General features: G+C 55.0%; 9 protein-coding genes and 1 long non-coding RNA gene across 16 annotated transcripts in view; 4 read left to right on the forward strand and 6 right to left on the reverse strand.

Moving 5' to 3' along the window:
- The window catches only part of LOC113242673 (fibrillin-3), a 3,832-nt gene extending 219 nt beyond the window's left edge, over positions 1-3,613 (forward strand). Inside the window, exons 1-4 of the mRNA XM_057311471.1 lie at positions 1-523; positions 815-1,049; positions 1,624-1,774; positions 2,583-3,613. The exon at positions 1-523 is cut by the window's left edge and continues 219 nt beyond it. Of these exons, the coding sequence (XP_057167454.1) occupies positions 493-523; positions 815-1,049; positions 1,624-1,774; positions 2,583-2,921 (756 nt within the window). The 5' untranslated portion in view covers positions 1-492 and the 3' untranslated portion in view covers positions 2,922-3,613. The remainder of the gene's footprint in view (positions 524-814; positions 1,050-1,623; positions 1,775-2,582) is intronic.
- A 1,641-nt stretch (positions 3,614-5,254) lies between these two features.
- Positions 5,255-8,928, reverse strand: CCL25 (C-C motif chemokine ligand 25). The gene is made up of 6 exons (XM_057311472.1): positions 8,880-8,928; positions 8,589-8,687; positions 6,647-6,764; positions 6,426-6,550; positions 5,993-6,112; positions 5,255-5,700 (listed from the first exon to the last, which is right to left on the reverse strand). The coding sequence occupies exons 2-6, from the start codon at positions 8,656-8,658 to the stop codon at positions 5,693-5,695; spliced, it is 441 nt and encodes a 146-aa protein (XP_057167455.1). The 5' UTR covers positions 8,659-8,687; positions 8,880-8,928; the 3' UTR covers positions 5,255-5,692.
- A 9,400-nt stretch (positions 8,929-18,328) lies between these two features.
- LOC113242910 (uncharacterized) lies at positions 18,329-36,738 on the reverse strand. 4 transcript variants are annotated; one of them, XR_003312032.4, is made up of 7 exons: positions 36,563-36,738; positions 35,919-36,052; positions 34,832-34,907; positions 33,915-34,042; positions 27,787-27,930; positions 22,760-22,876; positions 18,329-22,094 (listed from the first exon to the last, which is right to left on the reverse strand). It is a non-coding gene; the product is annotated as an uncharacterized LOC113242910 (long non-coding RNA). The 4 variants fall into 4 exon arrangements; XR_008959050.1 differs by having other exon boundaries at positions 33,915-34,062; XR_007191795.2 differs by having other exon boundaries at positions 33,915-34,076.
- A 156-nt stretch (positions 36,739-36,894) lies between these two features.
- ELAVL1 (ELAV like RNA binding protein 1) lies at positions 36,895-82,335 on the forward strand. The gene is made up of 6 exons (XM_026481260.4): positions 36,895-37,033; positions 48,960-49,147; positions 59,438-59,541; positions 65,092-65,245; positions 70,112-70,337; positions 73,103-82,335. Exons 2-6 carry the CDS (start codon positions 48,976-48,978, stop codon positions 73,425-73,427), a joined length of 981 nt encoding a protein of 326 aa, XP_026337045.1. The 5' UTR covers positions 36,895-37,033; positions 48,960-48,975; the 3' UTR covers positions 73,428-82,335.
- Positions 82,336-97,899: 15,564 nt separating this feature from the next.
- TIMM44 (translocase of inner mitochondrial membrane 44) lies at positions 97,900-111,876 on the forward strand. The gene is made up of 13 exons (XM_026481261.4): positions 97,900-98,006; positions 100,262-100,363; positions 102,675-102,845; positions 103,835-103,915; positions 104,652-104,801; positions 105,550-105,689; positions 106,003-106,088; positions 106,837-106,929; positions 107,018-107,142; positions 108,488-108,538; positions 110,224-110,313; positions 110,909-111,019; positions 111,314-111,876. Exons 1-13 carry the CDS (start codon positions 97,962-97,964, stop codon positions 111,431-111,433), a joined length of 1,365 nt encoding a protein of 454 aa, XP_026337046.1. The 5' UTR covers positions 97,900-97,961; the 3' UTR covers positions 111,434-111,876.
- Positions 111,877-112,537: 661 nt separating this feature from the next.
- CTXN1 (cortexin 1) lies at positions 112,538-114,034 on the forward strand. Its single transcript, XM_026481262.4, has 2 exons — positions 112,538-112,655; positions 113,032-114,034. The coding sequence occupies exon 2, from the start codon at positions 113,052-113,054 to the stop codon at positions 113,298-113,300; it is 249 nt and encodes an 82-aa protein (XP_026337047.1). The 5' UTR covers positions 112,538-112,655; positions 113,032-113,051; the 3' UTR covers positions 113,301-114,034.
- Positions 114,035-115,349: 1,315 nt separating this feature from the next.
- Positions 115,350-118,045, reverse strand: SNAPC2 (small nuclear RNA activating complex polypeptide 2). Of its 2 annotated transcripts, XM_026481267.4 has the most exons (5): positions 117,605-118,043; positions 116,873-116,992; positions 116,645-116,713; positions 116,084-116,375; positions 115,350-115,992 (listed from the first exon to the last, which is right to left on the reverse strand). In XM_026481267.4, exons 1-5 carry the CDS (start codon positions 117,785-117,787, stop codon positions 115,667-115,669), a joined length of 990 nt encoding a protein of 329 aa, XP_026337052.1. In that variant the 5' UTR covers positions 117,788-118,043; the 3' UTR covers positions 115,350-115,666. The 2 variants fall into 2 exon arrangements, with proteins under 2 accessions (XP_026337052.1, XP_057167456.1); XM_057311473.1 differs by lacking the exons at positions 116,645-116,713; positions 116,873-116,992 and having other exon boundaries at positions 117,605-118,045.
- Positions 118,046-119,324: 1,279 nt separating this feature from the next.
- TGFBR3L (transforming growth factor beta receptor 3 like) lies at positions 119,325-122,393 on the reverse strand. Its single transcript, XM_026481268.4, is given in 7 exon segments — positions 119,325-119,348; positions 119,350-119,393; positions 119,603-119,761; positions 119,853-119,979; positions 120,591-120,899; positions 120,989-121,125; positions 122,066-122,393. Coding segments are annotated over 7 exon segments (1,080 nt in total). The 5' UTR covers positions 122,346-122,393.
- Positions 122,394-122,481: 88 nt separating this feature from the next.
- On the reverse strand, positions 122,482-132,197 carry MAP2K7 (mitogen-activated protein kinase kinase 7). Of its 2 annotated transcripts, XM_026481265.4 has the most exons (12): positions 131,993-132,195; positions 130,211-130,258; positions 127,069-127,210; positions 126,818-126,884; positions 126,591-126,704; positions 126,385-126,504; positions 126,135-126,242; positions 125,868-126,047; positions 125,684-125,764; positions 125,425-125,567; positions 124,848-124,893; positions 122,482-124,753 (listed from the first exon to the last, which is right to left on the reverse strand). In XM_026481265.4, exons 1-12 carry the CDS (start codon positions 132,114-132,116, stop codon positions 124,619-124,621), a joined length of 1,308 nt encoding a protein of 435 aa, XP_026337050.1. In that variant the 5' UTR covers positions 132,117-132,195; the 3' UTR covers positions 122,482-124,618. The 2 variants fall into 2 exon arrangements, with proteins under 2 accessions (XP_026337050.1, XP_026337051.1); XM_026481266.4 differs by lacking the exon at positions 130,211-130,258 and having other exon boundaries at positions 131,993-132,197.
- A 1,279-nt stretch (positions 132,198-133,476) lies between these two features.
- The window catches only part of LRRC8E (leucine rich repeat containing 8 VRAC subunit E), a 7,358-nt gene continuing 4,942 nt past the window's right edge, over positions 133,477-135,892 (reverse strand). For both annotated transcript variants that reach the window (XM_026481263.4, XM_044377974.3), the window contains one exon: positions 133,477-135,892. This exon is cut by the window's right edge and continues 841 nt beyond it. In XM_026481263.4, coding sequence (XP_026337048.2) covers positions 134,490-135,892 — 1,403 coding nt within the window. In that variant the 3' untranslated portion in view covers positions 133,477-134,489.

Here is a 135,892-nt window from a genome sequence, read left to right on the forward strand (position 1 = left end):
CTCCTGCCACCTCTCTGACACTGCCTTCTCTCTGGTCCCTCCTCCTGCCCCCGATGGTGGGTCCTCAGCCCCGTTCTCCAGCTTTGCCCCGCCTTGGAGCAGTTGTCCCCTGGGGACTGCACAGACCTTTGCCTCCACTGGGTTCCTCCTGGTCGGCCTGCCTTCCCTTCTGCGCACTCATGCCCTCACTCCTGCAGCCGTGGCCTGCCCGGCACTACCTCGCATCGGGCCCTGGGATAGAGAAATGGGCCAAGTAGCGGACTCCATCCCTGTTCTCTGGTTGTCCCCTCTAGTGGGGGGGACCAGGATTACTTAGGCCAGTGGTTCTCAACTGGGAATGGTCCTGGGAATGTCCCCAAGGGGGGACATTGTGAAGTGTCTTGGAGACCTTCTGCTCAGCATGACTGGGAGGTGGGGGTGCTCCTGGCAACTCGTTTGTGGAGGCCACGGCAGCCGCTCGTATGGTACACGGGACAGCCCCCACCGTAAAGAATGATCCGGTCCCCGATATCAGTCGTGCCAAGTAAGAAACCTCGTTCTAGATTGTCCCACAATTTAGGAGTTCTGGGAAGTTTTGAGAAATGCCTTGAAGGAGAATTACAGGGCTGGGGGAGTTGAGGATTGTAGGGGCGGGCAGACCTAGTCCCAGGGCTGATGGAGAGCTGGATGGAGGGGGACGCTGACCCAGGGCTCTGAAGGAGGAGCCGGAGTTAACAGCGTGGGGACCAGGAGTGTGGCGGGCAGGGGCTCTGGGGGTGCCAAGGCTGCCCCCCCGGCCGCCACGTTCTCGCTCTCTTGCTCTCCCCACTCACAGACGAAAACGAGTGTGCGCAGTCTCCTGCAGCCTGCGGCAGTGCCTCCTGCCGCAACACGCTGGGCGGCTTCCGCTGCGTCTGCCCCTCTGGCTTTGACTTTGACCAGGCCCTGGGGGGCTGCCAGGATGTAGACGAATGCGCCGTCTGGGGCGGCCCCTGTAGCTACAGCTGCGCCAACACCCCTGGTGGCTTCCTGTGCGGCTGCCCCCGAGGCTACTTCCGGGCTGGGCAAGGGTGAGGGGCTTGAGCCGGGCGGGCGCAGATCCCCCAACCCTGCGAGAGCACACACACACACATGCGTCCGTGCACACATGCATTTACACACGTGTGCACAGAGACCTGGTCACAGAGCCTCCCAGCACACGTATGGGTCCACACGCGAGTTCACACCCCATTTTGGTGTCATTGCCTGCCTGGTGCTGCCGTATATTTGCACGTGCGGAGTGGTAGGTGCACACTTCTCTGTAATACCCTCGAGCATACGTATGACTCACAGCTACGCCGACATGCCTGGGCACCCTTATGCATTCGTACATCTCAGTGTGCACACGTGTGCACGTAATACACACCGCTGCCGTGGGGTGCCTGTAGGCCCACATCTCTGCCCAGGTAAGCTAAGGGATGCATGCACACACGCACACCCCCTTTGTGTAGGCACACGCAAAGGCACACCCTCCCATTTACACACCAGCACCCGTCCCCCATGGGCAGTGTGGCTCTGAATGGAGAGTGGGGGCTGGAGGGGGTAGGGGGGGGGATCCCACCAGCTTGCCCCTGAAGACCCACCACCCCCTTTGTCCTGGCCCAGGCACTGTGTCTCTGGCCTGGGCTTCAGCCCTGGACCCCAGGAGACCCCAGACGAGGAGGAGCTGCTCTCATCTGAAACCTGCTATGAATGCAAGATCAATGGCCTCCCCGCTCGTGACCGGCCACGGCGCAGTGCCTATGGGAGCCACCAGGTGAGGAGAGGGAAGGCAGAAGCGAGACAGGAATGTTGGGTCTGAGGGGCGGTCCGTATTAGATTGAACTAAATATGAATGTATTACTTTGCCCTATTTTCCCCTCTTGTTTTTCTCCCTTTCCTATTGTTACCATTGTTTTCTGTAAGCTTCGGAAGGGTAGGGCCCTGTGTCTGTAAGAGTGAGTGCAGTGGTTGTTGGGGCTCCTGGGATGGGTGCCCACGGATCGCATCGGGTAGAGGAGGGCTGCCCCCCACCCCGCACCGCCCACCCCAGGCTTTGCCTGCAATACCCAAGACTGCCAGCAGGTGTCAGTAAGAGCACATGTCTGAGCAACACTGGGGGCGGCGCAGGGTGGGGGGTGGGGGGCGCTGAAGTCTCCAGACGGAAAGGGCAGGAAAAAAGGAATAGCTTTCGCATTCATCCAACCACAAAGCACCCTTCAACATGTAAATGAGGCGGAACAAACACAGCAGTGCCCAGAGCCAAGGAGAAGAAAACACAGATCACCTCTAGTAGTACTAGGCTACGTCACCGGGCCCGCGTTAGCCTGCCATTGAGGCCGCTGGCTTATTCAGGGCCCTGTCCGGCTGCCAGGACCAGGAGCGCACTCAGAGCAGTTCACATAAAGGGAGGTTTGTCATCTGCACACAGGGTGCTCTCAAAGGGCCCAGATGCAGGAAGCGTAGCAACCCCACCCCCACCCCAGGAACGGGAAAGCTATCGGCAGCTCCTCTCTGTGGCCCCTGCGCACTGCATTCCGATTTTCCCCACCTCTGACCGGCATCTGCCTGGTCTTTGTGCACAGGTGAGCCTGGCCAGCCTTGACTCTGAGGCCCCGCTGACCTTGGGCCTGAACCTCTCACGCCTGGGCGGGGCTGAGCACATCCTGGAGCTGCGGCCAGCCCTGGAGAGCCTGGGGGGACGGGTCCGCTATGTCATTGCCCGTGGCAACGGGCCAGGCTTCTTCCGCGTGCATCACCTCCGGGGCCTCAGCTCCCTGCAGCTGGGGCGTCGGAGGCCGCGGCCTGGAACCTACCAGCTGGAGTTGGTGAGCGTGGCCGGGCCCTGGGGCACCTGGCCCGAGCGGAAGCTGACGCCAGGGGGCGGGGCCTTGCGGCTGAAGGTGCAGTTGCGGCTGCTGTAGTTGGAAGGAGCCCGCATCTCCTGCCTGACCCCAGGCCCCTCCCGCAGCCCCCACTCTGGACTCCCTCCATGGGCACCGCCCCATCCTTGCCTCTTCCGGCGGGAGTTGGGGGAAACTGATGTCACGCAGCTCACCACACGCCGCAGAGAGACCCCGGTGACCTGGTGAAGCCTTGGCCTCGGTCGCCCCAGGGCCCCCCATTCATCCTCTTCTCCAGAAGGGCAGATTCTGGAGTTGGGGGGCTACCGATCCCACGAGCAATGGGATCACTGACCAGGTGGAACTCCAAAACTCAGGACGAGTAAAATGCGATTCTGCGACCTCAGGCGAACCCAGCCTCTGCCCAGGGGGACCCCAACATTCTGTCTTAGACCCTGGAGACAGCTGGAAGCCGTGGCATGCAACGTCCTCCTCCAACAACCAGGGTCAAAGAGGGGCCTGTGATTCCCTGTAGCTGGTCAATCTCAGGCTTACACTGCTGCACTGCACTGTGGCTCATCCCTGGGGGGCGGTGGGACATGGGAACGGACTGCTGGAGTGGGCCTGGGGCTTGACCCTCCAAGCCAAAGAGCCTCTGGGGCCCCAGCCAGAGTTGGTGACACGCAGCCATGCTCAGGCCCCCAGTGGGGTGGGCTAGGGTTCCAGGCTGCTTTTATATCAGAAGCAGAGACAACAATAAAGTTATTTTGGGTTAAGTCCGCCTCCTTGGCATGTTCTGGAAGTCAGGAGATGCTGCCCTCAGCAGGGCCAGGTCAGGCTCACAGGTCAAGGAGCAGGAGACCCCGGAGGGTGGGAGCTTTGGAGGGATGGACTTCAGCCTGGGGCCCAGAGGAGAAAGCGTGCAGGTGAGACACAGGTGAAGGCCACCTTCCACCTGGGGGTGGGGAACACGGTCCCAGGGTGCAGGCAAGTTTCTGTGAACTTCAGACCTGTGAGTGGCACAAGGCCACCACTGGAAGCCCTTGTGGGTTCACTAGTCCTGATGACAACGGCTCACGCTTCCTGACGACGTACGATGTGCTGGGCACCATTCCAAGTATTTTCCCATCGTCGACCCATTTAGCTGTCCTGGCAACTGCCTGGAAATAGAGGCTGTTGGGCTCCTCCCATTTTACAGACGGGAAAATAGCCTTATAGACGTGAAGCAACTTGGCCAAGCTGACTCCAGGTGGCAGGTAGCTTGAGCCAGGGTTAAAAATGGGGCGTCTGGGCCAGCCTCGCTGCCGTCACCGACCGGGCCATCCTGCCTGGTTCCACGGTGACGGCCCAGCTCGATGCCAGGAGGCCGTCGACGCGCGGTCAGTGTGTGTGTATGCTGGGCTGTCACAGACAGTAGTACGTTTATGATTTTTTTTAAGTTTATTTTGTTTAGTAATCGCTGGAGTTCACGACCCCGAGGTCCAAAGTCACGCTCTACTGACTGAGCCAGCCAGGCGCACCCTGAGAGAAGTGCGTTTAGTCCCCGCTAACTTGTACGAGAAAAGCAATGATACCATGCATTTCATAGGGGGTGGACCCAAGGCTTAGAGAGTTCGTAGAATCTGCCCGAGTGGCCTCCATAGCCTAGTGGGGCCTGGGTGTGACCCACTGGCCCCCAAACCACCTCTCGTCCTCTAGAGAGAGAGCATTTGGTTTTCTTTTCTTTTTTTTTTTTTTAAGTTTTTTTTTTTTTTAAGATTTATTTATTTATTCGATAGAGATAGAGACAGCCAGCGAGAGAGGGAACACAAGCAGGGGGAGTGGGAGAGGAAGAAGCAGGCTCATAGCAGAGGAGCCTGATGTGGGGCTCGATCCCATAACGCCAGGATCACGCCCTGAGCCGAAGGCAGACGCCTAACCGCTGTGCCACCCAGGCGCCCCAGAGAGCATTTGGTTTTCATCTGGAATGTTCTCTGTCATGGTGGAAACAGGCTGCCAGAGGACAGGACAGTTGGATGGCTTGAGTCTGGCTGAGTGACCTGAGAGTGGCCCTGCCTCTCCCTGCAGGATGGTCACTGGTGCCTGGTCCCAGGGCTCTATTCTTGTCCTGGTTCTGGGCCCCTCGACCTAACAGGAGCTTCTCTGGACCCCCGTCCGAGCTTACAGAGGGCTCCTCCGCATTAGCCCAGGGATCTGAGCAGAACAAGAACAGCGAGCCCCGTTTTAGAGGCGAGGAAAGAGGCACCAAGAGAGCGAGCGGTTTGCTCCAGGTCACCAGCTAGACTTGCACCCGGGCCTACAGCCAGCACACCCCCCGGGAGCCGGCAGCTGTGAGGACTGCCAGCACCGATCTGGGGGTGGGACAGTCACGAGGGATTTAACACAAGCGGGGGCAGCAACTCACACCCCATAATGAAATGGGACAGACAGGAATGGCATCCCATCAAAGGTTTATTTAAAAACTATAGAAAACACGGCCTGGGAGAAGTGTTCCGGGATGGACTGGTGCTCTGCAAGGACCCAGACGGACACAGGCAGGCGTGGCCCAGGGCGGGTGGCAAGAGGTTGCAGGTGAGCGATGTACTCCAATGATCTGCTACAGGGCCCACTGCTTAGCACTGACTCTGGTTCCTGGAGCAGGCTAGGGGGCTCGAAGTAAGGTCAGCTCTCTCCTTCTAGCTGCCTGAGGAACAGGGTGTGGCAGGGGTGATGGGAGGGAGCCCACGGCAGGCTCAGGCACGGCTACTGAGATTTGGCCCGAATGACAGGCAGGCCAGGAGCTGCAGAGGACCGTTGTGGTGGAGAAAGGCCCAGCCCATCTTGTGCTGGGCAAATCCGGGAGATGTGCGGGCTCACGGTCCTGCAGGGGGATGGGAGAGGCCGGCAGGTGACGGGGACTGGAGTGGAGCAGGGGGCCCTGCAGCTCTTGGTCCACACACCTGACATTTCATTGCGCTACTTGCCGAAGCCCCCCCTAGGCTGGGTTGGGGTAGTAAACAGCCCCCCTGAGTGCCAGCCTGCAGGGCTGACCACAGAGCCAGCCCCCTTGGTCCTGGAAGGGAGTCCCCTCAGCCAGTCTGTGCTGATCAGGAGCTCTCATCCCTCAGCAGTAGTGATGGGTGGAGGGATGGTCACATGATCAGAGTCCTTACCTGGATTAGCTTTTGTCAGGAGGGAAGTTTTCCTCTTGTTTCTTCTGGGGGGCCTCCTAAACTTGGGTGGTGGTAGCTTGGAGATTCCAGTGCTCGACTTCCTACATCTAGGGAGGGCACCTGTACAAGAGAAAAAAAAATAGATAAGAGCTCCACCAAGACCCTCTGAGCACCTGGATCCAGCCAAGCCTGAAGCCGTTGGCTAGTCATTTGAGCCAATGAGTTTCCCATTTGCTTGAATTTGCCATCTCTTGCAATGGAAGAAGTCTTGGCTGAAAGAGTTGTTCATTCACTCAGTCTCCACTCACCAGCAATCGGCCCTCTTTGGGGTGGCGGCAGCTGTCAGCATGCTGGACTTTGGGGGTGGAGAAGCCCAGAGGCCCACAGCAGGGAGGAGGCGGCCCCCTAGATGCTGGGCATGGGTCTCACCCACCGTGCAAGTGTCTCCAGTGGTGCTTTGAGAGGGTGTTGTTCCCAGCATCCAGAGAGACCATCACCTTCTGCACCCAGCTGTCCCGCGGGTTCGCACACAGCATCTTGTCTTTCGTAAAGAAGAATCTGGGGGGGGGGGGGAGCGGGTCCCCGGGTTAGGCTGTGAGCATGGAGCAAAGCTGCGTATGAGACACCCCCCCAGCCTCCCACAATCCCACTCACATCACAGCAGGCAGGTTGCAGCTCCCGCTCACTTCCTGGCGCCGGTAACCCGCGACATGCCGGAGGAAGCTGGGCCCAACACAGGGGTGGTAGTCTAGGCAGCAGTCCTCGGAGACACCTGCAAGCACGGCCCGGGGGGCTCACGTCCTGTGTGCACGTGCGCTCTGCGAGGACTGCCCCAGACTCAGGTACCCCAAAACAGACCACAACACTGCCAGCCCAGGTGATAAGGAGGCCAACTCGGCTCACCTTTGGCCCCTGATATGGGGACAGCTGGCAGGAGTTGGAGGGGTTCCACAGTCCTGGGCTGGGAAGGACCCAGGAGCAAAGAACGAGGGACCAAAGCCACTTCTACTCCTGCTCTGGGGCGGAGGGCAAGGGGCGCAGCTGGAGCGCCCTGAGGAGGGGTCGCGGGCCACCAGGCCCAGCCCAGGCCCTTCTAAAATGAATGGTCTGCCCGGCTGCTCCTGATTTCCCAGCTCCTGCTCCAGGTTGGCCCTTCCCCACCTAGGGTTATCACAGGTGCCTCTGCCTCTCTGTCCCCATCAGAGTGACCGCTTGGTCAGTGGGCTAGAAACCAGGAGGTCTCTTTGCTTACTGGTTGGTTGAAAAAAGCATTTTGAGTTCCTACTAGGTGCCGGATGTGTAGACAAACACAGAGGGGAATTGGACATGGGGATCTCCCAGCCTGGGTGGGGAGACCCAGAGGTGGTTCTGTGCTGCGAGGGGGAAGAACAGGGGCCTGGAGGGGGGTGGGCTCAGAAGAGGAGGAGCTGGTGCTGGCAAGGCCTAGGAGGATGACAGGTGGAACTGATGAGACAGTGAGAGGCCTTCAAGGCCCTGTGGGATCCATCCCTCTGCTGACCCCTGCCTCCAGGCTCCACACCTGAGTTCTGGCCAAGCGCAGTAGGAAGGATGGGGGAGGAGGAGGACTTGAGTGCTCCCCCCATCTCCAAACCTTGGCCCCAGAGGGCAAGGGGCAGGGGTGATGGATAGACACTGGGTTGCAGTACCAGGCAGGCTGGGGGCCACTCTGCCCCCAGGATCAAAGGGCCCCAGGCTGGGCCTGGCTCCTGGATTGGGCCTCTGATAGCAGAACAATGGGAACCAAGCCCAGCCCCAACCCGGGCAAAGGTAAGGTCTGCTGGAAGCAGGGCTAGGGCCTCTCAGACGTACTGAGGGGCAGACAGGGCAGGAAGGGTGGGGCATGGGGCTTTAACCAAGCCAGGGACCCTGCTCAGCCCACTGCTGGGGCTCAGCCATCTCCCCCGGGGCCCTGTCCTATATCCTAGGGACGCAGGACACAGTGGCCGGGCTCGTGGTGGACACTGTATGCACCAAATAGAGGGAAAAGTGGGAAGGGACTCCCCGTTAGTATCAGTAATGGTTATCATTGTTGTTACCCGAGCACTGGACCAAGAGTTTTGCAAATATCAGCCCATTGGTTTCTCGTGCCCTATCTCCACAGCAGGAATTCAGAGCCCCACTCTGCAGATGAGGAAACTGAGGCTCATGAAGACTGAGGAGTAACTCTCAGCCAGACCACACAGGTAGCCTGCGGGGTCGGGGGACGACTTACTCCTGTGTGGTCACTCCACTGCAGGGGTGTCCCTGGCTATGCCACCACTGGGAACTACCCTCTGCTCCCCACAGTCCCTGGTCTGGCTGGAGTCCTGACAGGGAGGCCGTGGGTCATGGACCATGGAGGAGACATCACAGGGGCTCTGGAAGGAGGAGCTGGGGGGCCTGTACCCCCAGGGAGCTGCTCAAATGCCAGAAGTTTCTACATCCCTGGGGTGGGAGTGGTCCGTCAGAATTCAGTGGTGGAAATGGAACCGGGGAGGCTTCTGGAGGAGGGGAGGGGCAAACGAGGGAGGGCAGGAAGGATGGGTAGGGAGAGGAGGGCTCCGGGGGGCAGGGTAGGTACGGCCCAAGACATTACCTTGAGCGTGGATAGCAGACCAGGCACCCACCACGCTGGCCACCAGGCAGAGAAGGAGCCACGGGTTCATAGCGCAGGCTGGTCTTCCTCCGCAGGGGTCTTGAGGAAGAATGGGGGAGGTGGGGGTGGTGAGGACCCAAAATGGACAGCAGCGGGCACTCAGAACACCCCCATCTCAAGTCCGACCCCTAGGGCCCTCTGCACAGGATAGGGACCAGTGGTGCCGGTGGGGCCTGTGGCTGGTCTCAACCAAGATTGGGGGACGGGGGATGCAGTGGTGGGGGGACTCACCAGTGCCTGTGGGGTCCCAGGAGATGGTGCCTGCTAGGGTGTCTCCACGCCGTCCTGCCCAGCAGGCCAATAGGCCTCACAGCCTTTATAGATGGAGCCCCACCCTTTGGCCACCTGCTCTCCTCCCCCCTCCCCCCTCCTTTCCCACTCCGCCCCCGCCTTGGGTTTCTCCCGGTTTCTCTTTCTAGCTCCTCTCTCCCATGTCAAGGTGCACCAAGAGGGAGTTCGTTTTAGGCACCTGGGGACAGAGGACCGACTTCAAACAGCTGGCAGGAAACACTGACCCTCTCAATCAATGACATGGATTTGAGACAGACAAGGGCTGGCAACCTGGTGACTGGAGGCAGAACCACACATATGGACAGACCCAGCCTGCCCAGGCCACCTGGAGGCTGGCTGCCTGGGGACCCTCCCTGACTTCCTCCCCCATCCAGTCCTCTCAGTCAGCACCCCTGCTTTCTCCCCCAAAGGATGCTTTCTCCTCCCCACGTTCCCTCTCCTGTGGCACAGCAGGGTCCATACCAGCCTCCCGCAGATGGGCCTCAGGCTGCTTAGAGCCTTTGCCTCACTCCCTGCTCCCAAGCCCCCTGTTCCCATGGGGCCCTGACTTCACCCCACTTTTCTCTCCTTCCCCACAATGGGGTGCCTTATAGCTCTGCAGAAATGCCCTAGTTTTGAGAACAGGGAAATCCATAGAAGCAGAAAATAAAAGTTGTTGCCATCGGCTGGGAGGGGAGAACGGGGGTTCGTAAACACATGAACCTTACATTTTATCTTTTTTAAAGATTTATTTATTTATTTATTTATTTATTTATTTATTTATTTGAGAGAGCGCGCGCACATACAGCGGGGAGAGGGGCAGAGGGAGAGGGAGAGAATCCTCAAGCAGACTCCCCCCTGAACACAGAGTCCCAAGTGGGGCTGATTCCAAGACCCTGAGATCATGAACTGAGCCCAAGTCAAGAGTCAGACACTTAACTGACTGAGCCAGCCAGGCGCCCCTAAAGTTTTATTTTTAAGTAATCTCTACACCCAACGTGGAGCTTGAATCCACAGCCCTGATATCAAGTGTGGCAGGTTCAACCAACTGAGCCAGCCAGGCGCCCCTGGAACCTTAGACTTGCAAAGGGTGCAGTGTAAGGTGTGCGAATTTTCTCGAATATTATCTGGGGGAAATGTTATTAACAACCACCAGAACAAAGAAATGCTCTAGTTTTGGAAGACATGCCGGAGCCCCAGGTTACCACGGCGGCACGAAGCAAAGCAACACCTGTCTAGAACGCATTTTTTCCTTCCCCCGGGTCGGCGTGGCTCCCCGGGTCAGAGGCGCCACGGGCGCCAGTGCGCGGTTGTGGCAGGAAGGCGGCTCTGCAGAGACCTCACAGCTGATTGCTTTGAACTTTTAACTTTTTATCACCCGTATCCTTAGCTACAGACCACCCCAGGTATTTATCACACCCGTACCCCTTTCTCATCTCCCCGCCCCACTAGCAACCCCTGCCCGAGACCTTTCGCAGCTCCCCTGGGCGGAATCCTGTGGCTTTGGGGGCGGGGCTTTGGCGCGGGGCGGGGCCTAGGCAGGGGCGGAGCTTACGAGCCCGGCCTCAACCCGGCTCCCGAGGCAGCGGCTGTGGCCGTCCCTCCGCGCCGGCGCGCGACTCCAGTTTCTCAACCTCTTGCTCTGGGCGGGAGGGGAGTGGGGGGGGGGGCGGGACGCGTTTCCGCGTGACTGGGGGCGTGGGGACGCGGCGTGGCGGGCCCGCCAGCCTCTCCGCTCCGGTCCACTGCCCCGGCCTGTCCCGCCGCCGGCAGCCGCCAAGACTTGGCGTGACCCAGACTTGGCCGAGGTCCCCCGCGAGCCAGCCCTCCTCCCCTCGCTGCCCCCCACGGTTTGTCCCACCCGCAGCCTTAACGGGGTGGAGGGTGTCAGAGGAACCTGGGCGCAGGGCAGACAGGGATTTGCGCCATCTTGGGCCCCGCGCAGGTGTCAGGGAGGCGGCGGGATGCTCAGACCCTGAATGAAAACCCCGGAGTTCTGAGGACCGTGGCTGCTGGGTGTGGGGGCCGGATCCTCACGGCCAGGGCTGAACTGGGAAAGGGGAGGCCTCTTCTGTTCCTACAGCTGCTGGAGGCGACCCTCTTCTGCACGTGTGAAACGAGCGCAGCTGGTGGGGGTGGGGGTGGGAAGCTTCCTCTAGCCTCCTGGTCACCAGCCCTGACGATGGGGTCCGTTGGGGGTGCTTTCCAGCCTGAAGCTGAGCCAAGCTGAGGGACTGACCACATCCCAGGGCCTGCAGGTTGGAAGGGCCGGCCAAGGCCTTCCTTCCATGAGCTCAGCTCAGCTTTTGGGAGTCCCCCTTGGGAGGGAATGGCTAATGAGTGCACACAGATGGTCCAAGGTCGAATGGGATGGGGGAGGATGGGCTCTGTGATGGGGAACCGCTCCCTTTGGAGTGAGTTCCTCTGGGGGCCGGCTCACTCTCATTTCTCTGCTGGAGAACCGGCCCAGGTGTTAAATGTTGGACAACTTTACAGAGGAGGAGACAGAGGGTCAGGGAGGCTCAGAGTCATCAGAAAGGGACAGGGGCACTGGGGAAGGGCCACGAGCTGAAGTGGGGGTCCTCCTGAAATTGCTGCTGCATATTAGATCCTCCCTTCCCTGTGCTGTCTACAGCTCTCCTGAACCTCTGGTGCCTACAGGTCCCTGCTCAGGTGGCCTCGGAAAGCAGCAGCTAGGGGCCCTCCCCCCACACCTCGTTGTTGTGCATACCGACCCCGGGTGCTGGGTCTGGACTCCCGTGGTGCCCAGCTGCCTCCCGCTCTGGCCCAGATGCACTGTGGTTACCAGGCAACTAGAGGAAGGGAGGAAAAGGGGTTTTTCCAGGATGCCTTGCAAGCCTCTGGCCTGACTTGCAGGGATTTCATTTTTAGACTGTCCCTGTGTGACCCCTTTCCCTGTGTTCCTGATGTGGTTGACCCTGCTGCCTCCTGGAAACCGGCCTAGAGGGGCTTTCCTCCCCAAGCTGACCAGTGGTCTCTGCGTTCCCTGGGGTAGCCGCAGTGACTGTCTGGGTGGGCGCCAGGCCCTGGTTGTATGCAGCCTTGGTCTCAGTCCTGGTGCTTCCCCTGCTCTCACTGGACGTGTGGGGGACAGGCCAGCTGGACTGCCCCAGCTAGGAAGGGGGCCTATTGCTGGACCCACCAGGCTGGGCTGAGGCAGCGGTGGTGTGGGGAGGAAGGGCAGTGGGCCCTGAGGAGAAGGGCCCAGAGGGCCCTCTAGGAGACCCTCTGTGAAGCTGCTGGGCTCCATTCACCCACAGGTTTTCCGGGCACCTCTTCCATACCAGCCATTTGCTAGGCCCCAGGGTGATGGCAGTGAGTAAGCAGATGTGTCCCAGCCATGAAAGATGACAGTGATGTCACCGATCCTCACCAAACATCTGTTGGGGGCCATTTGTTATCCTGTTCATTCACCAAACACTTAGCAAGTGCCTACTGTATGCCAGGCACTGGGCTGGGTGCCAGGGGAAAGCAGTGAAGTAGACAGATGGTCCCAGGGTGGAGCAGACAAGACAAGTAGCAAATATGAAGTAAGATACTTCGAGATTAGGATCACACTACAAATCCTGGTGTGACAGGAAGACACTGGGGATGGGCTGGGCTCCTCCAAAGAGAGTGGCCCGAGATGATAACAACCCCGCAGGATTAATATTCATCCCCATTTTACAGGGAAAACGCAATCAACTAAAGCTCAGAGAGGTTAAGTTGTCGCCCCAGTAAGTGGGGCCGGATTTCAAGCTCAGCTCTGACCCCCTCATTCCACATGTACTGATTGGGGGCTGTATTAAGCATGTCTTGGGGTGCCTGGCTAGCTCAGTCGGTTAAGCGTCTGCCTTCAGCTCGGGTCATGATCCCAGTGTTCTGGGATCGAGTCCCGCATTGGGCTCCCTGCTCACCTGGAAGCCTGCTTCTCCTTCTCCCACTGCCTCTTCCCGCCCCGCTCGCGCTAATATATAAAGTCTTTTTTTTTAAAGCATGCCTTTAAAAATTTTTTTAATACTGTATTTTATTTAACCCTATCTATAAAAATATTATCATCTCCACATGTAATCAAATAAGAATGATTAATGAGATACTCCCCCCCTTCTTTTGGCATAGTAAATCTTGACTGTACATTTGCAGCACGTTTCGAGTGCCAAACAGCCGCATGTGGTGGTGGCTAGTGGCTACCTCCGTGGACAGGGCAGGTCTAGCCACAGATAATCGTCAGTTCACAATTTTATTCGGATTCTTTTTTATTTTTGTTTCTTAGTAAGACTTTTTTTTAAAGAGCAGTTTAATTTTCCCAGTGATACTGAGGGGAAGGTACAGAGGTTTCCCACATACCCTTTGCCCCACACTTGGAGAGTCTCCTTCGTTATCAACATCCTGCCCCGGAGCCCCAGACGGTGCATGTGTTACCATTAGCGAGTTTGCCCTGGCACATCGCTATCATCCAAAGTCCATAGTTTACATCAGGGTCCACTCCCGGTGTTGTACGTTCCATGCGTTTATACAAATGTATAATGACACGCATCCCTCTTTATGGTATCAGGGTATTTCACTGCCCTGAAAATCCTCTGTGCTCCAAGCATGTCTTTTTTTATGATGATGTTTTGATAGCCGGGACCTCCCTGATCATGGAAGGACTGCGCGTCCCAGGGTTAGCAGATTCCTAGAGATCGTAAATGCCTTGTGACTGAACCTTCCCTGTGCAAACCAGCCAATCCAGAGCCCACACCTGAGCCCCCTCCTTTCTGGCTCTCGCACTCAGGGCCACTGTGCCCTGCCCTGATCACCCCAGAGCAGGTGCCAGACACCTAAGGCACAGTCCCCATACCCCAGAGCCTGCTGAAATCACACAAACCAGCCAGTCCTGAGCCTGCGGGTGCTGCCTCACCCCATTTCCTCCCACGGAAACCAGAGTACAGGCGCTCACCCACATTCTTCCTCACCCCTCTGCCCCCTGACCAACTCTGGTGCTGCCCCAAGTGGCCCTCTGTGCCATGGCGTGCCCCCTCCTCTCGAGATCTGTGAGGAGCAAACTTTCATTTTTTTAAGAATTTTATTTTGAGAGAGAACATGTGCGTGTGAGCAGTGGAGGAGCAAAGAAGAGGGAGAGAGAAAATCTCAAGCAGACTCCACGTTGAGCGTGGAGTCCGACGTGGGGCTGGATCCCTTGACCCTGAGATCATGACCTGAGCCGAAATCAAGAGTCAGACACTTAACTGACTGAACCACCCAGGCGCCCCAGCAATCTATCTTTTTAATGGCCATCGTCTCTTCATCTGTTGGCTTCACCGTATCTGAAAAAGAATAAAACCTGCATTTTGAAGCAGGTGCCAAGTGATAGGCAGAGAGCTGGAGACAGAGGGCAGATAATGGACGTACCACTCCCCACGTGAGGCTCACAGCCGGTGGGGTGACCATGGTCCACCTTCCAGAGGAACGTCCACATGCGGGCTGTGGGGATGCAGAGGGCACCCCACCAGGTCTCCAGAGAGAACAGCTACTGAACGGAGAACTGCAGGGCAAGCAGGTGTTAGTCAGAGGTCAGACAGAGCAGGACGCCAGAGGGACCTGCCAAGAACTGGGGCGGGAGATGGGGTGGGTAGAGGAAGATGAGGTGGGAGGACACAGTCTATTCAGGGCCTCACATACTGAGCCAGAAGGGTCAACCTTCGTCGAAAGGTCACTGGGGAGCTGCTGAGGGATTTAGCTGGGGGAGGGCTGTGGTCAGCCCTGTTTCTGAGTTCTGCCAAGGTCCCGCAGAAGATGCAGCGTGGGGACATCGGCCCAGGCGAGAAGACTCAAGAGTAACAGCTTGTCTTCCCACGAGGGCTGTGAGGAAGGCCCCTTCTAGTCCCCTCCATGCTCTACACCAGCATGAAGTAATTCAGGAAATGTTTACCGAGTTCGACTATGTGCCGGGTTTGGTAGTTACAACACAGTGACAAGACAGATTTAGTCCCTACTGTCACGGAGATATTTTAGTTTTATTTTTCTAACAATGGACTTACAATAGCATCTGAGGAATGCTGACATGACATAAAACAGGGACCCAGAAAAGAGGAAAAAAAAAAAAAAACAACCAAATAACTAAAATCAGAAATGAAATGGGGGAGGCGCACCTGGCTGGCTCAGTCAGTAGAGCATGCAACTCTTGATCTCAGCGTCATGAGTTCAAGTCCCACGCTGGGCACAGAGATCACTTAAAAATAAATAAATAAATAAATAAATAAATAAATAAATAAATATTCTTTTTTTTTTTTAAATGGGGGGCATAACTACTGCCCTTACAGAAATTTTTAAAAAAGGTTTAGAAGAGAATATTATGAACAATTATACACCAACCAATTAGATAATCTAAATGAAACTAGCAAATTGCTAGAAACTTGGGAAGAAACAGAGAATCTGGAAAGGGCTATTACAGGTAAGGAGACTGCATCGGCAATCCAAACCTGCCCAACAAGGAAAATCCACGACCAGATGGCTTCTTGGTGAATTCTACCAAACATCAAAAGAAGAATTAACACCAATCCTTCTCAAACTCTTCCCAAAAAATAGAACAGGAGGGAACGCATCCTAGCTTATTTCACTCTATAAGGTTAGCATTATCCTGATACCAAAGCCAGGCAAAGAGAACCACAGACCAATGTCCTTGATGAATATAGATGCAAACATCCTCCACACATACCCCTGAAACTAATAATACACTATATGTTAACTAAATTGAGTTTAAATTTATTTAAAAAAATCCTCAACACAAGAGTAGCAAACCAAATCCAGAAGCACATTAAAAGGATCATGAACCATGAACAAGTAGATTTATCCTGGGAATGCAAGGACAGTTTGACATCTGAAAATCAATTTAATACAGCACATTAATACAATGAAGGAAAAACTACACAATCATCTCAACTGATGCAGGAAAAAGCATTTGACAAAATCCAACATCTTTTCATGATAAAAGCACTCAACCAACTAGGAATGGCAGGATACTTCCTCAACCTCAAATGATAAAGGGCATTTACGAAAGACCTGCAGTGAACATTATACTCAGCGGTGGGACTGAAAGCTGTCCCCCTAAGATCAGAAACAAGAAAAAGATGCCCACTTTCATCACTTCCATTCAACATTGTGCTCAACCCTGGAGTTGGAGCAATTCGGCAAGAAAAGGAAATTAAAAAGGCAATCAAACTGGGAAGGAATAAACTATATTCACAAATGACATGATCATATATAGAGAGAAAATCCTGAAGCACACACACACACACACACACACACACACACACACACACACAGAATAAAGCCAGCAGAGTTGTAGAATACAAGCTCAACACATGAAAAATCAGTTGCGTTTCTATACAATAGCAATGAGCAACTGACAAGGAAATTGAAAAAACAACTCCATTTACAATAGCATCAAAAAGAATAAAATACATAAGAATAAGTTTAACTGAGGAAGTACAAGACTTAATTGCAAAATGTTCTTAAAGAAATTAAAGGAAACCTAAGCAAATGGAAAGACATCTCTGTGCTTATGGAAGCCTCGAGACACAGTTAAGATGGCAGTACTCCCCAGTGTAGTCTACGGATTGTGTGCAATCCCTATCAGATTACCAATGGCCATTTTTGCAGAAATGGAAGAACAGACTCTAAAATTCATATGGAATTGCAGGGGACACTGAACAGCCAATCAAACAGGAGCCAGATGTCCAACAGACACATGAAAAGATGCTCATCATCACTCATCACCAGGGAAATGCAGGTCAAAACCACAATGAGATACCACCTCACACCTGTCAGGATGGCTAGAATCAAAAACACAAGAAGCGACAGGTGTTGGTGAGGACATTGAGAAAAAGGAACCCTCGTGCTTTGTTGGTGGGAATGCAAACTGGTGCAGCCACTGTAGAAAACAGTATGGAGGTTCCTCAAAAAATTAAAAATAGAATTACCATATGATCCAGTAATTCTACTACTGGGTATTTACCCAAAGAATATGAAAACACTAATTTGAAAAGATATATGCATGCTTATGTTAACTGCAGCATTACTTATAATAGCCAAATTATGGAAAGAGTCCAGGTGTCCATCAATAGATGAATGGATAAAGACAACGTGGTACGTAGGCATGGAATATTATTTGGCCATTAAAGAAAATGAAATCTTGCCATTTGCAACAACATGGATAGAGCTGGAGAGTATAATGCTAAGTGAAATAAGTCAGCTAGAGAAAGACAAATACCATATGATTTCATTCATATGTGGCATTTAAGCACCAAAATAAATGAACAAAGGAAAAAAGAGACAAACCAAGAAACAGACTGTTAACTACACAGAACAAAGAGATGGTTACCAGAGGGGAGGGGGGTGGGGGATGGGTGGAATAGATGAAGGGGATTAAGACTACATGTACCACGGTGAGCACTGAGTAATGGATCGAAGTGCCGAATCACTATATTGCACACCTGAAACTAGTAAAACACTGTATGTTAACTGGAATTTTTTAAAAAGCAGTGTTTAAATTCCAAATACCTGAGAATTTTCCAGTGTTCCTTCTGTCACTTGTTTCTAGCTTCATTCCTTTGCGGTCAGAGAGAATAGTTTGTATGATTTCCTTATAAACTTCACTGCAACTTGTTTTGTGGCCTATGGTCTATCCTGGAGGATGGATTACACGCATTTGAGAAGACTGTGTGTTCTGCTCTTGTTTGCTAGAGTATTCCCAATATATCGAGTAGGTCTGGTTATAACAATTGTTGAAAATGGAGTGTTGGAGTCACCAGCTACTACTGTAAGAGGGTCTATTTCTTCCTTCGATTCCACCAATGTTTGATTCATATTTTCTAGGGCTCTGTAGTTTGGTACATATATGTTTATGCTTTAAAAAATTTTTTTTAAAGATTGTATAAAATGTTTAAGCAATCTCTATACCCAGCTTGGGGCTCGAACCCACAACCATGAGCTCGAGTCACACACTCCACCTACTGAGCCCACCAGGCGCCCTGGTAGGTATAGCTTTATAATTATTGTATCTTCTTGATAGATTGACCCTTTCATCAGTAGGTAATGTTCTTTGTTTCTTGTAACAATTTTTCACATGAAGTCTATTTTGTGTGATATTATTATAGATATCCCAGCTCAGCTCTTTTAATTACTATTTACATGGAATTTCTTTTCCCCTCGCTTTCATTTCAATCTATCTGTGTCTTTGGATCTGAAGTGAGTCTCTTGTGGAAAGTGTACAGCTGCATCATGTCTCTTATCTCTTTTGTCACTGTCTGCCTTTTCCTTGGAGAGTTTAATCTACTTATCTTTAAAGTAATTACTGATAAGAAAGGACTGACTTCTGCTATTTTACTATTTGTTTTAAAGGTGTGTCTTATACCTATTTCGTTCCTTAATTGGTTCATTACAATTTTCTTTTGTGTTTCACTGATTTTCGATAGTGTACCACTTTGATTCTCTTATTTCGTTTTCTGTATATGTTCTGTTGTTTTCTTACTACTTCCCTAGGCTTACAGTTAGTATTCTCAACTTGTGACTATCCAGTTTGAATTAACATAGCTTGGCTTCAACGGTATACAAAATTCTGCTCATACACAGCTGCATCCCTTCCCCTTTATATTGCTACTGCCACAAATTACATCTTGATACATTGTGTTCCCATTAACATACCTTCATAATTCTTGCTTTATGAACTTGTTTCTTAAATCACATATGGGGGGAAAAGGAGTTGCAAACCAAGAATACAATAATATTGGCTTTTATATTCACTTATGTGGTTACCTTTCCAGTGTTATTTCTTCATGTGGCTTTGAGTTGCTATCGAGTGTTCATTTCCGTCAGAAGGACTCCTTTTAGCATTTTTTTGAAGGGCGGGAATTAATAGCCACAAGGTCTCTTACCCTTTGTTTATCTGAGAGTATCTTAATTTCTCTTTCATTTCTGAAGGATAGTTTTACCAGATACAGAATGCGTGGTTGACAGGTTTTTTTCCTGTCATCACTTTAAATGCCTTTCACTGCTTTCTGGCCTCCGTGATATCCGATGAGAAATCAGCGGTTATTCTCATTGGCAATCCCTTGTATGTAACAAGTCACTTTTCTCTTGCTGCTTTAAAGGTTCTCTTTGTCTTTTTTTTAAATAAAAATTTATTTATTTATTTTAGAGGGGGGAGAGGCAGAGGGAGGGAGAAACTCAAGCAGACTCTGTGCTGAGCAGAGCCTGATCTCATGACCCTGACATCACGGCCGAAACCAAGAGTCAGACGCTTCACTGACTGTGCCTCCCAGGCGCCCCTTTGTCTTTATTTTTCAGAATTCAATTACAGTGTCTTGGTGTGGACCTCTTTGATTTTTTCTGCTTGGAATTTGTTGACCTTCTTGCATGTATAGATTCACGATTGTTACTAAATGTGGTAAGTATTCAGCCACTGTTTCTTTGAATAGTTTTTCTCTTTTTTTCTTCTGCCTCTGGGATGCCCGTTGTATGCTTGCTTATACTCTTGCCGCTGTCCCCAAAGGGCTCTCGGGTCCTGTTCATTTTTCTTCATTCTTTCCTCTTTTGGCTCCTCAACTGGATAATTTCAATTGACCCATTTTCAAGTTCAGTGGTTCTTTTGTTTGCCCACTGAAATCTTCTGTTGAAACTCTCCAGGGAAATTTTCATCTTGTCTTACTTTCCAGCTCCAGAATTTCTATTTGTTTCTTTCATATAATTTCTATTTCTTATTGACAGTCTCTATTTGATGAGACATCATTCTCCTGATTTCCCCTAGTTCTTTGTCTATGGTTCCCCCTAGCTTTTTGAGCATACTTAACCCAGTTGATTTAAAGTCTTCTTCAAGTCTAATGAGTGTGTGTCCTCAGGGATCACCTGTTAGTTTCTTATCTTCTGCAAAGATACCCTTCGCAGGGCCATACTCTTGTTTCTTGGCATGCTTCATTTTTGTTTTTGTTGAAAATTAGGCAATTTGGATATTACAATGTGGTAATTCTGTAAATCAGATCTGTCCCCGTCTGGGTTTGTTGTTGTTGTTTGCTGTGGGTTGCAGTTGTCTGAATGACTTTTCTAGAATATTTTAAAAACTGTATTTCTTGTTGTGTGTGGTCTCTGAAGTGTCAGTTCCTTTAGCTCCTCATCAGCAGTTGTTGGAAATTTCTTAAATGCCTGAAGGAAGGAGACAAAGAGGAGGAGGGGGAGGAGAAAGGAGAAAGAGGAAGAGAGCAGGATGGGAGGAAGGAAAGAGGAGAGGAGACAGAGCAACTTTCCTGATGTTTGCAGACTGACTCTGTGTTGGGGCACTCCTGTAACGACAAGCCAGGTTGTTCACAACTCTGCCTTAGCCTTCACTTCCTGCTCGGGGGGAGCCTAAAGATCAGCCAGAGGTGAACACTTAGGGGCTTCTAAAATCTTTTCTGAGCATGCATCCTGCCCCCAGCATGGGAGGATTTTCAAAGCCATTATTCCCCCAAGTAGCTCCTCTCCCAGTTTCTCCTCTCAGGCTCTCAGCATGTCTATTGTTTGTCCCAACTGTAATCTTTTCCCTCATGTGGCAGCACCTCGTTCACTGGCCTTTCAGCTGTACTCAAGGAATACCCTCTGCAGAGTCCCTTCCTGCTCTGAGAGAGTCACAACGTGGGCAAAACAGAGGCCAGTGCCTTGCATCATTCCTTCAAGGAACCCCTAGACAGGTCAAAACAGGCGCACATAATTCCTCAGGAACAAGGAATTTTGGTTTCCTTTTGTTTGGGGAGAGGAGATAACAAATTGCTCTATTCGAAGGAATGGTGCAAGTGAACGAAGTGAACTGGACGTTCTAACACAACTGAGAGAAGGGATGGTACATACACTACCTGGCATGGACGTCACTCCTGTAGCTGCAGGGAACCCCACCAATGGCTCAGCGGTCACCGCTGTCCCGGGGTGTCCTTGTCAAAAAGATACTCTGCCATGCAGGGGTTCTGGGGTCCCATCTTGTGCAAGCTGGTTACGTGATCGCCCAAGTCTTTGATGGATTTCACCCACTCGTTCAATGTAGTTACATGAATGACTTGGCCATTTTTGTCAATGGCTGCTTTGTATGAGTTCTGGTTGTGACTGATCACATTCTGGTCCAAGTGTAACCTATGCTCCAGCGTATCCAGCCTGCTCTCCCAGTCACCACAGTCTGCTTTCTTGCTATGCTGAGGGAAACTCAGCCACCTTGTGGGTCCTGCAAGTGCCATCAGTTTCTCAGCACGGTCCCTCTCCTTGTGAGCTTGGTGAGGAAAATCAGTGGCAACATTCCTCAAAGCCAATTCATCATGGTCCAAATAGAAAGATGTGGACAGGTAGATGCAGGAGGCACAGAGTTCCAAGTGGATCCAGTGGTTGATGGTTGCCTCCAGATCCTGGAGGTGGTCTGAGCCCACCTGCAAGGGGGACACAGTCGTCATGGCATGTGACTTAGGAGGGTGGTGGCCAGGCAGCACTGGAGTGGCAGTTGGTCCCTTGGAAATGTCCAAGGCACTGTGAGCTGCCGTCAGCATTCTTGGATTGGGACACATGAGTACCACGAACGCTTTTGAGAGCCTGTTCTCCGCCAGACCGTGTTCCAGAATGGGAGGCTAATAGTGAATGATACAAACAAAACCCCCTGGCCTCTCGAAGCTACATTCCAGGGTAGGGCTTCTCAGTCTCGGCACTGCTGACAGTAGGGGCTAGACACTTCTGTGTTGTCGAGGGCCACGCCGTGCACCACAGGACGCTGAGCAGCGTCCCCGGCCTCCACCCACCAGATGCCACTGGCATGGCTCTCTGGTTGTGACACCCCAAACTGTCCCCAGACAAAAATCCCCACTGGGAACCACTGCTCCACTGAGGAACTGGGGGATCCAAGTTTCCATCCTGGCTCACAGACCGTGTCACTGTATATGTGTATGTTTAAACCCCCGACCCTGTTTGACCCTGACCCCTTAGCAGCTGTAGTAACAACGAACGCAACCACCACTGTCGTCTGCTTGCAACATGCCGGGTCCTGTACCGAGGGGTTTTATATCCACTGATGTGAAACCGAGGCTCGGGCCGGTCAGTCCTGTGCCTAAGGAGTCAGGGCTGAGCTGCTAGGCCAGGCCTGCTTGACTGCAGAAGTCCGGCACCTCCTGACCGCTGGGCAATGTGGTGCTTCTGTTAAAAAGGAAGAGATGGGTAAACTGAGGAGTCTGAAAGCCCCATGGGGCCCCAGGCTGTACCCAAGTTGACAGCAGCAGGGCGTTGGGGCTGGGTGGCTGGGTGTCATGGTGCTTGGCCTGAAAGCAGCTACGCGTCTCTCCCCAGCTGACTCTGGAAGCCAGGGCCGTGGTGGGGGCTGGTCACCAGGCGTGTGTTTGGGTGCTGCAGGGCGGGGCTGTATCTGGAGGTGAGCTGCGGCTTCCTCCTGGGCTGCTAGTGCCAGCCGGTGTCAGGCAGCATGGGGGCAGGGCCTGGCCCTCCCGGCAAGGCCAGCTACCTCGTGGGGCTCAAGGGGTGGGACCTGCAGAGGGTTAGGGCGCGCTGGCTCAGGCCCAAAGCCGCTGGGGAGTCCTGTGACTGCCGAGTCTGGATGACAGGACTGATGGGTCACCGCCTGCACATGCGAGCTCCTGTGGGCTTCTAGCTGAGCGAGCCGTCCCTGCTCCTCCAGTATCACCCGGACAAGGAGGCCCGTGCTTCCCTCTACTTCCTTTGTACCCCATTTTCTCCTTTCTGCCCATCCCCAGCGGCAGATCTGGCCCTCAGGGTTTGAAAATGTAGGTTTTATTGTTATTCAGGTATAGTGAGGCTAAAAGAGCAGGAGACAGTTTGTTACTCACAATCCCAGGAGGAGGGGGACCGCACACCACGTGGGTCCACTCGAGGAAGAACCAGGGTCATTCAGGAGGCAGAGGGAGCGAGGCAGAGACGTGGGCAGGAGCCTTTTTTTGTGGTTTCTATGGGATGGAAAGGCAGGGTCAGCAGGCTCAGGACTGGCTAGTTTGAATAATCTCTGCGGGCTCTGGGGGGTAGGGGCAGGCCTAGTTGTCTGGCCCCTGGCCCTGGGGACATCAGGGCAAGGGGACATTGGCTCCTGGAGTATGGCAGCCTGCTAACGGGGCAGTCAGAGGAGGGGCTGTGGCAGAGAGCTGTGTGCTATCTCTAGGGATCAGTTAGCCCTGGGAGGGGCAGTCCCTCCCATGGCAGCAAGGCCCCAAGAGCTCAAAGCATCAGCGTATAGAAAATAAAAACCACAACTGACACATCCCTCACCTCTCTGCTCTCACCACCCATTCTTCCCTCTTGCCTGTTTCTGCGGCCACCCCGTTTGGCAGGGGATGAACACCTAGGGTGCCTCTCCAGTCTCCCCGACCTCCAGAAACCCGGCATCCCTGACCCCTCCTGCCGACTGTCCCCGTCACCTCTGGCTCCTGAACTCCTGCACTGTCCCCGTCACCTCTGGCTCCTGAACTCCTGCACTGGCTCCACGGAGCCTGACAGCGGCCTGAGGCCCCTCGTGGCTCCTGCTTTCCTTGGTTTCTGAGACACACCCGCTCTGGGTCCTTCTCCCCTCCTTTCCAGTCATCTCTGAGACAAGAGCATTTTCTCACGGTTCTGTCCTGGTCCCTTTCTCGGGGGTCAGGCTGAGGCCACACAACCTCCCCCCTTGGTATTTTTGCTGCTGATAAAGGGGCTTGAGGTGTCTTGGGCTACGTGGCCAACTGTGAACTTCTGAATGCAAAATTCACTTTTCCTTTAGTGTTGGCTAAAAAAATAAAAAATGTCTCCTCCTGGGGGCAGGGGTGACAAGAACTGGGCCCAGGACACCTTGAAGAACATGAGAAGCCTTTCCAAGTCTGCAAAGTGGAGCAAAGATTGGAGCTTTTTGGTCTTTTTATGTGTGACTTTCGGGGGCGTGGAGTGTGGAGAAAAGTGGTCCCTCTGTCTGCTTTATCTCGGTGTTCTCAGCTTCAGAACATCTGGTCCACCCAAGGCCTGAACCCCAATCTTCATACACTGAGTCCTCAGCATCTAGTGGGAGAGACACAGGCCTGTGGTACAGCTCAGCTCGTGCCCTAAGAGAGGCAGAGGCCAGCCGGACCGCCCAGTGCCGGCCACACCCCGGCCCGGGCTCCAGAGTGAACTGTCCTGAGTTCCCTGCAGCCGTGTAACAAATTACCTCAAGTACGGTGGCTAAAACAGCATGGATTTTTGATCTTTCGGTTCTGGAGGGCAGAAGTCCTAAAATCACGCTATTGGCTGGGCCAAGATCCTTCTGGAGGCCCTGTGGGCCATCTGTGTGTGTCTTCACCCCCTCCAGCTTCCAGGGTGGCCGGCGCTCCCTGGCGCGGCCTTCCTCGTCCTGCAAAGCCAGCAGTGGAGCGTCTTCCAGTCTCGCTCTGTGCCCCGCTTCTGTTGTCGCTTCCCTTCTCTGGCTCTGACCCTCCTGTCTCCCTGTCCTAGGACCCTTGTGAGGACGTTGGGCCACCGGGATCACCCAGGCTCATCTTTCATCTCCAGAGCCTTGACTTAACTACATCTGCCAAGTCCCTCCCACTATGGAAGCTGACATAGTCTCAGGTTCTGGGGATGAGGACATGGACACTGGGGGGGGGGGCGCATTATTTTGCCTGCCACAGCACCCACAGAATGCTTCTTGGGGGAAGTGATATGTGGACCCAGTTCTGGAAACCAGTGGGTGGGGATGGGTGTGGGGGAGAATTCCAGGCCCATGGAACAGGGCACATCAAACAGCAGGCTCCCTGAATACCTGACCCGGATGTGGTCTGAAGGCCCTTAACACCAGCCCAAGAACCCAGGCAAAGGAATCCCCTTTCCAGGCTTGGTTCTGTCAGGTGGGGGATTCTCACCTGGGCCGATTTTGCCCCCCAGCGGACACCTGGCAGTAACTGGTTGTCACAGCAGGGGCGAAGGGATGGCTAGAGAGGCTACTAAACGTCCTCCCCTCCTCCCCCATGAAGAATCCTCCACCCCAGAGGTCAGTGGGCTCAAGAGTGAGAAGCCCCGCTTCCAGCATAGCTACTAACAGCTGCTTCCTGGCCCTGTCTCTCCAAACCTGCAGGGACTCCCCCACATCCCCCTGGAGGGTGTCTGCTCAGTTTCACCCAGTCCTTTCTTGGGAAAAGCAGCTTTCAGTTCCTCCTGACCCTTGACCTGCCCTGGGTGCACTTGGGTGGGTTGAACACTCCTCACTGGGGAATTAAAAGCCCCAGGAAGATGGCTGGAAGAGCAGCCCTGCTTTCTCCTCACCCCACCCCACCCCACCCCGCCCTGCCCCGCCCCAGGCTGACCATTCTGGACTCTGGGTCCCCACACGGGGAAGATGAGGCAGATGGTATGCTAAGGACACTGGTCAATGGGCGGGGACTAAGCTAGCTCACTCACAAAGCATGGGGCAGCAGGGGACAGGACCCGCGACAGGAGGGGTGAGTTGGGGGCACCCCCCTCCAGCTCCTTGTTGCTGCTGCCCTGTGACAGCCATGTTGGCAACACCCCTAGCGTCGTCTGTGTGGTCACTGGGCTGGGGCAAGAGGGAGTGCCCACCTTGCTCACCAGCCGTGAAATGGACCCCAGGGTCGGTGGCCTGATTCATTGGTGGGGGTGACAGGGGCAGGCCGTGCCAGAATGTGACAAACCTGGGCTGGGGTTTTAGGGCTGCTGGTCCTCCCGGGAAGGGCCTGCTTCTTGCTCCTTCGGCCAGCAAACCCCTGACGCCTACTGGCTGCCAGGCCCTATGCTGGGCACGGGGGGTGATAAGACTCAGCCAGCCCCTCAGGGAGCCACAGCGACTGGGGAGAGCAGGGCTCGTGCTGGCGGCTGCTGAGGGTCTCATTATGGTTCTCATCGCAGCACCAAGCTCATCTGTGGGAAGAGGCTGGCTGCATTGCTGGGCGAAGGGACTGGAGATGTTGGCCAGGGGAAAGGAGGGAGGCAGGAGTCTAGGCAGAGCAAGGCCCCGTGCAGGGGCACAGAGGGAAGGACGAAGGAGAGCGTGTGTCCAGTGGGGCTTCCCTTGGTGTGAGCCCAGCAAACCCCTCGCTGCTGGGGGTAGGAGGGCTGCTCTGGGAAGACGGCCAGACCCCCCAGCTGCTCCTGGATCCCCTCTCCTGCTCCTGTGCCGGCTGTAGCTCATCTGGCCAGACTCTGTGGACGACCAGGGGGCCCCTCGCCAGGCTTGAGCCCCTGATGTATGGCTCTCCATCCTCCCACAGGGGCTCTAGGCCAGCCCCATCCACCAAAGAATCCTGCCTCCTTAACTGCGGAGGCTGGGCAGTGCCCATGGGCGTCAAGGGCCACCTGAGCTCCTCTGCCCACCCCTGCTGAAACCCAGCGGGCTTATCTAGGGGGACGGACCGAACTGTGTGACCCCTCCAAAATTCATGTGTCACAGCCCTAACCCGCAGGGCCTCGGAATGTGACTGTATTTGGAGGGAGGGCCTCTGAAGAGGTGATCAAGTTAAAATGAGGCCATTAGGGTGGGCCCTAATCCAATGACCGGTGTCCTTATAAAAAGGGGAAAATAGGACACAGATGCACACAGAAGGAAGACCGTGTGGGGACACGGGGAGAAGGTGGCCATCTGCAAGCCAAGGAGGGACGCCTCAGAAAGAATCAGCCCTGCCAGCACCTTGATGTTGGGGTCCTTGCCTCCAGAACAAACCATGAAGAAGTAATTTTTTTAAATAATAAAATGATTTTACTTAAAATGTACCTTCATATACATACAATAATATCAAACATTTATTTAGGGGTGCCTGGCTGGCTCAGTCGGTGGAGTATGTGACTCTTGAGATCTCGGGGTTGTGGGTTCGAGCCCCACGGTGGGTGTAGAGATTACTTAAAAATAAAATCTTTAAACAAACAAATAAGATACATTTATCTGATGCTCTCAATGTGAGAAAATAGATTTCTGTTGTTCCTAAACCACCCAGACTAGGCTGCTTTGTTACGGCAGCCAGAACAAACCAATCATCCAGGATAGACCTGAGTAAGACAGTAGCATACCGGGTGCTTAGGGATGTGGGGAGGGAACGAAGATCAAGACAGACCCTTTCTCCATGGCCTTGGTTTCTCCCCTTTCCCATGTAGACCTAGTGCTTTAACTGCATACTGAGGATGTCCCCTTCCTTCCAAACTCAACCATCTTAAGCCACTGGGCCCTGGCTGAATGGGGCAGTAAAAATAACACCCTAGGGGCGCCTGGGTGGCACAGCGGTTGGACGTCTGCCTTTGGCTCGGGGCGTGATCCCGGTGCTGTGGGATCGAGCCCCACATCAGGCTCCTCCCCTATGGGCCTGCTTCTTCCTCTCCCACTCCCCCTGCTTGTGTTCCCTCTCTCGCTGGCTGTCTCTATCCTGTCGAATAAATAAATAAATAAATAAATAAATAAATAAATAAATAAATAAATAAAAAAGAAATAACACCCTAGAGATGCCACTGTGAACCCATGACCCTTACCCTGCTGGGCTCTCCTTTTCCAGACTGGTCTATGTAAACCTTCTCCTCGGGCCCCTCCTCTTCCCTAGACACCCCCCCACCTCTTATCTGCATCCTACTTAGTCTTTCCTCCTGTCCATCCCCTTGGGGCTGAGGCTGGGGCCTGCCTCAGTGCTGGCCTGCACCCTCCCTTCCCCACTCTCCCCCGCATTCTCCCAGCCTCAGGTGGAGGGCTGTATGACACATAGGTGCCATTCTGTGCCCCACGCTGTTCTCTCACATGATGAGCTGTTTGCTCCCGTGGTCCCAACCCCTAGCCCTTCTCTGCCATCCTCTGGGAGTGTGTGACCTTGGGCCTACTTGATCCTTCTGTAAAATGGGCCTAACAGGCCCCAGCCCAGAGGCTTACCATGAGGACTGAACTGCAACCCCACATGAGGCGCCTGCGTGGCTCAGTCAGTTATGCATCCAACTCTTGATCTCAGCTCAGATCGTGATCTCAGGGTTGTGAGTTCAAGTCCTGCGTTGGACTCCATGCCGAGAGGGGAGCCCACTTAAAAAAATAATAATAAAAATTAAAAACTTTAAAAAAAGGAACTGCATACACACAGTGGTCAGCCTGGAGGCCGGGAGCCACTCTTATTCCATATGGTTGCAGGCCTCCTACCCATCTTTTCTAGTGGATGTGCAATTCATTAAAGCAGCCTCATCTCTGGGCGTTTTTTGTTTTTAAAGATTATTTATTTATTTATTCGACAGAGATAGAGACAGCCAGCAAGAGAGGGAACACAAGCAGGGGGAGTGGGAGAGGAAGAAGCAGGCTCATAACGGAGGAGCCTGATGTGGGGCTCGATCCCACAACGCCGGGATCACGCCCTGAGCCAAAGGCAGACGCTTAACCGCTGTGCCACCCAGGCGCCCCCCCCCCCTTTTTTTTTAAAGAATCTCTGGGCGTTTAGATCAGTGCCAAGCCGAAGGCAACTTGCTGGAGCCCGGAAGAAACATCCTCTGGCCAACAGCCCTTCCATGGGTGGCTCAGGGTAACTGTCAGTGCTACAGCCATGCGGACAGAGCATGAACCTTTCCTGTGTGGCAGGGATCTTTCATGGGTGTCTTTCCAGCTTCACGTGGCTGCCACCCCTGAGGAAAGTCAGTGCTGGGGCTGGTGGGGGGGGGCGGTTCTGGCAGGGTTGGAATGATCTACACCTTGACCAGCCCTTACTCTTGGGCCCCTTGGTAGACCCACTCTGAGGTTTGTTGACTCTCTCCCCCTGCAAACTGTCTGTTTCTGACCTTTGCTCCTTTGGCTCTTATCAATTTACGTGAGCTCTTAATAGACCGATAACACTTCGCTTATTCCTATCACACAACTTGCTCTCTTGCACACAGGCATGCCTGGGGCGCTCTGAGAAACGGGTGCTTTTGGATCTGTTTGGGAGCTGGGACGTTTGAAGATTTTGTGATATGGAGAGCATGGGTGTTGGGGGGGGGAGGCGGCGCAGGACCTGGTTAACGCAAACACCCATCCTGGGTGGTCCTGCCCCAGCACATCAGGGGCAGGTGGGCGGCACCTTGCACGCAGCCCACGGCATATAAGTGAGTCCCGGGCCTGCTTCCTGTGAATTGTCGGATGAAGAACGAGACTGGAGATGACTGCCTACCAATGACCGGCAAGCATGAAGCCTCCACCCCAGTTATAAAGAGTATTGGGGAAAACAGTCTGGTGGTTTCTCAAAACATTAAACATAGAGTTACCATAGGACCCTGCCATCCCACTCCTAGGTATCCACCCAAGAGAATGGAAAACATATGTTTGCATAAAAACTTGTCCGTGAACGTTCACAGCAGTGTTATTCACAATAGCCAAGAAGTGGGAAAAGCCCCCATGTCCATCACGTGGTGAATGGATAAAGAAAATGTGGTGTCGCCACATGGTGGAATTATTACTCAGCTGTGAAGTACCAATCCACACTCCAGCATGGATGGACCTTGATGACAGGATGCTCAAACGCAAAAGGCCACATGTGACGTGACTCCATTTACATTAAGTGACCAGAATAGGCAAATCCATGGGGTCAGGAAATACATTCGTGGTCGCCAGAGGCTGGGGAGTGACTGCTAACGGGCATGGGTTTCTTTCGCTCTGGGGTGAAGAAATGTTCTGGAATGAGACAGTGGTGATGTTTGCACAACTTTGCGAATATATGAGAAGTCCCTGAATTTTCACTTAAAAAAAAAACACACAACTTTCAAAAAGCAGCACTGCAGAAAGCCCCACAACCACACAGGAAATACTTAGGAGCCAAGCAAGAAAGAGAACTTGTATGCCACGAAAAGGAAACATCAGAAATCTTAAAAACGAAAACTAGAAGTGATGGTGGCTACTACAGAGTCAGCATAGGACTGAGGGTGACCAAGTGAGAACACCTAGAAGTGAAAGTGATCGCTACCGATAACCCTCCAGGACAACAGGGAAAGCCAGGCCACGCCATGACCCCCGGGGAACCAGAGCTGCAGGGCCTTTCCTAACCTTTGACCTCAAGAGAGATAAAACACTTGCCAGGAAGATACTGCAGTGGAATGGTTATGGGTCACTTGCAGAAAGATCATTCTGGAAAGCAAAATTTGCCCCGCTTGTCTAGGTCAGTGACCCATGTTATCTCAGGTGATGGCGTTCCAGGAGCCGGGTTTTTTTTTTTTTTTTTTTAGATTTTTATTTATGTGACAGAGAGACAGCCAGCGAAAGAGGGAACACAGCAGGAGAGTGGGAGAGGAAGAAGCGGGCTCCCAGAGGAGGAGCCCGATGTGGGACTTGATCCCGGAACGCTGGGATCACGCCCTGAGCCGAAGGCAGACGCTTAACGACTGCGCTACCCAGGCGCCCCTCAGGAGCCAGGGTTTTAAGAAGCGATTCAGGTGCCTGGGTGGCTCAGTCGGTAAAGCGGCTGACTCTTGATCTCAGCTCAGGTCTCGATCTCAGGGTCGTGAGTTCAAGCCCCGCGGAGCGGACTTAAAAAAAAAAAAAGGAAAAGGGGAGCCCTTCCTGCTCTCTGGGGTGTTAACCACTTTAGATGCTCTGCTCGGTGCCTGCTTTACGCGTGTCTCTGAGGTGGTGGTGCCACCTGCCTTTCACAAATAAGCAAACGGAGGCAGAGGGACCTTATGAGCACAGCGGTGCCTGAACCAAAGCCCTGCATTTCTGTGCCTCCTCCAAGGCCGGGTTCTTCGGGGCAGAAATGTGCACACGCAGGAACCAAGGTGACCCACACCTGGAAGGGGCCAGTCCCCTTGGCACAAGGACATGACCTCCAAACTGTGGTTAACCTGAAAATACATGCTCTTGCCTAAGGAAAAATAAATAAAGCTTCCTGTTTCTTGACACAACTGACCTATTGGGCACTTGAGATGGAATCAGATTGCAGCTGTAAAGCTCGTTGAGTGCCAGAAGGCTCTTTGGGCTTGTCCAGGCCCGCCCGGCTTCTGTCCTCCCAAAGAGCGTCTGCTTTCATGCCTCAGCTCTGTTTGGGAGCTGGTCGGTGAATGCTTGACAGTGAAACCCGTTTTTGTATCCCCAGAATTGCCCCCACCTATGTTTGGAGCCCTGGAAATGGTTCAAATGTCACGGCTTCCCCCCACGTCACTGGGTCTCATGAATCAGGGCACCTCCCTTTCCACATTTGACTGGTCACCGACGAGTTTACTGAGCCCACCTCGTCAACATCTGGAATCCTCCTCTCCATACCCAGCCCCCCATCCTCTGCCCCAGGCTGCCCACCCTTGCCTCTGGTTTCCTTCTTTCATATAAATAAATAAATAAGCAAAGTCAGTCTCTCATCTAAAATTCTCTTTGGCTACAAAACAAATTCTTTTACATGCTTGTTGCCTACGACAGGTGTATTAGTTCTCTGTGGCCGCTGTGACAAATGACAGCCCCCTTGGTGGCCTAAAACAACGCACATTTATTCTCCTATGGCCCCGGAGGTCAGAAGTGTGAAAGCAGTCTTACTAGGCTAAAATTAAGGTGTCAGCTGGGTTGTGGCCCTTCTGGGAGTGCTGGGAAGAAAACTGTTTCTGGACCTTCTCCAGCTTTCAGAGGCTGCCTGCGTCCTGTGGCTCATGGTCCCTCCTCCACCTACAAAGCCAGCAACGGGATCATCGGCCTCTGCTTCCGTCATCACAGCTTCTCTGACTCCTATCCTCCTGCTCCCCTCTTACAAGAACCTTGTGATTACATGTCCCATGCGGATCGTCCACGATAACCTCCCCCTCTTTGGATCTGTAACTTCATACCACCTGCAGAGTCCCCTCTGCCAGGTAAGGCCACGCAGCTGTAGGTGCCAGGAGATGAGGTCACGGACATCTTGGAGGGGCTGCTATTCTGCCCACCCTAACAGGATTCACACGCATTTTCTAAAACGGGCCTGACAGTAAATACTGTACGCTTTGTGGGCCATATGGTCTCTGCCACCAGGACTGGCTATGCAATTTTCAGGGCCTGACGTAAGATACAAACGAGGGGCCCCTTATTCCTAGATTATTATGAATTTCAAAATGGTGACAGAAGTGCAGCGCCCAGTGAGACTCCACAGCGTGCATGGCCAGGAAGCGGGCCCTGCCTGAGCAATCCTCCGCCACCGCCACTGCGGCTGGAAAGCCGCCATGGACCATATGCAGACGACAGGTGACGCTGTGGCGCTATCAAACTTGATGGGACACCTAAACTGTAACTGCCTCAGGTCACAAGATGCTATTCTGCTTCTGCTTTTGCTTTTGCTTTTAAGTAGGCTCCACGCCCGATGTGGGGTTTGAACTCAGGACCCTGAGATCAACAGTCCCGGCCTCCACCTACTGAGCCAGCCAGGGGATCTTCTTTGGTTATTCTTTCAACCACTTAAAAATGTAAACACCCGGACTGGATGCTTGGGTGGCTCCGCTGGTTAAGCGTCTGCGTTCGACTCAGGTCATGATCCCAGGGTCCTGGGATGGAGCCCCGCATCTGCTCCTTGCTCAGTGGGGAGCCTGCTTCTCCCTCTGCCTGCCGCTCCTCCTGCTTATGCTCTCTCCGACAAATAAATAAAATCTTAAAAAAAAATGTAAACATCAAGGGCGCCTGGATGGCTCAGTCGGTTAAGCTTCTGACTCTTGGTTTCGGCTCAGGTCATGATCTCGGGGTCGTGAGATCGAGCCCCAAGACGGGCTCCACACTGGACATAGAGCCTGTTTGGGATTCTCTCCCTCTCCCTCTGCCCCTCCCCACCCCCTCGTGCACTTGTGCTCTCTCTGTCAAGGAAAAAAAAAAAAAAAGAGTAAACCTCATTCTTACTCACAGGCTGTACAAAAAGAGGCATGGGCTTCATCGAGCTGTAATTTGCCGACTCCTGGTCTATGTGATAAGATCCCAACATCTCTGCCTGACTCTCCAGGGACCTTTGAAACTGGAGACAGACATCTCTCCAGTCCCACCTCACAATCTGCATCCAGTGCTCCTGATGGCTCCCGTTTCCTACCAGATCCCCTGGGACAAATCCGTGCCTACACTGCTCCTCCGGGCCTGTCCGTCCAGAAGCCCCACTCCCACCTGCTCCCATTGTATTCTGGCTTGGACACTGCACTCTTTGAGAGGCGGTGCTCTGTGCTTATCCCTTGTCACCCCGGCTGGATTTATGTGTCTATGTGTCCTCCTCTCCCTCGGGAAGTGATGTGCTCAAGGGCGGGAATGCGGGCTAAGTCATCTTTCTGTCTCCTGACCTCACAGGCCCTCAGAGGGACAGCAAGAACAACCTAGAATTTTGGTAGCTGGAGTGTACTCAGATTCTGACCCCTAAGAACTAAAACTATGCTTCTTACCAAAAACAAAAACAAAGCAACCCCCTCCCACCCCACCGCAAACCAAGAATTTCCTCTCTCAAATTCAGACCAAGAAAATAAAGATCTCTGAGACTAAACAGACCTGGGTTCCATTCCTTGTCCTTACTAGACAAGTGCCCTTGGACAAATCACCTCCCTTGCTCTTAAGACTGAGTCTCAATTCGCCGTGGTCCACCAGGCCCTGTGTGACTTGCCCCTTCCAATCCCATGAGTCTCCTCTCCTGCCCCTGTCTCCACCACTGGACTTTTCTCAGTCCCTAAGTGTGCCAGGCTCCTACCTGCCTCAGGGTATTGCAACCCCTGTTCTTTCTGCCTGAAACATTCTGCCTCCTCCCTTTGCCTGGTGACTTACCCTTCCTGCCTCAGCTGCAACCCCACTGACTTAGGAAGCCTTCCTGGCCACGCCAAAATGAGGTTCTCCTGCTACATGCTTTGCTGGCACTCTGAACTTCTGCAGATTGTAATTATTTTGTAATGATCGTAATTGTGTGATTTCTGATCACTATGAACAAGAATCAGATTTAATAAGCACTTCACACCACACTCTGTTCCAAAGGTTCTCAGAGTGAGTGAGTTCATCTAATTTTCCCAGTGTCCTCATGAAGTATTATAATCGCCCCCATTTCACAGATGGGGAAGGTAAAGCTCAGAGAGATTTACAAAACTTACCCAAGGTTGCACACCTCGTCAATGTTGGAGTTGTCCTCTGAAGCCCATCCCCACAGGTCGACTGTGACTTCCGTGAGGGCAGATGCCCCATCTGGCACGGTCATTGTTGTATCCCCAGGTTGGAGCACCTGCACCGGGCACACTGGGGCTGATTAAAAACCACTGATGACGTAAAAGAAACAACACCCCAGTAGCAATGAGCACTCTGAGTGCCCAGATCTTGCTTCCTAACACCACTCTCTAATAATTCTTTTATTAGGCGGGGAGAAATGGCTGATTCTAGGACTAGGGCAGGAAATATACGAGATGAGCCTGGAGCATCTTGTAATACCATAAAGCAAGGAAGCGCTCCCAAGAAAACAAAAAAACCCCAAACCAAACACACTGATGGGAGTGTGTCAAAGGGTCCCAGGAGCCAACTAAAAGAGCTCCCAATGGCCAAAGCTGGAATAATTTAAACAAAGCAAAGTCGTATTGGATTATAATCCAGAGTAGGAAATAAATACCCAGCGGCCACACTGTTATAATTAAATGATGGATAAGCTAATAAATCAGGGAGAGCAGAGAAATCTCCCACGCAGAAGAATTCCACATAATTTACATAGACATCTCACATAAGGAAGGGAACGTACATCTTCACTCTTTAGGTGTGTGCTGCACATAATGACCTCCTTCCAAAGTATGCGATACAGAAGGGGGAGGCAAGTAACTTTATAGTGGAGAAATCTGACAAATGCTACCTCAGCCCAGATCAAGGTCAACAGCAACAGGTATAGATAATGTTGGTCGTACGCACCCTTGACAGGAGGTGATGAGAGTCACACTTTACCTCTGGGGTTCTTCTTCCCCCCAAACCCATCATCCCAGTCTTATCAAACACCAGACAAATTCCAATAGAGGGGCATTCTACAAAATACCTGATCATTTCTTCTCAAAACCGTCAAGGTCATCAAAAACAAGGAAAGTCTGAGACTCCACCACAGCCAAGAGGAGCTTAAAGAAACAGGACAACGAAGTGAGTGGATCTTAAAAGTTCTCATCATGAAAGCAAAAAATATTTATAATTATGGGTGGTCATGGGTGTTAACTAAACTTATTGCACTAATTACCTTATAACACATACATATATCAAATCATTAGACTGTACATCGAAAACTAGCATGTGTTACATGTCAATTATATCTCAAAAAAAAAAAAAAGGGAGAGAGAGAGAGAGAGGGAGAGAGAGAGAGAGAACCAGGACAACTAAAAGTAATGTGGTATCCCGCATGGGATTCTGGAAGGGAAGAAGGACATTAAGTAAAAAAAAGGAAATCTAAATAAACTATGAACTTTGGTTCATAATGTATCAATATTGATTCATTAATTATAACAAATGTATCATACTAATGAAAGATGTTACTAATAGGAGAAACTGGGTGTGCAGAAAATCGTAACTCTGTACTTCCAAGTATTTCTGTAAATCTCAAATAATAGACAAAGTCTATTAAGGAGAACAACAACAAAGTACAGATGAATACATGAAGGACTTCATTCTTCACCATGGCAACGATTACAGCTCCCTTCTCACAGAGCTACTGTGAGGATTACACAGGAGAATGCACATAAAGTATTTAGCACGAAGTACACTCTGGATTCAGAGCACTGGCCACCATTCTACTAAATCTATGCCATCCACTATGGGAGCCACGAGCTCTACGTGACTAAATTTAAATTATGTAAAAATTAAGTACATTAAAAATTCAGTTCTTCTGTGGCACCAGCCACATGTCAAGTGCCCAAAAGCCACATGGAACGAGTGGCTACTAAATTAGAAGTGATGATAGAGAACATGCCCATCACTGCAGAAAGTCCTACCAGACAAACATGGCATTAAACAAATGGCATAATTACTTGCTCGATTCCTTCTGCAAATGCCATCTTCTCAACCTTCCCCACCTCCCTCTTTCAAACTGCAACCTCCACATTCCCCATACCCTTTCTCCAATTTACTTTTCTTCTCACCCATTTCCACCACTTGATGTGAAATCCACTTGATGTCTCTCTCTTCTGCCTCCCCATCTGGCACTGCGGGGTCCAAGGCAGTAGCCACGTGGTTGCTGAGTTCTTGAAATGTAGTCAGTCCAATTTGAGATGCACTGTGTAAGACATAGATTTCAGAGGAGGGGGGGGCTAAGAATGTAAAATATCTCATAACTCTTTATATTGATTACACGTAGAAATAACATTTTGGACATACTGAGTTAAATAAAACACATCACTAAGAGTAACATCACTTGTCTCTTTTAAACTTTTCTTTCCTTTAACACAGCTCCTAGAAAATTTAAATTATGCACCTAACATTTGTGGCTAACATTTTTGCCCGTTCGCTGCCCAATACAAGTGACTAGCATATAGTAGACGCTCAATAAAATTTTAATGACTTACTGCTAGGCTGCGCCTCCGGGAACCCGTTAGCTCCAACAGTCAACACTGATGTAAGGCACACCACGTCTCATGCTCCACCTCCTCACCATACCAGATAAGGAAACTGAGGCCCCGCGAGGTGACGTCAGCCACTTCCCAACGGCACGTAGTGCGGAAACGTCGGGGTCGGGATTCGAACCCGGGTCCCGTCCCCACAGCCCTGGCGCGTAGACCATTCCTACCTGTCAGGAGGCGGCGGCGGCGGGAAAGACAGGCGTGAGGCATACAGCATGCGCTCGCCAAGGGGCGCGGTTCGTCGGCCACCGCCTTCAGCCGGCCTCCGTGGGCAGGGCCCCAGCCGGCCCCCTCCGCGGCCATCGCCGGCCACCCGCGTCTCAGCCGGCCGCCGAGCCCTTCGCAGGCGGCGCCGGCCGGAAGTCCCGCCTCCGCCGCGCGCCCTGGGTCGCCAAGACAGGCACGTCGGCCAATGAGAAGCACACCGTGGCGGACGCCGGCCAATGGGCGCGCGCGCCGGGGGGGCGTGTCCGGGCCGCGGGCCGGAGCGGGTCGTGCGCGCTGAGGAGGAGCCGCCGCCGCCGTCGCCGTCGCCGCTGCCGCCGCCGCCGCTACCGAGGCCGAGCGGAGCCGTTAGCGTCGCGCCGCCGCCGCCCGCCCGCCCCGGAGCAGCCCCGGGCTCGCCCGCCCGTGTCCAGGTGAGGCGGGGGCCTTCGGCGGCACCCGACGGGGTAGGCCGCGGCAGGCCTGAGCTCGCCTGGCCCGGCCGCGGGCGCCCGCGGGCCTGCACCGGCCGAGGCCCAGGCCGCACCGGGCCGGGAGGGGACGCGCGCTGGCCGCGGCGGGCGGGCGGGAGGGGGCCGGCCGGTGTGGGCGCCGGCGTCAGGCCCCGGGCCGGATTCCTCAGCCGCCGCGAGGGGCGGGCGAGGGGGACACAGCGTGGGCACGCGCCTGGCGGCCGGGCTCCGCGGCCGGGGCCCCAGCAGTCCTGGGAGCCGAGGAGCCGGGGGCGGGAGAGCGAAGCCAGAGGCGAGGGAGTGGGGTGAGCGCCTTCGGCGCGCAGAGGTCACGGCCCACGGGCTCGCTCCCCGGGGAAATCCTACAGATTCTTTTGTAGTCGTTGTCAGAGGACCGCGGTCGATCTGAGGTCCTTTTAGAAGTGTGCATACCTTTCAATATGTATGGGAGTCTTAGAAAAATATATATTTTTTTGAACGCCATCTCTAACAAAGCTGTTTTTGGGGCGTGGGACGTTGGGATTTGTAAAATATGTGTGTGTGTGTGTGTGTTGAAAACACAACCTGCACGCAATTGAACAATGGGGGATGGATGCTCTTCCTTTTCCGGTCTCCTCTACTGCTAGGTTTATTAAAATGGGTTCTGATACCTACTGTGTGCAGGGCAGGTGGAGAAGAACTTTTGCTTGCACTGCCCCTGGAGGGACAGAGCCCCCCCTTTACCAAAAGTATTCATGTAGGATCTGTATGGTCAGTGCTCCAGAAGTGGGAAAATGGGAAAGATGTTCCTACTGGAGAAGGATTTCACAACCTGGTCACTACTGACATTTTGGGTCTGATCACGCTTGATTGGGGTGGGGGTGGGGAGGATGTCCTGTGTATTGTAGGATGTTGAGTAGCATCCCACTAGATGCCGGGAGCATCTCTTCCCTTTCCTCCCCCTCAGCCCCCGCCCCCAGTTGTGAAGATCAAAAATGTCTTCAGATACTGCCAAAAGTAACACACACAGAGAACCACCACTGGAGTAAATGATCTTTTACTAAAAGTTCCACCAGCCACATATCTGATCCGTCGGGATCCCAAGAACTTGCACAAATCCAACTGTGGCAGCCTTAGTTTTCTTATCTGTAAAATGGAATGGAAAAATTGCTGTGCAGATTTAAGGGTGTGGAAAGCCCTTAGCAATGGCCTGAGCATGGTAAGCACTGAATAGATAATGTTATAAATAATCACCAGTACTTAATGAGGATTTACTATGGACTTGTCCCTTTACAGATCTTTATCTCCAGCCCTTGAGATAGGTGCTGTTGTAATTTCCATCTTCAGGACAAACCAACCAAGGTTTAGATGGGTTACTTGTTATGGCCAGTCTCGCACCTTAAGGTGGCCGAGGCAGGATTTGAACTCAGGCCCTCTGACTCAAAATCCTTACTCTTAACCATGAGATTTTATTGCTTTTATGATCACAGGTGTCCAGGGAATCCCGAGAGGAATTCCATTCAGTTGACATTGAATGTCTTTGTGCAAAGCTTTGTGCTGGGATCTGTTATAAAATTTTATGACTTCAGGGTCCGCAAAGAGACTGAGATATATGAACATCTCAAACTGTGGAAATAAATAATGTTTATGTTGAAGCACTGGTTTTGGGGGAGGCAGAGTTTTGGTTTGGATGTGTTGCGTCTGAGGTCATGGTGCAGCAAGTGGGAAACGAGAGAATTATGAAAATAATCTTTTTGCTGCTTGCTTTATTGCTTTTCTCACTCCCTGCTTCCCACCTCTATCCTTTCATACGCCAGCAAAAGTTGTCTTTTTAAAATGCAGGCCTGATCATCACTCCTGATTAAAAGTTTTCTGAGTGGAAAGAATTGTAATTTTTTTCACCTCTTTAGGTGACTTTAAAGTCAAAGTTTGGGATCCCAGTCTTGCACCCTCTAACCCTCCCTCCCTTTTGCATTTCACCTTCACCTGAACCTCCCACCCTCTCTGCCTATTGTCCCCACTGCCTAGAACTTCCCAGTTCTCCTCCACCTAGAGATCCTTTCCTCATGCTGCAGGGTGCAGCTCAGAGTTCACTTACCATTCGAAGCCTCCTCTGATTGGCACTCTCCATTTACCCGCCCTGGAGTCAACTAACTGTTCCCTCGCTTGTGTTCCCATCCCATTCAATTGAGTCAAATTAAATGCTGAATGGTGAGGAAAGTGTGGTTGCCACCTTTTGCCCCTAGGTGGCAATAGTGAAGCAGCGAGGCTGACCTGAGTCTGTAAGTGAGGGAAGACCAGAAGAAAGCAGCCTATAGAAGGGAAGTGAGTATTGCTTCCCTCCTTTAATCGACTCTCCCTGCCCCGCTGTTAGGCTCTCAGAGGCGGTGGTGATTACAGTGTGGGCAGATTGTTTTAGCCACAAGTGCGCTGAGGGTTATGCACTGGCTGATGTGGAAGCACAGAAAAGGAGACTGTTCACGTAGGCTTGGTGGGCAAAGAAGATCACAGAATGCTACCTGGAGGAGGCCAAGCATTGGGGGGGGGGTAGTTAGCCGGGCACAGACCACAGGGAACAGCTTTGCAAGCTGCAGGAACAGCATCTGCAAAAGCATGGAAGTGGGAACATCTTGGTTTGTTTTGGGAACCACTTGGGGTCTGGTCCTTTGGGGCAAGCAAAGTGAAGTAAGTAGTGGCAGAAGGACTCATGCAGCTGGTGTGCAGAGGGTGTTGTCCTGTAGACCAGGCCGGGGTAATTTTAGTCTACAAAGTGAAGGAGTTAGATCTGCACGCTGGAGGCAGAGTTGGAGGGAGACAATGTTGAAGGCCAGCAAGCCAGTTAGAAGGTAATCACTTTGCTCTGTGTAGGAAAAGCTGCAGATGTGACCCAGAGCTGTAGTGGTAGGGGAAGAGGGGGGATGAGTTTGAGACATGGTTGGGGGGTAAGAGACACAGGACTCTGGGTATTTAGATGTGGGACATGACCGAGCAAGAGAGGACAGCAATGGATGATTCTGGGTCTCTGCCTGAGTGACCAGTAGAAGGGTAGTGGTCAGGTAGAGAAACAGGGAAAGCAAGAGAAGGAGCAGTTTGAAATGTGGACACAGGAAAGCATACAGTGGATATACTGTGAAGCAGGAAGGGGACAGATGGCATTGTCCATGTCCGTACATGTTTGGGGGACTCACTTTTATGATTACTGTTGGTCCCACTTGACCCAGGGCTTCCATGTGCTTTGGCCAAGTCGATGGTCGCACTTTCGTAGGTTTAGGACATGAAATATGACTGCTTGTTCATGGTCATGGGGAACATGGAGAAGGGGAAGAAACTGCCTCCTTGAGGAACTTCCAACCTGAGCTGGGGAGAAGAGACCTATGTAGGTGTATGAGATGAAGTAGCAAAAGGGTAAAGCAGTGGGTCGTGACAGCATTGCGAGTGTTGAAAGAAAGGATTGTCCAGCGCTCAGTTTTTGTGTTTGATGAAAGAGCTGGTGTCCGTACTGGTCATTGTGATCAAAGAGGCATGGGCAGGAGTTTTCAGGTACAGCCAAAGGCCTGGGTGAATAAGAGAGGAGAGACAAAGAGGTCTGGAAGCCTGAGTGGACTGGTTTGGGCAGGCAGAGAGGGTTGAGAAGGTGAACTTAGAGGTAAGTCTAGAAAAGTATGTCAGGGTCAGGTGGTAGAGGGTTTCTGGGTACAGTCGAGAGGTGATCTTGGAAGTTTGTTTTTTGGGGGGAGACTTAAGGATGGATGGACTGGTCAAGATGCTTTTGTGGTACGAGGTGGCCTGGTAATGGCCTGAACATGAGGGCTGGGACTGGGACTGTTCCTTTAACTCATACACCCAGTACCTTGCTCCGTGCTTGGCACATGGTTGGCACTCCATGTTTACTTGGGGAAGGGAGGGCCAGAAGGGGGCTCAAGAGTGACTGGACCCAACCACCCACCAAAGAGACATCTCTACTGGAGAAAAGATTCACAGAGGGGGAAACAGAAAGCAGAGGAGTGGTTTGGAGGGAAAAGGCCCAGTTGGGTTTGGAGAGACTGGGTTTGAAATAATCATGTGACAGGGAGGCCATTTGGGAGTCTGTCTAGGCAAGAGATAACAGGGACCTGAACCAGGGTAGTGGCAGAGAGATGGGATAGAAGGAGATATATTTCCAATGTGCAACTGGCAGGATTTGGTGTCTGCTTAGGTATGGGGGACAAATGTGTCCTGCCGCCAGAGGAAGCAATTCAGGGGGAGGAAGAGGCTTGAAGAGGGGGACAGGGACAGAAGGAGAGGACCTGAAGGAGCCTGCAGTTGGAGACTGGGAGGTCAAGGAGGCACATGTTCCCCTCAGTTTTGTAAATGAAGTAGGAGGAAGGGGGCGGGGCTGGAATAAGGTTTGTATCTCTTGTGGGCAGACTGAGAGGCCAGTTGACCCATCCGAGCTGGTGTGTGCAGTTGGTGGTGATGAGCATAGACTAGCAACAAGGTCTTCCATACATGTGGGGCTGCGGTCATGAGCCCTGACTGGTGTGACTCCCTGTGACTTCTATGGAGCCCGGGCCCATTAGAAATGGCTTCAACGGTTTGGATCATTTCCAATGTCCTGGGGCAAAGAGTCAAAGTGTTCTTTAGTGGGCCTGGAGGCCGGTGAAGTGGCCACTTGCCAAGTGTCAGGAACTGTACTGGGTGCTGCAAAGCAGGGGGTACCATCCCCATTTTGCAGAAAAGGAGACTGAGGCTCCAGGAAAGGAAGTGTGATATCCACAGTCGTTCAGCTGATTAGCAGTAGGGTTAGTATTGGAGCGCAGGTCTATCAGACTCCGCAGCCCAGGAGTTTTTTCTGCCCTGCCATGTTGCTCTGCAGTTCTGTGTGAGAGCCCTGGAGTGGCCTTGACCAGCCAGGAAGGGGCCAGAACTCTAACAGGGCTGTGGAGCCAGTCGTGTCCCCGCAGGCCTGCAGAGCACTTGGACTGGGCCAGACACTGCCTGCACCTGATCTGCTTCTACCCTGAGCTTTTCAGCCTAGCGGATATTGAATTGCTGTGACCTAGCTGTGGCTGGCCCAGTCAGGTGGCTCTCCCCGCTGTGGGCTGCAGGAAGGGACAAGTAAGGCAATAGGTACCCCGTTCACTTAAGCCCTCACCTTGCATAGCAGTTATCGCTGGGTCAGGTGGTACATTCACTTTTTCTCTGGCACCCAGAGTGTTTCCTGGGTGACCTGACATTCCTGAGGCTTTTACCTTGGAGAACTCAGAATTTTACATCTGGAAGGGACCTTAGAAGTAATTGAGTCCAAGCCCCATCATGTGATGTATGAAGTGTCAAGGTTGAGCCTGAGGATATATTTGACTGTTCTAGTTTTGCTCTGGCTTGAGTAGTTCAGCGATGCTGCTCTGTGAATATCAAATGAGACAGAATCTCATGGGTGCCTAATGGGAACTAGTTTTGCTGCTTTACATGTGTATTACCTGTGAAAGTTTTTACGTCGTTTATGCACGTCTCTTCCCTGTACATAGTGGTTATACTACTGATGCGAACAGCATTGCTGAAGTCACACAGACAACCAGGATTGTTGAAAATAGTGTAATGGGGCTGAAAACCCTCAGAGGTCATCCAAACAGGACTTCTCCATGATACATGCAGTTACTGGAAACATTTCCAACTCAGCAGGAATTACTTTGCTAAACTAAATTTTCCTTTTCGCTCCCTGCAATTGAGTTTGATTCTGTGGGATGGGATGGGACCATCCTAGAAAAGTAAGGTACTGGGGCGCCTGGGTGGCTCAGTTGGTTGAGTGTCTGGCTCTTGGTTTCAGCTCAGGTTGTGATCTTGGGGTCGTGGGGTTGAGCCCCCGTGTTGGGATCCGTGCTCAGCATGGAGTCTGCTTATCCCTCTTCTGCCCCTTCTGCCCCTCCCCCATTTGCTCTTGCACTCTCACTTTCTCTCTAAAATAGATCAATAAATCTTTAAAAAAAAAAAAAAAGAAAGAAAGAAAAGTAAGGTACTGAACATATTAAGACTGTTAGTGCAGGCACAGCGGTTAAGCGTCTGCCTTCGGCTCAGGGCGTGATCCCGGCGTTATGGGATCGAGCCCCACGTCAGGCTCCTCCGCTATGAGCCTGCTTCTTCCTCTCCCACTCCCCTGCTTGTGTTCCCTCTCTCGCTGGCTGTCTCTATCTCTGTTAAATAAATAAACTCTTAAAAAAAAAAAAAAGTATATAAAAAAAAAAAAAGACTGTTAGTGCAATTGCCCTTTAACATAAAGTGGCCAATACACATGATTCCCAGGTGATTCTAAGGCTTGGTATCTGTCCATCTCCCACCCCACTGGCCCTCCAGGGCTCTCACCAACGACGTGGATGAAAAACAAACAAATAGTTAGAGTGAATCATGCATCCCGAAAGCTTTGGGCTAAATGGTGTACAGGCCCAGGGAACTAGAGCAACCTATTGTCCAGGGGGGACGTGTCACAGGTAAGTGAGGAGGTGATGGAGGGGACAGACAGTCTCTGCAAAGGGAGCAGCCAGAACAGAGGCATGGAAATAGGAAGGTCTGCAGCACGCCAGGGAAGAAGCTAGAGTGAAGGGCCGCATCTCGAAGAGGGGAGACTGTTCTGTAGTGACAGTTGGAAGCCTGGTACTGCCATTATGAACAGTGCCATGGCTGACCCTGAGCAAAGTAATGAAGCCTCTGAGCCTCAGTGGGTGGGGCCACCATGGACAGGGGACTCCGAATGTGTTGACCTGGAGGAGTCTCTGTGGAGAGACCCCCGAGTGAGAGGAGACGGCCTGGCGAAGCCAAGAGGCGGCCAGAAGTGGCTACACCTTGGAAGTCACTGATGGTCAGGCAGAGACGAAGGCCCAGCTGTAGTTGGTGCTTGACGGAAGCTGGCTTGGCCCCGGCTTAGCGATGTGGATTTGGAAAGGTCCAGGGTGGGGGGGGGCATGGAGAGCAGGGTGGAAGGGCTCTGAAGTGTTGAGAAACTGTGCTTTTGGGGTTCGGGTTCTGCATCGTTGCCGTTTGACCCGAGAACTGGGCCCGTAGAAGCTGCTCAGCCTCACCCGGGGCGGCAGGAGGAGGCCGCCTGCTGTGGAATCAGGTTTACTTTGTAGATCTTTTTAAAATTTATTTTCGAAATTCTGGTGTAGAGTTCTTTGAGTTTTGACAAATGCATAGAGTCATGTTACTACCTCCACCATCAAGACATGGGAATTTACACCCCCCCGCAAGAAACAAAAGTACTCTCTTGGCTCCCCCTGTGTACTCAGCACCCCCCTTGCTCCCTGCCGCTGGCCACCACTGAGCCATCCCTACGGTTTTGCCTTTTCCATAATGGACTCTTGTAGTACACAGCCTCGGAGTCGGGCTTCTTGGGCTTCTTTGACTCCACGAAATGTACTTGAGATTGATTCAAGTCGTGTGAATAGTAGCGCTTTTCTTATTGGCAGGCAGAACTCCATTGGGTAGCCTTCCCTAGTCTAGCCACTGATGGCTTGAAGGGCATTTGGGGTGCTCCAGTTTGGGGCGTTCCTGAATAAAGCTGCTAAAAACACTCGTGTGGGTTTTTGTATGAACATAGGTTTGCATTTCTCTTATATGACTACTAGTATGGGGTTGCTGGTCTTTTGGAAAGTGTATGTTTAACTTTTAAGAAACTGTCCATACTTTTTCTAAAGTGGCTTTAACATTTTTATGTTTCTGCCAGCAATGCATGAAAATTCTGGTTTCTCCACATCCTCACCAGAACTTGATATTGTCTGTTTTGTTGTTGTTTGCCTGCTTTTGTTTTATTTTGGTTTAACAGTTCTAAATGGGTGGGGTTATCATGGTTCTCGTTCCAGTTTTAATCTGCATTTCCATAGTAACTAATAATGTCGAAGGTCTTTTCATATGTCTGTTTGCCGTCGTATATCATTTTTGGTGCATTGTTTGTTCACATCTTTGGACATCTTTAAGATTAGGTGGTTTTCTTATTAAGTTTTGAGAGTTAAAATATGTTCGGAATGCAAGTCCTTTTTCAGGTATGTGATTTGCAAATATTTTCTTCCCCTCTGTGGACTATAAGTTTAGAGCAAAAGTTGTACATTTCGATGATATCCAGTTTATCGGGTTTTTTTTTTAAAGATTTTATTTATTTATTCGACAGAGATAGAGACAGCCAGCGAGAGAGGGAACACAAGCAGGGAGAGTGGGAGAGGAAGAAGCAGGCTCATAGCGGAAGAGCCTGATGTGGGGCTCGATCCCATATCGGCGGGATCACACCCTGAGCCGAAGGCAGACGCTTAACCGCTGTGCCACCCAGGCGCCCCTATCAGTTTTTAAAAAATGGATTGTGCTTTTGGTGTCGTATCTCAGAAATCTTTGCCTCACCCAATGTCACAGAGATTTTCTCTTAGAAAGTTTCTGTTTTTACATTTTAGAACAGAGGTCGGCACACTTTTTCTGTAAAGAGCCAGATGGTAAATATTTTCAGCTTTCTGGGCCATATGGTCTCTGTCACAACTACTCAACTCTGTCACTGTAGTGCAAAAGCAGCCACAGACAATACATAAACAAATGAGAATAGCTATGTGCCAATAAAACTTTATTTATAAAAACAGGTGGTGGGCCAGATTTGGTCCACACACCATGGTTTGCCAACCACTGTTTTAGAAAGTCATCTTTTTACCAGGCATAGAAGACACCCCACTCTGAATAATTAGAATGGGGTAATTATTGCCCAGTTCATCATCCCTGAAAGCAGTGGGAGGGAGAAGGCAGGAGAGTAGGTGCCTAACTGAGAACAAAGGTGAGGAGAGGGAGGGATGAAGAAGAACAAAGAAAGGAAGAAGAGAAATGTTTGAATCACATTTCGAGCAAACTTCATTGTGCATTTTAATTTTTCAGAGTTAACCCTTACACTTTGGTTCAGGCTTCAGCAAATGTGTATGTTTGTTTTTGAGCTAATGATCTATCTTAAAGCCTCACTTTAACAGATCTGAGGAGTTTTTCAAGATTCAGCACATTAATGCTGGTGGTCCCATGCTTTCTACTAAAAATTGTTTTTTATTTAATTCATATTTAGGTTATATCCAGCATTTTACTTGCACCATCTATGGGGTCGTGTTGTCCTCACGCATATTCCCTGCATGCATGTGATTATTTCTGGAAAACAGATTCCCACAATTCTGAATCCTAGGATAGCTTTCTTTCTTTTTTTTTTTTTTTTTTAAAGATTTTATTTATTTATGTGACAGAGAGACAGCCAGCGAGAGAGGGAACACAGCAGGGGGAGTGGGAGAGGAAGAAGCAGGCTCCCAACGGAGGAGCCCGATGTGGGACTCGATCCCGGAACGCCAGGATCACGCCCTGAGCTGAAGGCAGACGCTTTAACGACTGCGCTACCCAGGCGCCCCTTAGGATAGCTTTCATATTAAACCACAGGTTATCCTCCAAAAGGGTTGTACCATTTCACACTTGTATCCACGGTGTACCAGGGTGTTTGTCCCCTTTATCCTTCTTTCCCCTAGATTTTATTCATTCTGGGCAGTCTTGTATCTGACTGACAGAAGGTGGTGGCATCTCTTTTGACTTCACATTTTCCTCATTATTTGTGAATTTGAGCTCTTCCTGGTTTATTAACATTTGAATTGCTGGCATCTCTCGGTTGCGGCTCATATCCTTTGTCCACTTCTCTGTTAGGGATGTGTCTTTTTTCTGATGAGTTTATAGACTCTCGGAATCAAGTGGTCCCAGCGTTGGGAGTGTTGACATTTGGGGCTGGACAATTCTTGGTTGTGGGGGCCATCCTGGGCCTTGTGGGATGTTTGTAACACCACTGGCTTCTACCCACTAGGTTCCAGTGGCACACCACCACCCACAGTTGTGGTAACCAGAAATGTCTCCAGACATGGCCCGGTGTCCCCTGGGGGGCCGAATCACCCACTCTGAGAACCACTGGCCTAAATAATGTAATAGGTAGCGAGCGTTTTCTCCCAAGTCTGCTGCTTGTCTGTGTATGGTGCCTTTTACCATATAGAACTTCATAATCTTAGGAAGTCTGACTTTCTAATCTTTTCTGGCTTTGGATGTTAACCTATTTTATAAAGAACAGGGAGCAGAGAACATTTTCAAATAAATAAAATAAATGCTGGAAGAGTGTACTAACTTTGCACGTTGTGTATGGTCTGAAGCAAATCAGGAGGTGGAAAGGTAGAGAAGTCCCACCTGTTTCCAGCAGGGGGGAGAAAGACTCCACACCTAAGTCCTCTCTCAGCGCTGACTCGGAGGAGGTGGGAACTGTGTTCAGGTTTTTATATAACCGCTGGCAAGGCTATTTTTAAAGAAAGCTGAGTGCTCCTGACAGTGGGCACTGGGTTTTCAAGCATAAAAGCAGGGCTGGGCGGAAGGGATCCGGAGAAAGGGGTGGGCTGCCCCCGAGACCTCCCAGCTGGTGGGCCACAGGGCCTTTTTCTGGTGGTGACACTTAAGACCCATGCTTGTGAGTGCCTGCATATTTAGAGGCAGGGACATGAGACATCTTAGATGAGGCGGCCGCACACAGCAGTACTTGTGAGCAAGCCCAGCGTGAGTTGCGCTTTCAGAAGAGTGGTCCTGATGCTCTTGGCTGCATTGATCCAGACTCTCCTCTGAAGCCATCACTGTGCTGTGATGTTTGTCACTGAGAGTGAAGACTTCTGCAGGCAGCTAAGGGCATTCCAAAGCTTGCAAGCTTTGAAGACCACATTCCTCCAACTGGTAGAGAAACCCTAACCTCTTCCCCAGCTTAGTTGCTATGGCCTTTGGAATAAAGGGATGCAAGCAACTGTTGTCTCCCTGCTTGAGGACAGAGACGAGGTGCCTGAGTCGGGGTGCTCAGGTGCACATCGCGGACTCCTCAGTACCCAGCTGCACCAGGAGTGCACGCAGAGATGAGAGAAGGCGATCAGGAATCTTTGGAAAGCTCTTGAGACAACGCGAACACTTTTCACAGGAGCTTGAATAACGGTGCTGAAATTGTTTGTAGGTGTTTTGTTTTTTCAAGTAAGCTCTACGCCCAACAGGGGCTTGAAGTCATGACCCTGAGATCAAGAGTCGCACGCTCCACTGACTGAGCCGGCCAGATGCCCCTCTTTGTAGGGTGTTTGAAGCCCCCTAGTAAGTAGAAATGGGTGAGCTTGAAGTTCTTTTGTTTTAGAGCAGTTTTAGGTTTACAGAAAGCCTGCGAAGAAAGTACAGAGCGGGTTTCCATATCCGCCTCCTCCAACACGAAGTCTTCCCTATTAGTGACATCTTGTGTCCACGTGATATTTTGCTAGAATCGACGAGCCAATACTGATACGTATCAGCTCAAGCCCATAGTTTGCCATCGGGTTCAGTCTTTGTGTTGTACATTCTGTGGGTTTGCGCAGATGTGTAATAACCTGTGTCCACTGTGACAGGATCATGCAGATAGTTTCACTGCCCTAAAAATCCTCTGTGCTTCCCTCGTTCCTTCCTCCCTCCTTCCCTTCTAACCCCTGACAACCACTGGTTTTCTTACTGGCCCTAGAGTTTCATCTTTTCCACGATGTCCTATAATTGGGGTCACACAGTGTGTAGCCTTTCAGACTTAGCAATATGCATTTAAGGCCTCCCCAAGTCTCCGGCCTCATAGCTCGTTTCTTCCTATCACAGAGTAACACTCCGTTGTGTGCAGGCAGCAGACAGTTGGAGTTCGTTTCTTTGTTCACCCACTGAAGGGCGTGTTGGTTGCTTCCAGTCTCAGGGCAATTATGAATAAAGCCGCCATAAATACCCACATGCAGGTTTTTATGTGGACATTAAGTTGAACTTGTAGTGTTGAAAAGAAAAATCCCAAGTGCTAGTCATTCGTTTTGCCTTAACATTCTGCAATATGGATGTTTGCAATTTACTTGATTTTTCTCCCCCTCCGCAGATTTTTAAAAAATACAATGTCTAATGGTTATGAAGACCACATGGCCGAAGACTGCAGGGATGATATCGGGAGAACGAATTTAATTGTCAACTACCTCCCTCAGAACATGACCCAGGATGAGTTACGGAGTCTGTTCAGCAGTATCGGTGAAGTCGAATCTGCAAAACTCATTCGGGATAAAGTAGCAGGTAAAGAAACCAAGAGGGTTTGTAAGGGGGACTTGGGGCCGTCCCACTAGGCCCTGGCTTCCTTGCCCGCGGCTCTGCAGCATTCCTTAGGGCGGAAGAGCTGCAGTCTTGCAGGGGTGGTTGTCAAGTTTCATTGTTATCTCAGGCTGTATTTTGCCACCGCCCTGGTGGCAGATTGGACATAGGTTCCCAAAAAAGGAAAAGCTCATCGTAAGACAGAGCACGTACAAAGTGAGACAGTGGGAGGGGAGGGAAGACGAGGGGACACCAGAAATGGGGACGGCTCTAAGAGCTGGAAGAGACCAAAGAACATGAGTGATAGCCCGGCCTGGCTCGGTGCCATGCGTGGAAGGGACTCTGGCCCAGGCAGGCCCATCCTTGTCTTCCTGGGTCCCCGTGCCTGGTCAGGCCCATGGCAGAACACGGAGTATCCCCATGGACAGCCCTTCATTGGCTCTGGGCTGTGCTGTTTGCTGTCACGCCATCAGCTGGAACAGCTGAAACACACTGAGTTTGAACTCTTGGGGGGCTAGAGCAGGGCCACAGATCAACAGGCAGGCTATACGGTTGGATGCCAGTTGAGAGCCCTGCTCCCCCACTGCCTCCACGCGCGACCTCTGAGCCTCAGTGTCCCCAGACATAAAGTGGGGATGGTGACTCCTACATCCTGATGCTTAACTACCTCATAAGGACTTGCAGACATCTGGGAAGGCCGTCCTTACCGAGCAGCCTCCAACCCAAGAGCATGATTTCAAGGAGGAAAACTTGGAAAGATCAGGTGCTACGAAGCACTTCCTTCCTTTTCTCCCCAGGGAGGAACATCGTTTTAGGGAGCTGCCCTCCTCCTCCTCCTCCCCTTCTGCCTCCTCCTCCCTTTCTTCTCCCCACCCCCATCGTCTTTCTTTATCCTTCTTCCTCTCTGCTCTGCTCTGGTGAGCTGAGGAATGGGCAGAACTCCCCCCACCGCCCAGGAAGGCTCTGGCTGCCACTCTGGGTTGTGAGACTATGATTCTGTACACTGAAAACTAATTAAAAGTTGAAAATGAAAAAAACTTTATTATGGAAATAAGATAATATCTTGTATTCTGATCTGCATAAAAATAGAGTAATATATTGAACCCCATGTACCCATCATCTTACTTCATCAACTCCCAGCTTTTGCCAGGTACCTGACTGCTACATAGGCAATTAGTTCATCAGAGGGGGCACTGACTTCAAAAGTCGTTTGAGGACTCTTCCAATTCTGAGTGTGTGATTTAATGAACATCTTCTAAATAGGAATTGTAGACAATACACAAATTGAACAGTGTTAGGATGTTCTAGAAGCCATTTTCTTTCTCCTGTTTCAGGAGACCATCTGCATAAGAAAGTAGCTGTTCAGAGGTGTTATAAAATTTTCCCGTGCTACTAACAAGTCTTGCCTTTCTCCTTGTTCCTACGTTCTGATGGAAGGGAATTTTTAGCCCCATGGATATTCCTGAGTACTGCAGTCCGATATTGCCAGCATTCTCATGGTACCTGACTTCTTTGTCTATTCACTTGTGGTTTTCAAAGGAATGTGAGCTACGATAATAGGAACACCTAGTTTTGGCGAGATCGTCCCGAGAGAACTGGTTTTGGGAGTGAGGTAAAAGCAACAAAGTGTAATTTGGAAATTATTTCCATTCAGAGAAACTTTTCCTTCTCTTAGGGTAAGATAAGTATAGCATACCAAGAGTTGTGGAGTATGTGGTCCCAGGCCTTGCTAGCAGTTCCTTAAATTGAGAGAACGTACCTTCACGAAAAGCTAACCGCATTCCTACCTGTCTTCTCCTGCCACTGGTGTGTGAGAACCTCACCGGCTGCACAGCCCCTCTGTCCTCTTTTACGCTGCTCTGGTGAAACCCCAGGCACGGATACATTCATCCAGCTGCTTCCTCCTGGCCGGGCTGAGGATGCCCACCCTGGAGAGAGTCTTGCATCCAGACAGACAGGTGCCCTGTCGGAGCCAGTTCCCAGCCAAGCTCAGCCCACAACGCAGGCATTCCTGGCCCCCACAGCAACCGCATCTGCACCCTTCACTCTCGGCCCATGATTGCCTCCCACCTCGCAGTGAAAACAATAGCCATCTCCACCTCTGCTCGATCTCTGCCCTTCTCCGCGTCCTGGGAACCTCAGGCTAGGCAAGTACCTGCTTGCCCGGGTCTCTTCAGGATCGCCTCACCAGCATTCAAAATGCTCCAGTGGCTGTTCTCTTCAAAAGAATCCTTGCTAAGGTTCCCTGACTTCTTCTAGCTCAGAGTGTCTCTATCTGAGCCCCCCTTGACATTTGGGACTGGATGATTCTTGGGGGGGGAGTGCATCTTGTGCATTGTGGAATCTGGAGCGGCATCCTTTCCACTTGGTAGATGCCAGTGGCATTGTCCAAGTCGTGACAACTAAAAAATGCCCCTAGACGTTGCCAGGTGTCCCTAGTATCCTCCCCCGTGAGAACTGCTGCTCTAGCTGTCGTCCTCCCTCCCCTCCCATTCACAGAGCTGTCAGTTGACTGTTTTCCTTCTGGGAGCTTCCCCTCTCCCTTGGCTCCCTCAACCACCTGTCTGGCTTTCTCCCACCCCTGAGGCCTTGGTTTGCCTCTTGCAGCTCCTTCCCGGCCATTAACTTAGACGGTCCTTAGGGTTATTCCCCAGCTGCTGCTTCCTCAGCCTGCCCCGGGGAGAGCGGGTGCACCTCCACAGCTCACGGTGCCCTCAGTCTACCGCCTGTGTTTCAGCGAGAGTGCTCTCGTAAGCTTCAGACCTGCCACCCCTCGACCCCTCAACTTCAGTGTTTCCCAAACTGACCTTTTCCCAGCATCTGCATCTTAACAGGTGACACCAGTGTTCACTCAGTGACTCCGGTCAGAAATCTAAGCATGACCTTTGACGTGTGTCCCTGGCACTCATCCTTCTGGATGCTCCCATCCCTTTTCCTCCAACTTCCCCACCCCCTGCCCCACTCCCCAGCACAGATCTGGATGAGGCCACATTGTCTTCTGCCTGCATTCTGGCCTCCTAACAAGCCACCCATGTTTCCTCCAGATGGTTCTCTTCACTGCGGCAAAGGAATCTAAACATTCTACATGTGACCTGTCACTCACCTGCTTTAAAACTCTCAGTTCCCAGACCCTGCTTGCTTCAGGACACCTTTCCTGGCCCAACCATGTCAGCATTAGATGCTTCTTGTCTGGGTTCTCATAGCGACTGGGCAGACAGCAGGGTGGGTTTCCACATTGCACTGAAGTTAGAACTTTCTGGTCCCGAAGGTCCATATGGTTCTCAGAGGCAGGGACCCTATTAGGTCCCTAGATAGAGTCATAATCAGTGCTTGTTGAATGAATGAATGAGTATGTCTAGTGATGGGGGAAGAATGCTGCTAAGCATGGACATTCATTTGCTCAGCAAATATTTATTGAGTGCTGACCATTGGCCCGGTATGGGTGACAGGAGGAATGAGGGATGGATGGTGGCTGGGATGTTGGGAATATGTGATGGGCTGGCCTCAAGATTCAGAGTGTTTCTGGCTGCCAGGCCCCAGCCCCTGTGTTGGAGACATGCATTTGTTGATGCCTGTTCCATCCACAGTTCCTAGGTAGCCCTGCTGTACAGCTCTGCCCTGCTGTATGGCCTGGTGTACGGTCCTCTGCAGATGCCATATGGCCCAGGAGCCAGCCTCCACTCTCCTGGACTGTCTCTCATGCTGGCCACTTGGTCCCCAGCCTCCAGCCCATTCACTTGGCTTCTGGCTCATGGCCATGCACCTGTCGTCAGGATAAAGTCCACACCCCTGCCTGCAACTCCCGCATCTCATGGGGACCTGTCCTCCCTCTCCCCAGCCACTGTGCTCTCCACTCACCCTCCTCTTGGGCCCGACTGAGCTGCTTGTCATTTCCCAGACATGCCCTGGCTCCTAGAGTCCTGTGATTTTGCAAATACCGTTCCCTCTGCAGGAAAGCCCTTCCATACCAACCCAGCCTGACCACTTTTTTTTTCCTTAACGTGAGTCACTTTTGTTCTAGAAAAAACAGCAACAACGTGAGGCAAGAAGGAAGAAAAGTTTAAATTACCCAAAATCCTATTAGCTCTGTGCTTTGTGTCCTTCCATACTTGTTTCTTTCCATATTTGTGGTCATAAGCAACCATGAGCTTTTGGAATAATGGGCTCGCACCACCCAAGCTGTGCGAGAAACTTTGCTTCCTGTACCTGTGAATGTTTTTCTGTCGCTGAGCATAGCGACCTCACCAGAACTGTTACACAGGATCCTGTTGTGTGGGGGTTCTGAGTTTACGACAGGCTGGAACCATAGTCCATATTTGTTAACCCCACGGAGATCAATGTCCGGGTGCAGGTCTTCACTCATCAGTGATTGCTATCGGAGGTCTTCCTGGAGGTGAGCCAGTAGATGGGAGGGTGTGTACCATCTTGAACCCCATCACCAGTTTACACTAGCTCTGCCCTGCCCTGCTGTCTCCTAGGCCAGGGGGCTTTCTCATCTCGCCCAGCCTAAGTGAAAAATGACATCCAATTAGGGTAGTCATTCACTTTTTAATGACGTTCATCTGGTTTCATGTCTTTACTGGCTGTTCGTACTCTTTTATAAAAAACCCTTCTTATCCTTTGCCCATTTTCTTTTGGGAGCATTTGCAGTGTCTTATTTATTGTCTCGTTAATTCACTCACCTCCCCCCAAGACCCAGCCTCTCTCCCCCATGAAGTCATCCCTTGAGCCCCCACAGATGTTTGAAGGAAGAATTTAACTCTCCCTACCCTCATGCTGCAGGGGAGGCCTTGTCCACGGGGTGCTCCCCTCCCCCAGCCACCCTCCCCAGGTCAATTTGAGAGATGTTGCGTCTGGCTGCTCGGGTTGGCAAATGTAATAGCAGATGCCAGGGCATCATCTCTTGATTTTGACCTTGTCTAGAGAGAGAGCAATGTTTGTAACTGAAAGAGCACTGGTTGCAAAGCCGCCCGGCAGGGCATGGAGAGTGCTTCGCATGGAGGCAGCCTTGGTATTCTTCAGGCAGCAGCTCTTGGGGTGCTGGCCGCCAACCCACAGCAGCACCTGGCCCCTCGGAGAAACAGGTGTCCCAGCCCCCCCCCCCCCGCAGGTCCCCTGAATCAGCCAGTCCAGGGTGTCCACGCTTCTGTGATTTAACCTTCCTGGAGGGAGGGCAGTGCTGGTGCAAGAGCAAGTCAGAGACGCAGAGCTCTGCCTGCAGGGTGGGGAGTGAGAGCTGGGGGCAGAGTGAGCTGGGGGAGCACTGGCCTCTAGGACATCCCTCAGCTTCAGACCCAGAGTTCATTCATGCTTCATCCCTGGCTGTCTCCCTCTCCTCTCTCTCTCTCTCTAACTCTGTCATCTCCCACCGCCTCCCCTTTCCACCAGATCTCCCATCTTGGGCTTTGGTTGCCCTCACGGGCCAGCACTGACTCCAGGAAGGCCCTGCCCACCTTAAGCTCCAGCAGCCTGTGCAGGATCCTTACCTGCCTTCGCACTGCCCCTGAGCACCCCTGTTCCCCAGCCAGCCCTCAGACCTTCCTCCAGCAGGGCTCATCTTCCATTGCCTTAAATGAGAGGCGGGTCGTGCCTGATCTGCCTTCACGGCGTTGATTCGAGCAGGCTCACTACTCTAGGGGAGAGAAGAATCATCTATAAGGAGATTGGAAGTCAGCCTCCCTGACATCTTGGGTCCCTAGGCTGAGGCAGGCCCTGGGGAGTTGTGTCATTATATAAGCATGGCTTATAGACCCTGTTAGAGAAATAGTAACTTGGGGGCTGCTTTGGGAAGTGAGGGCCTTCCCCCAGGCGCCTGCTCTGAGCAGGACCAACAGGTTTCTGCGTAACTGGAGAGCCCCACTCTCCTCATTCACTTCCAGCAGCAGCTCTCAGCTCCTCACTGAAGTTGCTGGGGAGCTTTAAAACTACTGAAGCCACCTCCACTCCTACCCCACCCACCCCCATGTCAATGTCATTGGTTCAGGTTATGACCCGGGCAGTGATCGTTTTTAGAAGCTGCCCTGGTGATTCTAGCAAGCAGCCAAAGTTGAGCACAATTGGTTTATGGTGAGCAGCTGGGTGGAGGCGGGGACTTGGCCCTGTGTTGGGTGGCCTCCTGTGGTGGGTGCGAACCAGGGGCTCCCCTTCATTCGTCAACTGCCTGCCCTCCCACTGCACGCAGGTGCCCACCACAGAGGGTTGAATAGACTTCCAAGGGGACAGGGCCAGCCCCAGAACAGGGTGTGCAGAGATCCCACCCCACATAGCTCCAGGCCCCAGAAGGCCCTGCCTGGGCGCACTGGTGGGGAACTGGAAGAGCACTGGTTGTGAAGCCACCGGGCAGGGCATGGAGAGTGCCTCCCTGTCACTTAGGGAAACTTGGCCTGCTCTGAGCTCCCTCCTGCAGCAGCCCATCTGTGGTGCGTTTGGTGGGTCTTCCTTCTGCTTCCCCAGCCTGTGCATGCACACCTGGCCTAGCTCCCAGGCCCCACTCCACCCAGCAGCCTCCTCTGGGCCATTCCCCAGCTCGTTTAATTCAACTGCACTGGCCGCCTTTCATTTCCTGGAACACACCAAAGTCTCCTCTGCCTCACAGACTTGGCACTTGCTCTTCTGTCTGGACTGGTTGTCCCCAGCCATCCCAAGGTCTTTCTGCAGTCATCGGCTCCTCACAGGGCACTCCTGACGGCCTTGTCGACCACGGGCCTGTCCCAGCAGTCCCTCTCACATTGCAGTGGGGATTGTCTTCATAGCACCTGGGTGGCGGTTTTGTTCATTGGTTTCTTGCTGCTTTGTCGTCCAACTTGCCCACTGGAATGTGACATTCATTGAGGCACAAACTGTCCTTCATGATCGTCATCAAACCCCCCCGGCCAGCCTGGTATGGGACCTGACACGTAGTAGGTGCTCAGTTAATACTTGTTGGCTCAGTGATGAGAACTGGAGGGGGAGCAAGCCTGGGAAAGGAGGCAGTGGCCATCTGGGGGCGTGTGACTTCCTGGGTGACATTGGCAGGTGTGGGCACATGGTGGTCAAGGAGGCCACCCGGGAAGAGTGTATGACTGAGACAAGAGCCAAAGGCGGAAACTTGGGGGCCATCTTGATGGGATGGATAGAAGATAGGAGCTTGAGGGGAGGGACCATTGGGGAAAAAGAAAACCTGGCATTGTCGTCACATCCTGGAGGAGGAGGCATCTGTCTGTGGGGCCGTACCTGACAGCTGTGGGCTCGGTGAAGGCAGTGCTGGCAGTCTGCAGTGACCACCCTGAGAACCCAGCCAGGGCCACCGAGCACCGGGGAGGCAAGGAATCAGGAAGTGGGGCTGGGTAGGACCCATGTTTATATGCCACCAGGAGCCAACTGCAGCTGAGACACAGGAGTGCAGCCTGGGCAAAGTCCTCGTCAGCGTCTGGTGTTCCCTAGCAGAGCTTAGGCCACCTGCAGCACCGGCGAAGGAGACAGGTGGTCCAGGACTGGGATTGGCCTTGTGGGAAGAACATAAACAAGACCTGAGCGTGGGTTGTGCCAACCAAAGAGGCAGAGGAGCCCATCTGGGGGCTGGGCAAACGGGCCTCATGGCCTGGGCATGGTGACAGATGGGCAGAGCGGGGATCAGAGAGCAGGTGTTCAGGAGTAAAAATCCAAGTAAGCCTGTAGTTCGGTGGGGAATCCATACCACGATCTTCTGCATCCTCAGCCTTAACATCTGTAGTTGTGGCAAGGGCCCTGAAGTTCCCAGCCTGGAGCCGACTATAGTCACTGCCCTGTTTTCTGAACTTCTGAGTCTGACTGTCCTACTAGATGGGCCCCGGTCCCACAGCTCTGCTGCTCCGGAGTCCTCACTGCCCACGGTTTAGATGCGAAATCTCTCAGACCCATGGAGTTTCATTAAAAGTTTGGGTGTGGGGGTGCCTGGGTGGCTGAGTCAATTAATCGTCCGACTCTTGATTTCAGCTCAGGTCATGATCTCAGGGTCCTGAGATCAAGCCCCGTGTTGGGCTCCGAACTCACGAGGAGTCTGCTTGTCCCTCTCTCTACCCCCCACTGCTGCTTGCTCTCATGTACTTGCTTTCTCTCTCAAATAATAAATAAAATCTTCCAAAAAAAAAAAAAAGTTTGGGTGTAGAGGGTCAGGTTTGGGTTTTGTTTCTTTAGAAAAGAAAGTGGCCGGTGCAGAACTGCAGATAGTTTGTGTAGCTACTGTGCCCTGAAGGAGGGAGAGCTTGTCTCCACAAGGCGCTCCTTTGGTGTGGGCTGTGTACTGACTTCTTCCACAGCCTGCAGTTTGGGGGGAGGGGTGACTTGACAGTGGAGAAACCTGGCAAACCCACGGCCTCGGCCAGGGGATCCGGGCTAGCATTAGCCGTGATAAGTCACGGTGCCAGAACCCCCCCCCCCACACACACACACAGGATGTCAGAAGGGCACTTTACTCTGGGATCTTCCTCACAAAACCCAACTCCCCAGCCTCACCGTGGAAAAACATCTGACGGACCCAAACTGCGGGAGATTCTACAAAATTCCTGACCAGTCTTCCTTGAAACTCTCAAGGTCATCAAAAACAAGGAAAGTCTAAGAAGCTGTCCCAGCCAAAAGCAACCCAAGGAGATGTGACGATTACATGTCCTGTGGGATCTTGGATGGCCTCCTGGGACAGAAAGGGCTGTTGGGGAAAAACTAAGGCAATCTGAATGAAGTGTGGACTGTGGTTAACTAGCCACGTGTTAGTCCTGGTTCCTGACTTGTAAAATGCCCCGTTCTGGTGTAAGATGTTACCGCCAGGGGAAATGGGGTGTAGGGTCTATGAGGACTCTCTGTGTTATATTTGTAACTTTAAGTCTAAAAAATAAAGGGTTTTTTTCTTGTGGTTGTTTTTTAAGAAAGTGACCAAAGTGGGTTAGACTCTGCTAGGTTCCACATCTCGTTATCTACCAGGGGGCCTGGGTTCAGCTGGCCCCCAGGGACCTCCGCCTCATGTGGCTGAAGGACTGGTGTTTTTTACCTGCTTGTTGTCGCCCTCCAGCAACCAGAGGAATGGAGTGAAGCTCGCCGCTCTATCTGTGCCCAGAGCAGTGCCCGGCACTCGGGCTGCCCCCTAGCGTGGCGTGTGGATGGGTGAGGGTGGGCACGTTGGTTCTCTGGGCCTCCACCTGCCCCTCCTGTAGTGAAAGGACAAGGCTTCTTGTACTCGGCCCCTCAGCCTTTGCTTCTCTCTGGGCCTCCTGGGAACCCACAGCCCCTCCCCTCTTAGGCTGAGTCCTTCCCGTGGCATGCTGTTGGTGGTCACTCTCACCACTTGATTGTTTCACCAGGGAGAGCTGGGCACACCTGCCTGTAACCCTGGATGTCTTTCTAGTAACTTGGCTCCCCCAGACTTCAGATGCTGCTGCTGTCACATGGAGGCTGCCGCCACGGCGAGCCCTGGAGGCTTGGCCAGGGCTGTGAAGGCAGGTGCACGGCTGGCCTGAGCCTCCTCTCAGCTCCAGCTTCTCCCCGAGTTCCCTGTCATCTGCTTTGTGGCCGAGTTGTAGGTTTGGGAAAGTGAAGGACCCGACACTGGGTGGCACCAGAGCCCAGCAAGCCTTCCCACTCTGGGGCACAAGTGGTGGAGAAACATCCAGACGCAGACAACCGGTCACCGCTCGGCCCTCCCTGCCTGCCTGTCTTGCTCAGTGTGACCGCCCTCTCTCGCCCTTGGAGCCCCCACACTCCAGCCAGCAACAGGCGGGACTGATCATCATCGTTTGGTGATGGCGTCTGCAGGGTGCCATGAGTAACACAGTGTTTCTTTCTTTTTTTTTTTTTTAAGATTTTATTTATTTATTTGAGAGTAAGAGCACATGCACAGAAGCAGAGGGGGAGAGAGAGGGAAGGGGAGAGAATCCCAGGCAGACTCCACACTGAGCATGGAGCCCAACGTGGGGCTTGACGTGGGGCCCGATCTCACGACCCTCAAATTGTGACCTTAGTCAAAATCAAGAGTTGGACACTTAACTGACTGAGCCACCCAAGCGCCCCACATAATGTTTCTCTTTAAACAGCCCTTTAAAAAAAAAAAAAATTAACAAAGGTAACATTTGTTCATTGTAGAAAATTGACAAGTTTGCCAAAAAGTGTAACAGAAAACCAGTGTAGATTGTGACTACTGGTCTCTAACCCCATTTCCCGGATGCCATGGCTTTTTGCGACCTCCTCCTGAGCCCGGTCGGTCATCGTCCTGTCCATCCTCCCTGGCTCTCGGCCGGCTTACCATTGTGCATGTGTTCTCGCACACAGGGCACAGCTTGGGCTACGGTTTTGTGAACTACGTGACTGCCAAGGACGCGGAGAGAGCGATCAACACACTGAATGGCCTGCGGCTCCAGTCAAAAACCATTAAGGTAAAGAGCTGCCATCGCCACCTCGGCCCGGCCTGGGTGAGCGACCTCCCCTTACCTCACCGGGGTGAGGGATCTCCGCCTTACTTCATCATCGCCGTCCAGGGGACCACTGGCATGGCCACTCCTCAGAGCCCTGGTGCTTCGGGGGCATCTGGGGTGCCTCCTGTCTGCATGGAGCTGAAGCGGTGCCTGTCAGACGCGTGTTGGGCAGGGACCGCCCCAGACTGTGCTGGTGCCTCTCGGCCTCCTCATCTCTGCCAGCAAAGGGACAGTCACCAGGCAGGCAGTCCCCTCCCGGGCCAGGGGGTGCTGTCCTCGTGCCCACGAGCATTTGTGCAGCCTCTCCCTCCCTGCCGATGTCTCCCTGCCCCATCACAGCCTGGTTGCTCCTCTGTGTAGCGGATGTTTATGGAGTCCCTGCTGCGTGTCAGACAGTGAACAGATGAGTTCCCTGCCTTCATGGAGGGGCCTGTGTGTGTATGCGTGCATGTGCACGCACATGTTCAGATAATACCCCAAAGATCAGAAAGTCACACGTGGCAGAGCTACAGGGCGGGGGCATGTTTTGTGGGGTGGCTTCATGGTGACCAGTGGCTTGAGTGAAGCAAGGGAGGCATGCAGCGCAGCCGGGGGGTGGGGGGGGGGGGACTCAGGCAGAACGTCACCACAGTCACTCCCAATTCAAGGGCTGTGGCAGTTTCCTGGGATGAGTTGGCAAGTCCTCCAGGCCTCACAGGATGGCTTCGTGTTCTTCTCAGACTGCTCTCACCACCCCCTCCTTTTCTCAGCCCGGAGCCCTGCCTCCTCCCCATCCCCATCCCCAAGTCTCTGTCTGCAGGCTCCTGTGATCCTGGGCAGCTCCAGACCCAATCCGGGACTAACTTTCTGTGTTCCCAACCTTTACTCCCTGCTGAGCCCTCCTTTAGAATACGCGTCCTCCCACTGCCCCAGGCAGGTCCTCTGACCTAGCTTCCGGCAGCAGCCTGGCAGGCACCGTGCCTGCCTGCATTATCTCCCTCGACAGGAAGCCATTTGGAGAGAGACTGCCCTCTATGAGCCTTTGGACCTGCCAGATCCTCCCACCCCATCTCCCATCACTCTGATTCATGTGGGTGACTCTTGGGACCTATACCATGGCTGGGCTTCCCAGGCTTCCCTGAGCATCAGAACCATGTTGGGTGCCTGTGTAATAAAGGTTCCAAGGGTTGGAGCTTGGGCCTCCCAAGTCACACTTTGGGGCGGCCTGCGAGCCTGTATTCCCGCCTGCTAGGGAAGTCTTACAGTCTGGCCATTGGCAATGCATGTTCAGTTTGGAGGGTGGTGTTCGTGTCTGCTGTTGAACTGGTCGTGATATGGATTGCGCAGTGGTTTAATCATCCTCAAACCCACGGAAACACTCCTCAGCAGACTTCCTGGGCCTGAGTGCACATAGGCTCTGTTGTGTGCTCCCTGAGGACAGGAGCGCAGCCCACTTATCCCTGTGGCTAGCTCAGACTCCAGAGGTGCCTTCCCCCGTGGGGGCTGCTGAAGGAAACCATGTTATTACGGCCTTTCCACATGTCAGGTGACTTTGGTTCCTCTCCGCCAGCTCCAGGTTGTTTATTCTCAGCCCAAAGCTCCCAGTCTGTTAGGAATTATCTCCTGCATTTAGAAAATGTTTGCAGATGCCAGGAGAGCAGACAGTTATTCAGATGCAGAAAATTCATCGTTATACAACAAGTGCATTCTAGGGGCATGTCCTCTGCTTGGTCCTGGGTTCCATGGCCCACGGCTGCCCTCAGATAGCCCTCTTGTTAACACGGTTGTTAATTCCAAGACCACTACCTGACTGTACCTGGGATGGCCACCTCCCAACTTAGGGAGCACCAGAGAGGTTCCCTCAAGAAAGTCAGAGTTGAGATCTGGGGGACGAGGAGTTAGGGGTAGGGAGGGCCAGGGTGGGGACATGGGGTCCTGGGCAGAGGTATCTGCAAGGGCCAAAGTGTGCTGCTTGTGGTGGGACAGAAGGCAAGGGTAGCCGCACTGGGGGAGACTCAGTGGCCAAGACGTTGTGGGAATTGCAGGTTATCCCCACGGTGGAAGCCCCACTTCTCACCATGAAGGCAGACCTTTCCAAAGGCTTGTCTGTCCCCCAGCCTCTGAGTTCCCACACCCCACGGCCCACCCAGATGTGCCCTTGACCTCACCAGTGTTCACTCTATCCTCTTCGGTTCTAATGTCATTTCTTGATCTGAGTAGGGAGAGAGGAGTCGCCCCGCCCCTGTGCCTTGTTGTAACAGCAGCGCGCGCAACCCCAGTGAGGGGGTGTGTGTGGCGGTGACAGGCTGAGTGGCGCAGGTGCCAGTCCTGTGTTATTCACCGGGCCAGCACCTGCCGAGGGCTTGTAATGGGCCAGGTCCTTCCACACCTTGTCTCCGTCATCCCCTCCACAGATGATCCCCAATTTAGGCTTAAAGAAGCTGATGTTTCGAGTAGTGACAGGTCTCGCAAGGTCACAGAGGTAGAGAGGGGCAAAGCCAGGGTTTGAACCAGGTGCTGTGGCTCTGGGCATTTAACACCACTGCCAGGCTGCTTCCCCGGCCCAGCGTGGGAGCTAAACACCGGGAGCCGGGACAGTATCACTTTGATTAGCCGTGAGCAGAGCCCGGGAGACGGCGGTGCAGGTAGGCAGGCACTATTAGTAATAACAGCAACTGCTTTTGTCCACTCATTCAGCGATCGCTCACTGCCTGCTGGCTGTCTACCTGCATCTGTTCTAGGTGCTGGTGATACCACAGCGAACACAAAACGTTTGCCCTCCTCGAGTGTTCTACACAGTTAAATAAGTAGGATATATGGTATGCCAGGTCAAGATGAATGCAGTGGAGAAACTTAACCGGGGGGGAAGGGGGCTGGGCGCTGCTTGTGGGTGGAGGGGCTCCATGGCCAACCAGGTGGTCAGGGAAGTGGAGTAGTTTCTCAGGGTTGCCACAACAAAGCACCACAAGTGGTGTTTGTGTGGTTGGAGGGTGTCAAACAGCCGGAATTTGTTCTCATGATTCTGGAGGCTGTAAGTCCAAGATCAAGGTGTGGGCAGGTTGGTTCCTTCCGAGGCTGTGAGGGAGAATCTGTCGGGCTCTCCCCTGGTTTAGGGGTCGCTGGCCATCTCTGGCGCTCGTGGGCTCATGGAATCCTCACCCGGAGGTCTGTCTTTATCTTCACGTGGCGTTCTCCCTGTGTGCGTCTCCCCTTTTTTCTGAGTACACAGTTATTGGATTTGAGGCCCATCCTGCACCAGTGTGACCTCATCTTCATGAATGACATCTGTGACAGTGCTCTTTCACATTCTGCAGTGCTGAGGGTTAGGACTGCAACATAGGAATACGTTGGGGGACGCAGTTCAGCCCTTCATAGGAAGGTTTCTGGAGAACGTGACAGAGAGAGACCTGCTTGGGGCGAAGGAGCTGGTGATGCTGAGAGCTTGGGAAACAGGTTCTGGACCTCGTGGCATGGAGCCTGCTGGGTGCCAGGTGCTCTGGTGCAGTCTCCTTGGATGCTGACCTGACTCTGAACTTGACGGTAGTTGAAGAGAAGGAAAGTCGCAGTGGTTGTCATGGGCCTTGGAGAACCTGTTGTTGGAAGGAGTCAAAGCGCGTTTGGCCGTAAAAGGCATCTTCTCCGTGGGACTTCATCGGGGAACAATCATAGTCTGTACCGGCCTCCGTGGTGCTTCACCAGCACCAAGGTCTTGGTCTGGGGATGCTCTTTCCCACCGTGTCCTTCTTTAAAAGCTGAGGGCAGACCCCAAATGCAGCCCTATCCAGACAAATCCACGAAGGGCCAGACGGGGCGGTTCTGGGAGGCACTCCCTGTGGACCCGGCACAGAACCTGTGTCAAGTCCGGCCTCTGGCAAGACTGGTTGACGCGCATCCGGAGAGTTCAAGCCCAGATGTGTGGGAGAGCGTTGACACCATTGTTTGGAAGTCAAAGAGTGTGACCAAGCCCCAGTGGACTGGCCAGCCACCGCCTCAGTGGAGAAGGATGCTGGGGGAGTCCCTGCATGCCAGGGTGGCCTCTGTCTCAGTGGACAATGCCACGTCTGCCCCAGGCCTTGGATGCATCACTGAGTGACCACAGCGTTCCTGTGCTATAGGCCTAACCAAGGTGCCTTGGGCCTGGACACAGCACAGGGAAGCTTCCAGGAATGTGTGGCTTGTGCAGCGCGACTTGCTTGGAGGCCACCAGCCCCTGACAGTACCTGGTGCCCTGGGGGCATCCTTCCAGTCAGGGCCACTTCTGTTCCACTCTAATCTGACATCCACCCTCCATGATCCTTGGCGTCTCTGGGGGGAAGCTGGGCTCTGACCACACACACAATTTCTCTTTCCTTCTCCATCGCCCGCTGGACTGCTTTCTGCTCTGCTGGCAAAGGTTGTGTCTGTCGTCCCTCTTAGGGCGTGACTTGGGTTCGGAGTCAGCAAGCACATGAATGAAGGGATGCGTGTGTGCTTGGCATGAGGAACCACACTTGTGCCCCTCCTGGCAGGCCTGAGCATTCTGGTGAGAACACACTTGTTGTTTGTGGCCTCGTGCTGCCCAGTGACACCTGAGAGATTGTGTCTGCTCCTGGGTTATGGCTTCAGGTTCCTTGTCTTCTCAGCTTTGTGACCCTCAGCATATTATTTGGCATAGGTCCGAGTCCCCCAACCTTCCGGAGCCCCCTTCCCTGTCTCCTCCTCTTTTCCCAGCCTCCTAACTCCATCCTGACTCTGTTGGGTGTGATCGAGTCCCTTCCCTTCAGGCCTCCCCTTTGCAGACGGAGGGGCCCTGTCCCAGCTGCTCCTTCCCAGCAGGGGTGGGCCTCAGTCCCATCCCTCCTTCTGGCCAGCCACAGCCATGGCCCTGACCTGGGAAAGCACGAAGGCCCGTCTTGCTGTCAGCCCTGGAAGCCTCCCCGCTCAAGTGCACACACATACTATTTTATCTAAGCCGCTGCAGAAGCTCCTTGCAGGCTTTCTTCAGTTGTACAAAAAAAAGGCCCAAAAAGCATGGAGTCATTTAATATCAAACATTCAAGTGTTGGACTGCAGGCTCCCCCAGCAGCTCTGGGTCCCCTGTGGGCTCCGGTAGCAAGTTTGCCTGTGGGTAGGTGGGTGTCGTCCTCCTGGCAGTGCCCAGCTCCTGAGCCACTGCCCTTTGGGCTCCTCACAGGCAGCACTGGGTCCTGTCCGCAGCCTGCTCACTGTCAGAGGGGGCTGAGGCCACGGAAGGAGAAGGGACAGCTGGGGTGGAGTTGTGGCCCTGTCTGCCGCCAGCCGTAGGCCCTCAGTCTCCTGGCTTTGAGAACTTGGAATGTGTCTGCTTCACCGTGGGGTGTAAAGTCCAAGCACGAGAATGCTAGGGGGTGTCAGGCTCGATGCTCGGCCCAGGTGAGCTGCTCACCAGGTGAGCAGAGTGATGGCATGGTTTCTCACCAGAAGGGTGGCTTTCGTGCCTGAAAAGGTAACCCCCTCCCCCAGTGCTTTGGCCACACACCTGCCCTAACCCCAGAAAGCGGTTTTGTTTTTAAGGTGTCGTATGCTCGCCCGAGCTCAGAGGTCATCAAAGACGCCAACCTGTACATCAGTGGGCTGCCGCGGACCATGACCCAGAAGGACGTGGAGGACATGTTCTCTCGGTTCGGGCGAATCATCAACTCCCGGGTCCTTGTGGATCAGACCACAGGTACAGTGGGTGGCCCGGGTGTGGGCTGAGGTTTTCCTCTAGGCGGGGCCAGAGTTTGCAGGAAGACAGACCTCTGCTTGGATTTCAGTGGCAGAGTAGTTATTCCATCAGGGAGGATAGAATCCGAATGAGAAGACCTTGGCTTTTGTTTTACGAGGCCGGGGAGGTAAAAATGGTGGTAAAGTTGCCCCTGTGTTAGGCCAGCGTGTTATGGTGAAAACACCGAGAGATCCTGGGCACCTTCCCTCAAGCACCCAGATGTCCTGGCGTGGCTTGTGAATGGGTGGGGAAGGCCGCTGGGTGGGGAAGGCGGCCGGTCCACCATTCACTACTGCTCTTCTGGCAGGCACGTGGTGTGCCGTGTGGGACAGTCTTCACTCATGATCCAGAGTCCCCACTTGTCACTGGCCCGAAGCCACAGGGTGGCTGTTTCTGAGGAGCCGGTCTCCAGTCTCCATGATTTGGATGCCCTCCCGCCTCGGGTAGCACATTCAAAGCTCAAAGAGCTCAGGGCATTAAATTCCCCTCCCTGATGATCCTGGCCCCTTCACCAGCCCCTCTTAGGTCATCTCAGCCCAGGAGCTTAGCAGTTTGGGCTCTGGGCTTTGCAGCAGGCAGTCAGGCACAGCTGAGCTGAGGGCGCACCCGCCCCTCGGAGCAGCTCCGTGTAGGAGGCTGGTGCCAGTGCTGAGCGTGCGGCCTAGAGACTGGGTTCAGGACGTCCACTGCCCAGCCCTGTGCATGGCTCTGTGTGGGGAGCAGTGAGCTTGGGCTGCGCCTGCTTTAGGTCTCTCAGTTCTGTTCCCACCACGAATGGGAACCTGCTGACACACTGGGAAGTGTTGCTCATGGAGCTCAACGAAGCCATTGGAATTCTCCGCGGTTGATTTTCATGTTCTTCCAGCACAGTCTGCTCACCACCCCCTTGGCTGTGGTATTAAAGCAAACTCTGGGTAGTTTGGTCACAGGAAGTCATAACTCTGAGGTGACCTCCCTTCCAAGAGACCAGAGCGCCCAGGAGGTTGCAGAGCAGATCCCAGAGAGCGGGCAGGCTGGGCCTTCTTGGCCTGTGACAGGCGGGCGTGGAGGTCCACACACATTTTCCTGTGTCCCCCTGAGCTGTGTGCTTTGGGCTAGGTGGCCTTGCCACCTGCCCTCCCTTCCCCCACCCCCTGTGGAAGCTCGGCTCCGCATGTGCTGGCCCTGCTGCCTAGGCTGCAGAGCTGGGCTGAGGCCTGGCCTGGAGAGGCGTGGACAGCTCGAGTCCCCCGGGCCCAGGGGCGGGGGTGGGGTGGGGAGGAGGGCCTTCTGGAGCGCGGTCCACAGCTGCAGCTCGCTGACATTTCACAGGAGCTCTGGGTAGCCCCATGCGTGGTGCATAGCCCTGCTCTGACGCCAGGCTATGCTGGAGGGACAACAACCACACCATGGCCTCTGTGCTGCACCTTTGCCCTGGAGTGGGGATGGGATGGGGTGGGATAAGGATCCCATTTACTCGGTATCAACCCTCCTGATCTGCACCAGGACAGTTTCCTGTGGTCCCTAAAGCTCCCTTTACTTACCTTCAAGTGCCAGTTGAGAGAGACAATCCAGTTGGCTGGTCAGTGCGCATGATTATCCCCATCCCCACCTGTGTGGGCTGCCTGGGGACCTGGGTGGCGTGGCCATGCTGGCCCACATTCTGCTTCCGTGGCCCTCCTTTTCCTCATGCCACATGTCCTGCTTTGCGTGTGCTCATCTCCGTCCAGCCCAGCATGACCAGAGTAGAGCTGGCTCTCTCCAAGAACACCCCTGCCCCAGCCACCCAGCTTTCCCCAGGGGCTCCCGCCACCCTGAGAGAGGTCACGTCTACAAACGTTCCCCTCAACCCTTTGTGGGGCATTTTGTCTCCTTTCCCTCTATAACGCTGCTGTCTCTTAGAGTGGGGGGGTGGCACCTCAGGATTGGAGGGCTCCAGGCTCGGCCGTGAATTCAGTGTGGCACCCATGGGAGCGTCACTCTCTTTCAGGCATCCCACCAGCCTCGCCGCTTCAGAGGAGGGGACTGTCTCCAGAATCCTTGTGAAGGGTGGAGGGAAGGCAGCCGTGAGGGGGTCCCAGGTGCCCCCTGTGCACAGCCCTGCCCTAGTCTAGGGAGTTGAATTGGAGAGTTAGAAAGGTGAGCCCCCAGTACTATAGGCCCCCCTCCTTTGCTTCAGAGGGGGCCACCCAGGAGGGCTTTTCTGCCGGGACCCATGGAGCACCGAGGGGCAAGGGCAGAGAACAGCGTGGTTGGCAGGTTTGCGTGTCCAGTTGGCCTCCCTGTCATGTGCCTTGTAGCGTGGAAGGCAGGGGCGGCTCTCAAGAAAGCCTAACCTTCTTCGTTGACAGAACTTAATTTTTAAATTTTCTTTGCCTTCTTACCAAGTTTAATTGTGAACTTTATAGTTTACTTAGCTGGAAATCGTGCCATTCATTGATCTCCGCTCTTGATTCTGAAAACACTAGAGGAAAAAACCACCACGGGCCCCTTCAAAGGGTGTACATTCATCAGATCATTCAGTGAACGTGTTTTCCCTTAAGCTAACTTTGTCTTTCTTGGGTTCTCTTCATTTCACTTGGGCAGTTTCTATTTGAGAGTCATTTTACAAAACTGAACAGGGAAACCACACCTGCATACACACTCACTCTCTGCTTGATGGCAAGGTCCTTATCCGTAGAACAGAGCTGGCTCCCTGAAGGCGGCTTTCTGCAGGGGCCAGCCAGCTACAGCTGTCGGTTATGTTTGCCTAAAGTTGAATATCCGTCCAGGTGTCCGTCTGTCAAAGCTGTCGTTCGTGCTGTTAAGAGTAAATAAAAACAGTGTATGTTGAGTGTGTAGTTTTAGGTGTTCCTTCTGAACTGAAATTGGAAAATGAGCGCAGACTCTAGAATTTTCTTGGTACACGTGTGAATTGCTGGGTCTGTTCTCACTAATCCGGTGTCTCTGGCTATGTAAGTTTTAAATTTATATTTCAACAATCATGGAGCCAAGGTGGAGGCAGCCTTGAGGCCACTAGGAGCAGCTGCATGGTCTCCCAGGGTGCTGTGTTGGGGGGACACCAGGAGGGGGAGTTTCCTGGTTGGGAAAGCTGAGGTATGTGCTTTCAGACTCACCGTGGAGTGTCCACGGTATGTTACAGTTGTAAACAAAGAATCCTTGGCCCAAGGGTCCCTGGCTGCTGTCTGGTTGCTCAAATGGGGCCCAAGTGGTGCATCCGAGTCAGGGCCAGGCATGGGATTCTAAGCCCAGAGTGGGCATCTGTGCCCCACAGTGACACTTGTCACTTTAGCATCCCACCTGGCATGCCTGAGTCTCTCTGTGCCCCTCTGTGGCCTTTGGATCAGCTGGGGAGACCCACACCCTGTGCCCGTCATGGGGCAGTTGGTGGGACTCTGTGGGAAGGGCTAAGGAAAGGTGCGGGAAGTGAGCTGCCTGGGGAACATCTGGTGTGCTCACATAGCTGGTGGCCCAAGACCTGGGCTGTCCTGCTTTAATAATTGTCATTCGCTGAGTGCTGAAGGCCTTTGTCTGGAAAAGAAAATGCGACTTCAGACAGGCTGTGACTGGCAGTCGAGACGAGAGTGTCTGGAATAGGGCTGTCTACCACGTTCCCCCCCCCACCACCACCACCCCAGGACACATCCGTGACTCCTGCTATGATGTCACACTCAGACTGGCCCTTGGCTGCCCTCTCTCCATTGCACTTTGACCTTCACACTTGACCCCCTTTTTCTTCTCCCCAGAGAAGGAGCCGGTCCTCTTCCACGGCTCCACATTCCCTCACCCCAGCCCCACCCCGTTTGTCAGGTTCTGCAAGGGACAGTTCTCATTCCTCCCAGGCCTAGAATGTAGACGGATTGGGGTGGAGCATGGCTGAGCCCTCTTCTGCCCTGTTTGCTAGGTCTCACACTCACGCCAGACCATCCGCCACCTTCAGTAGTTGGGCCTTGGATCTCAGGCCGTCTGGTCCCGATCCACATTCTTGCTCTGTCAAGAGAGATTGGGTTACAGCAGGGACGGACCCAAGGCTTGACTTCAGGTGGCTCAGTCTAGGTAGCAAGAGACAGTGCCTTCCCGAGGCAGCTGGAGGCCGTGACGGGGCCCTGGGCCTTCCCACGCAGGAACAGGATGGGTGTGGAGTGGGCCCGAGGCAGGGACCTTAGAATGGAACATCTAAAAGGGGAATGAGGTGAGGGCAGGAGGAAAGGGCTGAGGGGTGAGGCTTGTTTACTAGGACTCCGTGTCCTTTGGGGATGACGGAGAAGGCTGAGCAGCCAGGGACTCTGTCAGGCCAGCTGGGAAGGCGACAGCCTGCAAAGGCCTGGCCGACCTGCAGGACCCACCATCGCTCCTTGTTTGCAGTGGCTGCTCCCGGGACCTGCCGGCCAGGCAGGCGGTGGGGCTCCGGAGCTCAGGGAGAGTCCCTCAGTCCCGACCTTGTCGACCGCACACCTGCCTGCCCACTGCTTGGCATGGCCGCACCCCTGCGCTGCCACAGGCACCTGGCGCCGAAGGAGTCATGGAGGGTGGCGTCTCTTCTGACAGGGCTTGTTTTAAGAGAGAGGTTTGAGTGTCTGTCTGGGAGTTCTGTCAGCAGGATGTCGTTCGGCCCTGAGACTGTAGCTGCTGCTTCAACTCAGAAGTCTGAAACCTTAATCTTTTATCGGTCAATGTTCTTTTAAATTCATTCATCCATTTCCCTATATAGGTTTAATTTTTGTTTACCTCACGAAGGTAGTGTCCGATTTGAAGCACAGCAGACTGACTGACTTGACTTTTGCTTTTCAGTTTTAAAAATCGTTGCCTTTTCCCCCCTAACTCCGTTTCTGTTGGTTTGTTAAAAAGGTTTGTCCAGAGGGGTTGCGTTTATCCGGTTTGACAAACGTTCGGAGGCAGAAGAGGCAATTACCAGTTTCAATGGTCATAAACCCCCAGGTTCCTCCGAGCCCATTACAGTGAAGTTTGCAGCCAACCCCAACCAGAACAAAAATGTGGCGCTGCTCTCCCAGCTGTACCACTCGCCTGCCAGACGGTTCGGAGGCCCCGTTCACCACCAGGCGCAGAGATTCAGGTGGGTCGGGAGGCGGCACTCTCACCAACCCAGCTCTGCCCCCCGAGGCCGACTGGGCCCGTGAGGCTGGTCGGAGTCATTGCACGTCCCCATGCCCCCACCTCCATCAGAAGGTATCCGTGTGGAAGGATGGTTGGTTTCCATCCGAGTCTCGTCACAAGTGGAACCAGAAAGGTGGTTCCATCTGCAGCCAGCCCCGGGGAGGGGAGAGTGCACAGCGCTCCAGGGGACGGTGTCTGGTGAGCCGAGCGGGGCTGTGAGTGTAAGAGCGGGAAGATGCAGCCTCAGGCTGTCCCACCACCCGCCCACCCCGGTGTGTAGGTAGCCCTGGCTCATCCACCTCCCCGTGGGTTCGTTTGGATCTCTAAATAATCACATGCTCCTGGTTAAAAGCCCCGTCCTGGAGGTGAACGGTTTTCCGACATTCCTTCATCTTTCCCGATCGAAAGTGACTCCATTTGCCAGGGTCTAGTAGAACAGGCAATGAGAGTCAGCGGCTTGGGCTCCCAAGTCGGGTGTGTCTTGCCTCATAAGTAGCGGCAGTCCTGATGGACGGGCCCCTTGGTTTTGTTTTTGTTGAAGCCTAAAGCAGTGGCATGAGGGTTTATCTCAGGTAGGTTAGGGACCTTTTTCTTTGCGACTTCGCAGGTTTCCCATCCTCGTTTTAAACAGTGAGGTTGGGTAAAACCCTGCTGGGCTGCGCAGAGGCCATTTGGGAAGGTATTATTTTCAGCACCTAGTAATGCAGAGTTTTCAACTCAGCTCAGGTTCCAAAGCTGGCCTTCCCTCGTTGGCTTTTCTAGTTTAAGGACAAAGGCAGGGGAAGTGTCTTGGGGCGGAAGTGAGTTCAGTCCATTTGTGAAGGTCAGCGAACACAGTCTGTGTCGCTGCTCGTCAGGTGGGACGCATGGACGGTGGCAGGCAGCGGCTTCCTGGTAATCAGCCAGCCGGGGAAGGGTGCAGAAGGGGCTTTGGGCACAGGAACAAGGACAGCGAAGAAAGGGACCAGAACAGCCAAAACTGCTGGCCAGGCAGGAAAGGGGTCTCGACAACCAGAGAGGTTCACAGCGAGAAGAGCCAGAGGGCAGCAAGGGTGGCCGGGGAGGTGGGAGGGAAGACCCGCCACCAGAAGGCAGACTCAGTAAGTAAGAGGAAGAGAATCCCAGTGGAGGAGGGAGTTCGCAGTCACTTCTCACAGCAGGAAAAGCCCCCAAGTAAAGGAAGATTCAGGTCTCCTTTGTATCATCAGAGAGAAGAATTGGAAGGTGGGTTTTGTGGTGGTCAGGATGAAAGAAACCAGCTCCAATGAGCAGGAGAAAAACCAATTAATGCTGATTAATAGGAATGCGAATCCGTGAAATAAGGCCTCAGGTTACTTTTACAACAGGTACATGAAGATTCAGGTTAACTATCATAACTCGGGCCCATGTTTGAATTCCCACAAAACTGAGGGGGGAAACGAGGTCCATTAAAAGTCAGAACGTCTTTCCAGTTTTCGTTGAAAACCAGCTTGGCTTACTATCACACAGATAACAAGGGTGCCTTTTCCCACCCCTGCTTCAGTGACATTGTGGTCACTGTTCCAGACAGAGTTAAGTCCATTAACAAGCCGCCTGAGTCATTTAACCAACTCAGGCATCCTGGTGTGGGATGTTTACAAGTACTTTCGCAGATTCGGACCCACGGCCAGTCACGTATCTTGATTCTTCCAAACCCGCATTGAAAAGAATCTCTGGATAAGCAGGCTGCACCTGGGGAGCCGTCACTCTTGTCTCATGTCTGTCAAAAGAATGAATCTGTTGAATGGCCCTTGAAGGCACCTGCTCACACCTGGGTCAGCGCCACAGCTCAAAGCCCAATTTTATTTTAGAGCAGGTCATACTTCTTGCGCAGCGTGGCCCCACAGGTGCTGTATCACACTCGGATATTCTTAAACCGACCCGAAGTCCATTTTTCTGAAACCTTTAGAGGACCATGTGGCTTCAGCAACAATTATATCATCTCCCTTAACCCTGTTGCCATGGCCACACGCTTGTAGAAGGCTTATTGGCTTATTTTTTTATGCAACTGAAAGCATTGCTTTGGAAAGGGTCCTGCATTTTTGGTACAGCTTGGTGGCCTTGCAGTTCACCACCATCGCTTGGGCCTCTGGCCCTTCTGGGATGCTGTGAGCCAGCAATGGAAAGTTGCCTGGAGCTGTGGGAAGGAATTGCCTGTGCCCTGCATTGGCCCTTCACAGGGGTGTGCTCACCTGGGACCCCGCTGACAGGGGCAGTCAAGATGAGGGCAGGGTACAAAATTTGGGTGGGGGGAGAAACCCCCCCCCCCCCACTGGCCAAACACGTACGTACGTACATACGGAGACATAGGGTCTGAAGAGTGAGTTTCCTCTAGGGAAATCTGAGGGTATAACAACACCTAGGAGGATGTGGAGAAGCTTCCATCGTTTAAATGTGGGAAGCCTGGGAATGACTAAATAGGACCCCCCACCCCCCAGCAATGGAAGGGCTAAAGGGAGCAGCTGGTCACCAACAGGCCATCACTCTGAGGGAAGTTGGTTGAGGCTCTGACCCTTTGCAGGCGACAAGTGTCTCTCCTCAGGGTCAGCTCTCTGCAAAGCAGGGAGCACTCCCCCCCCCCCATATTGAATTCCCGTTTGTGACTGATGGGGGTGTGCCAGCCTTGCCCGAGCCGTGCCCCCACCCCTGCGTCGGCGCACCAGCCCGCATGACCTTGACCTGCATGCTGTGCTCTCTGTTTGCTAGGTTCTCCCCTATGGGTGTAGATCACATGAGTGGGCTTTCTGGTGTCAATGTCCCGGGCAACGCGTCTTCGGGCTGGTGCATCTTCATCTACAACCTCGGGCAGGACGCCGATGAGGGGATCCTCTGGCAGATGTTTGGCCCCTTTGGGGCAGTCACCAATGTGAAAGTGATTCGCGACTTCAACACCAACAAGTGCAAAGGCTTTGGCTTTGTGACCATGACAAACTATGAAGAAGCCGCCATGGCCATAGCAAGTCTGAACGGCTACCGCCTGGGGGACAAAATCTTACAGGTTTCCTTCAAAACCAACAAGTCCCACAAATAACTCGCTCATGCTTTTTTTTTTTGTACGGAATAGATAATTAAGAGTGAAGAAGTTGAAACTTTTTTGTTAGTGTACAACTCATTTTGCGCCAATTTTCACAAGTGTTTGTCTTAGTCTAAATGAGAAGTGAAAAGGTTTTTATACTCTGGGATGCAACCGACATGTTCAAATGTTTGAAATCCCACAATGTTAGACCAATTTAAGTTTCTTAAGTTATTTCCTTTAAAATATATATTAAACAGAAATCTAAGTAGACTGCATTGACTAACCAGTCCCTCGGGACGGTGGTGAACCTGAAGCATGCTTTAACTTCTAAGACTGTCTAACACTCGTTTCATTCGGTGTCTCCACAAACTGGATAAAAAAAAAAAAAAAAAAAAAAAAAGACATGACCTTTTAGTTTTAGTTTTCAAACTAAAGATGTTAGACAGATGCTGAGTGTGCGTTTTCTCAACCGCTTCAACATTTTAAGCGATTTCTGCTTTGGTTGACAGGAAATTGCTTTCCCCAGCAGGTGCCATTGCCACCTCCTGCTCACTCAGCCCCGGGGCTCTGCAGCGGGCCCGGCAGTGGCAGCGGGCCATCCGACGGGGGGCTGCCACCGGGGAGGGGGGCCGTACGCCGGGCTGCGCTGGGCCCTCCAGAGAAGGACACGCACAGGTTTCATAAGCCCAGGCGCCAATGGGAACGGACCAAAGAGTTTCAGGGAAACTCCAGTATATTCCAGAGTCAGACCTAACTCCAGGCGCGCCTGAAGACGTGCTGCTCCTCTGACATCCCGAATTTCTGTGCACACATTGCATGCACGGTGCCCCGCACACCGGGCACTGGTGTTCCCAATCATTTCTCCACTTTCCAAGAGCAGTTCACACAGCTCGAATGCCTAAGATCGCTCTATATTTTAAGAACACAGAAACATTTGAGCATTGTATTTCTCGCATCCCTTCTCGTGAGCGCTAGACTTGTTTCTATTTTAGTCGGATTTTGTTTTGAAACTTTGCTTTCGTATGAACACTCAGCAGAAAAGTACTTACTTCTTGCCAGTTATCTATTAACAAAAAAAAAAACAAAAAACAAAAAAAAAAACCTTTGATTTGTAGTTTTAAAGATTAACCCTCCCAAGTTCTCTTCATAACTGCCTTGACATTTTGGGTTGTTCTGTTCTGTTAATTTTCTTTTGCTTTTTTGTGTTTTTTGTTTGTTTTTACTTTTGCATTTAAGACCATTAAATTTGATTTTGTTTTGCTCGAATTTTGTTTTGTTTTTTATTTTACCTTTTCTTTCTTTTTGGCTAGGTAAGGTCCAGACGGCCAGCATTCAGGGAGGATTTATAAAAGATCTTAAGAAACAAAGACTTGCCTCGAGACAAAGCATTTACAGGTCTGTGACGTAGGAGTGTGCAGTCACAGATGGCGTTTTTAAAACGGGGGAGCCAGTAGGGAGAGTCTGAGAGAGAGAGAGCCTGAGAAGTGGCAGGGCCAGACCTCCGGCAACTCCTCAGGAGTGTGATCTGACTTTTATAAATATCTAGTGTTTAGAGAGAATCAAAAACAGGAGAACTTAGTACCAGCAGTTTTTAGCCTTGACATTAAGACTAAAACACATAACAATAGGCAGTTTTAGTTGATCGATATCATGGAATTGTGGTATTATTTATCTATTTATCTACCTACCTACCTATTTATTTATTTATTTAAGTGGAAAAAAAAAAAAATTGGGCACAGCCTTCTCCAGAGCAGTTCGGTGTTCTGAGAAGCCCCCCAGACCATTTGCGGCTGCCTGTCCCAGCCCCGTTGCCCTCAGACCTCGTTGAGGGGCTGCCAGCTGCTTGCGTTATCCTCCCCAACTTGAGATGTTGTCATGCTGTTTTCCCACAGAAGGGGCCAAGTTCATACCTTGAGGCCTTCTCATGAGTTGGCCACGTGCCATGGAGGACCCCCCCCCCCCAGCAGAAGTTTCCAGATCCTAAATCAAAGCCAGCTTACGAGCCTCGTCCTGGAACCCAGAGCCAAGGCCTGTTTGCCTGGATTTGACACAGGATAGGGTCCCCCCCCACCCCCGCTCTGTCCGCCCCAGAGTGCTCTTCACCACAGACCAGGATGTTTTCCTGGAAGAATACACCTTTCAGGTTGTGCTAGCCTTGGGCCGGTGTCTTCTCAGTGAAGATGAGATTCCCAGTTCTGAAAGCGACCCTTAGGTCTCTTCCTTGACACACATTCCTGCCCACCCTCACTAGTGTTTGATGTCTTACTTGAATTCTGTCGGAAGCATAAACCGTGAAATGACGGTGGGCTCAGAGCCAGCAGCGCCGCTCCTTCCCTCCCCTCCCTGTTTTCCGAACCGTATTGATTACTCCGATGCTGGCACAGAGGAGGAGATGAGCCTTTGAAAGTTGCCTGAGGTTTCTCAGTTCAGTAACATCCTCATTTTACATGGACTCCACTCTGAACAGCCTTCTAGCTAAAACCCCGGTGTGTTTCTTTGGGAGTGTGAATTCGCAAGTGTTCCACGGAAGGCTTTCGCTGTTGGCGCATTACTTAACCCTGAAAAGCAACTGTCGCTCCCAGTGATGTACCAGGTGCTGGCCCTGTGTCCAAAAAGTTCATTACATCTCCAGGCTTGTCTGCAAAAAGGAAGATCCCATTTTTTAAAAGTCATAATCCAAAAGAAAACTGTTTTTTAAAAGTTTTTTACATAGGTCAATCATATTTGTACTTCGCAAAATGAGTGCTCTCCTTTTATTTGGGAATTTTGATGAAAAAAGAAAGAGTAGATAATGTTCATTTATCGAAAGTTTGGTTTGGTACATAAATACCAAAGAGGCTTTGCCTGAATTTTCTTTTGGCCTGCGTAACTTCCCCTGATAGTTGTTTGCTAAGAAGCTCCAAATTTGTGAACCTGGTTCCAGTTGAATTATTATTCACTTTTTACGCCTTGGCTCTTCCCTTCTTTAGTTTTTCACTGTAATATGCCAAGCTGTGGTTTTCTGCGCTGGCTGTGCCTCTAGTCGCACGTCCTGTGACTGGGATCCCCCCCTTCCCCCACCCCCTTCCCCCCACCCCCGCCCCCACCCCCGCCACCATCTTGCCAGAATAGCTGCAAGACGGGCTTTCTTGGCCTGTAGGCAGATGGTGCTGGGAGGGCTCCGCCTTCTTTGTTCCCTGAAGGTGAGTCCTTCCCTTGCCAAGGGCAGCTGCCTTAACCTATGAGAGTCTGCACTTGGTGTTCGTGCTGGAAACCCAGCGTCCAGGGTCTGCCCTGTGCTGCTGTAGGGAGCTGGTACTTTCTGAGCCAGCAGCTGGGGAGGGGGGCGGCCCCTGCTGGATCAGACAAGTAGATGAATCCGAAGACGGTTACTGGCAATAACTCGTCCTGGTTTGCCTCCAAACTAGGGCCGCTGACCGACCCCAAGTCTGCTGTCGGCCTTGAAAATCAAAGTTAACGTCGCCCAGCTGTTCCATTTCACATCCGATTCAGCCTGATTGTATTTCTCTGTGCTTTTTGCAGCCTTCCTGGGTTGGCTAAGAGAGTAAGAATAAGCTGCCAAAGGTCTATGTTCCCCAGCCACCCCCCTACCTGAGCGCTCCCCCTGAAATCCCTGCCACCCTCCCAGGACCTATGGCACTTCTGGGACCTGAGGCAGCTCCTCAGGAAGCACGTCCCGCTGTCCATCAGATTCCCAGGCCTGGCCCCCGACTGCAGTCCCAAGTGCTCTCTGTTGAGTGGCACTGACCATTGACCCTGGCTGACGAGAGAGGTAGAACCTGACTCCCAGACCGCGGCAGGGCTCACACTTCCAAACCTTTTGATTTGCCTCTGATTTCTAATGATTGTATCGTATATTTTCCCACAGCCGTTTGGTGACCTAGTTTTCAGTTTTCCGCTTGGTCATTAAAAAAAAAAAAATCATTTGTACGTCACCGCAGGGACCTAAGTTAGGCTAACCGACGGCTCGAGCAGCGGCTTTGAGAGGACTCTATTGCATTCCACCAGGAGAGAAGGCTTGTCCGTTGGTTGGGGCCACCTCTTTACCATGTACTGTTCCGTTGCCAGTGACTTGCTCTGGGGGGCGGGGCGCTTGACCAGCTGGTTCCCGTGTTGTACAGTAGATGGGTAGACGTTTTGTATATTAGCGTGTTTTAAGTTATTGATTTGTTTTATATAAAATAATTTATTTTTCAGGTACCATTTTTCATTTTAACTTTGTTTTTACATGGGTTTGTTTTCAATAAAGTATGACACTGCTGTCCAAAAGTCAACAATAAAATGAATCCCATTGTGTTCTTTTGAGGATGCTTATGTAACTAGCTCTTTTTATTATTTTCAGGGAAAAAAAAAGCCCTTCTCAGTTTTCCATCTCCCCATTTGCCTTTTTATCCTTGTGAATAAATGTTCTTTAGTGTTTTAGGAGGAAAAAGCAAACCTAGATTTTGATAATCCAGAAGATTTCAGATTAATAAAGAAGCTTTGAAAGAAGACCATTTTTCAAAATTTTAGTGAAGTGTGAATATTTTTTGTCAATGGCTTTCTCAAAGAGAATGAAACTTTTGCACCATTTTCAGAGTTTTTATAGAGATGCCAAATTGATATATTTACATGTAATGGAAACATGAAAAAGTTTTATTAAACAATTGTTCATAGCTGTGTAGACATCTTAATTCCGTTTCCAAAGCTCTCAAAGCGTATTTTTGGAGTACGGAGTGATATCGGTTTGGGGTGTTACTTACGGTTCCAAATGACTCGATTGTCCAAATACTTAGATCTTTCCACAGGGATCAGGTTTGTGTTAAATGCTGTATGTTAACTATGACTGGAATTCTGTGATATTTTGGTAATAAATGAAGTGGGCTCATTGAGATGTGGTGGTGTAGGGGTGATGGTGTGTAATTGTAAGCAGCCAAGCGAGTAAAGCGCCGGCCAGGGCTGCAGGTGACTTCCTCCTGCCTAGGTAAGCGACAGCTGCCTTCTGCCAAGCTGTCCCCTGCGTGCCAGGCCACAGAGTCCTGGGACAGCCCAGCGCAGGGTGTAGAGGGGAAGGCACCGGGACATGTTCAGTGACCCCCCTGCCTCTGCCCAGATGTGCCCCTCATCTGGATGTCCTCACAAGTCAGCCCCCTCCCCTGGGAGACCCAAAGGCCTCTCTTCTCCAGGGGTCTCTCAGAGGTTTGTGGGCTTCCTGTGTTGTCCCCCGGCGTTGCCTGTCCATCTGCTACCCACACCTGAGCCCTGTGGCCGCTCTGAGTACTCTGAGTATCTTCTGATGCTAATCTCCTTTGGTGATGAGAGAGTGAGTTCTCACTCACGTGGAGGCACAACAGAGCACAAGGGTCTTAGGGTCAGAGTCTTTCGTTCGAATCCTGGTTCCGCCCACTCCCCAGTATGCAGTGCAGGCAAGCCACTGACTCTCCGGGCCTCAGTTTCCCCCTCTGTGAAATGGGGGTCCATAACACCCACCCAACTCCCTCTTTTCCAGATGTGGCTAAATGGTCCCACAGGTTCCCTGTAGAGGTGCAGTCTGGTGCCACCTGGGGAAACAGGGTGGCACTTCAGCAGGAGGGGGCTCCGAGGGTGTCCCTCAGCTCCTCAGACCCAGGGGCCAGCCTCTCCGGTGCCGGCAATCCCAGGCACCAAGGAGAAAAGGGATCTGGGTGTCAGTCCTCCATGTGTTGGACATTAGGGCTTCCTGGACCAGAGCGTGCGTCCACCTCCTCCAGGAGCCTCATTTAGAAGCAGCCTCTCTGCGTCAGCAGGTCTGGGGTGAGCCAGAGAGCTTGCATTTCTAGCAAGCGCCCCTGGTGATGCCAGAAGTGGGCTTCAACGAAGCCTGCCAGCCCCCCATCTCCACCTGTGGTGATGCCTGCCGATTCCCCCTCACCCCAGGATGTGGAGCCCTGTGTGCAAGGTGGGGAGCTCTTGCCACCAGATGCTCTCCTCTTGAGCTCCTTTCATTTCTCCATTCAAGGTTACGTTTCCAAGGGCCTTACACCTGCATCCCTTTGTCTTTGAATTTTGGTTTTTTGTTTAACCTCGGTAATATCTTAGCACAATTTGAAAGGATTTCCAGAAGAGAAGGGAGAAAATCATAGACACTGCTGTTACCTGGGAAACTGTGGTCTGTGTTTAATAATAAGATCCAAGTTGTGACTTGAGAGTGGGGGCTGTGGGGGCACCGTGAACTGACCCCTTATCCTCCGCCGCTGGCCTGGAGCCCACTCAGAGCAAGACACACGTGGTGGCCTGGGGCTTTGAGCCTCTGACAAGTGGCAGAGCCCCGGGCTTTCCACCCCACCAGCTTTGGGAAGCCTCACGCAAGTCCTGCAGTGCAGCTAAAGCTGGCCTGGGAGCATTTATCTCAAGTGAACACCTTGCTTTCCTCCACGTGCTAGGTAGGGCCTGGCAGACCCCCAGCCTAAAGACCCCCAGGCCGAGTGGGTGAGCCGTGAGCCAGGCGTGCGCGGCTGCAGGGGAGGGCCTGGGGGAGTGGCGTCTGCGTGCGCGCTGGCTAAGTGGGGAAGACAGCTGTAGCTAGAAGACGGCGCAGGGATAGCTCCTGTTAGCTCTTCTCGTGCTGTTCGCTTTACAAAGTACTGCCCTTTATGGGCACATCCCGGTGAGGGAGGTGTTACTCTGAGTGCCGTTCAGGGACCCATTTTACAGGTGATACAGCTGAAGCTTAGCCAGTGGAAGAGACGCGGCTCAGTGGGTGGTTTCTGTTTTTTGGAACCAGTTTGGTATAGAGCATCCTAGGTTTGGCCTGCCCCTTGGTTTTGTGAGAATGAGGTTCCGGAAACAGCCTGTGCAGGGCCTGGAGCTCCAGAACCACCAGGGGCCCCACAGGAAAGACTGGAACCCAGGGTGGGAGGACATGCTGCCTCAGCTAAAGCCAGTTTTTCTCTACAAGTGAATGCAAGCGTCCTCCTTCGTCCACGTAAATAAAATTGCCGCGTCCCGAGGAAACCGCTGCGTGGATCATCACCAGATGTGGACGGCGTGATGGGGACAGTCTGACTTGACACACAGAACTCGTGGCAACCGGAAACTTCCCACAGCGGCCCCTCAGAAGGCCGGGGTGCCTAAGCCAGGCCCACGGGACTCCTGAGGAGAGTCATGCGTGCTCGAACTAGAGGCTCTAGGGCAGACGCTCGAAGGCAGGTGTAGACGTGCACGCTGCCTTTCCCCAGGGCGGGGGGCAGCACGGCGTGTCTGTGTCTGCAAGGTTCACAGGCCTCCCCAGCAAGCTGGGCTGAGGCAGGTGGTGGAGGCCTCAAGGGCCACAGCCACCCCCCGGGGTGAAGGGCAACTGGTGCCTTTGTCCCTCCTCTCTGGGGAGCGGCTGCCTTCTCTCCACCGATGTTTGGACGGGACGAGGGCCTGGAGCAGGCAGGTCCGCCGCAAGGGTTTTTTGTTTTTGTTTTTTTAAAGATTTTATTTATTTATTCGACAGAGAGAGAGACAGCCAGCGAGAGAGGGAACACAAGCAGGGGGAGTGGGAGAGGAAGAAGCAGGCTCATAGCGGAGGAGCCTGATGTGGGGCTCGATCCCATAATGCCGGGATCACGCCCTGAGCCGAAGGCAGACGCCTAACCGCTGTGCCACCCAGGCCCCCCCCGCCCCCGTCGCAAGGGTTTTCACAGGCGTCCGTGGTATGTGCACTCACAAGGGCAGACAAACGGACCGCAGTGCAGCCGTTCCAGGTGAAAAGTAGAAGTGACCAGATACAGGGACTCTTAGAAAGGGATGTGTCCAAGGAGGAGGCATCGGAGTCCTGCGTGGACCACTGATGGAAGATGAGGCCATCCCGAGAGACCTGGTCAGACGCGGAGGACGCCAGCCATGGAGGCATCGGGGGCCCAGACCCACAGAAGCACAGAAGCACAAACCTTAAATCTGCTTTGTCAAAAGCCTTTCTGATTTTTTTTTCTGGTAATTTTTTTTTTAATCTTAAAAACATTCCACTCGTCTGCTTTTGTGACCCAAGGAAAAAAAATGTGTTTGGCAGGTTATTTTTAAACCCTTCAGCCACATGATGATGTAGTCTTAAATGTTCTGAATTTAAAGAGATTGTGTGTAAAGCACCTGATTTTCTTCCCTCTCCTTCCCCCAGTTCGGGCACTTTTAATCCTCCCCTGCCCAACGCAGGTTATATTTCTAAAAAGCCAGGAATCAGACTGGAAGGTGTGGCAGCTTGTCGGTGAGGACGGTGGAGGCAGGGGACAGAGGGAAGGAGAGGTCAGGGCCCTCCCAACCCTTGGCAACATCTTGCAGGCTGGTGTGAGTCTCAAAGGAAGGGGGACATTACTGGGCTTGTAGACGTGTCACCCCAGTAACACGGCTGTCTCCCTGTGCCTTCACATCATCTCCCCTCTCTATGTGTCCCGTCTGTCCAAACTGCCCCTTTCTATGACCTCAGTCCATTGGTTCAGGCCCACACTATTGACCTCAACTTTCAACTTGATCACCTCCGTAAAGATCCCGTCTCCCAAGTAAGGTCACACGCTGAGGTCCTCTGGGTTAGGACACCAACATGTATTTTTCAGGGGACACAATTCAAACCATAACCGGCCCCCTCCAAGGTTTGTCACCAGGTCTTCTCTGTGTTCCTCCAGAGCAGTGCAACAGTGGGGGTTCATCGTGTGCCCCACACTGAGTTCCCCTCCGTGAGTTTCAGGGAGGAGACTGAGCAAGCTGCTGCCCAGAAGGATTTCTCCTGCTGGATTTCACGTGACGGTGGCCAGCAGGACAGGCTACATAATTTGCGAGGCCCAGTGCAGAACGAAAGTGCGCTTTGTTAAAAATTTTCAGATAAGGAGCACCCGGCCGGCTCAGTCGGCGGAGCATGTGACTTGATCTCGGGGTCGTGAGTTCCAGCCCCATGTTGGGTGCAGAATTTACTTAAAAAAGAAGAAAATATTTCAGAAAAATGTGGTCCATACATTGGAATATATTCAGCCTTACAAAGGAAGGACATCCTAACACCTGCCACGACGTGGAGGGACCCTGAGGTCACTGTGCTCAGCGAGAGGAGCCAGACCCAGAAGGACACATCCTGCAAGACCCCACTCCCAGGAGGTCCCCAGAGGAGTCCCGTCCACAGAGATAGAGAGGAGCTGGTGGGAGCCAGGGCTGGGGCAGGGGATGGGGAGTCCGTGCTTCCTGGGGACAGAGTCTCTGTGTGGGGAGATGGAACGTTCTGGAGATGGTTGCACAACCGTGTGAATATGCTTAATGTCACTGAACTGGACACTTAACAATGGTTAAAATGGTAAATCTTATGTCATACGTATTTTACCACAATTTAAAAAGTTTGAAAAACGTACTGAGAACATTAAAATGGCAACAGCAGAGCATGACACCGAGCGCGGGGCCGTGTGGGTCTGCAGAGGGCCACTCACCCCCCAAAGCTGCCCACTTGGCTATGTCTTGCACCACCTGCTGCGTGCAGCCCGCAGGCCTTCCGGTGTGGCCAAGACTCCCTTGCCCTTGGTGCCCAGGTGGGGAGGAACCACCCCCCCCCCCCCCCGCCGCTGGTGTTTACCACAGCCGGATGTACCCAGTCATGGCCAGTGCCTGTGAAAATCCACGGGGGGTGCTGGTGGACAGTACTCGGCGCCAAAAGAAGCAAAGTGGGCAGTGATGGGGTTCCAAGGACCTCCCATGGTCTGAGTGTTGGTCTGGGGGACTGCCCCTCCTGGGCCCCCAACCCACCCTAAGGGCCTCTGCCTCCGCAGGCAGCCTGAAGTCAGGGAGCAGGTCGGCCCTGGCCCTGAGCCGCTGGAGGCGGGAAGCCCTCAGCCCAGCACAGCTCCTTCTGCTGGAGAAGGAGCCAGTTCCCTCTGGACGGTGTGTCTGGGATTGCTCCCAGCCTCCATGGATCTGCCCTGTCATTCCATAGGCACATCAGCTGGGCAGCTGCTGTCCCCGGCCAGCAGCCCCAGCTGCACAACCCCCCTACATATGCTCGCCCTCAGGTGGGAGCTTGCTTCCCCCCTCCCATCGCCGCCCACGTCCCTCCTCGCCCACACTCCCCACCGGCTCCTGGCCCTGCCGGCCTGGGCCACTTGTGCCTCTTCCCCTACGGCCTCCATCCTTCCAGCCGTGCTTGCATTCAGTCCACAGGTATTCACTGTGTAAAACATTTGGGAGAGGTTGGTCCGTGAGTGAGCAGATAAGCAAACGGTGGTCCATCCATACAGCAGTGTAGGACTCAGCCATAGAAAGGAGTGAAGTTTGACATGCCCCCACGTGGATGAACCTAGAAAACATGCTGCGTGAAAGAAGCCAGACACGAAAGGTCACGTATCGGGGCGCCTGGGTGGCTCAGTCAGTTAGCCATCTGCCTTTGGCTCAGGTCATGATCCTGGAGTCCTGGGATTGAGCCCCACATCTGGCTTCCTGCTCAGCAGGGAATCTGCTTGTCCCTCTCCCTCTGCCCTTCCCTCAACTTGTGTTTTTTTTCTCTCTCTCTCTTTCTACTAAATAAAATCTTAAAAAAAAAAAAGTCACATATTGTCTAATTCCATTGGTAAGAAATGTCCAGAACAGGTAAATCCATAGAAAGTAAATTAGTCATTGCCAGGGGCTGAGGGAGGAGGGACTGGGAGCAGCTGCTTCATGGGGACAGGATTCCCTTTTAGGGTGAAATGTTCTAGAACTACAGAGTATGCTGGTTGCACAACATTTATGCACTAAATGCCACTGCATTGCTTGCTTGAAAAGGGTAGATTTTCTGTTATGTGTATTTCACCTCAATCGAAAGACAAAAATCATCCTAGGTGTTTCAACTGCCAAGAATTTGATGCGAATGAGTGAGACCAGCTGACTCACCCATGGGTGCTCAGCCCAGGTGGTGTCAACCTTTAAGGCTCCAAATGGATCCGTTCCCATGGGAACAGGGAGTCAGGAGATCTAGGTATTCGTTTGCTAGGGTGGCTTAAAAAACAGAAATTTATCGGGGCGCCTGGGTGGCACAGCGGTTAAGTGTCTGCCTTCGGCTCAGGGCGTGATCCCGGCGTTATGGGATTGAGCCCCACATCAGGCTCTTCTGCTATGAGCCTGCTTCTTCCTCTCCCACTCCCCCTGCTTGTGTTCCCTCTCTCGCTGGCTGCCTCTATCTCTGTCAAATAAATAAAATCTTAAAAAAAAAAAAAAACAGAAATTTATCGTGTCACAGTTCAGGAGGTCAGAAGCCAGAGATGGAGGTGAGAGCAGGTTGGTTTCTTCTGAGGGTGAGGGAGAATCCGTTGCAGCCTCTCTCTGGCGTCTGGTGCTTGCTGGCCGTCTCTGGCGTTCCCTGGCGTCTGGTAGCCTCAGCGGGATCTCTGCCTTTGTCTTCACACGGGTCTCCTTGTGTGCGTGCCTGTGTCCAAATTTCCCTTTTATAGGGACGTGGTCGTATTGGAATTGGGGCCACCCTCCTCCAGGATGACGTCATCTTCACTAATCATACCTGCAATGAACCTGTTTCCCTATGAGGTCACATTCGGAGCTGTGCTGAGGGTTAGGACTGCAACATACGAATTTGTGGGGAACACAATTCAACCATAACCATCCCCTCATGCCAGTTTGAGAGTTCAAAGGTGAGCCAAAAGGGCACCGTCCCTGTCCTCACAGAGCACATGTGATGCTGGTCAAGGTTGGTCCACAAAACGAGAGGCACAGGATTCAAGCCGACGTGTTTAGAAATGCGTAAAGCAGCTTGACATCCTCGCGACATCCAAGCGCATTCTCAAATGACTCGTCTCCTTGCCCAGGGTCTAAGCCAGTTCGGGTGTCATACACTTCGCGCACTCCCAGCTGTGCACTGGCCACTCACAGAACCACATATGGCTTCACAACAGATTGGAAATTACAAAGATTTATTTATTTTAGAGAGAGAGCATGAGCGGGAGAGGGAGAGAACCCCAAGCAGACTCTGCACTGAGCACGGAGCCCGACCTGGGGCTCGATCTCATGACCTGGAGATCACAACCTGAGCTGAAACCAAGAGTTGGACGCTCAACTGACTGCAGGACCCAGGCGCCCCCAGATTGGAAATTTTAAAAGAAGCCAAAAGCCAAAACCTGAGCCTTCATCGCAGATCATTAGGGAAGTGCAGGCTGCGTGGGAAAGACACATATCCATGAAATAACCACACGTGTGAATTCCCGCAGGCTGAGTGCCGTGAAGAACTTGGAGCTGTGAGAAGGAACAGCAGAGAGGCCAGATCTGGATGGGGGTCAAGGAACTGAGGTTTTGTGGAACCAGGAGGGGCAAGAGTAGGAAAAAGGAGGGAGAAGCCACTGGCAGACTAGGACACAAAGAATCTGAGGGCAGTGGGGCAGGGCTCCCGGGACAGCTCCATCAGCAGATGTGGCTGAAGGTGCCAGAAGCCAGGAGTGCAAGCCTGAGGAAGACAGGGCCCCCGCGGTGCTGGCACCATCAGCTTGGGCCCCAAGCTCCACCCTGGCAATTCCCTCAATTCCTTCTCATTCCAGAGAAGTCTCAAAGGCAGAGGGCATGGGAGGGGTGGAAGAGGTCCCGGCATTGATGACCCCAACCTCCCACTTCTTCCGTATGTTGGGATGTGGCATTTCCAGACGGGACGGTGGCTCCCAGCCTCCAGTCCTGCGCCAGCCGTCCTGTCTCTGCCCCTTGACATTGCTGCTTCTCCTTGCATGGTAGCCAGCGTGGAGCCCAGCATGAGGCTCGAACTGACAACCCGAACTGACAAGTCTTGAGCTGAGGTCAAGAGTCAGATGCTCAACCGACTGAACCACCCAGGCACCTGCCCTCTTTTTTTTTTTTTAATCTCATGATATTTATCGATACTTAGGTGACTCTGTGAATGCATTTTATAAATCATTAAGTGCTGTACAAGTCAAGGAGTTATTATTAGTATACTACCTTTCCAAGCCAAGTGTATCGTGTATGTCCTCCCCTCTGAGAATAGGTGAATCCACAGAGAAAGGAAATTGATCAGCACTTGCAGGGGCGGGGGGATGACAGGACAGGCACAGGGTTTCTTTAGGGGGCGATAAAAATATCCTAAAATTAGACATTGATAGTCGTACAACTCTGTAAATATACTAAAAACCACTGAACTGTATACATTTTAAAAGGATGAATTTCACAGTATGTGAAATTACGCCACAGAGGTGTTATTAAAAACACTAATCCCCCCACTGCATTCAGACGCCTCACCACCAGTCTCAGGGGCTTCACAGACACTCCCCTCATGTGCAAGATGCCTGCCCTCTTTTCCCCAGGACACGGAACACGTAATAAACTGTAGAATCTTCCCCAAACTTCTTTTTTAAATAGTATTTGAAACTGGGGGCACCTGGCTGGCTCAGTCAGTAGAACATGGCAACTCTTGATCTCAAGAGTCCTGAGCTCAAGCCCCACGTTGGGTGTGGAGCCTACTTAGACAGACAGACAGCACTTGAAATTGGGACGTAAAGTCAGAAGAGTAACATACACCCAGCTTCTTACAACTATTTTATTCATCATCTCATCTCAGGAAACACTAAGTATGAAAGAACCTAAAACTCTCTAGTGCGCCCAGAAGATCATTACAGTTCGTATATACTATGCGGAGGTCTCATGGTACAAGGTCAAAGGCATTAGTTCTGCAACAAAGTATACCGCGCCTTTTATCCCGAAGGAAGCCAAAGGGTTGTTTCTTCGTGTGCTCCCTTCAAGTGACGTTTGATGTGGACCGTGGCTAGTGGATACGTTTCTACCTGCCTAGAACTCAAAGCACTGGAAGTAAAATTGCTGTTGGCAGCTGTGCATGTTTATTCCCACAGAAGTTAAGTACCGGTGATTCAAGACTTTCTCACCATATCCTTTGTAACTCCCTGAGCAAGGGGATATAGGGGGAAAGGAGCTAATCCAGCCACTTCTCACCTCCGTGGGAGGGATTTCAAGCAGGCTGAGAAGAGAGAAAGCGGGGAGTAGCATAGTGTCACTCACCGGAGCCGGCTCCTCTGGAAGTGGTTTTACCGCTCCCCCTGACCCCCTAGACTGCAAAGGAAGCCGGCCCTCCAGGGGGCAACTGAGATCCCCCAGCACGACCAAGCCTGGGGAGAGCCATTCGGAGGGCATGCTCGGTATGTGCATCTGAGCTAGACTGCCCTGGGGACTCATAAGACTCATTTTTACAGGGACACCTGGGTGGCTCAGTTGGTTAAGCGTCTGTCTTCAGCTCGGGTCATGATCCCGGGGTCATGGGCTCCCTGCTCAGCGGGGAGCCTGCTTCTCTCTCTCCCTCTCTCTTTCTCTGTGTCAAATAAATAAAATTAAATATATATATATATATATATATATAAGTTTCTCTGGTGATTCTTATTTTTTTAAAAAAAGACTCTTTTTACATTAGAAGAAAGTAATGGTATTGCCTTCCTTGCTCAGAGGAAAGAATGGATTCAGAGCAAATCTAAATGTGTTAGAATGAAATCTTGGAAGAAACACAAACCGTCAGTAGTGACAGATTAGAGACTTGATAAGCGATGTGGCAGATTATGAATTTGGTAATCTGGAAATGTTTTTATCTGTTTTGCCTTCTCCGCACAACTGCTCTTCTTAGAAAGAGGCTTTCTGGATCTGACACCAGGGAGATCGTGAAGTCTGGAAAACATAACAATTTTATTATAACAACTGTAACTGTATTTATATAATATGTTCTGTCCTCATATTTCCAACTGTTATTTGTCATAATGAGGAAAAACTCAAAGGTGCTAAAATCTTTCATCTTTGGGGGGGGGGGGCAGGGGCAGAGGGCAAGGGAGAGAAACAATCCCAAGCGGACTCCACACCCAGTGCAGATCCCAGCACAGGGCTGAGATCATGACCTGAGTCCAAATCAAGACTCAGACTCTTAACTGACTGAGCCACCCAGGCGCCCCTGTTTTCTGTATTCTGCTGCTCTGTCACCCTGGGGCCTTGCTGATCTGGGAAAGACTGGCCCTTCCAGGGCTAGCTAATTCCTAGAGAGAGCAAACCACTTGCCAAAACCTCACCTTTTGTGTGCAAACCAGTCAGTCCAGAGCCCACACTCCCAGCCACCTCCTCTGTGGGGCTCTCACACTCAGGGCAACTACCCCCTGTCCTGATCACCCCAGGACCGGGTGCCAGAGCACGGGGCCGGCCCCCACGCCCCAGGATGCTGTCTGCATTCAGAGCTCCGTGTTCCAGACACTGTCGGCGTGCTTCCCTTGGCTCCCTCCCTGTGCAGCAGGTATCAGAACTTGATCCTTCTTTAGGCTGAGCACTACTCCAGCGCATGGATGCAGCTCGTTTATCCATTCACCTGTTGGTCCACACTGGGGTTGCTTTCCACCTTTCGGCTAGTACAAATAACGCTGCTGTGAATGTGGGTGTGCGCACGCCTCTTCCACACCAGTGGGGTTTTTCCCTCTTCTCCCCTCCGCATCTTCCCTTTCTGGATCATGGGAACAGAAGAGGTGGTGATAATAGTACCAAGACTGAAAAGACAGACCCTAGGATGATAAGTCCCCCAAAATATGCTAAAAGCATGCCCCATTGTGACTTGCATGCGCCCCGGGCACTGTGGCCTTCATGGGTCCCACAGTCCATAAAGGAAAAAAAAAAAGAAAAAGAAAATATATATATAGTTAAATTTTACAACCGAGGTGGGACGTAAAGATGGATAGAATCCAGACTAGATTTTGGTGTTTTCCTTCTAATTTTAAAAGAAACTGAAACATTTGCAAGGGCCCCTGACATATTGCGGGCCCCAGGCTTTTAAGAGAGAAGTCAGCCCTACTGACAGGTCAGGCCTGGTTCTTGGAAAGGCCTGATTGCCTCATAGGCTCTGCACCTGCTGCCTACCGACTATTCCACACATAACCTACGTGGACTCCAATGAGCGCAAATAATTTCCGAGAAGAGGGATCAGTGAGGTGGTTAATAATGGCCTGCGCTGCCCGCCTTATACCCTAAAAGGCAGGCTTTGCCATTCCACAGTCACCGAGCCCTGCCACGTCCCCTGGTTTGGGACACTATGGTGTCTCCTAGTGACCCCAGTGGCCTCCTCTCTGTAGCCAGAGGGATCTTTATGCAAAACCGAACTGATGGTAGGGCTCACAAGACGCCCACCATGCCCTTCTGCACCCCTGACATTTGCATAGGTCGTTCCCTCCCTCCCATGCCAGAGCATCCTGTCCTTATCCCCTGCCCTGTCATCCCTCCTGCCGCAAGCCCTTGAGAGTCTAGCTGCTCTTTGTAGCTTTTTGCCCATACCACAGACCTCCCCCTCACAGCCCTCAAGTGGCTTCACTTCTGGAGGCTTTTGCTTCCTTGCCTAGAAAATGGGGGAGACGCTGCCAACTTCACAGACACGAAGGAGAAGTCAGTGTCTGCTATATGCATGGCCCCTGGTTCCACATGCCCCTGTCCCCAGGCCAGGAGTCCGAGCTCTGACCTGGGATGACAGCCCTGCCCTCACCGGGCCAGCCACGTTCTTTCTGAGGCTGCCAGGGGCTGTGGGCAACTTCCTTCCCCTCTGCAAGCTTTGGGCGCCCGTCTGTACAGAAGAGCGCATGCTAGCATCCGCCTCAAAGGTGGGGCTGCGGGGTGCTAGAGGAGAGGGCGCGTCCCGGGCCGGGCACACTGTGTGGAGCAGAGGGGGTGCGCCTCCGATGCCAGCAGCTATTCTTGTACCTGGAGGAGGAGAACAGGAGATGGAGGAGTGAGCCAGCTGGTAGGGGAGCGAGCAGGGGTGGGAAGGAAGCCAGACAGAAGGCAGACAGAACACGGAGGCCCATGGGCAGCAGCAGCTGGGCGTGGGCAGGGGCGCCGAGCCCGAGGGAGGACACGGAGAAGCTGCTGGAGGAGTTTGCAAGGGCTGCCTCGCAAAGTGCCGCGGGCTTGGGTGGCGTACACCCCAGAAACGTGTTGTCTCGCAGCTCCAGAGGCCGGAGACCAAGCTGTGGGCAGGCGTGGCTGCCTGCGAGGCCTCCGGCCCTGGCTGGCAGATGGCCATCTCCTCACCGGTGTCCTCACGGGGTCATCCCTCTGCGCATGTCTGCGTCCTCACCTCCTTCTCCTCTAACAACACCAGTCACACTGGACGAGGACCCATCCTAACGACCTCATTTGAACTTACTTATCACTTTAAAGGCCTTCTCTCCAAATCGTCACATTCAGCGGTGCTGGGGGTCAGAACTTCAAGGGATGAATTGCGGGGCGGGGGGGGGCGGGAATGACGTCCAGGCCAGAACAGCCAGTGAGGGGTTGTTGAGGGAAGGGAAGTGGGAAGAGCACTCGGCTGCAAGCAGCAGACTTCCCTTGCTAAGAATGGGCCTGGGTCCCCATCTGGTCTCCTCGAACCCAGAAGGCTGTCCGGGCCCACCGCGGGACCTAGCTCCGTGCGTAGATTCCAGAGGCCCTCCTTCAGGTTCTTGTCAGCTGAAAGGGGCCTAACTCAGCCAGTATGGGAAACTCTTGGCACACTGCCTGGCCTAGAAGAGTCGGATAAATCACAGCTATTATTCTTAATTAAGATTATTTGGCCGGCAATATTAATCTAGAAAAAACCGCCATTTAGGCCAAAAAGAAAACGAGCCTGATTACATAATGATAAACATTACAAGAAGTTGGAGACATGGCGTTATTAAAACTCTCTGCTTCATAAAATATAATCACACCATGAAAAAAAATGTTAGAATAAACTGCCAGAAACATAATCGCAGCGAGAATTTGAGAAAGTATGGCAGAGTGAGGGTATGAGACTAGAAATCGTGTATCCAACAGTCACACTCCTTGCTATTGCCCAAGCGAAGTGAAAACTTACAACCACACACCCAAATCTGCACATAGGTGTCTACAGCAGCTTCATTCATCGTCACCCAAACTTGGAAGCTCCCCAGACATCCTTCAGCGGGTGAAGGGATAAATGCAGGACATCCAGACAACGGGACGCTATTTAGCACGAAAAAGAGGTAGTTCTCCAGCCACGAAAAGGAGGAACCTCAAATGCGTATGACTAAGGGAGAGGAGCCAGTCTGAAAGGGCTATGCACTGTAGGATTCCAACTGTGCGACGTTCTGGAAAAGGCAAAAGCAGGCAGACACTAAAAGGATCAGTGGCTGCCAGGGGTGGGGAGGGGGGAGAGACGAAGAAGTGGAACACGGGAGATTTTTAGGGCAGTGAAATACTCTGTATATTAATACACTCATTATCCATCCGTCCAAACCCACAGAGTGAACCCCAATGTAAGGCATGGGCTCTGCACGGTGATGATATGTCGGTGTGGGTTCACTGATGGTAACAGAGGTGCCCCTCTGGTACCATGCTGACAGTCGGGGAGGCCGTGCATGCACAGGGGCAGAGGGTATGTGCGGCGTATGGGAACTTCTTTACTTTCCACTCAATTTTGCTGTGAACCCAAACTGCTCCAAAATGTAAGTTACATATTAATTTTTTTAAAGGGGTCCTTGTTTTTTACATTAATGCCTATATTGAGAATACGTACTTTTTAGGAAGATGAATATATTAGATGTATGCATTCATAAGAAGTAATGACATGGAGGGGCACCTGGGTGGCTCAGTAGGTTAAGCTTAGGTCATGATACCAGGGTCCTGGGATGGAGCCCCATGTTAGGTTCTCTCTGCTCAGCAGGGAGTCTGCTTCTCCCTCTCCCTCTGTGCACGTGTTTGCTCTCAAATAAATAAATAAAATGTTAAAATAAATAAATAAAAAATTGGGGCGCCTGGGTGGCTCAGTGGTTAAGCGTCTGCCTTCAGCTCAGGTCATGATCCCAGGGTCCTGGGACCGAGTCCTGCATTGGGCTCTTTGCTCTGCTGGGAGCCTGCTTCTTCCTCTCCCACTCCCCCTGCTTGTGTTCCCTCTCTCGCTGGCTGTCTCTCTCCGTCAAATAAATAAATAAAATCTTTAAAAAAATTTTTTTAAGTTAAAATTAAAAATCAACTTTCTATTTTAGAAGTAAGATTAAAGAAAAATTCCAAAGATGGTACACAGAGTTCTCATACACCCTACAACCTTTCCCCTAGTTGTAATATCTCAGAATAAAATATTTGTTACAATTAATGAGCCAATACTGATACATTATAATTAACAAAATCCATACTTTATTCAAATTTTTCAAATTTTCCCTAACGTCCTTTTCTGTAAGGTCAGTAAGTTGTCACATCTCCTTAGCCTCCTCTTAGCTGGGCCAGCTTCTCAGACTTTCCTTGTTCATTATGACCTTGACAACTGGGAGAGGAACTGATCAGGAATTTTATAGAATCTCCCATCAGTTGGGACCTGTCTGATGCTTTTCTCACAGATAGACGGGGTGATGGGGTTTTGGGAGGAAAACCCCAGAGGTGAAGGGCCCTTCTCATTATATCACATCCTATCCAGAGAACATGCTGTCAGCAGGACTAATCACAGGTATATTTTCAAGGAACAGTAACAGACTGATAACGTACATAGGCCAAGAAGGAAATCTCTAAGCACAAAAAGTAGACAGTGCCCAGGCCCCAGGTTCTGTTACAGTACAACTATACAAAATGCAGGGGTCGTTACCCCTGAGCTCTGAGTCTCACCCTCTCCAGGCCACAGAATCGAATCGCTCTAACACTTATGCTGGGGGGGGGGCTCTAAACTGGCCCCCATGGTTCCCATCTCCTATACTCGTGCTCTTATCTGATCCTCTCTCCCTGTAGACAGGATCTAGCAAGTCCATTTTAACTAACAGAATATGATAACTGGGACAGGATGTCACATCCGAGATTAGGTTAGAAAAACCGTGACTTCTGCCTTGCTGGCCCTCTCTTACACCCGTGGATGGAAGTTGGCTGCCATGTTGGAAACTGCCGCATGCCCACTTGGCAAACACAGAAGAGGGCCGCCAGCCTGTGGTCCGTGAGACACGGAGGCCCTTGGTCCGGCAGCCGGCAAGGGACTGAATCCTGCCAACAGCCGTATGAGTGATCCTGGAGCAGAACCACCCACCCACCCCCGCCGGGCCTTGACAAGATGACAGCCCCACCTGACATGTGGATCACAAACCCGTGAAACACTGAACCAGAGGACCAGCTGGATCACACCAAGATGCCTGACCCACAGAAATGGTGAGAGCGTACACACTGGTCTTAAGCCATGGCATTGTTAGAAACAGCTTTATTGAGGTATAATGGATACGCAAAATCTGCAAATACTTAATGCATATAATGTGATGAGTCTGGACATATGCACACACCCATGACACCATCACCACAATCAAGGTAACACATCCCTCACCTCCAAAGTTTTCTTGTATCCTTTGTTTTAGGGGCGGGGGGTGCGGGCGTGGGAAGAACACTTCACATGAGTGTTTTACAACTGAAATTTTTTAAGTGCACAGCACAGCATTGTGAACTGTGGGCCCTATGTGCACGGCAGAGTTCTAGCACGTACTCACCTTGCACAACCGAAACTTGATACACACTGAACAACACCTTCCCATTTCCCCACCCCCAGTCACCAGGAACCACCACTCCGCTCTCTTTAAGCCATTCTGTTTCGGAATAATTTGTCACATGGCAGTAGTGAAATAATACAGTCCTTCTGTGATAATCCCAGCCCCAAATCTTGCCCTTCCTGGATGAACACTGCACACACACACTCCCACGAACGGGCTTTCTGGGTGCTTCTCCAAAGGGCTCCCTGAGAGCCTTGGTCCTTGTCCTGCTCTTGGTCTTGCCATTGACCTTGCCCAGTGCACACTCACCATACAGCACTGGGAAGGTTCCCTACACCCTGCCACCGGACCAGGCAGCCTTGAGCACAAGGCTTGGTCTACGGATCAGGGAGACCCGAAGGTCTTCGTCAGCTGGGACTGCGGTGACAAAACACCACAGACTGGCGGGGGGGGGGGGGGCGGGCACTAAACCACAGACAATTATTTCTCACAGTTCTGGAGACTTGAAAGTCCAAGATCAAGGTGCCGGCAGAATTCAATCTTTGGTGAGGGCTCTTTTTTTGACTCGGAGAGCATGCGCGTGAGAGAGACATCATAACCAATTTTTAAGTGTACAGGACAGTATCGTCAACTATATGCCCGCTGTTGTAGAAATATGGAAAACACGGAACGTTTTCCAAATCTGGGTGTCGCCCTTACACAGGGGCTGTGCCAATCTCTGTGCTCCTCCAGGCTCATCCCGATGTAAGTATATGTGCGGCCGAAGCAAGCGCCCAGCCAGACTTCTGGCTCACAGAACTAGGAGATGATGACTGGGTATGTTTTAAGACTCTACGTTTGTGGCGATTTGTTGTGCAGAAACATAAGATCGTTGGGAAACTTAAATGAGATAATCCATGCACAGCACTTTGCACAGCGGGTCAGTGCTGGTAAATGAGCGACTGTTGCTATCACTGACCACCCCCGGCGCGCCCAGTAAAAACCAGCTGGATCCCATCACTGGAGCCCAGCCTGGAAACCTAAACTGTAAATAAACCTTACTCGTGCAAGAGATTTCGCGGAAGGTCCTCCAGGGGCTCTGTCTTTGATTCACTTCGTCAATACACATATTCGCTAAGTAACTACTGTGCACCTGGCAGCAGGACACCATCGACCCCGTCCCCAAGGGACTGGTGAGAGAGATGGAGACTCAGAAGTCACTGCCTGGGACTCCCTGAACGTCATTCCCATGCCCTGGTCCCCTTCCTATAGGGGACCAGGGTGGTGAATGCCGAGCAAGGTTCTCTGCCCACACCTCACAGGCTGGAATAATGCCTGGAGGGACACGCCTTCAATGTCCCCTGAGGCCAGCATGGCACTTGCCAGCCGCTGCCCTCCCCTAGCCCCCACCTGCCACCTCTTTGAGCCCTTTCTCCCCCGAGCTCTTTTCGCCCAGCAGCTCGGCATGTATTTACACTCCTACCTCTCCCGTCACGAACGATCCAACCCTTGACCATGCCAGCCAACCAGCGTCACCAGCTTGCATCATGAACCTGTTGGCATGCAGCGGGAAACACACAACATCCCCGATGGGAACCTCTTGACAACATGGGAACTGATCATGCTGAAATCAGTCAGCTTCAGAATGTGGGGCATTTTTACAAGACAACAGGGCTTCAAGATCCTGTCATAAATGACCCCTCGCCCCCAAATCGAGGCGACGTGTCTAGATTAAAGGAAACTGAAGGAGACATGATAACCAAACGCAGTAAGTGACACATGATTGAACCTTAGATTTTTCTTTTTTGAAAAGCTACAAAGAATATTGGGGGAAAGAATAATACAGAGTTTTATTTGATTGATTTGACTTACTCAACGATAATGACTGTCTTGGGGTGATACGGGCATGGTGGTCTGGTAGAGAATGCCCTTGTCAGAAATGTGCTTAGGTACTGAAGGGGAAGTGTTTTGATGTCTGCAACTCTCCTTCAAAGGTTTAGCAAAACAAATCTGCTTGTATATATATATGTGTGTGTGTGTGTGTGTGTGTGTGTGTGTATAACAGAGATGGCTAAAGCAAGTGGCAAAATGAATCTAGGTGAAACGTCTATGAGTGTTCATTATACTATTCTTGCAACTTTTTTGTGGCTTTTAAATGTTTCAAAATAAAAAGGTGGAAAAACAAACACCCGAGCACCCTCAATCCTCCCCATATGTTCCTCCAGCTGCCATCATTTCTCCCTCTACACATGGCAAAGATTCCTCAGAGGTGCCCATGCCTGCTCTGCGTGCTGGCTGAATGAATATACTAGCTGGCCCTCCAAACAAACCAAAAGCTTCTGATTTGTAGTGTTTGCCAATTCCCATGGTGTAAATACTCCCGCCATGGCCGATGTCAAGCTACTGATGCCATGTCACTGAACACGGAACAGGGAGAAGATGCAATGGCATGCGTAACAGTATTTCCAGCACACAGAAGTGGTTTATGTAAATACCCTCAGAGCACAGCTAGCAACACGTGGAAAAATAATTAGGAAGTGTTGAGTTTTGAGTATTTACTACCTTTGTGTAAATACAATCCATTTGATGGGCAAGTTCACACAATGAACTTTTAAACAACGGCTGTATTTAACAACTAGCTCCCAAATTCCTAAAAATTTGACAATTAGCTCTCGCCGGCCACTACCAGCTGACTCCAGTACGTCTCTGTAAAAAAAAAAAAATCTCAACCCACTGAAATCTGGCTTCCACAATCACCATTCAACCAAAATACTCTTGCTTGTCTCACCAGGGACCTCCATACTGCAAAATGCCAAGGACGATGGATACAGGTCTGGCCTGGCCTGCCTTGCCTGAGTTCCCTGTAGCATTCACCACTCTGCACTCCACCTGCCTTCTCTGAGGTCCTCCAGGTGCTCTTCCTACCTGTTGACCAGTCCTGCCCAGTCTCCTTCGAGTGCTCTTCTTCCTCCACTCTACCCTTGGTCTTTGATATGCCCATTTGACACACTCCCGGGTGCCCTTATCCAATTCCATGGTTTCAGCTACAATGAAGCCCAGACCTTCTTCTCAGCAACAAACCTATATATCCCAACCACTTAACTAGTTTGCTCTTCTTGGAGTAAAGACATTTCAGACAAAGCCAGAGTGGAAGCCCAAATCTCTTACTCCCACCTAAGGGTGGAGCTTCTGAGAGACAGAGAATCTGTCCAGCTCTGAAGATAGGGAGTGTATGTTGCCTCCCTTTCAAGTCCCACAGACCTTATCACAGTTTAATAACTCAAAAGGCTTCCATAGGGCAAAGGCAACATGTATTGACTACCCCACGGTACCAGCTCCCCATCCCTCCTAGACTCGGATTGCATGGCCATGTTAAGGTACGCCACTTGGTGGCGGCATTCTCTAAATGGAAAATAGTATCCAGGTGTTAAAAAGACAAAGGCCTAATCTTTAGGGCCAGGTATGTCAATTCACACGGAATCCATGGAGAAGGGGGCTCCACCCAGCCTGGTCTTAGTTTCATCTTCTCCTGTTCTGGACTAAAACCAACAGGCGCTTTCTCAAAGTGCTGTACAAAGTGGGCTCATGTGCTCTCGCTCGTGGAGCAACTCACTTGCCCGTCTGTCGGTCACTGTAGGCCACTGTCAGTGAGAGCAGGGTCAGTCACTACCGGGCAGGTCCGCGGGCCAATCAGGCAGAATCCAACTGAATCTATCCCTGTAGTCAGCCGCCCTACTTGTCCTTCCAGCCACTGCAACCCTGCGCGATCTGTCGGGGAGTTCGCCGCTCGGGAGGAATTCACGCCCTCACGATCCGCCCCTTCGTAGTCTTACCCAACCATAGGTCTCCGCTTCAAAAAAGAGCCCGCCCCCCGGGTGACATCCAGTCACAGGCCCCGCCTTCCGAAATCCTGCCCTATCAGAGGCCTAACTCTCTAGGAATCGCCCCCTCATTAGGCCCCGCCCCTATCCCAGACCCCTCTTCAAGGCCCCGCCCCCCTGGAATGCTGTCTAATCAGAGGCCGTTTCCTCTCCGAAACCCCGCCCCCAGGGCCGGCTTTTCCCAGGCCCACGCCGCGCCACCTAGACGAGGCTGGTGACGCCATCGGACCGCGTCGCCAGAAGGTCACACGGGATCCAGCAACATGGCGGCGGCGGCGCTGTGGGGAGGCTGGTGCCGCTGCCCGCGGGTAAGCGGACGTGCGGTGTCGGGGGTGGGGGTGGGGGCGGGTCTAAGGAGCTCCAGGCCTGCGACCTCCAGGGCCTTTTTGTCCTCAGGCCTTTGGCTCTCTCCGCCCTTCCTTGGGCTCAGCGAGAGCCTTGTGGTTGGGGCGTTGTGTCGGCGGAGGCCGGGCCCGGGGTCCCGGAGCGAAACTCATGGGCCGGGGCAGAGCGTGCCGGGTGGGAGGTGGCCATGGGCGGAGCCCGGCGGGGGGTAAATCGCCCCTTACTTCCTGATCAGACTCCACGTGCACCCGGGAGTGAATGGTGCCCTGGGCGCCCAGTGGAGAAACAGCTAGAAGTCAGAACACCGCGACAGTCACGGCTTGCGTTTATGTGCCAGGTCCTCTACCGAGACCATTTCCTGCCTCGCACCTCCTAACCCTCCGTGTGAAAGTGCGGGAGGTAGTTCTCGGCCCGGCTGAGAGCTTGAGCTCATAGGGGCGGTGAGAGTTGAGGTGTTTATAGCGCGCTCAGAAAACAGTAGTACTTCATGTTGCTGGGACTAGGTTAGGAAACTGGGTTAGGAAACTGGAACTCAGAAAGGTTAAGCAACCTGCCCACAGTCTCAGCTAGTGGGGTAGCTGACCTGGCCAAAACCCTGGGTCAGACTGACGACAGAGCCAGACTCTGGAGGGAGGAAAATATCTCGTAGGGATCCTAGTGTGGGGAGAAAGAAGCTCTCTGACTCAGGGCTGATTTTTTTTCTTGGCTGCTTGTCTTTTGAGTTGGGGTTGAGATATTGAAATAACACACGTTTGCATTTGGGCACAAAACCGGTGGGGAACCAACCTCAAGTTTGGGTTTGCTCTGGGATTTCTTTCCCAAGTTAGACAGCCATCCACTTCCATCTCAGACTGTTGCTGAAATCTGTGGCTCCAGGATAATAGGTGTAGGCAGAGAAGAACAACTTACTTAAACTCTTGGGAGTTACTCTTTTTTAAAGGTTTCATTTATTTGACAAAGAGAGAACAAGCAGGGGGAGTGGCAGGCAAAGGGAGAAGCAGGCTCCTGGCTGAGCAGGGAGCCGGATGCGGGGCTCAGTCCCAGGACCCTGGGATCATGACCCAAGCCAAAGACAGTTGCCTGACCAACTGAGCCACCAGGAGTTACTGTTTAAAAAAATTTGGGGAAGGGGCGCCTGGGTGGCACAGCGGTTAGGCGTCTGCCTTCGGCTCAGGGCGTGATCCCGGCGATATGGGATCGAGCCCCACATCAGGCTCCTCTGGTATGAGCCTGCTTCTTCCTCTCCCACTCCCCCTGCTTGTGTTCCCTCTCTCGCTGTCTCTCTCTCTGTCAAATAAATAAATAAAATCTTTAAAAAAAAAAAATTGGGGGAAGGGGTAAGTTTATTTATTTATTTAAGTCATCTCTACCCCCAGCGTGGGGCTCAAACTTACAATTCTGAGGTCAAGAGTCTCATGCTGTTCCGACTGAGCCAGCTAGGCGTCTCAGGAATGACTCTTGAGCTATAGGAGATGGTGGCATTTATATGAGTTTGGGATGTTGCTTAGAGTTCCTGGAGACAGGAAGTGTGGAACAGGGAGAGGAAAGGCCCATGTGGAAATGGAAGAGTAGTTCTGTGGGGTCATTGATACCAATGTGCTTGGCTCAGTGCTGGGTGCTAGGGTTCAACGTTGAACAAGACTGCACAGGCCCTTCTCTTATGGAGCTTAAGCTCTTCATTTGGTAGGAGCAGAAATGCCTTTCGGATGACAGCAGTGTTTCGGCCCAGGTGGGTCCCCTCAGTTGTCGCTGGCTCCCAGGGTTGCACCTGGAACAATAAGTTCTCCCTGTTTTACCTCTGAAAGCCCAGGTCTCTGGTCTTCCAGGGCTGACAGAAGCGGGGTAGGCTTGCGAGAGCACTGTTTACTGCCAGCATCTAGGCTCTGGGTGCCCATTTCAGTCTCTGGGATTAAATCAGACGCGCACGATTCACCTTCTTCCATCATAGGTTGGCATTTCCTGGGACTCCTCTGGTTTTCCCCAGGCTCAGAGGCAGGAAAGTAGACATGGACCCTGCAGATCCAGTGTCATCTTTTCCGCAAGATTCCACTGGCTTCTCAGAATTTAGCAAGATTGCAGAGCGCCGAGCATGCGGCAAGGCATGCGGTAAAAATCGGCAAATGAGTCTTGGGCGACCCCCTGCTTTTTAGTGTGGCCCACTTACTTCCTAGTCGTTCTCTTACCTGAATTGGGTCTTTCTCTTTTCTCCCCCAATTAGAGATGCCTCGGCAGTGGAGTCCAGTTTCTGTCCAGCCACAACCTGGTGCCGCTACGCCATGGTACCTATCAGATACGCTGGGCCGGTGGAGAGCTGCCCGTGGTGAGTGACTCAGAATGCCAGCAGGCCGAGAAGAGGGGAAAGTCTTCTGAAAGATATGCCTAGTTGACCGGAGAGAGGGCTGCAGGGTGTTGCCCACACTGCCGGGGCAGCTGATTGGCTGACATTCTACATCTAAGGCCTCTATCCCTGTGGCTCTTCCCTTTTCTGCATAACAGCCCTCCAAGCATTTGAGCAGAGTCACCCATCTCGGGGGCTCGGTTTCCTGTTTCTGTTGTTCCTCACAGACCACATTTTCTAGAGCTATTGCCCTTCCCATCATACCTGTTCAACCATGCTTCTTTCTGTGGGTGCCTCACCACCACAGGGAGGAAAACCCAGAAGCTGATCTACTTGCCCAAACCCACACACTGGGGCAGCCCACACCCTGCCCATCCCTCTGAGTCTCCTCTCAGCAGTGGACTCTCTCCCACAGGTGGTGGCGCAGTCCCAAAGGTCTTAGAACCTGGACTCCCCCACCCCCCCTGCCAGGAAAGGCTGGCCAGGCTGGCCCTGGGGCTTGATGGGGGCTCGGGAGTCAGGCACCTTGAAAATGGGAAGGCGGGCCCCGGCCACCGCGGTGCACCGGCACACTGTGAAAGTCGCCACTACCCCACGGCGTGGCTCCCTCTCGAGGTTCTTCAAGCATTCCCTTTTCGGGGCCTGCTCTCATGCTTGTGGCGAAGCAGGGATCTGTACCTGTCTCAGTCTGACCCTGGAGCCTGTGTCTTAGGCAGCGTACTGGCTATTGTGCTTGGAGGGGGCCTTGGCCTTTCTTCTGGCCTCCCTAGGCTCTGGCTTCTAGGTGTGTCGGGTTTTCCTACCAGGGGGACCGCTGAGCTTCGGCTCTTGGTAACAGTGATCCTGTAGGTTGACGAGGGAGGTTTGTGTGCTTGGGACTTGAGAGTGACTCCAAAGGAAGAAGTTATCCTGGCCCCAGAAACCTAGGGGAGTAGGGCCTGTGCCAGCTTCTTTGGGATGCTGTCCCAGTCCTGGGGCAAGGGCCCCTTTGGCTATCAACCTTTACCTTGGGTGAGCACATGTGAATCCCTCTAAGGGTTCTAAGCTGCGCCCGTTTCTCATCCACGGTCTCCTCTGGTGGAGGAGGAGCCTGGTCCTTTGTTTTGTTTTAGGGTAGACTTTATTCTTTTGAGCACTTTTAGAAGTACAGAAGACCTGGGGCGCCTGGGTGGCACAGCGGTTAGGCGTCTGCCTTCGGCTCAGGGCGTGATCCCGGCGTTGTGGGATCGGGCCCCACATCAGGCTCCTCTGGTATGAGCCTGCTTCTTCCTCTCCCACTTCCCCTGCTTGTGTTCCCTCTCTCGCTGGCTGTCTCTATCTCTGTCAAATAAATAAATAAAATCTTAAAAAAAAAAAGAGAGAAGTACAGAAGACCTGAACAGGAAGTACAGAGAGTTGCCGTCACCTTCTCTCCCCTCTCCTCCCACCTGGGCGCACAGCTTTCCCCGTGAGGCATTTTCTCCATGAGGCGGATCTTGGGTTTGTGCATCACGGTTGTTAACAACTGATGAGGCGGTGTTGATCTCTCGTTATTAACCGAGGTCCACAGTTTACTTCACAGTTTGCTCTGGGTGCTGTACATTCCCGGGCTGGGGACAGACGTCTGCCGTGTGTCCATCATCGTGCTGTCACAGAGTAATCTCAGTGCCCGGGAACTCCCGTGTGCTCTGCCCACTCATCCCCCGCCCCGCCACAGGCCCCTGCCAACCACTAATCCGTTTACTATCTGCATGGTTTCACCTTTTCCAGAAGGTCCTAGAGCGGGGATCATACCGTCTGGAGTCTTTTCAGACCAGCTTCTCTCATTTGGTGATACGCAGCTAAGGTCCTCTGTGTCTTCTTAAATTGAGGTGTCATTGACATAGGACGTTGTGGAAGGCCACACCATCTCTTCATGGCTTGCTAACTCATTTCTTTTTATTATTTAATAATATTTCATTGTCTGGACTTCTCACAGTTTATCACCTGATGCTTTTTTATTTTTTATTTATTTTTTCTAAAGATTTTATTTACAAGAGAGAGCACGAAGGGGGGTGGGGGCAGAGGGAGAGGGAGAAGCAGACTCCTTGCTGTGCAGGGAGCCTGATTCAGGGCTCCAACCCAGGACCCCGGGATCATGACCTGAGCTGAAGGCAGACGCTTAATTGACTGAACCGCCCCGGCGCCCCTCACCTGATGCTTTTTTGATTTGACTTTTGTCGCTCCTAAGAGAGGTAGCTATTCATTGTGAAACCCGTATCGGCAGCACAGAGGAAAAAGTACAAACCCTTTGTTTCTTTTACATTCTTTCTAGTCCAGATCCTATTCTTCTGGAAACAGGAAAGGTTTTCTCTCTGGCTTGCTGGATAATATCAAACAAGAATTAGCCAAAAACAAAGAAATGAAAGAAAGTATAAAAAAGTTCCGAGATGAGGCCCGCAAGTTGGAAGAGTCCGACGCGCTCCAGGAAGCCAGAAGGAAATACGTGAGTCCCTCTGCTTCGCGTCTCCCCCGGTGGCACACTTGCTTCCCGCGTGGTGCCGGCGTGGTGGGGGAAGGTGAGGTCACTGCACTGATGCCAGGGGGCGAGGGCACAGGAGTACGTCGCCAGCCCTCCGTTTCTGTGGTGAGACGGAGCGCCGTGCTCTGCATACCGGCAGCACCAGCTTCTGGGAGCTCGTGAGAAATGCGGGGTCTTGGAGCCCCTCCCCCACCAGCTGCCGGCGGGAGTGTGCACCTGCTGGGCTCCCCCGGTGACTGCTGAAGCAGTAGGCTTGAGATGTGCTGCTCCTGAGAGCTGGTCGTGGCTCTGAGTGCAGCGGGTAGAAAGCAGGTTATAACACCGCGAGTGTTGTCGTTAACGACTGCCGTCTCTTACCGAGCAGCTGCCAGGCACCTGCCACGGCGAACGGGCTCCGCCGCCTCTGCCGCACGAGGGCTCTGTGAGGTGGGGGCAGCCTCCCCATCTTACCAGTGGGCCCCCACTCCAGGTCTCTGGGGTTTTTGTTCTCTTGGTCCCCTCCCAGGCCACGCGGAAGGCCTGTTTGTCGGAGGGCCTGTGGGGATCTGACCCGACAGCAGATCACCCTTCCTTGCCATTAAGGCAGGCGTGGGGACTGAGGGGTGGTTCGGGGGCCAGTCGGGTGGGACAGTGGCTGTGGGAGATCCGGCAGAGACTGGCAGCTGCAGGGTGCAGAGTGAGGCAGGATAACGTCAGTGAGCCAGGGGGAGGGGGTGGAGAGGGGGCCAGATCACCCCTGAACCTAGCGCGAGAGTGGAGCCAGGCCCTGGGCCTAGAGGGTCTCCATGTGTCAGCCTTTGGCTGCTGAGCCCGCCGGGGAGGCTGTGGGGCAGTGAGGGGCCCTGGGGTGGGCAGGCTGGCAGGGGAGGGCTGCTGAGAAAATGAGTCTTTGGACCCTTGCCTATAAGAGAACCGTGGCGTTGTAACGAAAAGAAACAACATTCCTACCGTAGAAAACCATTGAATCTGAAACCGTGCGGACAAGCGAAGTGATAAAGAAGAAGCTGGGGGAGATCACAGGCACAGTGAAGGAGGTAACGGTCTCTGGGCCCCCGCGCTCTGTTGGCCGCGGCTCCGGGGCCATCTGTTCGTCGCCTCTGGGAGGAGAGCGGTGCTGGAAGCTGCAGGCAGAGCTGGCGCCGGGCAGGGCGTGACTTGGCACAGGCCACGAGTAGCCGTGGGCGGCAAGCAAGGGAAGAGCCAGCCTGGTCGGGCGGCTTCCGGAGTTAGGCTGCATGGCACCCTCAGGAAGGAGAGCGGAGTCAGACTAGCCCCCGTGCCCTGCGGTTTACCGTGTGGGTGAGAAGCTTTGGTGCCACTGGCAAAGACGGGAGGAGAGATGAGGATTTTTTTTTCTTCCTGCCAAAACGCTGGGAAGTGCTGCTTGGGCCTCAGGCAAGGGTGGAGATGGGAGGGAGATGTGCCAGGGGCTTCCTTTTTGTGGCTTGTGTTGCTTTTCTCTATTCTGGGCAGGAGAGAGGGGCAGGCCAGTGCGGTGCTGGGCACAGGCTCCTCCCCTTGTATCCCTAGGCTGCCACTCCTGCCCATTCTGGGGAGAGCCCAGTTGACCTGGTGTCTACCCGGGAGCCCAAAGGTCTAGCACCCTGGACATTGTACACAGGGGACCTGAGTCTCGGGGCCCCATATGCCAGACAAGCTCAGAACACCTATTCCTGCCCTTTGGGGGGCTGGGCTGGCCTTAGCTCTGGGGGAGCTTGTGCGGGCCCCGAGGGGTGCTGTGCTGACACCCCTGTCCCTCTGTCTCAGTAGAGTCTTGATGAAGTCAGTAAAAGTGACCTCGGCCGGAAAATCAAGGAGAGCGTGGAAGAAGCCGCCAAGACTGCCAAGCAGTCCGCTGAGTCGGTGTCCAAGGGTGGGGAGAAGCTAGGCAAGACTGCCGCCTTCAGAGCCCTCTCCCAGGTGGGTCGGGCTGAGCCTTACGGCGGGGGTGCCCTTGCCTTGGCCTGTTTTGAGTCCAGGAGCCAGAGTTCCCACCTCGGAGCTCAGCCCTGGGGGGGAAGTGCCCACCCGAGGCACCAGGTCTGTGCTCCACTCCCGCTGGGCAGCCTTGGGCAAGCGAGAGGCTCTCAGCTGCTAACATCCTTAGCTTGTGTCCCTAAACCAGGGACCATTTGCACTCAGGGTGACTGGAGGTCCCGAATTCGTACCCCATGACCTGTCGAATCCTTCCGCAGCTGGGTCCTCTGCTGGTCACAGGGGCCACAGAATAGAAAGTCTGCATTTCTGCTCTCAAGGGGTCTGGGGGACCCAGCAGGGGATGAGGAGTTCCTGAGCGACAAGTGACAGGAGCATACAGGGAAGGGGCCACAGGTGGCAGGGGCAGGCCCTACAGAGGGCGGGTGTGCACAGCCAGTGAACAGGGCCAGAGCCCCAACAGGGAGGTCTGGGGGAATGAGAGGGAGGCCAAAGAAAAACAGGGTCCATCTAGAACAGTCTTGTCCATGCAGGGAAGTTAGGCAGGTCACTCTGAGCCACATGACCTCAAAACTGGGGGAGGCCGAGGTCCTGGGGTGCCATCAGGTCCTAGATTGGGGTTCCCAGCAGATGCTCTCCCAATGTGGGGCACAAACAAACAGGCCCGCCATGGTGGTCTGCAGTGTGGGGAAGGTCCTGAGTGCCCACCGTTTGGCCGACCGCTTTCCGCCAGGGGGTGGAGTCCGTGAAGAAGGAGCTGGATGAGAGTGTGCTGGGGCAGACCGGGCCCTATCGGAGGCCAGAGCGGCTCAGGAAGAGGAAGGAGTTTGCGGGAGAGAAGTTCAAGGAAGAGAAGGTGTTTGAGCCCAATGAGTAGGTAGCAGACCGGCCAGCGCCTCTGTCCCACCCCACGCACCGGGTGTGTTCGAACGCCTGCAGAAGGTTCCTGCCCAAGTCAGTTCATTCCCCAGCTTTTCTGCTCAAGGGTTCCTGCTCCCTAGTGAATCTGGGGGAGGGGGTGGAGTGGTGGGAAGGGGAGAGAGGAAGCAGGAGGCTGAGAGGTGAGGGGCGGGCTGTCCCGCTACACCCCTCCCCCCCAGGGGCAGGTGGGTGGGAGGGCTCGGGTGCTCACGCCGGCGCACAGGGGCTCGCGCTGCTGCTCACCACTGCCCCGGTCTGACCCCAGGGAGGCCCTGGGAGTTGTGCTGCACAAGGACTCCAAGTGGTACCAGCAGTGGAAAGACTTCAGGGACAACAACGTGGTATTTAATCGTGAGTGTTCACATCTCGGAGGCTCAGCTGACAGCGTAGCCATGACAGCGGACACTTACCGAGTGCTCCCCATGTGCTGGGCTCAAGCCAGACCCCCACTTTACAGAGGAGGAGACCGGGGTCAGAGAGGACCAGCCACTTCCACAGGATCACCCAGCCAGTGAGCAGCAGAGCCCTGGCAGAGCACAGGCCGACAGGCAGCCCTGCTCATGCGGGCAGCCCAGTGCATTTTGGGCTGGCGGGCCGGGAACCCTACCGTAGGGGCCAAGTCACCCATCCCTGCCATTGTCAGCTGTTGCTAGCAGCAGGGCGGCCAGGCATACCGACCTCGCTGGGGGCACGGCTGTGGATTCCACCATGAGCCTCTCCCTCATAGGGCAGGACAGGAGGCGCCAGTAGGGCCCGGCCAGCCAGCTCAAGGGTCCGTAGTCCTCTGTTCTCGTTGGGGCGTGGGGCTTCCCGGTGCCGACAGGGAGCACTGCCACTTCACACACCCTCATCCCTTGTGCTGTGGGAGTTGCTAGAGGTCTGTTCCCTTTTGAGGGAGAGCTCCAGCCAGCACGGCAGCCCCTCACTGTCCGCACAGCCCCCTCGGCCCGTGGCTGGGGACGCAGGCTCAGAGAAGGCCCCCCGTTTACCCTGCCTGCACGGAGAGTGGATCTCACAGGGGCCCCAAGTTGCCTTCAAAGTCGTGGAGTAGGGGTGTCATTCTGGAAAGGCCCCCTGACCCCGGTCCATGTCTCCACAGGGTTCTTCGAGATGAAGATGAAGTATGACGAAAGCGACAACGCACTCATCCGGGCATCCCGGGCACTGACAGACAAGGTCACGGACTTGCTGGGTGAGTGGCTTGCCCGTCCTTGCCACCGGGGTCAGCAGAAGGGGAGGGCCCCGGGCCCTCGACCCATTCCTGGCTTGGCTGCCTGCAGGGGGCCTGTTCTCCAAGACGGAGATGTCAGAGGTGCTCACGGAGATCCTGCGAGTCGACCCCGCCTTTGACAAGGAGCGGTTCCTGCAGCAGTGTGAGAACGACATCATCCCCAACGTCCTGGAGGTGGGTCGTCCCCTCAGCGGGCCCTCCCCGTCCTGTCCTGCCTCTGTCGCCCTGGGCTGCGCACTGAGCCCGGGCGGTGCTCGTCACACAGGCTGCGGTCTGCTCGGGTGCTCCGCCAGGGGCAGACACCTGTCGTGCTTTCAGAGGCCTGAGGGGCCCCACGCCTGGCCCCTGTTAGTCACGCACATCTGAGAGGGCACCCAGGGTCGCCCGTGGGCCCTGCTGGTCCCCACGATGGCGCTGCTTTCTTGCCTTGCCCTTGGGGTGTGTCTGCTCCCGGGACAGAGTTCCCTGTCACGATGCCTCCCTTGAAAGCCGGCCTGGAGCTCCTGTCTCTTCCCTCATGCTTTCTGCTTGAGGCGCGTCCCTGGAGGCTACAGTGAGCCGCTCCCCGGGGCCAGGGGCCTTTCAGGCGTGGGGGAAGCCGTAGCCCGTGGGCGAGCCATGAGGAGGACCCTGTGGGGGCTTTCCCCGAGGTGTCCCATCTTCTAGCCCCACTTTCTGGCTCATAAACGAAGAGAGAGCAGCTTGTTCAAGGTCCCGCCACAACCCACCCTCCATAAGACCCCTGCCCAGCCAAGGTCGGCTGCCTTCCCCCTGCCCCCCAACCCGCTGCATCTGCTCCTTTAGCCCCCAAGATGTGGCCGGAGCCTGGGCATGTGCCAGGCTTTTGGAAAGTCCCAGTGAGACCACAGAAAGGCCCTGCAAGCCCCGGTGGGTTCCTGTCCCCTCCTCCTGCCTCCTCCGTCCCAGTGACCTTCATGGGGTCCCCTCCTCCTCCATGTTCCCAGGTCCCTCATGCCACTTTGGGCAGGGCGGGAGGAGGTAGAAATGGAGCAGTCCCCAAAAGCAGCAGTCTGAGCACAGGCAGTTTCTTATAGGGTGAGGCTCTCAGCCCCCAGCTTGCCTGGGGTTTCCCTTGGGCCCTGGGCTCCTCCGTCACCTTCAACGTGTTCAGCCCTGCCTCCAAGTTCCTGCAGAGGCATTCCCCATGGCATCTGGGGAGGCCACCCCCGGGACCCCTCCTCTGTGCCTGTGTGGACCCAGCTGTGCAAAGCTCCATCCCCAGTGGAGGGAGAATGCAGCTCCTGGCCTCCTTAGCTCAGTTTCTTGGCCAGCGTGAGCCCACCACGCTGCCACCTTCCTCTGCTTCCTCCCACGAGGCCCTTGGGACCACCCTGGGCTGCCGGGGGTCACACACAGGCCCTTGGTCCCCCAGGTCTATTGCTGCAGCCCAACCCAAATCCCCTTACTCCCCAGCTAGAGCCCGTAGGGGAGGGCCTCCCGCCCAGATCGTCCTCTCTTAGTCTCAAGCTAATTTTTTTTGTTGTTCTCCCCATCTTAGGCCATGATTTCTGGAGAGCTCGACATTCTCAAAGATTGGTGCTATGAAGCTGTGAGTATTTGTTTCTTTCTATTTTTTCTGGTTAGGCCTAGAAAGAATCACAGCGTGGAGATCTGCGTGGGCAGCACGGTCCGACAGGGGCGTGACAGGGTCTGGTGTCCTGATTGTGGGGGGACCCCGGGGGCTGGGGCTGGGTGGAGAGGGGCCGCGAATAGCTCTGGGTGTGTGTGACCTTCCCGTCCCTGGGCCAGAGTCCATCATCACGCCCGTGTCACAGGCGTCATGAGGGTACAGCGCGAACACAGCAGCATTTGCGGGACCCGAAGCGCTGGCTGGACTCATTAGCTGTTCTCACTTCGAGTTCCCGAAACACAGATCAAAACAGGCGGTGATGGATTTCCCGCATGGGGAGGAGCTGTGTGTCCTGCCGAGGCTAGACAGCTCCCCCCAGTCACGGCTCAGGGTCCCAGGGCTGCATGGCGCTGGGCTGGGGATGGCGGGCCAGCCCCCCCAGGAGCACACTCTGTCTGCTCAGGGCCTGGCAGCCGGCCCTGCAGGGCTCTGGCCAGCCACCTCACCTCGCCCTGCTCACTGCCTGACCCGGGTCTTCATGGGATTGTTCTCCAAGCTTGTTTGTATGAAGCCGTCCAGAGCCTTTTTTGGCTGATTCTGTTCTGCTGGAGAAAGCAGAGGAGACGATGTCAGGTTTTTTTTTTTTAAATACTCCTCTGCATGGTGACTAATCCAGCAGGCATTTAGGAGTGGTGGTGGTGTTCGTGTGTGTGTGTGTGTGTGTGTGTGTGTGTGTGTTAATACTTTGGGACCATTAGGATGTGGTTTGTTATCTTTGCCAGAGAGCTGCCCGTGCCCCTGGAAGTGCCCTTGAAATTGCAGGTGCTCACACAGAGATGTTTTTTAAATGACGTTTTTAAGAATCACACCAGAAATGGGAGTGGCAGCATTTTTTTTCTTGGTAGATCAGTTATTTCCATAAAAAGTAGGTGTGATTGGAATGTCTTCCACCATAATTGGTGAGTCCAGAGAAGCGTCCAGAGAAGCTTCCAGAGGAAAGAGACAAGGCTGCACATGTCCTGGGCCTGGGAACAGGCTGAGGGGGGCCAGGGGTGTCACGTGGGGTGCCGCTGCCCCTTGGGAAGAACGGGCTGCCCGTGGACAGCAGCTTTGGGGAGGAGCTGGTCGGCGAGGAGGCGGCACCCCGGGCAGCTCCTTTCGGAGCAGCCATGGGTTAGGGCAAATCCTAGAAAACACGTTTGATTCCAGGCCAAGATTCAGAATGCGGTGAATAGGGGCAAGTCCAAGATCAGCCAGAGAGGCCTCGACTTACCCCTGGGGGTGTATTTCACCTCCTGTGGCAGGAAGATTACCGAGTCTGCCGACGATGCTGCTTTCAGTCGGTAGTCTCGATGCAGTGCTGCCTTTATAACGGGGGTGGGGGTGATCGGGGGCCAGCAGACGGGTGGCATCAGCCTGCCTGCTTGGACCCATGCTCCTGGCATCTGCCACTCCTGGCATAGCACACCCAGGAGCCAGGAGCTGTTTCTGGACGGCACAAGGGCTGAAAGCATGGAGCTCGGCTGGCAAGCCGGCCCGCGGGGAGAGATGCCCAGAACCGTGCGCCCAGCCCCGCGGTGTGCCAGCCTCAGGTCATGCGGTGCCCAGGCGGGGCTTGCGTTCCAGCGTGCGTGCGGCCACAGGCATGCGGCTTGTCATTGCAGACCTACAGCCAGCTGGCTCACCCAATCCAGCAGGCCAGGGCGCTGGGCCTGCAGTTCCACTCCCGCATCCTGGATATCGACAACGTTGATGTGAGTGTCTCTCCCTTGGGGCGGGGGCGGTATGCTCTTAACAGGCGTGCCCTGTCCCTGGAGGAGCTGTGGCATGGGCAGGTGCTTGGGTTAAGGGACCTCCAGGGTCCCTTTCAGTGGAAGCCTGTGGTGGGAGAATTCTTAGGCAGGTGGCAGTCGCAGCGGGTGCTGCTGCACAGACCTCAGGGCCCCCAAAGGCAGTGCTGTCCCGGCACCTTTACTGGGAAGGGTTGACGCTTTGTCAGGACTGCTCAGGCCCCTGTGGGGAGCTGAAGGCACGCCAGCACGCACTTCCCTCTACCCCTGCCTGTGTGCAGGACTGGCCGCTCTGGGAGGCCTTGGTGTGCCCGCCCAGCCCAGGTCCAGGGCGGCTGCGTGGGTCCTTGGCAGTTCAGGCTGGCTCACATTGGGAAGGGTCTCGTGGGAATCCCCTACCCAGAAACGGACGACTCCTCAGGCTCCTTATGGGGCCTGGCCCAACAACAAGGGGACAAGGGAGTGCTGGGGCCGCCCCCTGGGAACTGGGGATCTGCACCACAAGGGGAGCAGCAGGGAAGGGGTGTGGCCACTCTCTGAGTCCCCCCTCCCCCTGCAGCTCGCCATGGGCAAGATGATGGAGCAGGGGCCTGTGCTAATCATCACCTTCCAGGCCCAGCTGGTGATGGTGATCAAGAACCCCAAAGGCGAGGTGGTCGAGGGTGACCCGGTGAGTGCGGGAGGAAGCTGAGCAGGGCCGGAGCAGGGCCGTGGCCAGCGGGTGGCCGCCTTCCGCTCCCTCCCTCGCTCTTTGTGACTGCAGCAGCGGCAGGCGGGCCCTGGTGGGGCCTGGTGGAGGTCGGAGGGTGACTGAGCTTTCTGCTCGGGCCGAGTCCTGAGTTGTAGCCTCTGGAGCCCAGACCCACGCTAACCCCCTAGTCCCTCCCAGCGTCCCCTCTGTGTTCTGCCCTGTGCCTTCTCGACAGTCGCTCATCCCCAGCCCTCACGTTCCCCACCTCGGCAGGACAAGGTGCTGCGCATGCTGTACGTGTGGGCGCTCTGCCGAGATCAGGACGAGCTCGACCCCTACGCGGCCTGGCGGCTTCTGGATATCTCCGCCTCCAGCACAGAGCAGGTCCTCTGAGCGCAGTGGCCACGACCAGGGGCTCCTGGGCTGGATCAGCACGCGGCGGACGCTCGGAGGACTGGTGTCTGCCCTTGGGAACTAGACCTCTGGGGACAGGACTGGGGGTTCTCTACCAGGGTGGCTGTGGAAGCAGCTGCATGGGGAAGGGCGGGCAGCTGCTAGGGGCCTCTCCCCACAGTACCAGCCCCGGCGCTGCCCCTCTGCCCTGTGGGGCTGCTGGGCAAGGTCACTGCGGTGCACAGGCCAGATGGTGCCAAGGGGCCCCTGCCCAGGGACTCGAGACAGGAGAGCAGGGCCCAGGCCCCTGTCACTCAGAGTGGCCCACTGGCCACTTAAGCCAGGCCATTTTGGCTCCGTTTTTTATTTTAACAGTGCCCTTACTACCCTGTATATATGCCCGAGATTTGGAAATAATAAAACACCAAAGTGCAGGAGAGCAACTTGGGTGGTCTGAGATGTGTGTCACTGGGGTGGGGGTGGGGGAGCTGGGACTGATGATGGGATGGTGGGAGCTGGCCAGGAGGTCACAAGGAGGTGGTCAAGGTCACTGAAGGAACTGCAGCCCTGGAGGGGGCAGCCTTGCCTGGTCAGGACCCTGCCCCCCCCCAGGGTGGGGGGGACCATGACAAGAGCTAGGGAACTTTTCAGTAGCCTGGCTGGGGTCTCGGAGGGTTGGGGTCCCTAGAGCTGGAAGAGCTTGAGCGCCAATAAGCGATTTTAGGAAGCATTGGGACCCGCCCGCGCAGGAAGTCTGGTCCAGGGGTCTATCGCAGAGAATGGGGCGGGGGGGGGAGGTGCAGAAGTCGGGCTGGGACTGCCTGGGTTGCTTCTGGGGTGGGGGTGGGCAAGGTCCTGGGTGCTGAGGCTCCCCGAGTCCGGAGTCTCCCAGGCGCCTCCTGGTGGGTGCTCCGTTCTCCCGGAGGCCGGGGCGGGGTCGCGAGCCCGCGCACCGCTCCCTGCGCAGCCTCCGCCCCCCGCGGCGGCCCCGCCCCCCGTCGCCATGGGAACAGCCGCGGCGGCCCGGCTAGCGCGCGGCTCGCCTGCCTCGGTCTCCGGCGCTCCAGGGGCGGGTGGGGTGGGCTGAGCCCGGGCCGCCACCGCTGCCGCTGCCGCCGCTGCCGCCGCTGCCGCCGGGGAAAGGCCGAGAGCGGAGCCGGCGCGGGTCCCGGAAGAGAGCGCAGCCACCGGGCGCTCGGTCCCCGTCCCGGTCGAGGCCAGGGTGAGGGGCGCGGCGGGGCGGGGGCGGTGGGGGAGGGGTCCCGGGGATGCCGAGAACAAAGGGAGCGGGGCGGGAGACAGGGCTTCACCCCGCTGCGCCTCCCGGGCTGCGCGTTCGCACCTGTTGTGCGCGGGCCGGCGGGTCCGGGCTCCCTCTCCCCACTCTCAGCGCCCCCACCTGCGCTCACGGCCGGAGTTGGGTCCCCGCGTGCCTGTGGCGGCTTGCCCGCGGGCCGCGCTGGGGCGTAGCCGGGGGACGGAGGCGCGGTCGGGGGCTGGATCCGGGCACGGTCAGGGGGCGGTGGCGGGAGGGGGAGGCGCAGGGGCGGTAAGGCGCAGCCTCATCGCCGCGCCCCCGGCCGGCCCTTCCTCCGCAGGGCGCGCGGCGATGTGAGCCATGAGCGCGACGTGGACGCTGTCCCCCGAGCCGCTGCCGCCGTCGACGGGGCCCCCGGTGGGCGCGGGCCTGGACGCGGAGCAGCGCACGGTGTTCGCCTTCGTGCTCTGCCTGCTCGTGGTGCTGGTGCTGCTGATGGTGCGCTGCGTGCGCATCCTGCTCGACCCCTACAGCCGCATGCCCGCCTCGTCCTGGACCGACCACAAGGAGGCGCTCGAGCGCGGGCAGTTCGACTACGCGCTGGTCTGAGCCGTGCGTGGCCCCTCTCCCAGGGCCGACCCGACGGGGGCACCGCCAGGCAGGGATAGCGCTCAGGACCCGCCCCAGCGCCTAGCCCGAGGGGGGAGGGCGTTCGAGGCCCGGCTCCTCCCCCTCAGACCCCTCCCATCTCTCCTCCCGGCCAGGCCGGAGCCCCACTTCGTGCCTTTATCCTGCCCCGTGCTCGCTTCGTAACTCGCCGGCTCCGCTGGCCCCCGACTGGGAAGAGGACCCCCACCCCCACCCCGGGCGTATAGGTGGCTCTGCTATTGTCCTGCCGCCGAGCATGAGTGTCATGTCCATTCCTGGATGCGGGGGACCCCCGTGTCCCCCGTCCCTCCCCTGTGGTCTGGCGATCCTCACTCCTCCGCCCCCGACCCCCCCTTAAATGTTGAGATGCTCCTGCGGGGCAGACTGTCCTGCGCCCGCGGGATGGACGCTGCAAACCCCTAGGCCCTGCGCGGCCTGCCCCGGAGACCGAGACTGGAGCGCACCCATGGCTGCGGTGCCTTCGGTGGGAGGAAGAGTGCGGGCAGGCTCCCCCGTACAGGTCAGCGCCCCTCCCTCAGTCACCACCTCTGCCCCTCATTGGCCCTCCTGCCACTTCCCCCATCCCTTCTCCCATCGCCCGTGGCCTACCCCACGCCTTCTCCCTCCTCCCTGCCTCTGAGCCGCTGGTGTCAATAAAGCTATTACTGAGCGCTTACTTCCTCCCCAGCCGTGTGAGTTAGCGTCCTGCGCGTGGTCGTTCCCGTCAGGACCCCGAGCGAGCCCTCCTGGCATCGCTGTTGGACAGGCCGGGGGACTAAGGACCAGGCAGCCTGAGTGGCAGGATTCCCAGCCGGGCTGGAATTGGAACCCACGTCTGAATTCCACATGCCCTTAATGGCTGCCCCATGCTGCCAAAACAGCCTGACCGAATTCTGGGGGGACTGACCTGTAAAGTAGCTCCCTTCGGCAACACGCATCGCCAAGACCCACCCTGCTTTCCTTCCCTTGACTTGGGGAGACTGGGGGCTGTGGAACAATGGGACTAAGGGGGGACGGGGGACCCTGGAGGGAGCCACCAAGAGCTGGCATGATCTCCTGGCACTGACACACCCGCTCCCCCAAACCTCGTCCGGCCTGGTTCCTCCTGCCCACCATCCACACGCACAGTCTGGAGACCGGGGGACAGGCAGCACAGAGTGCGCTGGCTCCGCTCCACAGCCGCCAGGGAGACGTGTTTGTGCCCCGGGGGAGCCGTGTGCAGTGTGTGGGGAGACGCAAGCGCTTCTATAAAAGGAAGGCTGTGTGAATGCACGGGCTCTGCAAACACAACCTACCAGCTCCCAGAGGACTAGTTAGGCTGGGGGGTGGGGGGAGGCAGTGCTTTGGGGGGACACCTGGCTCCCCTGCCGTGCCCTCTCCAGCCTCTCCCTGGATCTACCTACACCCTCGGGCAGGCCGATTGAAGGGGGACCCCTTATAGGGAGACCCGGCAGCACTCCTGGGAATTTGGGGCCTTTGGCAGCAGCCAGGACCCTTCCTCTACCCAGCTCTGCTCCTCCCTCCCTGCCCCTGAGGCCCCTCCAGCTCCAGCTCTCCCTCCCTCCCCCTCCTTGCTTTGCTAAGGCCACCTCAGGGGGACTTGCCCCCCTCCCTCCAACCTCCTGCCACATGAGGCAGCCCACCCTTACCCTTGACCTGTACCTGGGGCTTGGCTCCTCCCATCTAGCTACCCTCCCCCTGCTGGCTTCTCTTCATCTGCGTGAGGCGAGGTCACCTGTGCTGCAAACCCTGCACTCACGCCTGTCAGGCTCAGGCCTCATCCTCCACACAGTCACCAAGGGTCCCCTTCACGGCCAGACCAAGGTCACTCCAGGTGGCATCGAACCAAACCTGGCAGTAGCAGCCCTTACTGATGACTGCCTTCCTCCCTGCATGCCCCCCCCATCCCGCCCCCGGGACCCCGAGCTCCGGGCACTCCTACCTCTGACTTCTGGCACTTTGGGGCTCCACTCCCATCTTTAACTCACAGGAAAAAGGGAGCAAGACATATTGACAAGAACTTTACTCAGTTACAGAATACAGGATGTTGGAAGGGACAGGAGCTTGGGGGTGGGGGGGAGTAGTTTTTGACAGTGACTTTAGCCAAGCTGCCCCCGCTGCAGTTCCGTGGCCAAACCCCTGTACAGCTGTGCCGCTATTTCGGAGACCCCTGCAGTGTGCGTCATCTTAAAGGCCACCCCCTGCTGCCTACTGTCCAGGTACCTTCCACTGTGACTGGGTCCTTCCGACAACGCAGGGCCAGCCCAGGCAGGACTGAGGGCCAGGGGGCTCACAGATGTCTGCTGTGTCCTCCACCTGCCCGGCCTTCACTTCGCAGGGGTGGCTGCCTGGCCCAGAAATTCCAGGGGCACCAGGAACGGGTTCAGGGGGCAGACCCCAGCTGCTTGCCAAGCAGACTTTGGTTCACTTGCATTCTCAGGGGCCTGGGGCACGGCCTGGCTGGCCTCCTCTTGCCCCCTGGAGCTCGTCCCGGCATCCTGAGCTCCGGGCGCCAGGCCCTCAGTGGCTGCGTCGGGCTGAGGGGCGGTCAGGCGCACGTACATATCCAACATATGTTTAACCAAGGCATCGTAGGGCAAGCGCAGCAGCTCCTCGCGAAGCGCGGTGAGCAGGTCGAGGACCACTGCCGCCTCTAGTGGTGGACACGGAGGGGTGGGGTTAGGGAGGGGCGGGGGTTGCTACCCAGGGCTTCCTCCCTCACAGCCCTTGCCCGCTATTCTCACCAGCTGCAGAAAGCTCAGGGCCATGGCACCTGCGGGAAACAGACGACAGATATTTGTAGATCTTCTCGAAGTCCACAGACAAGTCTCCTTCCGCCGAGGGGTCAGCCAGGGATGCCAAGGGTGCCTCGGGGACCGGGCCATTCGTCTTAGGGGCGGGGCCAGGAGTGTCAGGGCTCGAGTCCTCCCGCCCCCCAGGGCTGCTGAGCAGCAGTAGCTTTCCGCGAGCCTGTGTGGGCTTGGGGGGCTTGGAGTGCAGGAGGCTGACGGGCTCCGTGGCAGCGATGGTGAGTACCTGGCAGGAAGAGAGGTCAGGGAGGGAAAGGGGAAAGGCCTCCCACTGGCCTCTCCCCTGCCCTGCACCCCGCTGGGCCCTCCACCTCCACCTGCTCACCAAATCCTCCCTGTTACACGTAACATACAGGAGCTGCCTCCGAACCGGGGTCACCATGTTCGGTGACGGGCCAGAGTCACTGAGCGGGCGAGAGGAAGGGCCCAGGAGCCAAGTCCCCCTCATTTAGACTTCTGTTTAACACCCTCACCCTGCCCCTGCGACGGCTGTACCTGTGAGAAAGCCACAGTTAGGGCCTCCTCCAGCGGGCCTGTTATCTTCTCAGCCAGATCCATCCATACCTGGATGGGGCGACCAGAAGGCACACGGTCAGCCTAGGGATCAAGCCTCAGGGGTCTCCAAGCCCTGCCCTTCCTGGGGACTCCCCTGACCAGGTTATCCCCCCAACACCCACACCATGCCCCAGGGGCCAGCCCTGGGGGGGCCTTGTCCTGCCTCACCTCGATGGGGGCCGGGGTCTGTGTTTCCTGGCGCCTGGGACCCTGCGGGCCACCGGGATGCACCCTCTGAATGGCCTCCCGGACCACGCGGCCCTTAAGCTTCCGCAGGAAGTCCCGGATCTGGAGAAGAGAGGAGGAGGCCGAAGGAGCCTTCTATACGCCCAGGGTTGGGGAGAGAGGCCAAAGCCTACTGCCTGCTCCAGGACCAGCACTGCTCCCTTGCCTCCCGCTACCCTGGTGTTACAGGTCTCAGTGACTCTGCCCCGGTGCTCGGGCCCAGGCCCCAAGTGTGACCAGCCACCCCATAAAGATGTAAGGCCCAGGCCAGTTCTGTTTCCTCCCCACAGCCAGGGCCCACCCTCTGCTAAGTGCTACCCTGTTCACCTCCCCGCTTCACCCACTCGGCCCCGTTTCCGGGCTTTCACTTCGGCCTCACTCCCGCGGGGTCCCGCTGCCCTTTCTGCTCTGACCCGGGCCTCTGCTCCGTCTAATTCGGAGTCTGAACCCTCAGCCTCTCGCACGCGCGGCCTCCACCTCGCCCCGCCCCTCAGTCTCACGTATGCCCCACCCACACCCAGCCTCTCCCCCAAGCTCGCCCCGCCCCTCAGCCTCACGTATGCCCCGCCCACACCCAGCCTCTCTCCGAAGCTCGCCCCGCCCCTCAGCCGCAAGTATGCCCCGCCCATATCCTCTCCGGGTCTCCAGCCCCGCTCCCTGCCCAGGACCCCTCACCTCCGCCTCGCTGCGGCCGGGCAGCTCTCGAGCCAGCTCAGCGGCGTCCGGCTCCGGCTGGCCCTGCCGCGCCTGCAGTAGTCGTAGCAGCTGCCGCTTCTCGCGGGCGCTCCAGGCCGCGGGGCCGGTCACCTCGCCCAGGTAGCGCGCCGGGGCCGCTCGCCGCCGCTGCGGAGGCTTCATGCCGGCGAGGGCGGTGTCGGCGTTCCCGGCCCGTTTCCCTGGTAGGCGGGCTTACGGAGGCCGCTGGGGTCAGAAAGCACGGCGCGGAGGCGGAACCAGATGGGGGCGTGGCTCCGCGTTTGCGGCCGAAAAGAACCGTTTAGATGCGAGAAGATGGAGAGACTGGCGTGCGAACTGAGGTGGGCGCGAATGAGACTCCCCCCTGCCTGCATTATATCTCATCCATGAACTGGAGCCGAGAACTTAGATCTCCTGCCCTCCCTCCATTCCTGGACTAAGTCTTGCGAAACTCCCATTGTGTGCTTTCCTTTTCCAAAAGGGGCGGACCCTGGCAGGAAGGCAGCTGTTCAGTGGTAGCCAAGAACCTGGGCTGTGGGGTTGGCCAGCCCTGAGGACCTAGAGCAAGTGATTTGGCCGAGCCGAGCCTCAATTTCCTCATTTGTAAAATGGAGCTAGTAGTCCCGTTCAAGGGAAGGGAGGAACTCGGATAGGAGACATTTTAAGAGCTCTCGACTAGACGGAGAGGAGACTGGAGCAGAGGCCAGAGGTCGAGGCCCTAGCAAGGGCAGGGTCCAGGGTGGGGGTGGAGAGCCGAGAAAGCCTGGCTCTGGGGAGCCCGCAGGAGGCAGGTGGACAGGTGCAGGGGTTGAGGAAGAAGGCGGAGCTTATTAAAACTTTAGCAGGTGGGGTTGGGTGTCCCTTTCTCTTAGGGAAAAATTCCCTTGGGTCTCCCCTGCTTCCCCCCCCCCATCTGCATACGTATATATCGGTGTGTGAGCCCGGCCCCCAAGTCCTGGTCCGAGGCCTCTGCTTCCTGCCCCTTATACCCGCGCCAAGCGCACACGCAGACTTCCGAACTCAGCAGGTCAGACCAGATGTTTATTCTGAGCCCAGATGGGAGGGTGCGAGGAGGAGCGGGTGGGGGCGGGAGGGTTCAGAGCAGAGACAGTGGTCCGGTCGGGTCCGAGGTCGACCGCGGCTGGTCCAGCCCTGGCGGGCCTGGTTCGAGGCCGTGGCAGCTGTGTCTCAGGACCTTGCTGGGGGTGCGCTATTCCTGGGGAGGGGCTACCCAGGCTGAGCGAAGGAGAGGACACCACGCAGGCCACCCCCTTCCCCGCCGATCATTGGCCTCCTCCGTCAGTCTGTGCGGGAGTGAGGGTGGGTGCTAGTCGTGAATTCTCCGTGCCTAGTGTATGTCTGAGGTCTGAGGACCCCTCTTGTGACACAGAGCCCAAAGTTGGCCGTGGGTGACCCAGTGCCCGAGTTTGAATTCCAGCTCCACCAAATTTTGTGACTTTTGACAAGTTACTTCATAGAGTGCTTCATGTTTTTCATTTCTAATGTGGGGATAATATCTACCTGAAGGTTGTTATGGTGATTACATTAATTAATAGGCATGAAACCTTCCGGAACACTCCCTGGCACAGGGAAAGACTATGAAGTAATTTTCATCACCTCCTCCCTCTTCTAGCTGTCCTACCGGCCCCACGTTACACGCCCCGCCCGCCCTCCCCGCCCCCGCCCCCGCTTACTTGCCTCACTGGGACCTCCTGGGCTGGGGGGCCGCTGGGCGAGTCTCTCGGGGCCGGACCGGGGGTTGGGGGCGCTGGAAAGGAGAAGCAGGCTGCGGAGCAGTAGCGGTTGCTGCGCATTGGGCCGGGGCAAGGGCGCCCCCTGGGGGCTGCTACGGGCGTAGCGCAAGCAGGTCTAGGGATGGTCGGGCCCCACCGGCTGGGGGTTGCGGCGATCCGGGGTCGCGACCCGCGGGAATAGGCTGGGGGCCGGACGCAAGTCCCGGCGGGCGGAGGTTGGTACCTGAATGCGCACAGACGAGGCCGAGCCCGGCGGCCAGCGCAGCGCCCAGCACGAAGGCAGCCAACACCAGCGCCACTACCGGCGCGGGCTTCAAGGCCGCCGGGGCCGGGGCGGGAGGCTCGGGGCGCACGGCTCTGCTGGGGACGCCCTTGGATGGCCCTGTGGGAAGTACAACACAGAGACTGGGCCCAGGCCCCAGATGTCCTCCCTACCGCCCTTCCCCGACCCCTGCGGAGAACTGCGCGCTCACTGGGGGGTGGCCGCGGCACTGTCACCACGATGGGCTGCGTCAGCGTGTGCAGGTGGGGGCTGTCGGCACCCAGGCTCTCGCCGCTGCCACTGCCGGCGCCCGCACACGCCTCATCCTGAGGCAGACACTGTGGGGAGGAGGAGGCAGGAGATGGGGATGTCAGGCCCCAGGATAGAGGGACCTGTCCTCGGGGCTCCGGAGAGATCTAAGTGTCCAGCTCTCTACTGCAACCAGGAGTCGCACCAGTAAGCTCCTGGAAATGCGACCCCCTGAGAGGTCCCCGAGCCCAGCCCCTAAGATGTACAAGCAGCCAGCCACCCAGTCTGTGAGCACTCCAAATTTCAGCCCCTCAAGGTCACACCACCCGGTTCTCTGAGAACCTTGGATACCCAGAAGTTTGGCCCCTTGGCCGCCTCTGCACCGAGCCACCCAGCCCTGGAGGAACCTCAGAGTCCCGCCCCAGGCATCCCAGAGCATGCCGAGTGTTCATTCCCTGTCCCCTGGGGAACCCCTAGGCAGAGCCCCACAGCCCCCGCTCTTGGTCTCCGAGCCCAGCCACCAGCCTGAGAGAGACCCAGTGACTCTCCCCAGATCTGAGGGACCTCTGTCTCCAGGCTCCAAAGCGTCTGAGCCCTAGAACCCCAAGCTCCAAGGGATTCTTCCTTCAGAGGCCAGAGGGCCTGTGCCCAGCCCCCGACTGGCCTAGGCACCAAGATTCCCAGCCGTGCGCCCGCGCACCAGCGATGGCGGCGGCAGCGTCAGAGGCGCAGGTGTCCGGCGGGCTCCCCGGAGGCGACGGCAGCGACTCAGCTGGCAGTGCAGGAACTGCACGGAGGCGTTGAAGACCGGGCGCAGGCGGAAGCTGAAGCGTGCCGGACGGGTAGCGCCCGGGCGCGGCGGCGGAGGCGGGAGGACAACCGAGGAGTCGGCGGGGCAGCCCCCGCGCAGGAGCGCCAGGGCGGGGCCCGGGGCCGGGCGCGAAGACGGTGTCACCGAGCAGCGGTGCAGGACCAGGCCCCAGCGCGGAGACGGACGGGCCAGGGCAGCCTAGAGGGCGAGGGCGGGGGCGGGGGCGGGATCAGCAACGGCCGCCCCCGTCCGGCCCGACCCGGCCGCGGTGCGACCCGCGTCCACACCTGCACGAACACGCGGCTGTCGGCCGGCACCTCGATCGGCCCCGCGCGGCGCGGGAAGGCGTCCTCCGCGTCCGACAGCTCCAGACTGAAAAGGGGTCGGCGCAGCCAGGACCCAGGCGCCGCGGGGAATGGGGGCGCTGGCGGGGAGAAAGGGTGACACAAAGGAGGTCGCGCTGCCCCTTAGCCCCTCCGGGCCAGTGAAGCAACCTCCCCGCCTCCTTTGGAGCATGGGTGCTGTCTTGGTCAGGGATTCACTCGTGCTGGCTCCGCGCCCGCCTCACTGCTGGCCGAGTAGGTATGGTATGTCCCCTGACCGTCCCATGCGCCCAGCGGACGCCACAGCCCCGCAGCTGAGGCTGCGAGCAAAGCTGCGCGTCTCTGCGGAGGAGTCCCCCTTCCCAGACCTGGATTTCTCCACCCAGAGCGGACCAGGGAGTCCCTGACCGGGAAGCGTTGAAGGGTGCCTGATGGGGGCGCGGAGGAGGTGGTCTGGCTGGGTCAGATCAGCTCCCCAAGGGGCGCACGGCCGCTCTGTGGGGCAGCAAGGCCAGCTTGGGGGGAAGGGTGCTGCCCCCCCTTTCCCTTCCAAGGGTACTGTGACCAATGGGGAAGGGGAAGAGGAAGGTGCTCTCTGCCCCTCTGGCACAGCTGAAGCCCAGCCAGGCCACCAGGGTCTCGGGCTTCTCCCTTTGTCCTGGTTCCTCACTCCCAGATCGAGCGCAGCAGCAGCACAGGGTGCCGACCCACATGCCTGCCCCCCTGCCCCCCTCCCCACCTGAGGGAGGCACTCTGCTGGGATCCTTGTCAAATAATGTCCTCAGACATTTAGTACGACCCCCAGACACATTTCCTAAGCATATTTGTACACTGCTCGCCCACGGTCACTGGCCTCAGCATAAGTAAGTGCTGGGGCCTCTGAAGAAGTTGGGGGACCAGAAGAACCTGGAGACGCGATGCAGAGGCTGCGCCCACCTCCCACCCACCAGTTCCCCCAGGCAGCGCTGATGAGCCGTCCAGCTGAGAAACAGCAACACGGGGATGGCGGCATGATGGGCCGCGTCCCCAGCCTCTACGTACCAGGCGGTCCGCTAGGCAAGGAGGCGACCCCGGGGAGCAGGGCCAGCAGCAGGAGCGTGGCAGCCAGCATGCTGGACCAGCAGGTGAGCAGGTGGCCCCGTCCTCGGCTGTGCAGCCACCCCAGGAGGCAGGGAGCGGGGGCGGCGGACTGAGGGGCCTTCATCAGAGCCAGCGCCCAAGGTCGGCTGGGGATTAAGGGCTCCTCTCTGGCCAACCTGTGGCTGTCCGGGTGGCAGGGAGGGAGGTCCTGCACACCGGTCGCTCGTGTATCACTACACATACCACTCTACCGGGCTGCACGGCTTCAGTTTCCCCCGTGCTGAGGCCCCATCCCCCGGAACGACATGGCTCCCCCTGCGCCCCGAAGGTCACCGCTCACAGCCCCTTCCCACCTCTTGCTGCCGCGGCCTGCCAAGCTCGACACACACCACAGACTCGGTGGAAGAAAAGGGAGGGGTTTATTCTCAAGCGTCTAAGGATTTACAAACGAGGGCATTTCGTTTTAAAAAGGGCTGGGGGAATACTGGCGACCGGAGAAGGGTTGTGGGCCGGCGGGCGGCCTATGGCAGGCCACCCCAAGCCCCTGCTTGCCCACTCCACCCTCTGCCTGGTCAAGAAGGATGGCTGGTGACTGGCGACGGAGGGAGAGGACAGGAAAGAGGCAGAGGGGAAGAAGAGGTTCCCCCAGAACTCCCACTTCACACGTAAGCGGGGCAGGGGCGGGCAGACGCACTCACAAAACAGAAAATAGTTAAATAAAAATAAATCCAGGAGGCTGGCCCAGGGCCTCAGCTGGCCCTGCGCCCAGCCACGGAACCTTCCAGCTACCCACAAAGGCCTCCCCGCCCCCCCTTGGCTGGGCCAGGTGAGGGAGGGTGGGGGACCAGGCCTGTGGGCCCCGCACCCTGCCCCCATCCCCTCACAAAGGGGACCTGGGCAAGAGAAGGCGGCAGTTCCCCTCCCGGGTGGGGGGCAGAGAGCAGAGAACTCGAGTACTTTTGAACATGTGGCGTTTTGTGAGTGTGGAGCAGGAACGAGAGTCAACAGGACAGACAGGACACAGTGACGCCTAGGCCTAGACTGCGTCCGCCACGTCCAGCCACGCTCCTCACCTTTGGTGTTGGTTTTGTGGTTCTGTGGGTTTCTGGTTTTGTTTTGTTGTCCACTTGATTTGCATGCATCACCAACAAAAAGGAAACACACCCCCTCCCCTTCTGGCTGCTGCAGAGTGGGGCGGACTGGCCAGCTCTGGGGGAGTCAAGGGGCGCTCAGGGGCACTCCAAGGGCGTGACTGCCTGCACACGCCCAGCCCTCAGCCAGCCCCACCTCTGTCCTGTCACACGTCCTCGAACCCCCATACCCGCCCCTTGCACCCTCGATCCCTGCCTCCCCGGGGCCCCAGGGCCCCACTCCTGCCACCGACCCCCTCTACCACCTCCCTGCCGCAACAGCGTCCGCTGCCCTCACCGTGCCCTGCGCCCGCCTTCCCTGAAGGCCACCCTGTGTGGCCACGGCCCCTTGGGCTCCCTCCACGCCCCCTGAGGTCCTCAACTCACCCCACCGAGCTGTGGCCAGTCTCCAGCCCCAAGGGCTGGCCCCGAGGGAGGAGGAGCCCCCCAGAGCCCACCTTTGGGGCTCGCACCCCCCCCCCCCCGCCCCAGACACCTGTATCCACAGGCGGTCAGGGGGCTCCACCACAAGCAGCTAAACATGACTTTGGTAGAAGTTTCTGAAGGTACCGACAAACCCCGTGAGAACAAGCTCTTTGCCCCCCCACCCCAAACACCCCACCAAGTACAATAAAATACAATAAACTCCAAAAAGGACCCCCTGAGATCAAAGAGAGACAGAGAGAAAGAGAGAGAGAGAGAAAGAGAGAGAGACCAGCCCAGGCCCAGCTGCAGCCGTAATGCCCAGCCTGCCTTCCTGGGGCGAGGACACCAGCTGACGGACTCGCCACTGCTGGAGACCTAAGTGGACCCAGGAGTCCCCGGGGGGGGGTGGGGGGGGCAGAGCCCAGGTGTGGGCCAAGAGAGAGGCAGAGGCAGGGAGGGAGATGGGGAAAGCCAGAGAGGTAGACAGGGGATGAGAGAGAGGGGGGATGGAGGCAGGGAGCATGTCTGCAGTGGGAGGCGGGAGGCGGAGGGAACGGCACACGGCGAGTGGGGGGGAAGGGGCAGGATGGGCGGGCGGCTCTCTCCCGGCCCCTGGGGGCCGCCCCGGCCCAGAGGTTACGACTGAATAAATAGCGAGTCTGCTCGTGGCCTGCTGTCTTCCGTTCACAGTGTCTGTCAGGGGGACGCGCACGGCCGGCTGACCCCGGGAGGCCGGCTGACCCCGGGACGGGAAGGGCTGGGGCCTGGCGAGCCCATCTGTCCACGGCTGGTGGGCAGGGGGTCGGGGGTGGGTCGGCACCCCCTACTTTCTGTCCTCAGCCCTCAGCAGCTGTCCAGGTCCCAGGTCTCCCCTGGCGGGCAGCTGGGTGGCCAGGTGGGGAAGGGGGGCCTGTGGCCACGCCCCCGGCCCCCGGTGGGGCTGGCCGCCACCACGTGGCTACCTGAAGAAGGGCAGGTGGTGCTGGCTCAGGACTCCGCTAGTCCTCGGTGACTCAGTCTTCGCCATGACGTCCTTGAACCAGGACGCCACGTCTACCTCCAGCATCTCGTAGCGCTTGATGAAGCTGTGTTCCTGAGGGGGCCGAGGGGTGGGGCTGAGGACGAGGGAGGCTCAGGCCCCGTGGCCTCTAGATGGGAGGGGGCAGGGAGGGGCCCCAGGTACTCACAAGTAGCTTATTATACTTTGGTCTCTTCCTGTGATCCTTAGTAAGGCTGAAGGAGAAGAGAGAGAAAAGAGAAGTAAGAGCCGGGGAAGGAGGAGCCTGGCTGCCCCGGGAATTCAAGTGTCCCAGCTCTGAGACAGGGGTTTCCAGAATCTGTGGGAAGGAGCTGCTGCTGCGTGCGTGGCCCCGGGCCTCTCCTGAACTTGGGAATCCAGCCTGCGACGGACGCCCACACTGGACTGCAAGGTGCTCATGGGACAGGTGAGTGGGACTCTCCCATGCGACAGGCAAACGTGCTCAGGACGCAGGCAGAATTCTGCCAGCCGAGGCCGGACGCACAGAGCCTTGGCGCTGGGGCACATCTGCTGTGCACAACCTCGCGCAGCAAAGGGCCAGCTCAGGCCGGGCCGAACCCAGCTCCTAATGCCCAGGGCTCGGGGCCAGCTCCTGCCTGCGTTCCCGCCATGAGCGCCTGCCGGCTCGCCCACGGCCGCCGCGCTTCCACAGAGGGGACGGGGGCTTCTCCATTCCCCCCCGCCCTGAACCTCCCGGGCCCAGGCGGGGGGCAGGGGCTCCTCACCAGTCTTTGACGAAGGACTGAAAGTCCCCTGAGAAGCCCATGTGGCCGGGCAAGAGCGGGGGCTCTTCCTGCAGGACTTTGGTAAGGACCTCAAAGTCTGTCTTGCAATTCTTGTAGGGAAACTGTCCCGTCGCCAGCTCCACCTAGAAGAGATGAGGGGGCTGGCCGGGCTGAGGACGGGTTCCTCCTCTCCCTTCCCACCTCCCTCTGGATCCCGAGGAGATGCTGCCCCAGCCGAAAAGGCGGGGGCCCCACTCACCAAGGAGATGCCCAGGCTCCACACGTCGGCCCGGATGTCGTAGTCTGGCTTGGTGGGGTCTGGAGGATCTATGCGCTCCGGCTGCCGGTGGGAGAAGGGGAGGCTGTACCCCCGGGGCTGGTGCAGGGGCGCCGCCCAGGCCCCCCACGCCCACCCACCAGGGCGCTGCGGGGCTCCCACTCACGGCCATGTAGGCGGCACAGCCGGCGCTGCGTGTCTTGGCCTTGGAATCGACGAGACGGCCGCTGATGCCGAAGTCACAGAGCTTGATCTGGCCCCGCTCGTCCAGCAGGATGTTCGAGGGCTTGACGTCACGGTGGATCACGCCGTGCTTCTCCTTCAGGTAGTACAGAGCCTTCACGATCTGCAGCGAGGACGGCGGGAGGGCACCGGTGACACGGGGACGGGGGGGGGGGTCCCGGCCGGCCCACATCCCTGCCTGGCCACTCACCGCCACCGTCATCTTGCCCAGGATCCGCTCGGGGATGGGGCCCTGCACCCGCTTCTTGAGCTTCTCAGCACACGTGCCCATGAGCTCCATGGCGATGAAGACATCCGTCTGCGGGGGCAGCGCAGGGAGGCTTGGGCGCAGCTGCCCCCCTGCCCCCCCCACCCGGACTCCGCCCTGGGGGGCACAGCCAGAGACCAGCAAGGAGACTCGCGGAGCCCTCGGCAAGGCCGCCCACCGGGCGCAGACTCACATTGGTGATGAAGGTGCCGAAACACTGCACGATGTAGGGGCAGTCATGGCTCTTGAGTACCACGTCCAGGTCCATGAGGATCCGCTTGTTCTCCTCCTTATTCCCGGAGCGCCGCATTTGCTGCTCGGACGGCCAGGAGGGCCTTAGTGCCGGGGTCTCGGGGCGGGGCCCCACCCGTGGCGGGGGCCCACCCCGGCGGGGCTCACCTTGACGGCGATGACGTGGCCTGTCTTCCTGAAGCGCATCTTCCACACCTGGCCGCACGTGCCGCTGCCCATTTCCCCCAGGTTCTCCAGATCGTTGATTTCTGCCTGGTAGCGCTGGAAGGACAGCCAGAGCTGGAGGACCCGCCAGCCCTCGGCACTGTCCCCCCCCCACCTAGTCCCGTGGCGCGTCTTGCCCACCCCCCAGGGGGCCAGGGCAAGGGTGGTACCTGGCCCCCGATGGTCAGGTAGCCCGTCTGCTTCATGATCTCCTGCAGCTTCTGGTCAATCTCAATGCTGGGGGGACAGGTAGGAGGGCCCGGTGGAGGAGGGTCCCAAGCAAACTGAGGCCACCCCAGTCCCCAACACACAGGGGTTCCCACAGATTTAACCACCCTCCTAGGGCAGGCGAAGTGGCCCTCCCCACACCGACCTCCCGAACCCCCGGCACGGGCCAGCTGGCCCCTTTCCAGCAGCTCACCTCTCCATGCTGCGGGGCATATACAAGGTTGACGGAAGCCCCAGCATGTTTCGGGGCCGGGCAGGGGGTGTGGGGTGCTGTGGGGAGCTCTCGGAGGACGGTGAGCGACTGCCCCCATCATTGGCCAGAGGGAGCTGGAGGGCTGGGGGGGGGGTGAGAACCAGGGGTGAGAGGGGGTTAGCCACCACCTGTCACTCTGGGGCCCTGGGGCTCTGGTCTCCCCCTCCCTGGCATCAGGTAGACCAGCACAGACCCCCACTCCCCACCCCACTGGGCTGGAAGAGCTAGGGTCTCCCTGACCACTCTCAGGGTGCCTTCTCCCACCCCCCTGACCTGGAAGAAGATGGAGTAGGCTGGCAAGGAGGGGTGGTCCCCAGAGGCTGAGGGATTGTCCCCAAGTCTATGCTGATACAGGATCACGGCCCACAGACTGATGACATCCTTCAGCCAGGCAGCCTTCCTGATATGTCCCTTTCCTCCCCACCTCTGCCCAGGAAGCAGGCCCAGGGCCACAGCGCCCACACTCTGGACCATGCAAGGAAGGAATGCCCGCCAGGATCAGCCTGGGTTCTGGCCCTGTTGGCAGCACTGAACTTGGCTGCCCCATAAGAATGAGGCAGACCACCCCAGGGAGACAATGGCGAGGGCCCCACGCTTCCGGCTGCCTTGCCCCATATTCTGTTCCAGGGTCAGGGAGGGCCACACTCTAGCCAACAGGCTCATCTCTGAGCCTCCCAGCTTGGCCTGCAAAGCTGGGGCCAACGGGTCAGGGCAGGACCCCAGGCTGGGCCTGTGTCCTGTGCTGGGGTGAGGGGATCCAGGTGGCACAGCCCCTCCAAGGGCCGTTAGGATGGGAGAGGGGTGGGGAGTGGGCCAGGCAGTGGGGTCTTCTCAGCAGCCTGCATGCGGACAGCTTGGGCATGCTACAGACAGGCAGGCAGGCAGCGGGCAGGCAGCGGACACCCCAGGACGGGCAGGCGGCATTCGGGGATTGGGAGGGCAGGAGACAGACAGACAGATGGGAGCCAAGACTTGGGGCCCAGCTGCCCAGAGGAGGCACTGCAGAGACAGGCCAGACAGGGGCCCGGGACAGGACAGTAGGTTCCCTGAGGGGCTAGGATCCGCCCTGGCTGGGCTGGCGGTGGGGTGGGAGCAGAGACCCCTGTGGCCCTTAGAGAAGACAGATGATCTCCACTGAGCCCTCATACCCCAGAGGCTCTGCTGCTCCGGAAGCGGGTCCCTAGCTGGGTAGGGCACTGGCTGAAAGAGTCTCTAAGTGGGGCCAGAAGAGGACCTTCCCACAGAGAACGGCCAGGAGGCCTGGGGCCTGCCACTCTCCCACGACACTCAGCTGATGGCCCCTTCTCTGCCTACACCCCCTGGCACAGTCCACACTTTTCTCCCACAGTTCTGCAAGCGCCTGGTGATGTGGGCCCAGCGAGCCATGGACAGAAACCAATATGCTTGAATTGCTGGCATCTGGGTACTTTCTCCGCCTTATTACCCTGGGCCCCTGACCACATCCAGAGTGAGGGAGCAAGTACACAATCCTAGTCTGCAGTTACGGAAGGGACCCAGGCCTTGCTAAGGCCTGCTCAGAGCAAAAGAAGAGCTCCGGGGACCCCAGGGAGATGGCCAGGCCCAGCACCCTGCCCTGGCCCAGAGGCCTCACCTCCCATGCTCCCTCTCTGCTGCTCTAGCCCCTGGCTTTGTAATGTCCTTGCTTCACTCCTCTGTCATGGCCAGAGTCCTAATCCCTCCCTCTCTGGCTCAACCACCTCAGGGGCACCTGAGGGGCCCTGCGTGCTCCCCCGTACCTGGACTCTCTGGGGATACTGCCGGGCTCTCACCCCCTGGGGGTATCTGGGCCCCTTTTCTGCCCTGTACGGTCAGCTCCTCTCTGGGGTGAGGACCACACCCCTACCTTCTCCACACTTCTGGGTGGGGGGGGAGATGCTTCCAGTGGCCCTACAAACTGAAACACGGTGGGGACTTGAGGGGGGCTGGTGTAGGGTGGCTAAGGTGGGGGAAGGGAGGAGGGACACAAAGGCCCTGAGAACATAGGTTACAGAGGTGGTGACAGGCCACGCGGCAGGTCAGGAGGGCACAGTGACAGCAAGAGGCTGAACGAGAGAGAGAGAGAACAAGAGAACACATGGAAGCACATGGCTAACAGGAGCCACAGATGTACCAGGGTGTCAGTCCAACATGATATGCGCACACACACACAGGCACACACAGGACTTGACACAGACCCCCACACACATACAGACGATAGGCCCAGAGCCCTGAGCAGAGCCAGCCCCACGCTGTCTTACACACACACACACACACACACACAACACACATACACACCTGCCCACTCTAGTTCCACCTACACAAGGGCCACCAGGGCCAGACCCCACCCAGGTGTGTCTGTCTCTCTTGCTCTCGCACTCTCTTCCACACCCCCCCCCCCCCCGCATGCATCGGCCCCAGACCCGCTCGCAGCTCCGCTCTGGCCCTGGCTGCCTGCTCCCTCTGCCTTCATTCACAGGCTCCCTGACTCCCACGAGCCTGAGCTCAAGCCCCAGCTTCTCCAGAGGCCTCCCCGACCGACCACCCCCTGCAGAACCAGCCTTTTCTACAAGGCGTCACTGCTTTCTCCACTTCTCCCGGACCGGGAGAATGCTCGCTGTCAGTGGGCGTCAGCCACACGACGAGGGGCCCTTGGTCCATTCTGTCTGCTGCTGTGTCCCCAGAGTGGGGCGATACGTGTTCACTGTATTGTTGAAATAAATTAACAGGCACAGCCTGATGGCCTGGCCCCACTTTCTCTCTCTTTCCCCCTTACACGCGCACGCACACACGTGACGTCTCACAGGCAGCAAACTCCCGGTGGGTAAAGGAGCCCCCTTCCTCTTCCAGGGAGTCCAAACCTGAGCCTACCAGGAAGGGAAGAGTGGAAGGTGAGTGGACACAGAAGAAGAGGCCAAGTGGGCCGAACACTATTGATCACTGATGGTGTGGAAGGAGAGGAAGTAAGAGTGACAGAGCGCGCGCGCACACACAGCATGGGGGGACGGGGAGGGCATTCTGCGGCAGGGCAGCGGTTAGGTCAATGGTGCAGATGTCCAAGCGACGATGATAAAAAGGCTGGTACCTGCTCGTTGGGACGGGGCAGGAGCAGGGCTTAGAGTGATCACAATAACTGGATGGGGAAAAGGAAGAAAAAAAACAACACCACGATAAATCACAACAGAAACAACTGATTTGTCCAAAAGAAAAGAAATCAAATCATAACGAGGAAAAGGGGGAGGCGCGAGGCACCAAATTGCAGAGATGGGTAGAAACCGACAGAAATGGGAGGACCAGGAGGATGGGATGGAGCTGACACAGACACAGATGCCGGGAGGGGGCTCCTCAGGGGCCTGCCCGCCATGGGCCTCACCGTAACTCACTCTGCACCTGGGACAGCCACCCCATAAGGCACCCCTGGCCCCATACCCAGCCCTGTCTCATCCATGCTGGGGCTAGGGGAGGCATCACGGCAGAGCCCAGCAGGGACCCTCCAGTCCTGGGAGGGCTTTCTGCCCCAAGGAGGAACCCACACTACCCCAAGTCAGAAGAGGGAGGGATGAGGAGTGGACCGCACACAGGGATTGGGGGCGGTCAGGCTGTGAAGGTCAGGCTGAGTGAGCAGGGACTGACTGCAATACCCCGATATGGGGGGGGGGGGTGTCCCCTCCTACCAGGATGACCCCACAGGGAGCTACATAAGCTACAAGGATCCTATCAGAAGAAGTACAAAGGAGGGCAATTTGCCAGCTCAAGAGACACGAAGTGTGTGGTGGGGTGCCACTCGGCAGGTACCTGATGCCCTCCAGCTGAAAGATTTGGGGAGGGCGTTCTGTGGGACATAACAAAGAAACAAGACAGTGGTTGTGGTAATTCCGGGCCAGGTGTGAGCGTTGGGGGAGGGAGGAGCAGCTTCTGATTCCAGATGACAAGATGCCAGGGAGGTAGTCACAGAGATAGCAGGATCAGAGACAAGTATACGTGGGCTGGGAGGTCGAGGTATCACCACACTGGCCTCAGGTATCCCTAGGCCAGGTGAGTGTGGGTGTGCAGGGAAGAGGAAGTCACTTGAACCCAGCTGAAGAAAAGTTGCCAGGCTGGGGGCTGGGTGTGTATTTTTGGAGAAGCTAGACAGTCCTCAAGATGGTGGCAGTGAAACCAGTCAGAGAAGTCTGAGGGGACCTGGTGTATGTGGGTAGGGTGTGCGTGGGAGGGGACCTGCTAGGCCCAATGACAAGGTCCCAGCCTGGGAGAAACGGATTACCAGACACAGTCACAGGGAAGGAGGTCAGAGGAATAAGGAGTTATAAGTGGTCAAATGACCTCAGGTGTCACCCGGGCCAGGTGTGCGTGTGTGTGTGTGAGTGGATCATCCACTGAGCCATATGACAAGGACCCAGGTGCGGAAGGGGGAAAGGGGCCTCCTGCCAGGCACTGAGACGGCAGGAGCGAAACCATCTGGTCGGAAGGGGTGTCCGTGTTTGCGGGGAATCTGGATGTGGTCACGGTTGCATGGATTAGGGGGAGCGCGACTCCGGGTAGGTGACGGTGACAGGGGCTCCAAGGATCACGGTGAAGGGGCGGGTCATCAGGTGGGGGGCCTTGCCATGGTGCCGGGTAACTGGGCTCGCAGGCCACGTAAGGGGGAACCCCTACATTGGGGTAGGGCCGCCCTGAAGCCCGCGGCCCCACGCCCCCTGGGTCACCGTGACCCTCTCCCCGCGAGCCGACAGCAGGGGGTATGGGGTGGAGAGGAGGAGGAGCAAGAGCGCCCCGGAAGCGGGGGCGGGGCCTGACGGCGGGGGCGGGGCTTCCCGCGGCGCGCGCCCCGCCCCGCCCGCCCCCTCCCCCACGCCGCCGTGCTTACTGGGCCTGGGCCGCTGGGGGCTGATATCCAGGTTGAGGTCGATCCTCCGCCGGGCCTCGCGGTTCTCCTGCTTCAGCTTTGCTTCCAGGCGGGACAGCTTCTGCTCCAGGGAGGACGCCGCCATCTTCCCCGCCGCCGCCGCGCACCGCCCGGCCGACCGTCAGTCCGGCAGACAAACACCGCACTGCGCCTGCGCCTGGATGACCCCGCCGAGCCGCCGTCTCTCCCTGCACGGCGCATGCCCGTGGCACGCACTCGCCCATCCCTCGTGCCTAACCTCCGCGCATGCGTGCTTCTTCCCAACCGGAGGGATGATGCCAAGTAGAGCTCGCGTCTGGCAACGTGCAACTCCTCTCATCGTGATGCGCACGCGCGGATTCCGAGCGCACTCTCGAGAGGCGCTGTGTTGAAATCCATTCACTGTTCTGCAGAGAACGGCGGGCGGGGAAAGCCACGCGCCTGCGCACGGAGGGGTGGACGCGAATTCGCGCGTGTGGCCTTTGCTGCGCATGCGCAACCTTGGCTCTCTCCTCTGCCGCTGTTCTGGAGTAATTTATTGCTGTGTAGCCTCCCCAGCCTCGTTTTCGCTCTTCCCCGCCTGGCCTGTTCTCTGGCACCCACGCTCTCTCACAACTGCCTTTCTCGTCTGGGACAGTGCTTCATTAGGATCCCTGTTAGGCTTAATTGCTGCCTCACCATAATTAGGCGCCCGTGGGGAGCCCTTTCTATTTCAGCAAGCTCGGGGTTGGCCAAGGACTGGCGGGAGGGGCGGGGTAGGGCTCGGTCACCATAGCGGCCCTAGGACCAGCGGCATGACCCCTGATCTCGACGACAGGGCCAGGGTCATGGCCAGAAGAGTTCCAGGTCAGACCCAAATGGGGTATTTTAAGACTTTCCCTCATCTTCCTGCCCCGGAATGTGAGCCCAGCTCTTGGACGGTGCAGAAGATGGGCCTTGGTGTTAATGTGCCTCAGCCGGTCTTCCCCGCGGCTTAACTGGTCTGATGGGTGCCTGGGAAAACGTCCCCAGCTGGAATCCTGGTTTTCGGAAAGTATCTTGCCTCTGCTCTCAGTTGCCAGAGCGAGGCTCGCATTTTGCAGACACCGCGTGGTGTCCAGTCCCAGGCAATCAGGGTCAGGCAGGCTGTGTCATATGCCCTACCTGCTCATGGTCCAGCACAGGAACACTGGTGGGTGTCGAAGGCTTGTGGGGACTCCTGTGGTGACAACTTATGGGTGGAACAGATACGAGAGAGTGGAGTCCAGAGAATTAACAAGAAATGTGAAGGAAAAGGGGTTCTCCAGAAAAAAGCTAGGCAGACGGTGCCATCTAATTTCTCCTGATAAGCCGAGGTCTCTCTGCCTCTGCTTCCAGGACAGAAACTCACACCCTTGATTCTGGCACATGAGTGTCATTGCTTGCTTGTAATTGGTCTGGTGAAATGGAAGGCTTAGATAACAGAAGTCGATACCAGAGATCAGAAGTTTAGTTCTCATAATTTGTATTGTTTATTAAGCACCCACTGACAGATGGTCCCTCACACAGGGAACATTTGAAAGACAAGGCCTTGCCTGTGCTCAGAAAAATGTAACCTCCACAGCAGGTGTTCTTAATCCTGGAGTCTGCCATCCTTAGGATGTCCATGAATGGCCCTCTGGGAAATCTGGGGGACTCTGTTGACTGCCTGAAGTTGCTTTCAGGACTTTGCACGTATGTGTACCTGAGCATTTTCCTGGGAAAGGAGGTGCCCGGCTTTTATCAGATGTTCAAAAGGTCAGACTTAAAAAGGGTTCAGAATCCCTGCTCTGGACATCCAGATTCTGTAGGCCTACAATTCCCAACATACAGGCCTAGGACTACCTGCCTCAGAATTACCTGGGATGCTTATTACAGGAAAGTTCCTCCCTCCACCCAGACCTGAGTCAGTCTTTCAGGGGTGGGGCCTGGGATGTTTTGTTTCGGGGATGTTGATTTTGATGCATAGCCAAAGATGAGAACCATTTTTCTGAGTTCACATGTCTGTAGCAAACAACTTATAAATAAGGGGTTGGCATCAAAGTTGGGGGCGAGGGTCACTGGTCCCTTGTATCTGTGTCCCCTCCTTGGGAGAGAACCCCAGAGATAAGCTGTTTTGGTAGGCATTAGGGGGAGGGTTGAAATCCCATTGGGATGTGCCCCACCCCCATACATGGCACTAATTGAGCAAGGATGTCCAGGGACAGGGCAGGACAGCCAGCCAAAAACACAGGTGTGGTTTTGGTCTGAGAATGCTATGACTGAGTTAATCCCTCCATGACGTTCCGCCCCAAATCCACAGCTTTCCATCTCTTCTCAGACAGACCAGTCTCAGGATTTTCCCTGGACCCCAGGACGCCGATGTGTCCGCTCCTCCTCTCCTGGCCTGGGCCCTTTTGGCCACCTCTCTTGAAGACAATAGTAGAGATTCTGGGGTGGAAGCATCCAGAAGGCCTCTACCCCAACCTTCCCCACCTCCGCTTCATTCCTCCTCCAGTTTCTCCCGCACCTCTGCCGGCAGGCCCTCGTAAAGGGTGTCCTCCACGAGGAGCCCCACTTTCTTGAGCCCCACACAGCTGCCGAGCTCTTCCGGCAGTGCCTCCAAGCGGTTGCCCTTGAGCTCCAGGCGGCTGAGGGCCCTGAGGGCCCCCACTTGGGGCGAGAGCTGGCTCAGGTGGTTGTAGCCCAGGAGCAACGTCCGCAGCTTCCGGCAGAAGAAGAGCTCCTCGGGCAGGGCCTCCAGGGCGTTGTAGGACAGAGCCAGGTGCTGCAGGTTCTGAAGGAGGCCCAGCTCGGGTGGCAGGGAGCGGAGCCCATTGTGGGAGATGTCCAGCAGGCGGAGGCCGGAGCACATGCCCAGCTGGCTGGGCAGGGTCTCCAGCTTGTTGTGGCTGAGGTAGAGCTGCTCGAGGCCCCGGAGCTTGCGCACGTGCTCGGGGACGTAGGCGATCTGGTTGTGCCACAGCCTGAGCGTGAGCAGCTTGCGGCAGTGCTGGAAGCTGAGGATCTCCTCGATGGACCGCAGGTGGTTGTCCTTGAGGTCAAGCTCCTGCAGCGCACCCAGGCTGAAGATGGCATGGGGGATGCGCTCCAGCCCACAAGCCAGCAGCTCCAGCTCCCGCAGCGCCGCCAGCTTCTTGAGGCTGTTGAGGGCCAGCAGGCGGGCCCCGTCGTTGTGCAGACTGAGCCGCTGCAGGTGCCCAGCCACGTCGGTCACGCTGGCTGGCACCTTGCTGGCATTGCTCCGCAGAGACAGCACCTTGAGTTGCTTCAGCTCCCGGAGGCTCTCGAGGGTCGCCGCCCGAACCAGCTCTGGGGGGAAGAGCCCCTCGAGGTGCAGTTCCTCCAGGCCGCGCAGCCCAAACACCCACAGGGGCACCTCGCGGAGCTCCTCGCACTTGACACGGAGGACCTTCAGGCGGTCCCGCAGAAAGACCTGTAAGGAGAAGGGCAGCCTGGCGGGCGAGTGCAGCAGGCTGAGCTCCTGCAGGTTCACCAGCTGGGAGAGGCCCGGCGGGAAGGTGATGTCGCAGATGGCCTCCAGCCGGAGCGCCTCCACCTCGCCGAGCTCGAAGACGGTGTCGGGCAGCCCCGGGAGCATGCACAAGGCCAGCTCGAGCCGGCCCCGGGCGTTACGCTGCAGCTTCTGCCGCAGCTTCTCGGGCGTCCATTCGTGGTTCAGGTTGAGCTGCTTCAGGCGGCTCTCACTGACTTCCGAGAGGAAGACGGCGAAGCGCTTGGAGTAGAGCGAGTCGTACTGGTCGATGAGGTGCAGCATGAAAGCAAAGTCATTCTTGACGTCGGGGATGTCACCCATGCCGGTCTCCTCCCGCACCGAGCGGAACGAGTACTCCTTGAGGGGCCGGTGGAAGAGCCAGTAGAGCG

Source organism: Ursus arctos, unplaced genomic scaffold (genome assembly GCF_023065955.2).
Source record: "Ursus arctos isolate Adak ecotype North America unplaced genomic scaffold, UrsArc2.0 scaffold_14, whole genome shotgun sequence".
NCBI classification, from domain to species: domain Eukaryota; kingdom Metazoa; phylum Chordata; class Mammalia; order Carnivora; family Ursidae; genus Ursus; species Ursus arctos.

What these genes read in the sequence shown, in the direction of transcription:
- CCL25 (XM_057311472.1), bottom strand. Translation starts at nt 8,658, where the DNA reads ATGAACCCGTGGCTCCTTCTCTGCCTGGTGGCCAGCGTGGTGGGTGCC. An exon ending in TGCAACCTGCCTGCTGTGAT is followed by an intron (nt 6,551 to 6,646) that starts GTGAGTGGGATT and finishes CCCCCCCCCCAG; the next exon opens with ATTCTTCTTTACGAAAGACA. An exon ending in CCACTGGAGACACTTGCACG is followed by an intron (nt 6,113 to 6,425) that starts GTGGGTGAGACC and finishes TCTCTTGTACAG; the next exon opens with GTGCCCTCCCTAGATGTAGG.
- ELAVL1 (XM_026481260.4), top strand. Translation starts at nt 48,976, where the DNA reads ATGTCTAATGGTTATGAAGACCACATGGCCGAAGACTGCAGGGATGAT. An exon ending in TCCAGTCAAAAACCATTAAG is followed by an intron (nt 59,542 to 65,091) that starts GTAAAGAGCTGC and finishes TTTGTTTTTAAG; the next exon opens with GTGTCGTATGCTCGCCCGAG. An exon ending in CCTTGTGGATCAGACCACAG is followed by an intron (nt 65,246 to 70,111) that starts GTACAGTGGGTG and finishes TTTGTTAAAAAG; the next exon opens with GTTTGTCCAGAGGGGTTGCG.
- TIMM44 (XM_026481261.4), top strand. Translation starts at nt 97,962, where the DNA reads ATGGCGGCGGCGGCGCTGTGGGGAGGCTGGTGCCGCTGCCCGCGG. An exon ending in CCGGTGGAGAGCTGCCCGTG is followed by an intron (nt 100,364 to 102,674) that starts GTGAGTGACTCA and finishes CATTCTTTCTAG; the next exon opens with TCCAGATCCTATTCTTCTGG. An exon ending in AAGGTGTTTGAGCCCAATGA is followed by an intron (nt 105,690 to 106,002) that starts GTAGGTAGCAGA and finishes GTCTGACCCCAG; the next exon opens with GGAGGCCCTGGGAGTTGTGC.
- CTXN1 (XM_026481262.4), top strand. Translation starts at nt 113,052, where the DNA reads ATGAGCGCGACGTGGACGCTGTCCCCCGAGCCGCTGCCGCCGTCGACG.
- SNAPC2 (XM_026481267.4), bottom strand. Translation starts at nt 117,787, where the DNA reads ATGAAGCCTCCGCAGCGGCGGCGAGCGGCCCCGGCGCGCTACCTGGGC. An exon ending in CCGGCCGCAGCGAGGCGGAG is followed by an intron (nt 116,993 to 117,604) that starts GTGAGGGGTCCT and finishes TCTCTTCTCCAG; the next exon opens with ATCCGGGACTTCCTGCGGAA. An exon ending in CCCTGAGCTTTCTGCAGCTG is followed by an intron (nt 115,993 to 116,083) that starts GTGAGAATAGCG and finishes GTCCACCACTAG; the next exon opens with AGGCGGCAGTGGTCCTCGAC.
- MAP2K7 (XM_026481265.4), bottom strand. Translation starts at nt 132,116, where the DNA reads ATGGCGGCGTCCTCCCTGGAGCAGAAGCTGTCCCGCCTGGAAGCAAAG. An exon ending in GCTGTGCCGCCTACATGGCC is followed by an intron (nt 125,765 to 125,867) that starts GTGAGTGGGAGC and finishes TCCCACCGGCAG; the next exon opens with CCGGAGCGCATAGATCCTCC. An exon ending in CAGTCCTTCGTCAAAGACTG is followed by an intron (nt 124,894 to 125,424) that starts GTGAGGAGCCCC and finishes CTTCTCCTTCAG; the next exon opens with CCTTACTAAGGATCACAGGA.